Source organism: Terrapene carolina, unplaced genomic scaffold (assembly GCF_002925995.2).
Source record: "Terrapene carolina triunguis isolate 2854851 unplaced genomic scaffold, T_m_triunguis-2.0 Scaffold62, whole genome shotgun sequence".
NCBI lineage: Eukaryota > Metazoa > Chordata > Testudines > Emydidae > Terrapene > Terrapene triunguis.
Genome location: NW_020664413.1, coordinates 8,425,827 through 8,570,005, shown reverse-complemented (window position 1 = coordinate 8,570,005; position 144,179 = coordinate 8,425,827). Strand labels below are relative to the sequence as shown.

General features: G+C 44.8%; 1 protein-coding gene across 2 annotated transcripts; it reads right to left on the bottom strand.

The window, feature by feature from the left end:
- Positions 1 to 60,892: 60,892 nt before the first annotated feature.
- On the bottom strand, positions 60,893 to 125,968 carry SLC15A2 (solute carrier family 15 member 2). 2 transcript variants are annotated; one of them, XM_026647399.1, is made up of 23 exons: positions 125,893 to 125,968; positions 118,315 to 118,361; positions 112,382 to 112,469; positions 110,580 to 110,721; positions 108,211 to 108,303; positions 106,124 to 106,223; positions 100,029 to 100,119; positions 96,962 to 97,039; positions 93,096 to 93,178; positions 90,922 to 91,008; positions 90,215 to 90,304; positions 88,989 to 89,033; positions 87,153 to 87,185; positions 85,565 to 85,653; positions 83,474 to 83,555; positions 81,453 to 81,578; positions 79,276 to 79,440; positions 76,239 to 76,285; positions 73,210 to 73,320; positions 72,663 to 72,756; positions 64,940 to 65,086; positions 63,082 to 63,186; positions 60,893 to 61,869 (listed from the first exon to the last, which is right to left on the bottom strand). In XM_026647399.1, the coding sequence occupies exons 1-23, from the start codon at positions 125,939 to 125,941 to the stop codon at positions 61,693 to 61,695; spliced, it is 2,169 nt and encodes a 722-aa protein (XP_026503184.1). In that variant the 5' UTR covers positions 125,942 to 125,968; the 3' UTR covers positions 60,893 to 61,692. The 2 variants fall into 2 exon arrangements, with proteins under 2 accessions (XP_026503184.1, XP_026503183.1); XM_026647398.1 differs by lacking the exon at positions 125,893 to 125,968 and having other exon boundaries at positions 118,315 to 118,446.
- Between the last annotated feature and the right edge of the window lie 18,211 nt (positions 125,969 to 144,179).

Below are 144,179 nucleotides of genomic sequence, written 5' to 3'. Positions count from 1 at the left end.
TGAGAGGCCAAAGAAGGAGGGAGAAGAGAAAAAGGAGCCCTCTGAAGAACCATGTGATAATTAAAGATGATTGCAACTAATAGCTGTGTTTTAATGTCAGTAACAATTTCTGAGTAAAGAACAATCAGGAGTCACAGAAGGCATGATATATCCCTCAGGTGCTCATATGGATAACAAGATCCATTGCTGATGTCAATCAAAGAGAGAAGAACAGACATGAATCAGAGGAAGTTGCTGTAGCACAGACTGTCATGTCCGGCTATTATTTGGTTATTTTTAAGTATTGACAATATGGCTTAAAATATGGCTCTGTACAGAAACCAAATGAACACAGACCGTGTCCAAAGAGCTTATGAGGTGGAAACACATGGAAACACACACACACAGATCCACTTTTTGTGGACATCATGAATATAAATGTTTAAAATCAAGACTGCATGTTTTTCTAAAAGATCTGTTCTAGTTCAAACAAGAATTATAATCTAGGAACCTATGAGAGAGGGATTCTTTAGGAGGGATTTGAATGTGGGGAAGGTGATACTTTGGCTTAGCAGGAGCTTTAGAGCCTTAACAACTTAAAATAATAACTAATGATAATCTTACATTTATATTGCACCTTCGATCCAGAAGGATCCCAAAGCATTTTACAAATCCCAGCATTTGCAATGGAATCTACTTGTCTCACCGCTGAAATGCAACCACTTGTGGGGTGGAACCTGAAAGCTGTTGAATGGGGCACTGCAACACTACACAGCTGCTCAGGCCTCTTTTCTACTAGACCGAGTGGAAATATATAAATCGAAGTGACCACCGAGGTGGTGAAGGGTCACTAGCCCATGAGCTGGAGCCAAGCAAGGAGGAACAGTTCAACCCAGGGCATGTATCTGAGAACACATGGAGACTCAGAGGCTGTGTGATAAGATGCAGAGAAGTTACCTGTAAAACCAGCATTAGCTATTTGTTCATATGATTCAATGTCCCAGTGCTAAGTATTAGGATATGCAAAAGCATAGGAATTTTAACACCAGATTAGACTCATGGTCTGTCTAATCCAGTATCATGTCTCTGACAGTGGTCAGCACCAAATGCTCTAGAAGAAGGTGCAAGATACTCCTACTGGACAATTGTGAATCAACCTGCTTATAGGGGAGTTTCTTCCTTACCCCTATCAGTTAATGGCTGGCTTATTCCCTGAAGCATGAGGGTTTATACCCCTCTGTGAAGGAGTACACTACCCTGTAAGGGCCAGCCAGGGGCCGCAATCAGAACCAACTGCATGTAATCAAGGAGACTCCCTGCTCCATCCGAGGGCTGCCTTGTTTAAAACAGGAAGAGGAAGCTGAATGCGGGTGGGGAGATGATTAGAAGCTGCACAACTGGAAAGTGATCGCTGGCCAAGTTCTCTGAAGACTGGATCTGGTCAGATCCAGAGAGTTTTTGTTTTGGACTTCTAAGTTTTGGGCTCTGAGGTAAGGGCCTTTACACTGTTCTCCAAAGCTCCTTTCAGGGGACTTCACTAAAGGGAAACTTACTTATGGCTTGGCTTCTCTTTGCGCTGCTGTAAGCAAACACACTTGATAACACCTAGTCAGGGTAAAGCAAGAAATGGGCAATTTCTATGCCACACCTGGCCAGGAGGGGGTGTAGAGGGGTGGCTCATCCCTGTACACTCTCATAAAATGTAACTGTGGCTGCTTTCATTATCCATATAATTGTCTGATCCTTTTATGGACTCCATTGGCTTTTGGCCTCAGTGACATCTTGTGGCAATGAGTTCCACCAGTTAAATATTTCCTTTAGCAATGTTACATTTGCTGCCATTCAGTTTCACTGGCTACTCTCTTGTATGATGGGAAAAGGTAGATCTGAACACCCAACTTACCTTCTCTGTCCCATTCATTATTGCACATACCTCTATGCTGTCCCCTCTTGTTGGCCTCCTCCCTAAACTAAACAGCCTCACTCTTTTCAATCTCTCTTTGCACAGAAATCTCACTAGGCCTCTAGTCACTTTCGGTGCAATCTTGGGATTTGGGAGTTTTGCATTGATTTCAATGGGCCCAGGGTTTCACCCTGTGTGTTTATTTCTTATTAAACATCATGATAAATAAATGCTTCTAGTGTGCATGAGCCACCGATGTCCGGAAACTGCACAAGCCAGACACGTATTCTTATTTCTGAGTTCTTACTGGTACTTGTTTGGCAGTGGATGGATGTAACATGCCTAAATGCTCAGATCATCATAGTTTTGGCAGGGGGCCTGCTCTCTTTTTGGAGATTTTCAATCCTCATATACATAAAGCGAGAAGAGATCTCACTCCAGGCACAGGAACAACACAGCTTGCGGGTAAATTATGCTTCCTGAGAATTGCCAGTTTGCTTTGCCCTGGTGCTGTTCAAATATTGCATGAACCCTGTGGAAACAGGGAGAAGGGTTTTGTTTTTCTAGGCGACACCCTTCACCACCTCGGTGGTAACTTCGATTTTGCATGATTTGATTTTAATATTAAATGTACCACCAAAACATTATCGATAATTCTGAGGGCATTGGTTTTTCAAAGATGGAATTACTTCTGGATCTCCACAGAAGTGTCCCTCTATCCCTCCCTTACTCCCAAGGAGGTCAGAAGCTTATTCAGAATGGCGAACTGTCCACACGACAGTCATACCTCGTTTGCTAGTAGAGATAAGTCATTCAGACAGCTTGGAACTAGGAGCCAGAGCAATGGTTCAGCTAGATCAGACAAGATGAAATTTCATCTCAGCTATCAGCTGACTAGATCAGCTAGAAGCAGCACTCCTGTAACACAGCATACTATGAGTAGGGCCCTACGAAATTCACAGTCCATTTTGGTCAATTTCACAGTCATAGGATTTTAAAAATTGTAAAATTCATGATTTCAGCTATTTAAATCTGAAATTTCACTGTATTGTAATTGTAGGGGTCCTGACCCAAAAAGGAGTTGTGGGGCGGGGGGTCACAAGGTTATTGTAGGGTGGTTGCGGTACTGCTACCCTTTCTTCTGTGCTGCTGCTGGCAGCAGCGCTGCCTTCAGAGCTTGGCAGCTGGAGAGCAGTGACTGCTGGCCGGGAGCCCAGCTCTGAAGGCAGAGCCGCCGCTACCAGCAGCGCAGATGTAAGGATGGCATGGTATTGCCACCCTTACTTCTGAGCTGCTACCTGCAGAGCTGGGCCCTCAGTCAGCAGCCGCCACTTTCCACGCACCCAGCTCTGAAGGCAGCACAGAAGTAAGAGTGGAAAGGTATGGTATTGCCATCCTTACTTCTGCACTGCTGCTGGCAGAGCGCTGCATTCAGAGCTGGGCACCCAGCCAACAGCTGTCGCTCTCTGGCCGCCCAGCTCTGAAGGCAGTGCAAAAGTAAGGGTGGCAATACTGCAACCCCCCAAAATAACCTTGTGACCCCCCCCTACAACTCCCTTTTGGGTCAGGAATCCCGATTTGACAAACACTGGTCCCCCCCCCCCCCCGTGAAATCTGTATAGTATAGGGTAAAAGCACACAAGAGACAAGATTTCACGGGGGGGTGACCAGATTTCATGGTCCGTGATGTGTTTTTCATGGCTGTGAATTTGGTAGGGCCCTAACTATGATCCAAAATCCACTGAGCTCATTAGGAATAGCCCAGAAGCACCACAAAACTCTTCCTCACATGCTGCTAACATTAGAAGGCAAAACATCCTGCTCAGGGGACCACACGTCTCAGGATAAAAGGAGATACATGCACCGGATATATGCACAGTAGAATCTTTCCTGAGAGGCAGGCAAAATTTTTCAACCAAAACTTTTTTTCAGCAAAGATGCAGATTCAGTGGCACCAAAAATATTTAGTGAATTTGTGTCAGTTTTGCCAAATTTTTTCAGTTGAAAAACACCTAAAAAAACAACCCCTCACCACCAAACAAAATATTATTTCGACATTTTTTAAATGAATCATTTTGATTTTTCAACTTGAAACAACTTTTTTGGTTTGAAATTTCTTTTAATTGTATTTTTAAAAAATTTAAAATGTATAAAAATACTCATTCTGCCTGAAATATTTCATTTGGCCCAAAAAACAAAACAAAAATAAAATTCAGATTTTTGACTCAACCCAAAACAAATTAAAAAAAATTTTTTTTGAATTGTCAGTGAACTGAGAAATCCCAGCTTTGTCCTGCTCACTCTTTCACCACTAGGGTGCTGGCTTGAACCAAGACCCAGTCATTAGTGATATCAATTGTTGCCTGCTGATGTCTGCTCAAAGCTGTCATAGAACCACTAAACAGGCATGGAGATTAGCAGACATAAGAGAAGGCACAGTCCCTTCCTTGAGGAGTTTATGACTTTGGTGCTTTATGTGCGCTTTGCTTGGTGGTCTCACAACCCAGTGGCAATGTATCCCCCTATCTTCAAAATTAAGTGTCAAAAAAGGGGGCAATGAAAAAATTAGCACAGATCCTGAACTGACCTCTCCCCCCAAGAGGGAATCCCAGTCGGTGGCTTGAAGTCATGGCCTGTCTTGAAGGAGGGCACAGAGGGGCTATGCTGTAGGAGAAATCCTGTCAGACTCAGAGCGATGCACCCTGGAGGGGCAGCTCCACCACACATTGAACAAATGAAGTGAGTTCTCCCCACAGTGCTAGCAGAGATCTACACCCCATCCCTCCCCCACCTCCTTGGGAGGGGCCTAGCATTCCTATCAGTGCAACCCTGGAACCGTGTCCCCACTCCTCACCCTGACAGTGTAGGAGTTCCAAGAAGCTGGACATCATCTCGTGGCTTCTTCCACTCAGGGCTGGCCACAGTCAGTCCCTCTTTATCCCCTAAAGATAGGAAGGAGACACCAAGCCAGGATCTATATATCTTTGCTGCATTCCTGTTTTCTCTTGCGTATTCCTATCAGACGTTCCACGTAATAGGAACTATATTCTTATTTATTCATAGAAGCTAAAATTTCGCAAGTGTCTTACACCCACTATTTTAGTCAATAATCAGGATTAGGCAAAAAGTATGCAAAGTATTCTTTGTAGAGATCAGAAGTTGGGCAGAAATAGGAAGCTTTTTAGCCATGGAAAAACCTTAGTCAGTCATAAAAGTTCATAAAATAAATTCCCTTTTCAATGGGTCCTCTGGGGCCTAAAAATAAATACCTGAGGAGTCATGTAGTGGTAAAAGTCGATAAAAATCTTTGAAGCAAATGGCCTATTGAGAAATTATGTGTGGAAATAAATGGATGGATTCTTCTACAAATCTCTTTATAGAGGTGCATTGACATAATGAAGACAGAGTACGTGCATTAGGAAGAACCCTCTTTTTAATGACTGCTATACCTTATAGTTTTCTTAAAGCGATGGGTTACCACTTAGCGATTTTTCTAGGAAAGAGCCTGAAACAGCTCCACTGGAATGGGCCAGTGTAAGTTAGGACTCACTCATATAATTGAAAGTAACTTGAGTTAAAGAGACAGGCCACTGAGCCATGTGGAGATTTGGATAAGGGAGAAATCTTGGTCTCTTGTTACATTTCCGTCCTAGTCTGGTGATCACTGAGACCGTTGCCAATGGTGGGTGATATTCGCTCTTCAGAAAATATTCAGTTCAGTAAGGAAGGCTGGTCTTGGGAGATCTGGGTTCTACTCCAAACTCTGCCTTAGATATTGTACGTTACCTTCAGCAAGTTATTCAACTTCTCTGAACCTCAACTCCTGCTCTGTAAAATGGGGGTGATGATACGTCCTTTCTCGCACCCTTTGTTGTGCCTATTCAGTTGGTAGCTATTTGGGGCAGAGGCAGCCCTAGGTGTGTGTATAGTGCCTAGCACAAGGGAGCTCCAATTGTAATACAAATAATCAACAACAACAAGCTCTCTCCACATTGCTGTGTGGCACCCATTCTTCTTAGGGTTTAAAAATTCAGTTCTGTGTTAATTACTAAGCGCTGATCCTGACCCCATAGAATTCAATGGTAAAATCCCCATTTACTAGAATGAGATCAGGACAGATAAACTAGCTTTATGGTCCTGTGTTGCAACAAAGATCTGTGGGAGGGGGTGCTGAGGATCTAGCCCTGAGATCAGCTGGTGGGAGTTCTCAGTGGAGGACTCGCATCTCTGGCAGCTGCTTTCTGCCATTGGTCTGACAGAGCCTAAGTTTGTAAATCTTTAGAGCACAATGTAAAACCCCTCTTTTGCCCTGACACTGGCTGGTGAAGAGGAAGGTTATTTCTTTAAGGACGACTGGTTGTTGGTTAGATGCTACCTCTGAGTTATGTTGTATTTTCACTTTATCATGTACATTTTGAACTTGAGCCTGTTACATAGCATTAGTTCTGGTGGGAAATTTTTTATGGAAAAATATTCCTGTTTTTCTGCCCAGCCCTCCTTATCTGGACCACTCGTCCACCACTATCTAAGGATTCCACAGGGCTTCTATGTTTCATTGGGAATGTTGTACATTTGGGTCATGCTGACTGTTGGCAGCATGACGATAAATACAGGATTCGTTGTGGTGGATGCATTCAGAGGCTCAGGCAATGGGCACATGTATTTATAAGTCTGAATAAGTAACTTTCTCTCCCTTTTGAGCCACATGCAGTAGCTGATCTGCTAAACTTCAGACATTGCATTAGCATTCTCCTGCACCGTCACACAAGGTCACCAGAGATAATCTGCCAGCAATCTGCTTTTTACCAAGACACAGTACAATGGAAATCAATTACTGTATATTGCATAGAATGTCATGCATACAGATTCAACATCCAGGGTTTCTGAATAAACCAATGCCCAAAGTGCTAATTTAGGACCAGCCACCTGGTGTTTAAAGTGAAATAAATTTCAGATCCCCAGACATCACGTTTAATAACTTACCAAAATACTACATCTGAATCTTACCTCTATAAATTGAACTCTTTCAGTGCTCCTAATCTCTTATTTTAACTTGGTATAAAACAAGGAAAGCCAGACAAGCCAGACTAACTGGAGACACACATCAGTTAAGCTTTCCCACTTCACTGTGGTTTCTCTCGAGGTGGGACAACAACGTTGAGATGGGGGAACCTGCCTAGATAAAATATAGACTGACCTCAAAGTTTACCTAAAACTCAGATTATATCTGAACAGAATGTATAGTTAATGTTATGCTGGAAATACTGTGAGAAATTCCATTAAAAAAAAAACCTCCCCTCCCAATGGGTCAAATTCTCTCCTAGTATCCTATACTTTAGGTTGGAGGTTTGTAGAGACAGATCTGTGCTAGCTCTGATCCTGCAAGCTGCTAGCTTCCCAAGCACGTGCCTAACGTCTTGGATGGAATCATACCTGGGGTGGCTATCCTGGTCGCTGCTTGCACTCGTTATGACTACATGCTCTTTTTAGCTTGATCAGAGCTAGTGCAGCTATGTCTCCTTGAGCCGGAATTTATACCTCCAGCTCGAAGTGTGGACGTACCCTCAGTGGGTGCAGCTCCACTTGCTTCAGCTGCATTGTGCCTTCTTACTCCTGTATTTTCCTGTGTCCTATAAACATGAGCTGTTGCAAAGAGACCACTGCAGTTTAACAAGCACCTGGCCAATAATGTTTCTAACTGCAGGCACTGAGTAATCATTTTGTGTATCAGTCAGATAGCAAACCAGTATTTTGTCTGATTATGTATGCTGTGGTGAAGCCCTGCAACTCCACATCATTCAGAACTGGGACCAAGCAACCTCTGAACATTGCTAGAAGGGACGGGTTGGTTCGGTGTCTTCTCTAGGGTTGCACGTCTCCTTTATGGCCTAATCCAAAGCCCATTGACGGTTCCCATTTAATTCAGTGAGTTTTGGATCAGATCCTTTGAGCCCAAACTCTGTCTGACCTTCCTGTGCGCCATATTCTAGCTCTGGGAGAGTAGCTGCAGCCATGAGCTAGGCTGGGAGTCTCTTCTGCTGTGCGTGATTACATCTTGATCCAGCAAAGCACTCGAGTACACTGATTTCAGAGAGGGACACAAGGTACCACCCAATCCCCTCCCCCTGAGCTGCCGTCACTTCCCTCATGCTTAAAGTTAAGTGTGTGCTTAAGTTCTGTGCTGGATTTTGGCCTAAACATGTTCTTGCCATTATTTCTAGGTTTGTTCTGCTCCCTTCTAATACACCGTAAATGTCCTCACAGTTTATAGGACTTGATCCTGGAGTCAGCAGGAGCTCTGCCACTGACTTCAATGGAAATAAGTTTGGGCCCGTGGCAAATGCGTTTTCAATTTCAGTCCGAGCCATTAAACAGTTTGGATTTTTAAAATATATTAAATTCCGAGAGCACTGGCAGAAAGGTATTTTTAAAAGCAGATGCTAAGCCTCTGGGAAGTGGGATTTATAAGTGATGTGCTGCCATGAGAGTAACAAACAGCGCCACCGCAGTGTATATCACACCAGCACAGCATGCCGGCAAACGCTCTAAATCAATAGCTCCGGTTTGCGAACTCGGAGCTGGAATGATGTGATGACCAGACATAAGGGGATACGCTCTACTCAAAGTGTGGGAGATTTACATCAGTAATTCCTGCTAGTGTTTGATACGAGCCAGGAGCTGCCCTGTGTGTCCAGGGAGACAGAGATCCCCAGCTTGATGATTTCCATCTTCTGAGGCTGGAATTTCAGACAGATCCAGTTTTTGTTTTGCTGCTCATTTTGTGGGAGCTGATCTTTGCTTCTGCCTCTGCACTCCGATCAGCAGCTCCCACTCTGAGCTGAGGCTGCATGCTGACAGAGACCATCATCACACCTAGCTAAACTGCACATATGTAGAATCTGGGAGAGAAGAACTCAGGACTCCGACCTCAAGAACCCCTAGCTCTCTACCACAGAAGCTAAAAGAACAACTCCCACAGCTGGTAATGGTGGTAGTAGTAGGGCTTTTACCTTTCCATGGACAGCCATTAGGTGGCTGTGATAACATATTCTATCCCCATGCACTGGAGTCCATAGAAGTTCAATTCGTAGAGTTGGGCACCAAAATGTAACAACTCTGTGGCCAGATGCACAGTTTAGCTGGTGAGACCTCTGTGTATGTGCAGGACCAGAGAGAGAGCCTAGAAGGGCCACCAAACTCTCCCAGAGTGAGGACCACCTTCTCTCCTGATCATGATTACGTGATATCACTATGGTAATGACAGCAATTGCTTACCTGGAAGAGTAACATTAGGGAAGCATTTAGTGTATTTAGTGCTGTCGTTAAAGTGATAGGTGGTTTGAAGAAAAGTCATTACAATGGCTAGTTCTGGGCCATCACACTGAATGGGTTCCTTCAGAAAGAAGGATTTAGTCTGTCTAGTTTTGTTTTTCCTTTCATCTCCCTTCTAGTCTGTTTTTCTCAGGTAGAAATAAGGAGGAAAGCCAGTGCCATGTGCTCAGCTCAATCACCACTGGCTACAATGGGCATGGAAGCTATTTTCTTCCCTTCGGATGCAGTCCCTCCAGAATAAGCCTGAAGCCCATTGGTGGAACAGGGCAGAAGCTCTGTGCTGCTGTCTGTTGATAGGGAGGTCCCAGGCCCAGTCCATCATGTTTCCCCAGCACTGAGGTCACATGAAAAAGAAAAAAGAAAAAACGCTGGAGATGTTTTACAGATCACAATTGCGTTTACAAGCCCTCTCTGGGAGGATCGTGTGTACCCTCAAATGAACACAAGGGAAGTCAGTTTTACATAACAGCCGAGATTTGTTAAAGAAACGAGCCATGTTTCTGTAATTATTATTGATTTTAGTTTTTCCAAGGAAATGCTGGGCTTCTATAAACGCCCACGCTGACTAAGGAGTTCTCACACGGATTTTGGCTGAACAAGCATTTCACACTCAGATCTTTATGCTACAGCTGCATAAGTAGCCAAAACGGAGAGTTCTCTACATGCTTGGGTTCTTTACATGCTTGAATCCTAGCAAGGGATTAAGATTGACACATGGTGCTGAATTCTGATGTATTCATTTGCAGTTTATTGCATATTGTCACTCATGTGTTCATCCTCTTTAATCTCCTTTTAGAGCTGTTTTGCTATAATTATTTATGTAACCAACCCATATGGATAGGAATTAGGTGCTTTGTTACTTTCTGTTTCGTCTATCCAGATGCCAAATGTACATCTGCGTGAATGTGGTGGTTTAAAATGACACAACATAAAAATAGCATGTTGTTAAGACACACTATTGAGGAGACAAGTTGTTCCTTAGTGTATGTTGAAGAATATTTTAACCATCACCATGTGATCCCCTCATAGACTCTTTCTAGCAGCAGTATTAACGAACGAGCGGACAGTCCTTACTCAGGAAAGCACCACTGAACAAAACAGGAGTTTTGCCTGCAAGATCTGACCTTTGCTTCCTAGAGTATTTTCTAAAAATACACATGATTTGCTTTCTTATACTGTGGCGGGAGTCAGGATGGTCCTAATTAGTAGAGGACATTGAAAGATGTAAAATACCTTTGATTTTGGTCCTCATCTACATCCTTTCCCTGTTGATGCAAGCTTTGGGAGGGTTGGAGGGTGGGGGGTGAACTCTCTGCTCATGGATCTGTGCTTTTTTATATGGAGTTGCTTCTTTGGCTATCTGACCTGTTGATTTTTTTAACTGTCTACAGAATCTGTAAGAAGAAGTTCTCAGACTTGCTACATATTCTTTGTCACTACGCTATTACAGATTCGTCTGGCCCACACCTCTCAACTTGCCAAGGCCCATCGGTGGGACTCAATGCATGGGAAAGACTGAAAATGAAGGACAAACAAATTATCTACACAGGAACTTTGAAATGCTGCGTGATCTATTTTTTTTTTTAAGGGTAAATACTCCTGTAGCCTCATTTTCACCATACTATCTTTCTGATGTAAATAATCTTCAACAATAAAAGTGAGAAAACCCAATTTCTGTGGAATACAGTTAACTTTGGGGCTAAATTTAGGGAAATCCGTCAAAATGAGGGACATTAGAGAGATATGATCTGCTGGTACCGGAGATGCATTTTATTATGCTTGCTGGAAATGTAAATACAGCAAGTTCAGCAACATGTATATGCTCCTGGCTTTGGCCAGCTGCCTACAGAAAAATGCTCAACTTATTGAAAAGACAATAAAATGAGAATTCAGCAAATAAATACTTGAGACTGAATAAGATTCCAAATCAATAACAGAATAAAGGTGAATGGGAAAGAGGTTTTTAAATGGTGACTCGCAAATGTATAAAGCCAAAATTCACTCCCTCTCTAACCAAAAGAAACTCTTGGAAGAATCCCAGAGGAAGGAAAGTAGATAGCCATTGTTTAAAATTAAATGCAATAAAGCTGATCATTTTTAAATGCTTGTAACACACGCATGCAAAGTCCTACAAACCAAAACCCACACAGAAGAAAATGGCTCACACAAACCCTTGGGAAGCAAAGCTGGAAGCCCAGTTCTGATTCTGGCCCTGGTTCAGGACAGCATTTATAAACATGAACTTAAGTCAACCCAATCACTAGATTGGATTGCATGTACTATCACCTCCAGAACGAGAAGGGGAAAAGAGAGCACTCACCAGCTGGAAGAGGAGGAAATGCACCAAGCTGCATCCAGCTCCAAAATGGCCCCTTATGGGCTGCAGGGGCCTGGCTCTGTCAATTTTAAAGGGCCAGTCCCCAGAAAGGCATGCTGGGAAGGAGTTCCTATAAGAAGGCAGCACTACAATAAGACACACTAGTAGGTAACAGGAAATCACCAAGGAGTTGAATGGACTGAACTCTGTTTCTGTGACAGTTACATCACCAGAAATATAACAGCACAACAATCAATACTGTTTATTCAGCTCAGAAGTTGCCATCTCCTGGAGGAAGTATCCAGTGTCTCATCTGTACATCTGGTGTTATGTGATCTGAACTAGACAGCAGCAGAGTTCAGGTCTGAACGGATAGATTTTTCCCCAAGTAAACATTTTACCTTTGAGCCACCCTGCTGCCGAGGCCTTGCCAGAGAACAGAGCAGGAGTAACTATTGATTTCCTTAATTAGCTGCCATGTTCAGTACCATACCTAAGACACATTCATTATTGAGGCTGACCTCACTGACCCTAACACTTGTTAGATACATGGGTTGGAAGCAGTGAGTCATCTGGCCCAATGGGAGAGAAACAGGAAACTCTGGGGACCAGTCCTGCCCTCAGTTACACCCACACACCCCATTAGAAATCAGTGGGTGTTTACACTAGTATAACTAAGATCTGCCTGCCCCCTCCCGGAGCGCTGCTGAAATGTGTGGAGTGCTGTACAGATACAGGGGTCGACCCAGGCAGGATCAGGGCCTAATAGCTGAATTCAGCCCTCTTAAAGCCAGACCACACATTACACCTACTTATTTAAACTAGTAAAACACCAGCACAAACTGGTACTAATTAGCCACCTTATTGACAGTGAAGATGCTGAGGGTTATTTTGTAAAGGGACCGCTCTGTACAATAATAATAAGCCTGCTCACAGGACAGCAAGCTGGAAACTTGCTGCTTCATTTAACTTCATCACAACAGAAATGGGGGGGGGGCTCCCCGCAGGGATGCCCACTAATTAAACAAGTAGTAAGGGAGGCTGGGTGCATGGCTCCAACCCATAATACTCCAAGTAAGCCATTTAAGAATCTGTCCTCTTGCTCTCTAGGGCTATTAGGGTCACAGCGCTACCCAGCACTGAACTCCTACCATCAAAACTAAATTCTGTATTAAAAAGAAAAACAATCTAAAACTAGCTACTTGTGAATAATAGTATCCCTTGAGCTGTCCAGATGAGGCCGTCATTTCACTGTGTGGAACTAGGAAAGGGTTGGTGGACTTGATAATGAAGCTAACCCTCGGATGGAATTGTAGTCTTATGTCCAGCTGCAGTTGGGCTGTCTGTACTTCAGTCTCCATGAGACAGATATTACCGATTCAGCTCTGCACTGGAAATTAGACCTAGTTGTACCATAAGTAACATATTAATGGTCAAGAAAAACTGATTAAGTTTAAAAATATTAGTAACATTAAAAAGATGAATCAACAGGCACCAGGTGTGTCACTGGAGCCATCTGTCTGCTGATCTCTCTGCTCCCAAAGTCCATATTTCATGTCCTATCTCTGGCTTGATCATTACTTGGGCAAGTTCCTATATGTTGACAGTTCCTGCTATTTGCTTTAGGGGAGTGAGAGAAAACCACTTTAGGAACTGCCATTTGCTTCAAAAGGAGAATTATATACTGAGGTCCTGTGTGATTTGTTGGACGGGTCCAGCAACCAGCGACTCCGCAGTAATGGATCAACTTGACTTTCATCAGTAGCTAGTGTGGTTGTGGCCTGAGGAAAGACATTGTAGTATAGCCATGAACAAGGAATGAGACCCCAATTGTACTATTACTGCCGTTAGGCATGATGTATATTTAAAATGGAGAATAGACAATCCACGCTGAGGGTCCCTTGGGCAGCAAATGACCTGCATGCTACAGAGAAAAAGAATACAAGTTCTCCATATACCATGAGACAAGATGCTAGAGGTGGATTCTGCTTGCTGGCTTTTATACCTGATGGTGTGGAGTCAGGCTACATGGCAGCCGAGAGATGTGAGTTGTGCTGCTGAAACTCAGAATCCAAAGCCCGATAGGTAGGAAAAACGATTTATTAGAGAGTCAGACTCTGAATTTTGTGGATGACATATGAAGCAGAATAAAATGCTGCTCATTCTTGCATAGTTACATCAACTCTCCAATTCTGACAGTAATGAAAAAGGTAACATGCAAAGGCAAAGAGCAACTTCCAGCTGAGACAGGCTCAGCATGGCTCTGACTGAACAGAGCCACCCGGGGTGTGTTTTAGCTCACCTAGCAGAGCTGCTGTCAATAGACAAAGAGGGACCTGATTCAAATCTTGATAGGAAGACAAGAAGAAGGATGCATACAAGCATCAATTAATTTGTTAGTCTCTAAGGTGCCACAAGTACTCCTGTTATTTTTAAGCATCAATTAAGCCACCACATGTGACTCCACTAAACGACTGATTGTTCACTGTAAAAAACTATTACCGCCCAAGCAAGCCCTGCCATTTTTTTACCGTTGCCCTTCTGACCTTAATTAAATGTATAACTACACTGAAGTATAAAATACTTTCCAAACACTTGATCTAATGCAAACCCAGATTAAATAAGAAAATGTACTTTAAAAAGACAGATGTATAGGTACACACACAACTTACTCACGTGTATAAACAACGAGAAGTCCTTGTGGCACCTTAGAGACTAACAAATTTATTTATTTATTTAGTCTCTAAGGTCACAAGGACTCCTCGTTGTTTTTGCTGATACAGACTAACACGGCTACCCCTCTGAAACCTGTCACGTGTGTAAGTGTCTGACAGATTGTGCTCTTACAGCATGAGTCCAAAGCTCATTGAGTACATCTATTGGCATCAGTGAGCTTTGGATCAGGCTCTAGGCTAGGCTGCTACCTGTGTTGTTTGTGTGGATGTTTCACACATGACAAGATGAGAGGGAAAATATCTGAAGAACATACATATAGGAAAATGTGATTGCAAAACCACAACATTTGGCTGTGGTCTCAGATATGAGTCTTTAAAAGTACTTTAAATTCAATATTTGAAATTGACTGAGGCCCCGAATTGGAGAAACACTCCAGATCGTCAAAGCACGTAGGCCCGGTTTTTAAAAGGTGTGTAGGCCTTGCTATGCTGAGTGTTGCAATGTCTAACTGATTTAGGAGCTTAAATCTCATTTTTCAAAAGTGATTTTAGGCTTTTAGGTGCCAAAATCTTATTGACTGTTAATGGGATTTTGGCTCCTAAGTGCCCCGACTTGATCAGCTGGCAAGAGCAAACGGGACCAATGCTCACTTTTGTCAAAAATGTGGGGTGCCGAGGAACATGCGGGAGTGGGGGGCTGAGCAGGGACACGAGCCCTGTGCGGGGGGAGGGGAAGAGGCAGGGCTCAGGCAAGCAGCAACGCAAGCCCCAGCCTTGCACAGGGGACAGGCAGGCAGTAACCACAGCCCCGCATGGGAGGCAGGCAGGGCTCGGGTGAGCAGTGACCGCAGCCCCACGCGGGGAGTGGGGGCAGGCACAGGCGAGCAGCTGGGGCCAGCCTACATGTGGCGGGGGGCTTGGACGAGCAGCTCGGGTCAGCCCCATGTGGCGGGGAGAGGAGGAGCTTGGGTTACCATGCAGTGTCCCGTTTTTCTTTTGTGAAATATGGTCATCCTATGCCATCTAAATCACTTTTGAAAATGAGATGTAGCTTCTAAATCAGTCAGACCTTTCAAAATCTGGGCGTTAAGCACTTGCTTAACTTCAGGCCCGTACTTAAATCCCTTAGGCGTTGACTAAAATTGATTAAAGTTAAACATGAGCTTCAAGTGCTTTGGTGAACTAGATTTCAAGTTGATTGTGTCCCTTTAAGGCAGTGGTTTATATGGCATAGATTAGTACTAGGCAAACAAGCTTTGTTAGAGCAACATCCTCAAAAAGACAGGAGTGTAAATGTCCAGGTTATACAGATGAGGCTAGAGACAACAGGCCAAATTCTCTTTTCACATTTGTGACAGCCCATTGCTTGTATTGTGGTTGTCATGGGGTAACTGAGATGAGACCTGGACACCCAACGTGTTACACTGTGTTGCTAATTACTTCCAATTACTTCACTATAAAACAGAGTTTGTGCAAACTTATTATGCAACTTAAACAAGAGAGTACAATCAAAATGCATAATTAAAGTTCACACCCTAAATATGGTACAGCCAGATACAGTATCATCTTGAACAGACTAGTAAGTAATGTAAGTAGGTAATTTAAACCTACCAGAATTAAATCTCTGAATCCATTTACATTTGCATATTCTGTAATTAAATAATAAACCAAAATATCACTGTCCCTGATATTAAATAGGAATTAATTCTCTAAAGAGAATGTTTAAAATTACATTACAAAGTCTTATTTATTAGCATGCTGTGTATCCTGCTTGCAAAAAAAATGTACAGAGAGGAACAAATTAATCCTAGAGACCCACAGCTACTGTACATCCTACTATTCTATTCTGTTCTATTCTATTCAGGGTCTTTTGTGGCCTTCATCACTGGAGTATCTGATTCCTGAAGTGCATTAAGCAATATGGCTAGCAGCTTCCCCTTCTATTGTTCCCTGGGAAGTGGAGGGGTACAATAGTGTTGGAAGTACAGTAAAAAAGAAAAAAAATGCCATTTTCCCTGAAGGCTCCAATTAGATCCCAACTCCAATTGCCAAATCATCATTAGGTGTGAGGCCTGTCATGCTATTTAGTAAAGAAAAAAGCTACAAATACAACTAGGCTTCCACACAGCTTGCATTCCAGCTTTGTCTTCTTTGTTTATCAGAGGCTACACTCTGTCTGGAATTCTATTCAGCACCCTGAGACATCTAGTGGCTAAATAATGTGCTGCAAGTGAATAGATCATCACAAGGTTGAGATTATGGACTACAGAGGATGAATAAATGATGCTGAAGCTGCTCCTTGACTTCCCCATCTGTTGCTGGACACTCCCCTTCCCACCTGGTCAATGGGCCATGAGGGGATTTAGTGGAGGGGAAATGGTTGGTTTTGTGAAGGGGAGGGAGAAATGTGTGTTGCCACTTCCCATTTATGGGGGCCTCCCGAGTCCCTCCCCATCAGACACCTATGTCTCATTCCCTCATGACCAAGATGGCCATGCTTCTCTCTTCATTGCACAATGGAGCAGAGAACACAGGGAGTTGAAGGCTTTTAGCACCTTGTGTGATGTGCCCAGCCTCTCACAGAAGAAAGAAAGGAACATGAAGAAAAGCAGCAAATCACAACAGTGGACACTTCAAGCCATCATAGGTAAAAGTTTTAGAGAATCTGGGCCAAATTCTCTCCTAGCATACCTTCAGTGAAGTTTTCATTGGATTCGGAGGAGTTATGCCAGCAGTTTGAACTTCTGCAAAATTAAGGCACAAAGGCCCTCAACCTCAAAGGTATTTAGGCACCTAACACCCATTGATTTCAATGTAAGTTAGGAGCCTATATACCTTTGAGGATATGGGCCGAAAAGCCAGATTGTCAAAGGCAGTGGTTTTCAACCAGGAGTACACATACCACTGGGGGCACACAGAGGTCTTCCAGGGGGTACATCAACTCATCTAGATATTTGCCCAGTTTTATAACAGGCTACATAAAAAGCACTAATGAAGTCAATACAAACTAAAATTTCATACAGACGATGACTTGTTTATACTGCTCAATATTCTATACACTGAAATGTAAGTACAATATTTATATTCCAATTGATTTACTTTATAATTATGTGGTAAAAATGAGAAAGTATGCAATTTTTCAGTAATAGTGTGCTGTGACACTTTTGTATATTTATGTTTGATTTTGTAAGTACCAGTAAGTAGTTTTTAAGTGAGGTGAAATTTGGGAGTACGCAAGACAAAAATCAGACTCCTGACAAGGGGCACAGTATTCTGGAAAGGTTTAGAGCCATTGCCCTATAAAATAAGTACACTATATCTACTGGATCACCCTGGTCCACATGCATGTTCACTCCCTCAAAGAATTCTAATAGCTTGGTGAGGCATGATTTCCCTTTACAAAAAGCCATGTTGACTCTTCCCCAACATATCGTGTTTATGTATGTGTCCAATAATTTTGTTCTTATTTGCCTGGTACTGAAGTTAGGCTTACTGGCCTGTAATTGCCAGGATGGCCTGGAGCCTTTTTTAAAATCAGCACTATGTCAGCTATCCTCCTCCAATCATCTGGTACAGAGGTTGATTTAAGCTGTAGGTTACATGCCAAAGTTAGTAGTTCTGTAATTTTATATTTGAGTTCCTTCAGAACTCTTGAATGAATACCATCTGGTCCTGGTGATATGTTACTGTTTAAGTTATCAATTTGTTCCAAAAACTCTCCTCTATTGAACCTCAGTATGGGATAGTTCCTCAGATTTGTCGCCTAAAAAGGATAGTTTGGGTGTGAAGATCTCCCCCATATTCTCTGCAGTGACCGATGCCAAGAATTTATTTAGCTTCTCTGCAATGACTTTGTCTTCCTTGAGTGTTTCTTTAGCATCTTGATCATCCAATGGCCCCACTCACTGTTTGACAGGCTTCTTGCTTCTGATGTATTTAAAATTTTTTGCTGTTAGTTTTTGTATCTCCTTAGCTAGTTGCTCTTCAAATTCTGGACCTGCGTTATTATACTTTTACAATTGACTTGCCAGCGAGTATGCTCCTTTCTATTTTCCTCACTAGGATTTGACTTCCAATTTTTAAAAGATGCCTTTTTGCCTCTAACCTACTCTTTTACTCTTCTGTTTAGTCAGGGTGGCATTTTTTTGGTCCTCTTAACGTTTTTATTTAATTTTATTTATTTATTTATTTATTGGGGGGTTATACATTTAGTTTGAGCCTCTATTATGAATTTTTTTAATACTCTCCATGCAGTTTGCAGGCATTTCACCTAGTGACTGTTCCTTTTAATTTCCATTTAACTAGCTTCCTCATTTTTTGTAGTTCTCTTTTTGAAGTTAAATGCTACTATGGTGGGCTTACTTGGCATTTTTCCCCTCACAAGGATGGTGTGCTATTACCAAGAGGCTTAGCTATATTCACCTTTTGGTTCAGATCCTGTGCTCCACTTAGGACTACATCAAGAATTGTCTCTCTCCCCTGGTGGGTTCCAGGACAAGCTTCTCCAAGAAGCATAATTTAATGTGCCTAGAAATTTTATCTCTGCATCTCTTCCTGAGGTGATAAGTTCCCAGTCAATACAAGGATAGTTGAAATCTTCCATTATTGTTTTCTGCCTTTGAAGTCTCTCTAATCTCGTCGAGCATTTCACAATCACTGTCACCATCTTGATCAGGTGTGTAGGGTTGCCAAATCTGTATTTCAAAAATAAGGGACTGTTTTCTTAGCACCCCCACCTCAGTGTCCTCACAATACTACTATTACGATCATTATTATTAATAATAATTAATAATCAGTATTCCCGTGTACATTCACCAGGGGTATTTCTTGCTGCTTTTTGATCCTGATCTTGTTGTACAGAGATGAACAAATAAGGGATGTCCCTAGTAATAAGGGATTGTTGGCAACCCTATGCCGTGTAGTATAGTCCTGCTGGTATACGCTCATTCTTCAAGCATGGAATTTCTAGCCATAGAGATTTTATAGTACAATTGATTCATTCCTTGCCCAAAATCTACCCATCAAAGCAAAATGGGAGCTAGATCAAGCTAAACCCGCTCCCCTGTATGTCTGGTTCCTCCAAGAGGCCCTTCTGATGCTGTTGGAGTACAGGGTTTGGACTGGCTAATCCATTCAATCTTGTCTTCATCCACCATCACCAAGTATATTGGGGGGGGGGGGGGGGGTGGACGTAAATGTGCATGTGCTTACAGGGCATTGAAGCCACAGGGACTTACGATCCTCCTGTGAGTGCTACTGACGTGCTTCAAATGCCTTTCAGAATTGGGGCCTTCGGTCGTAATTCTGGGACTTCACCTGTACCAAGCTTCCCAACCTCCATCTGGTTCAGGAACAATTGCTCCAAGGTAGCACCCCAACTCAGGTCTCCTTTGAGGTAGCACATGAAGACTGAGACCTTGCAAAGAGAACTATACGAACCCATGGAGAACCTTAATGACTACAAGGCTCTGCTAGGGCCTAAACAACCAAGCTGAACCAATGAGCCACCCTACATCCCCCTTACTGCTATTCCTTCTGAGCTCTTTACATTTGTCCCTCTGCAAGGTGCTCAGGTATCATGGTGCTCAGCACTGTATCAGCACTCTCAGAGAGATGCTCCCTTTTTGCACAAAGGAAAGGTGGAATTTGTTCTTGCTCATGGACACAGGGCTTGATGGCATGCTGGGGTGTCCAGCTAACTCCTCATGCTATACCTGGCTGCTGGTAGCGAAAGCACTTAGACATTTCAATCTGAAAGGGAGTCAGAAATGCAGGAGGTTTTTTGTTAGTAGCTTTCATCAAACACCTGTGGGTTGTGACTGGACAACAAGATCAGATAATCGACGCAGGGACAGATTCTCTGCTGATGCAAATCAGCATAACTCAGTTTGCTTCCTCTGCTGCAGGCTACTTCTCAGGCAGGTTCTAATTAAAGACCAGGGGCTATTGTCTCTAGGAAAGTTCTGGAGACACATGGAGATCAGGCATTGAAGAACTGCAGCTAATTTGAAGTGTGTTCCCGAGCAGGAGCATAACACCATGCCTTAATTGCAGCAACTGACCAAAAAGAGCTATTTAAGTATTTAGCATTTTCAGAATAATCTGGCTTTCAGGTTATCTTTATTGCATCACCTTGCCTGTCATTACTCTTTCAGATCATTGCTTCCTCTGAGATGCAGGGCTCAGCAAAGAGACAGGCTGATCTATTATTTAAATGTAATGATCATTTACCTTGCAAAAATAATAATTCATTTTCTCAGTATTAAATATGCAAACCATCACTGCAGGCTTAGTGTCCACAGATTCAGGTATTCTTTGAGAAAGCAGGGAAGTTTGCTTACAAATAGCAAGAGGGAATAACCAGTTAATTGCAGATAATTATCCACTGACACAAAGGCCGGTGTAGCACCTGACCAGGACAAGTGAAGATGAATTGGTTGTTCACTGTTGTTGAGAATAGTAAAAATTTCATAACTCATCAGAGCTAGTACTGGTGCATATTACGAGCCCAGTTCTGCTCTCAGTTGTATCAGTATCAATCAAGAGTGACTCCAATGGAGTTACAATAGTGCAAAAGGGAGAAGAGAATCAAGCCTTGCGTCAATGCATGCTACAGGCTACTACAGGCTCTTACACTGGTGTAAGTCAGGAGGCACTTCAGTGGAGTTACACTGAGTCAGAGAGAGGAGAATGAAGCCCTATGCCCAATAAGACAGTTTGTAGAGTTTATCTCTAACTTTAAAAGAGCTATTAATCAGTGTGAACCTCGTGCACTGAGAAGGGGAAGAGACAGGAATTCGCTCCTAAGGACCCATAGCTCCTAGAAGAGCTCTAGGAAATGTGCTCAGACTCCATCCATTCATGAATTAAACAGAAGCTCAAAGAGACGGTGGGAGAAGATTCATCATTCAAGCAGATTTTTTTTTTTCCATGCAGCGAAGTCTCATCTCATCTCTGATCAGACAGTTTCAGGGCAGATTCTTAAAGTGCTGGTGCTGCAGCTGTGAGGTGAGAGAGGAAAACAGTCGGGCTCCAATCAGCACCAAATTCTCCCCTCACTTAGGGCCCGCTCCCAATAAAGCCAATGGCAGCCTCTCCTGCTAACTTCAGTGGGAGAGGGATTAAGGCCCTTGCCACTAGTGCAGCTCTGCTGAGAGCAAGTCCTTTGTTTAGTTTGCAAAAGTCATTCTTCTGTTGCCCGGGAGTCTTTTCTGTTAACTGTGCTGCCATCGGATTGGTGTCTTTTGCATTCATTCACGCAGGGAGGGTGCTACCTGTACAATCCTGGCTACCCTCTCCATGTCCTTGACTGATTTCAATATAAAAATAATTCAGATCTAGACGCCTGAGAACACTCAGCTCCATCAGTCTAGGGAGGGCCAGGGGGTTAATCTACACAGTGCATGTTCCTTTATCCCTCACAGAGATTATGTCAGCCTCAGTAACTGCATTCAGAACATCAGAGATGATATGACGGAACTACAAAAGCAGCCGTGAAGCTAGAGAGAAAAGGATTTAGAAATAAGAGTCAAAGGGTCATTTTTCAAGTGGGGAATATTAAATGAATGGAAGTGACCCAGAAGGCTGGGAAACTGACGTGAAAGCCCCACAGCTGGTCAATAAAACATTCGTTAAATCCTTTATGTTCTCATTTCTGACGATCAAGGAAAATCATCAGGGCTCAATTCGCCATGAAAGACATGGGTCTTTCTGCATTGCACAAGCTTATGAAAGCAAGTGAAGTTCAAGAACGTCCCTTCTGCATACAATGCGAGAAGTCGGCTAACTGAAAGGTGACCCTATCAGACACTTTACTGGTATTGCTATTTGAGTTGTAATAGCACCCAACAGCCCCAATCAGGGATCAGGACCCCGTGGTGCCGGGGCAGTATGCACTTATATTGAAAAGACGTTCCCTACTTCAAAGCACCTACAATCTACACAGAAATTTGTATTTATTTTAAACTGATCAATTTCAAACAATGCAAGTCAATGGTGTCCCTTTAGAGAAACATTTATGGGAATGAAAATACTAGTTGGGCTCTATTAAACCTCATGTGTCAGGGACTAAATTGAGCACACCAGCAGGGGGCAGGAAGGAATCGTCCATCTCAGTACAGTGCCGAGCATGACTTGACATGGGATAGTTGCCCTCAGTTGAGTCGGGGGGGGGGAAGGAAAGAGGCAGAGTTGGGTTTTTGCCAGAGTGTTGGCGTGTCAGCTCAGCTCTTTCTCTATATTTTCCATCTGATCTCAATGTAAGACCCAGAGGTGGCCATGTGAAACACTGTACAGTAGTGCTTAGAAACAGGGGTCATCAGCACCTTAGAAATAACTAAGACAGAGAGGTGACACAGATATATTCTCTCTCATGTGTCAGCAGCATCTCATTCCATTTCCTCAGCGTGTGGCTCCTTGAAGAAAAGCTACATCTCACCCCACTCAGCACTATTTCAAAGCAGAGCATCACGGTCAGTTTGTTGACAGCATGTTTGCTTCTGAGCAGCAGCTCTGGGGATGCAGAAAGGAGCTTGGCAGGCAGGTGTCAGGGCAATGACAGATCCCAGGAGTGGGGCACGTTTCAGGCCGATCCAAGGCACGAGAATGAAGAACCATAGGAAAAGGAACGAGTGACAATGGGTGTTTTGCAAATGGAAATAAGATCTTATCTATTCCTGAAGCAATCTCTACAAGCCAATCAAACAAGAGACACACCCTGAGATGGTCCTTTTGCGCTGCCCCTTCCAGGCAGGAAGGTCCAGCCCTGAAGTGCCACAGCCACCATCTTGGAAGTGGGAAAATGAAAGCATGATATGGTTCAGACCTCATCTGAGGAGCATAACTAGGATGACATTGACTTGATGCTCTTGAACAAGGCTGGGCAGGAAATGGTTTTCCCATCTCACAACAATTTTCCACATTTAAAAAGTAATTTCCCGTCCTGAAACTAGACAAAAAGCTGAAATCTTGAAAAATGTTGTGAACCAAAAGGCCCCCAAAATTATAACTGTGCAATCTCTGGTTGTGATTGTGACCGTTTCCCTGTGTTTTAGTGTAAATTTATCAACATTTCAAAATGAAGTCATTTTGACTCAAAACCCAGAAACGTTCTCGCTCCCCAATATCGAAACGTCCTGTTCGACAAGCTCAAAGCTATTATTTTTAACTAAGAATGTTTCAAGTTGAGTGTTTCATCAACCCTGACACTGTTCCATGAACAGTTTTGGTTATGACGAATTGGCGTTTTTCTGCAAAAAACAATGTATCAAAAAACTCCCGACCAGCTTTACTCCTGTGCACGTCAGTGGCTTGTGCTTTCTATAGAAGCCAGGAGGGCAGTGACTGCGGGCCAGGAAATTGAAGTCATATGGCTGACTCACCTGCCAGTTCCAGCTCCAAACCTGCCAACAACAAGTCACATCCAAACATTTTTTACAAGCACTAACCTTTTCAGAATGTCGCCAAGAGACAATGATGTCACTAATATTGTGAGACAGAACTGAACGAAGGGGAGGAGAGGGGGAACCTCCATCACAAAATACATTTGCAAAATGTAAATGAAGACATTAACTATTTATTAAAAAAGGTAATTAACATCAACTGATGGGAGAGACAGAAACGGAAACTGCTCCCAAAGTTGTTTGCACATCGGCCTACACCCAAAATTCTTGCTAAGCTAATGAGGAGAACCTCTGCAGTGCCAGTGTTTGGGTTGTAAGAGGAAATAAAGTAAACAGTCCATTTAAATTATATATTAAAAAAACCCTCCCCAAATGTAGCTGGGCTGCGTGCAGTCTGTGATTTGTTTTAGCCACCATGGGAAATGTAAAGTACACCAGATGTGCATTACTTACTGCTTTAGTTCCCCCTCCCTTTCGTTCTTTGCCTAGTCTGCAAGTAACAGAACAGACGGGTGTGGTCTGGACTGCGGTTAATGCATTCTAAAGAAGCAGCAGCCTGACTGGATTGAAGTGCCCTCAAAAAATTGGGAGAAGCAGGTCAAACCATACTTCCTCGTGAGGTCTAGTGGATGGGGCATTGGGCTAGGAGTCAGGTGTCTGCCACTGACGTGCTCTGTGATCTCAAGAAAGTCAGTACGTCTCCCTGTGCCTCTGTTTCCCCATTGTCTGTTTTGTCTATTTAGAATGTAAGCTCTTCAGGGTAGGGACTTTTAATATACAGTTGTACACACTGGGGCTCTGATCTCAGTTGGAACCGATGGTGCTACTGTAGTATAAATAAAAATAGGCCCTGATTCTTCTTTCTTTAATACTGGGGTAAAACCCCAGTGTAACTCCATTGACTTTACTGGAGTTACACCTGAATGACACCAGTCTAGGTGAGAACATGACAAGGCCCTTGGAATGTGGCTGGAGCACTCTGGAGATTTGGCTCAGTTCAGTTAAGCCCTCAAAATGTGGATGTTTGTGTAAAACGTTGGCTTGGTGGCGTGATGACTTTCACAACAAACCCCCACTTGGGGTGCATTGCCAAGAAGTGGGGCAGAGCTGAGGTGGCTCCCATGTTTGCTCAGCAGGGGCATCTAGGAAATCTTCTGTCTTTCAACTGTGCCATCAGAAGGCTCATGGGTTTTTGTCTGCTATGTGCTGTGGGCTTTTAAAGAAGTTAGAATAATCGAAGATTAGGGTTGGAAGCGACCTCAGGAGGTCATCTAGTCCAACCCCCTGCTCAAAGCAGGACCGACCCCAACTAAATCAAGTTGCATGATGGCTTTTGTTTAAAAATCTTTTATTGTCGTTACATTTGCAAATAACCGACAAAAGCACCAGACTGCAGAGCCATCTCTTTGCCAGATACTGACATCCATGTGTTAGATAAGACGAAGAAATTGTGTTATCACTTTAAAGAGACCTGGCTGGAGATCGACGGCTCTTGGTGCTCCTATACCTTCACTGGGGCTTGAGAGGCAGAGTTCAATGAGATTACATGAGTGTGACTAGGGGCAGAATTTGGCGCAGTGTCCACTTTGAGCTCTGTTGAAGACCAATGTGCTTAAAGGATTGAGAGCGCAGCACAGGGTTACAAAGGAATGGATCATTCAGCTCCCACAGGGGCAAATTTTCAAAAAGGTGGCTTTGCAAGTGCGACATAGACCCACAACACTTGCAGCCTCCCTGGAGGGCTCAGATCAGACGGAGAGAGGTGCGCACACACAGATTTGCTCTCACAATTAGTTTGCGGGTGTAGGTACAAATTGCACCCACAACAAAGACCCAATCATATCCCCCTTAAAAATATAAGCACATGGAGGCTCATAGACGTTCGAAGCGAGAAAGATCTGCAGTGCAAGGTCACCTAGTTGAGCGGCTTTCAACCTTTCCAGACTTCTGTACCCCTTGCAGGAGTCTGATTTGTCTTGCGTACCCCCAAGTTTCACCTCATTTGAAAACTACTTGCAGACACAAAAATACAAAAGTGTCACAGCACACTATTACTGTAAAATTGCTGACTTTCTCATTTTTACATATAATTATAAAATAAATCAATTGAAATATAAATATTGTACTTACATTTCAGTGTATAGTATATTGAACAGTATAAACAAGTCATCGTCTGTATGAAATTTTAGTTTGTATTGACTTTGCTAGTGCTTTTTATGTAGCCTGTTATAAAACTGGGCAAATATCTAGATGAGTTGATGTACCTTCTAAAAGACCTCTGTGTACCCCCAGGGGTACGTGTACCCCGGTTGAAAACCACTGACTTTGACAATCTGGCTCTTTGGCCCATATCCTTAACATGTACCCTGGTTAAGAACCACTGACCTAGTCCATCTCCAACCTGTACCTTTATTGTACATTGCCTTCTTCATAACAAGCATGCTCCTGCGTGCTTTCTAATTGCCCCGCCCAGGTTAGATTTTAGGCCCCACATGTTTGTCTTTACACACACAAATAGAATAACTGGAGATTTAGTTGTAGCCTACACCTATCATTGTCTCATGTCTAGTTAATAATCACCTCCTAACAACAACACAGGAACGTTCCCTGTCTCGCTAGCTAGGGTACTTAGATAGTCCCTGGGAACTGAGGCACAGAAAGACTAAACTAGCACTTATGTCGACAAAACTTTTGTCACTCAGGGGTGTAAAAAAACACCCCGTGAGCGACATAAGTTTGGTTGGCAAAGTGCTCATGTGCACAGAGCTATGTCGGTGGGAGACGCTCTCCCGCTGATAAAGCTACTGCTGCTCGTTGAGCTGGTTTTTATTATGTCATCGGGAGAGCGTTCTTCCATCAGCATCACCCGCTACAAGAGGGCTCTTACAGCAGCACAGCTGTAAGCATAGACATGGCCTAAGTGGCTGACCCAAGGTCACACCAGAAGTCTGTGCAGGGAATTGAACATGGGTCTCCTAAGTCCCAGGCTAGCTCTCCAAACCATTGGACCCATCTTCTTATCTGTGTTAAAGTGCTGAGTAATGCATCTCAAGCTGCTGACAAATTGCTACAGACTTCTTTTATTTTTCGAAGTCTTCCCTGTCTCCTCTGATGCAGTTAATCACATTATTTCAATTAACGGAGCTGAACTACCAGACCTGGCTAATGTGTTATTAATTGGATCGTGTCGGATCAGGATGATATGGAGTGTCATGTAACTACGAGCTTTCATCTTGTGCTTCATACCCCTTTCATTTATCTAATCTCTACTCAAGAATCACAGGGGTCCTATTTAGTTTTCCCTTTACACCCATCTTTAAAGTAAACCGATAGATTTGCTGCATTGTCTGGTATCAATTACAGGATGAGAAAAGCAATATTTAACTGGTAATACTGTACTTTCTCAAAGAAAAATCAATGATTGTTTACATTACCATTCTACAAAGCCTATTTTAAAGTAATTCATGGCAGGGCTGAAGACATTCATTTTATTAAGCTGTTATTAGGGAGCAGATATTATTCTGCTCCATTGATCCTGAGGTGATGGAAATACGATTTAGGACCATACATTTTCTATTGCAATTTCGTTTGCAATCTAGAGCCACACATTAAAAATGTACAAATTCCAACGCACCAGGCCAGACTCTCTGGGAATGTAAATCGGGGTAGTCCTCAGAACCTCCATGGAGTGATGATGATTTCTACCAGCTGAGAATCTAGCCAAGACTTTTGGCTTAAAATAGTTCCAAAACTGAAATTCTGTCCTTGCTCTAAAGATGAGCTGTTCATGACGACGACGTCTCAGAGAGTTTTCAGCTGGCAAAGATATGCAAATATATCCTCTTCAAGACCCTGTTCACATAAACCTAGTGAGTCTGATCCTGCATTCCCAACCCTGGCCAAACTCCCATGGAAGTGAATGGGAAATTTGCGGCATAGGGACATCAGCTTATTCAAATAGATTTTTCATTCTTCTACACGTACCCTCATTTCGACAAGCTCTAGAACAGTGGTTCTCAAACTTTTGTATTTCACACCGTAAGCCTCTGAGTGCGACCCCCTTTATAAATTAAAAACACATTTTTTATATTTTATGCTATTATAAATGCTGGAGGCAAAGCAGGGTTTGGGGGTGGAGGCGGACAGCTCACGACCACCACGTAATAACCTCATGACCCCTTGAGGGGTCACGACCCCCGGTTTGAGAACCCCTGCTTTAGACTTTGAGCTACGTCGTAGCCTGGCAATCATCCTGGCTAATGAAGTGCTTCCCAATCCATGGAGGTCATCTCATTGTACATCTCTCCCGCTCATAACTGCCCTTCCCGCGTCTTGGCCCTGCCAAGCCCCATGCTTCTAGCATGGAAAGGGATCACCATCAGCACAGAGGAATCACTGCAGACAGTAGCCTGTCCGTCCACAGAGGCCAGGACAGCGTTTGCCCTTAAGTGAAAGAGAGGTGTCTGTGCGCCCTTGTCTGTGAGGTGTTGGGTACCTCGGGGGGGTGGCTGGGTGGGACGCTGGTGGGGAGGACGATTCATTTGTGTTGTGTTTACGTGGTGGCTGGGATATATGAATTGACCTCATCTAAATGACAGGTCAATTTACTAGTGTATTTTAAAAGACTGCCTAGTGAGGGGGAGGAGAACTCAGTAAAAATTAAAATAAATTACTAATTCTGTTAGACAGCAACTACATGATCATATTTCCAGTGATCCAGATCCTCAGCTGGCATAAATCAGCCCAGGTCCATTGATTTCAAGAGCTATGTTGACTTCCACCGGCTGAGGCTCTAGCTCAGAGGGATATGTCCACACGGCAGCAGGGAGCAAGCCTCTAAGCCCGGGTAGCCTCACGCTAGTGGGGCTGGAGCTAACCTGCTAAAAACAGCAATGTGGCCATTGCAGCTTGGGCTGGAGCTGGGGCTCTCTACATGATCAGGTGGGCTGCAAAGCCTGAGCCGCAGCATCCACTAACTTTAGCATGCTAGCTTGAGCTAGCAAGTCTGCCTGCCCCGGCTGGGAGGTTCACTCCCAGCTGCAGTGTAGACTTATCCTGGGTGTCCCAGAAAAACAACAAGAAAAGGACCCATAGTACTGCTTAGATTCCTGCAGACTGGCTAATAGCCTAAAGGGATCGATTGATTTATAAGGCTTATTTCATTCAGCTAAAATGGTTTTCGACATTATAAACTGGCTGCTTCACCTCCCGTGCAAAATAAAGAAATAAATCACCCCCTTTGCTCTAGAATAAAGATGTTTTTCAGTGGTAATGACGCTCCACAGGCTATTGTTACTGCTCTGGAGGCGTGCTCCTGCCAGGTGGTGCAGAGATGCCTGCATTGCATCTGCACACCAGCACATAGGCCATTCAGCATTGAGCTAGGGACTCTGTCCTAACTGCTCCCAACTCGCATTGGGGAAGTCACAGGTTGCTGTGACTCATCGGCTGGAGTCTACAACTGGAAGGGTCACTAAGGTTATGCCTACACTACAATTAGGGCACGTCTACGCCGCAATTAAAAACCCACAGCTGGCCCATGCCAGCTGACTGGGGCTCACACTAAGGGGCTGGAGCCCGGCTCTAGAACCTGGAGAGGTGGGAGGGTCCAGCCCAAACCTGAATGTCCACGTCCACACTGCAGTTAAACAGCCCCGCAGCCCAAGCCTGCGAGCCTGAGTCAGCCGGCCCGGGCCAGCCCCGGGTGTCAGTGTAAACATACCCCCAGAGGCTACTCACTTCTCTGATTAGGTGGGTCAGAGGAAGAAATGATAATATTCAGCTGAGCAATCTTGAATAGCCTAAATCTCTCCTTCCAGAGACAACCAGACAGCATAAAAGGGTGGAACTGGAAAATCCCCAAACAGTCAGGCCAGTCACCAGAGAACATTTCCAAGTCATCTTAGCCTCAGCAAGAAGTGGCTCCTAAAAAGAAGTACGGATAGGGGCTAGCAATCATTTTGGTTAATCAAAGGGGTTTTGTTCAGTGTTTTCTATTGTTTAAGGTGTGTATGGCTCATCGCCTTTTTATCATCTCTTACGTTTCCTGTAAACATTCCCAGAGAATCCCGACATTCAGAACATCCAAATCAGTTTCAGTCTGGGTGCCCCACTATATACTACAGCAATGAGTCAGTTATACAGAGCTCAGATTAGTAGAGATGGTGAGAAATGTCCCGTCCCCCCCTCCTTCCCCTTAAAGGAAATGTCAGCTTTTCACTGAAAACCAAAATGCATTCAGCTGAAAAGTTTCTATCTGGGGAGGTTTTCAGTTTTCCGACAAACCACTAACTATTTTCCAGGAAAGCCGACAATTTGCTCAAAGAAGCAATTTCCCATGGAAATAAGGTTTTGATGGAAAATATTCAACCATCCCAACAGATTAGAGCTTCCAGAGCAGGTGGCAAACGGGACTCGAACATCTCTCTCTCACTGGATTAAATGTGATGCATTGTGTCTGGAACTTATACTCCCCTCCCCCAAGGACTTCACCACCAGAATTTGCTCAGGGTGGACACATTAGAGACATATCTAGCTCTTGGAGAGAAAAATCCCATACACCCTTAACTGGAGGCTTCCAAATGGCTTTCCCGAGTGACCGCTCACAATTTGATCACTGCTTAGAAAGCTAACAACATAATGTCCTCGGATGAGGCTTTGGGGAGGACAGTATTATAAGGTATCTGCCACCCATCTGCCACCCATCTCTGCTAATGCACTACTTTTATCCTCGCCTTAGTAAAGTGGCAGTCAAGGGAGGAGTAAAGGAGAAGAGTAATTACTTTCCACTATTCTTGTAGTCAAACCCCATCATCATCGCTCTATTTGCTCTCTTTTCTGCTTTAATACAACAGGGCAGGTGTGAGCTGATTCTCCGCAGCCTTGCACCGGCTGTGTCCTGTTTGTTGGGCCTGATTCTCACCACAGAAGTTACCTGGAAATTTGCCATTAGCTCCAGTGGGAACTGGGTCAGGACCTTACACCTGGGCAGAGCGAGTGTAAGATATTACCTGATCAGAATGCTGCAGCTCTTACATCAGCTCTTAACGCGCCACTCCCCCATACCCACCAAGGGTATGTCTACACTGCCTTGTAAACCTGGGTTTGTAATTGCTGGGCCCAGAGCTCACAGCCCTGCGAATGCAGCCATACTGCACTACGCAGACCTTCTGACTCAGGTATGCAGCTAGAGCTGCATCCACACTGCAAATGACAGGGCTTGAACCTAAGCCACAGTGGAACTCAGGCTCTACCCACCGCTCTAGAAGGGTCCTAGGACCACAGGTCAGGAGTGCTTGCTGGCCTGAGTCAGACTGAACTGTATGTGGACGGAAGGGGGTTTAGGCTCAAACCTGAATCAGAGCTCGGGCTCCGTGTGCAGTGTTGCCATACCCTTAGGGTGCACCAGGCAGATGGAGTTAGCCCAGTGTAATCCCTGAGTTTAGTTCCTGCATGGGGGGGTAGGGATGGGGGTATAATGCTCTTTGCAGCCCCTGCTTGCAATGTGACTCAGCACCTCTGAGAATCAGGCCAAAATGCAAGGTGATGAGCTTTTCCTGCATAGTGCGGAGTGATGCTAATTCCCATTGGCTCAAGTTCCTGTTATGCCCCCGGCAGCTGCTATGGCACACGCACATGTTTTAATAGACAAGCCAAGGTGAGTCTAACTGTCGTTACTTTCCTCAAAGGAGAAGTATTCAGTTTCTGTCTTAGGCACTTCCACAGTATCTGAGCACGATATGCTTCTTTAACAGATGTATCCCCACAAGATCCTTGTGAGGAAGGGAAGCGCTATTATCCCCATTGTACAGCTGGAGAACTGAGGCAAAGAGGGACTAAGGCCCAGATTATCAGAGATAGTTAGGGGCCTATCTCCCACTGAAATCAACGGGAGTTGGACACCTAAATACTTCTGAGGATTCAGGCCTAAGTGACTTGTCCGAAGTCACACAGGAAATCTTTGGCAGAGCAGGATCTTGAATCTGAGTATCCCATATCCCAAGCTACCCTAACCCCTGGCTCATCCTTCCTCCCAATAATAAACAACACTGTTGATATGCCCCCTCCCATACAGGAAGTTGGACTTCATGCTGTCCCAGGTAGGACACTAGATTTGGCTCTGTTGGACCTCTAGGAGGAGTGAATCCCAGAGCCTCACACTGGGACTGCCCTTTCAGCACGCCTCGCCGGACACTACAATCTAGGAACTATTGGTGAAAGTGCATCAGTTGACCTCAGCTTCTGCTGTGATGCATTATTTTATGAAGCATCACCTTCTATTGCCCTGGTTTGTAATGTGCTGTCTGAATTCTCTTCAAGCATTCCATAAAACCCTTTGACAACAGCAGTGAAAACCCCAGCTGCCTTAATCCTCCCCAGAGGTGGCTGTATTTCAGTGCTGGAAGAAGCATTCTCCCTACAGCTCTATGGCTTGATCTTGCTCCCATTGACATCAGGAAGAGCTTTGCCATTGATTTTAATGGAAGCAGGACTGGGGCCGCAATTTTAAAAACACTCTTGTATCTTTTGGAATCAAAGAGATGGTATAAAAGTGCCAGAAATTCTTATTATTATTATCTTCACAGGCGCTGTATGTTAGGCGGCACTTGGGAAGGCCTCACCTGGTTTGGGTATTGAGTTGTGGATTGCCATCATCGTTTTGACTAGAGTTTGATGGAGAGTCCAGTCAGGGCCATTTTAGAATCTAATACATTTGCGAAAGGTCTTGCAGTTTAATTAAACAGCAGCAACCAAGGCCACTTTCTTTTACTGGGAGGCGTTTTGGCAAACAACAGAGATTCTATGGAGGCATCCCTCAAAATAACTTGGCACTGCTCTAACTCATATAGCACACACTGTAACAAATACGCCGCCTGATAAATTTGATGCATTTCACAACTGAAATTGATGCATCATCTTTGGAATCAAATTTATCACCTCCTCAGTCACACTTCATCTACTGAATCAGAGTCACCACCTACTGAATTAAAAACTCCCCATGAAGTTCCCATCACACCATAAATCAGGCCAAACCAGAATTAAATGCACTGTATGCTAAGAACCCCTTCATCAGCCCATAAATTAAATGTGAAACAAGCTAGGCCTCTTATAACTAGCTGTGCCAAAATATAGTCTATAGTATCTATGGGTGAAATCCTGGGTGAGAGCTTGGCCATTCACTTCAATGGGGCCAGGATTTCACTTACATCTCTGCATAGGTAGCTCCTCAGGGATTTAGGATGCCAGTGATTCTCCATGTTAAAACATACATCCTCTTCCTCTCACTGGTGAGAGGTTTAAGTCAGGTGGCGTCCAGCTTTTTCATACCATTCCCCCACATTTGCAATGGCCAGCAGGGACCATTATGATCATCTAGTCTGACCTCCTGCAGAACACAGGCCTTTGCTTCAGTTCCCACAATGCTTGTAAATCCCATGATGCTTTGCTGGAAATCAGATGCAGTAGAAGTGGAATTGGTGGAATGAGGATAAGCAATGGGACACAGTAATACAAGGTTACAAAATATATCGGAAGGCCAGAACAGGTAGTGCTGGTGGGGGAGTGGTACTATATATGAAAGAAAGCGTAGAATCAAATGAAGTAAAAATCTGAAATGAACCAAACTGTACCACAGAATCTCTATGGATAGCAATTCCGTGCTCTAATAATAAGAACATAGCAGTAGGGATATATTACTGACCACCTGACCAGGATGGTGATAGTGACTGAAATGCTCAGGAAGATTAGAGAGGCTATTAAAATAAAAAACTCAATAATAATGGGGGATTCCAACTATCCCCATATTGACGGGGTACATGTCACCTCAGGACGGGATGCAGAGATAAAGTTTCTTGACACCTTAAATGACTGCTTCTTGGAGTAGCTGGTCCTGGAACCCACAAGAGGAGAGGCAATTCTTAATTTAGTCCTAAGTGGAGCACAGGATCTGGTCCAAGAGGTGAATATAGCTGGACCCCTTGGTAATAGTGACCATAATATAATTAAATTTAACATCCCTGTGCAGGGCCGGCTCTAGGTTTTTGCTGCCCCAAGCAAAAAAATTTTGGCTGCCCCCACCCCCTCAACTGCACCCTCCTGCCGCCCCAGCCGTGGGGCACTGGTAACTCGCTCCCAGGGCGGGTCATTCAGCAGGAATTTTGGATGTGCACAGAACACAGACAGGATTGGTTCCCATATGGTTACAGAACTGCAGTACAGTGGAACAATTTTCAGCTTGTGTGATTGGAGGATATCTGGATGCATATTATAAGACTGTCCTACATAAATGAGGAAAAGTTGAGGTGCCTTTATTATTCTTTTGTTCCATTCTTTGTTTCTATGGGGAATTTGCCAATGCAATATCACTGTCTTCCGTTTAAACAAATAAAACTAAAACTTAAAAATAATAATAATAATAATAAAAAAAAGCAATGGCTGTTGAAAATAGCAATTCCAGTCCTAATAACCACTGGGAAGCATTTCTTGCTCAATTTATTCTACTTTTTCTACAGCAAGTTACAGTGGATCAGTATATTTGATTTGGGAGAAATGAAGTAACAGCTGCCCAAATTGAGCTTGAGCACTCCTGAATTTTGAGAGTGTTCAAATCTGGAAGGCAGGTGCTAGATTCCCTTTCTGAATATTAGCTAAATCTGGAAAAGAAAAGTCAATTTCTGCTTCCATGGCTCAGAAGTGTAAATCCTCCTATGTGCCTGGTACTGTATCTAAAGCTGCCCAGTCTAGTAGAGCCTCCCCTCCCTTACTTTTCATTTTAAATTCTAGTAGGAGCCACGTACCTCCCTTGCTAGGTTTCAGATAGAGAGGTGCACTGTCCATTTAGTCCACCCAATTCTTTCTTTGGGGGAGAGCCCAGGGCTGGGGTGGGGGGCAGCAAAAAACCTAGAGCTGGCTCTGTCCCTACCATTCACAGCAAGCTGCAGCATGAGGTTTCAGTTCCACACTCCTTCCCCCCCCCTTTCCTGTTAATTGAGGCCAAGGGAATGCTGGGAAATGTAGTTCTTTCCCTGCTCCAGGGCTGGCTCTATAGGCAAGGAGCTAACCAAGGAACTACAGCTCCCAGGGCCCCCTGTTGGTTCTCAGCTCCCATGCTGGATTCTTGCGCCCCTGCAAATTTGCCGCCCCAAGCAACTGCTTGCTTTGCTGGTGCCTAGAGCCGGCCTTGGCCCTGTGGCGGGGAAAACACCACAGCGGCCCAACACTGTAGCACAGGGGTAGGCAACCTATGGCACATGTGCCGAAGGTGGCACGCAAGCTGATTTTCAGTGGCACTCACACTGCCCGGGTCCTGGCCACCGGTCCGAGGAGCTCTGCATTTTAATTTAATTTTAAATAAAGCTTCTTAAACATTTTAAAAACCTTTTTGCTTTACATACAACAATAGTTTAGTTATATATTACAGACTTATAGAAAGAGACCTTCTAAAAACGTTAAAATGTATTACTGGCACACGAAACCTTAAATTAGAGTGAATAAATGAAGACTCGGCACACCACTTCTGAAAGGTTGCCGACCCCTGCTGTAGCATTTAATTTCAGAAAGGGGAACTACACAAAAATGAGGAGGTTAGTAAAACAAAAATTAAAAGGTACAGCGCCAAAAGTGAAATCTCTGCAAGCTGCATGGAAACTTTTTAGACACCATAATAGAGGCTCAACTTAAATGTATAACCCTAATTAAAAAACATAGTAAGAGAACCAAAAAAGTGCCACCGTAGCTAAACAACAAAGTAAAAGAAGCAATGAGAGGCAAAAAGGCATCCTTTAAAAAGTTAAATCCTAGTGAGGAAAATAGAAAGGAGCATAAACTCTGGCAAATGAAGTGTAAAAATATAATTAGGAAGGCCAAAAAAGAATTTGAAGAGCAGCTAGCCAAAGACTCAAAAAGTAACAGCAAAAATTTTTTAAGTACATCAGAAGCAGGAAGCCTGCTAAACAACCAGAGGGGCCACTGGACGATCAAGATGCTAAAGGAACACTCAAGGACGATAAGGCCATTGCGGAGAAACTAAATTAATTCTTTGCATCAGTTTTCACAGCTGAGGATGTGAGGGAGATTCCCAAACCTGAGCCATTCTTTTTAGGTAACAAATCTGAGGAACTGTCCCAGATTGAGGTGTCATTAGAGGAGGTTTTGGAACAAATTGATAAACTAAACAGTAATAAGTCACCAAGACCAGATGGTATTCACCCAAGAGTTCTGAATAGGGTTACCATATTTCCACAATCAAAAAAGAGGACACTGGGGGGGGGAGGAGCCCCGCCCTAGCCCCGCCCCTGCCCCCATCCACTTCCTCCCACTTCCCACCCCCTGACTGCCCCCCTCAAAATCCCCAACTCCCCGCTTCTTGTCCCCTGACTGTCCCCTGCTGAGAACCCCCCACCCTAACTGCCCCCCTAGGAACTTACCTGTCCCCTGACTGCCCCGACGCTTATCCACTCGCATAGGTGGCAGGGTTGTAGAAATTTTGGTGGTGCCCAGAACCCGCCCCCCCCACCTGCCTAAGGCTCTGGGAGGGGGATTGGGTGGGGGGAGGAAGTCTGGGGTGCAGGTCCTGGGTGGGGGGAGGAAGTCTAGGGTGCAGGAGGGGTGCAGGGTGCAGGCTCTGGGATAGAGTTTGGGTGCTGGGTGCAGGCTCTGGGCTGGGGCAGGGGGTGGGTGTGCAGGAGGGGTGAGGAGTGCAGACTCTGGGATGGAGTTTGGGGGTGGGAGGTGGTGCAAAGGGAGGGGTGCAGGCTTTGGGAGGGAGTTTGAGGGCAGGAGGGGGTGTGTGGGAAGGGGGAGGGGGTTTGGGAGTTTGGGGATAGGAGGGGTGCAAGGGTGAGGGCTGTGGGGCTGAGGATGAGGGGTTCATGATGCAGGAGGGGGCTCAGGGCTGGGGCAGAGGAATAGGGTTCAGGGGGATGAGGGTTGGGGCTGAGGATGAGGGGTTCATGATGCAGGAGGGGGCTCAGGGCTGGGGCAGAGGATTAGGGTGCGGGAGGATGAGGGTTGGGGCTGAGGGGTTCATGATACAGGAGGGGGCTCATGGATGGAGCAGAGGATTAGGGTGCGGGGGGATGAGGGTTGGGGCTGGGGCTGAGGGGTTTGGGGCGTTGGAGAGGCTCAGGGCTAGGGTGGAAGGGCAGGGTAAGGGAGTCTGTCTTGCCATTTGTGGATGGGGGGCACTAGGACCCAGGGGCAGCAGACAGCAGTTGCTGCCGGCTCTGGCAGTACAAGCAGGCATGGGAGAGGCGGGGGGGGACGACTCACGGGGGGGGGGAATGCGTGTAGGGGGGGTGGCAGGTGGAGGGGCCGGGGACCCATCCAACACTCCCCCGCTCCCTGACTGCCCCCTGGGACTCCCCTTACCATGCTCATGTCCACGTGTAGGCAAAACACGCTGCAGGCAGCAGGGGGGGAGCAGGGGCGGGTTCTGGCTGCTGGAGGCCAATGGGAGTGGGTCAGTCGGCCCAGCCGCCCAATCAGCAGCCGCACTCTGCATGGAAGGGAGGGAGGGAGGGGAGGGGAAAAATCCCGGACCTTTTAACCTTGTTACCAATTCCTCCCGGACGGCTATTTAGAGACGCAAAAGCCGGACATGTCCGGGGAAATACGGACGGATGGTAACCCTAGTTCTGAAGGAACTCAAATGTGAAATTGCAGAACTACTAACTGTAGTCTGTAACCTATCATTTAAATCAGTTGCTGTACCAAATGACTGGAAGATAGCTAATATGACGCCAATTTTTAAAAAGGGCTCCAGAGGCAATTACAGGCCGGTAAGCCTGACTTCAGTACTGGGCAAACTGGTTGAAACTATAGTCAAGAACAAAATTGTCAGACACATAGATGAACATAATTTGTTGGGGAAGAATCAACATGGCCTCACCAATCTGCTAGAATTCTTTGAGGGGGCCAACAAGCATGTGGACAAGGGGGATCCAGTGGATATAGTGTACTTGGATCTTCAGCAAGCCTTTGACAAGGTCCCTCACCAAAGGCTCTTAAGCAAAGTAAGCAGTCATGGGATAAGAGGGAAGGTCCTCTCATTGATTGGTAACTGGTTAACAGATAGGAAACAAAGGAAAGGAATAAATGGTCAGTTTTCAGAATGGAGAGAAGTAAATAGTGGTGACCCCAGGGGTCTGTACTGGGACCGGTCCTATTCAACATATTCATAAATGATCTTGAAAAAGGGGTAAACAGTGAGGTGGCAAAATTTGCAGATGATACAAAACTACTCAAGATAGTTAAGTCTCAGGCAGACTGCAAAGAGCTACAAAAGGATCTCTCAAAACTAGGTGACTGGGTAATAAAATGGCAGATGAAATTCAATGTTGATAAATGCAAAGTAATGCACATTGGAAAACATAATCCCAACTATATATGTAAAATGATGGGGTCTAAATTAGCTGTTATCACTCAAGAAAGAGATCTTGGAGTCATTGTGGATAGTTCTCTGAAAACATCCACTCAATGTGCAGCGGCAGTCAAAAAAGCAAATAGAATGTTGGGAATCATTAAGAAAGGGATCGATAATAAGACAGAAAATATCATATTGCCTCTATATAAATCCATGGTATGCCCACATCTTGAATACTGCATGCAGATGTGGTTGTCCCATCTCAAAAAAGATATACTGGAATTGGAAAAGGTTCAGAAAAGGGCAACAAAAATTATTAGGGGTATGGAACGGCTTCCATATGAGGAGAGATTAATAAAACTGGGATGTTTCAGCTTGGAAAAAAGACGACTAAGGGGTGTGTTACAGTCCCAGACCAGTGGGGTACAGGAGTCTGGTAGAGGGCAAATATACTGGTCACTGGATGAGTAGTTTTCTGTTCCCTGAGTGACCAGAGCAGGGGCTGCACTAGAGTAATCAGGAACCTGCTAGAACCAATTAAGTCAGGCTAATCAGAGCACCTGGGTTTTAAAAGGAGCTCACTTCAGTTTGTGGTGCGAGTGTGAGGAGCTGGGAGCAAGAGGTGCAAGGAGCTGAGAGTGAGAGGGTGTGCTGCTGGAGGACTGAGGAGCACAAGTGTTATCAGATACCAGGAGGAAGGTATTGTGGTGAGAATAAGGAAGGTGTTTGGAGGAGGCCATGGGGAAGTAGCCCAGGGAGTTGTAGCTCTCATGCAGCTGTTACAGGAGGCACTATAGACAGCTGCAGTCCACAGGGCCCTGGGCTGGAACCCGGAGCAGAGAGTGGGCCCAGGTTCCCCCCAAACCTCCCAATTGACCTGGACTGTGGGTTCTTCCAGAGGGGAAGGTCTCTGGATTGTTCCCCAACCCACATGGTGAATCTCTGAGGCAAGAAAATCCGCCAATAAGTGCAGGACCCACCAAGATAGAGGAGGAACTTTGTCACAGGGGATATGATAGAGGTCTATAAAATCATGACTGGGGTGGAGAAAGTAAATAAGGAAGTGTTATTTACTCCTTCTCATAATACAAGAACTAGGGGTCACCAAATGAAATTAATAGGCAGCAGGATTAAAAAAACAAAAGGAAGTATTTTTCACACAATGCAGTCAACCTGTGGAACTCTTTGCCAGGGGATATTGTGAAGTCCAAGACTATAACAGGGTTCAAAAAAACTAGATAAATTCATGGAGGATAGGTCCATCAATGGCTATTAGCCAGGATGGGCAGGGATAGTGTCCCTAGCCTCTGTTTGCCAGAAGCTGGGAATGAGCAACAGGGAATGGATCACTTGATGATTACCTGTTCATTCCCGCTGGGGCACTTGGCATTGGCAACAGTCAGAAGACAGAATACTGGGCTAGATGGACCTTTGGTCTGACCCAGTATGGTCATTCTTATAAGTGCCTGGTGCACCATGGGAACCAGGGCAATAGTTTATGGGCTGCTCCTGGCACATCCCTCAACATGTTCACATCAGCAGAAGACCAGAGACCAGGAACAGGAGCAGTTTTGTGGCTCTCCATCCTTTGCCAATGGCTGGTAACAACTCTATGAGAGGAAAACCCACCCTCTGCCCCTGCCCTCTGGTGGGGAGCCACTTATTTAAAGCCCTTAGTGGACATTTGAGCCAAAAGCCCAGATTCTCACACTGTTCTGCAGGGTCACTAGGTTCCCGGATTTGATGAACTTCCCTTTTCTACCTACCACACGCACCTTCACAAGGGATCCAAGAGTTGCAGCTCTGTTTAAACTAGGATTTATAATTGCTTATGGGAAGTTATGGGGCTTGCAATAGCAAGAGAGTTGTCTGCAAGGCTTGCTAGCAGCTAAGACATAATACGCGGTTGCCTAGGGCTTTTCATCTTCAAAGTGCTTTGCAAACATGAAGGGCTGGATTGTGTCTGCACAGCTCCCGCCCTGCCCCAATGGGAGCTCCTTGAAGAACACTGCCTCCAAGAGCACAGAGAAAGCACAGCTGTTGTGATACACTTGTACAGAGTGCAGCATTCACTGTCCCACATCCTGGCTGGTGGATCATGGCCCCACACCACTCACTTAATATGCACTAGGCAGATGCTGCTAGACTCATGGAGCCTGATTCCTAGATGGGCTAAGCACCCTCAACTCCAATTCTAGTCAATGAGAGCACAGTCCAGCCTATGTACTTCTTTTACTCATTCCCTGCACAAGTGGAAGATGAAGGCTCCTTGTTCCTTCTCCCCTCATTTTTGTGCCAGGTACAATCTACTCCTCTCTAATCAACCCCCACAACACCCCATGACGTAGCTCATTATTATTATCCCCTTTTACATGTGGGGAAACTGAGGCACAGAGTGACTATTAGTGACTTGCCCCAGGCCAGGGTGGGAGTCAGAGTCAGAGTGAGGATTTGAACTTGAGAATTCCTGGCCTAAGCTAAGATTGTATATCACTCCACCTCTTATAAACAGCTATTATTCCCATCCTAGCAGGATCTCCTTGTGTGAATCTCGCAGTGCTGTTAGGCAGACTACATGAGGCATAGAAACTCTCCTTCTCTGTCCCTGTTCCCCAGAGAAAAGTATTACAAACCTATGTGTAGTTGGAAGGGTGATTTAGCAAGATCTGTTCCTGGAGCAAATCCAGGCTGTTTTCCCTTTATTTGCCTATTAATCTGACCCCTTTAAAAATCAGCTCGAAAGCAATTAGATCTCGTCAGCTATGAGTTGACACAGCTTTTATTTAATTAGCACTCTGTCCAATAAGGAGCCTCTTCATCAATATTTCACTTACGCACGCACAGCTTCATTTGTTATGCCATTTCTCTCTGGAGCCACATGGCTGCATTGGCTGCACAACATTCATCAGAGAGCCAGCAGCATGCACGCATCTGGGAAAGCTTGGCCAACCTCCTGCCTGAACCCAGGTAAAGGTTGGGGCCATAAATGTTTCAAATTAAGAAGAAAAGAAAAGCGAAGTTAATTTAATGCTGCTGATGGTGGTTGGAGTGACTAAATCTGGAAAGCGGATTCGGTGGTATAGCAAAGAAGGGGGTAGTGCAAGATTTCCCACAATGCCCCACTAGCATGCCTAAGATAAAAGAGGAGCCAGTTTTCCAGGCGTTGGCCAGTATGGGGGTTAACAGCAGTGATAATAGCAGTTTTGTACGGTTTTTCCTTATTCTGACTCCCTTTTTTCTGTCCTTCCGGGCAATGAATCTGGCACTGAAATCACAAACCCATGTTGACAAAGCAAATGTTCTGTATATTAATGCAGTATTACCATTGCCAAGTGTAGCAACCAGCAGGGAACCTGTGGGGAGAAGCACAGGCTGCATGAGGGAAGATTTGGAGGAGGGGCCAGGAAGTCAGCCTCTCTGCACATTACTTGAATGCTAGCTGAAGTTGCAACATTTCTGCAAATAATTGCTTTAATAAAGAGCCTGTTTAGTTTAAAAAACGTGAAGTTCGAATGTTATTACCCAGCATGTGGTACAGGAAACACAAAACATTCAAAAATAATGAAATAAGCTTAAAATTCATGACATATTTGGGGTCTTTTTATTTTCCTTCTGGGTTTCAAACCACTAGGCTTCAAATTTTCAACCACAAGGGTTAGATTTCTTTTTTTAATGAAAGCTGAGATTCTCCCATAATCACATGACTCCAGTAGCTGGGGCTTCAGGAAAAATACCAAATAACAAGACTTGCAATAAAATCATGAGAGTTGGCAGCACAGGACAAGTGAAGAATGTAGACATCATAGGACCTATTTGTCCCCACGGGATATGAGTCACTCGCATTGAAGATACTGGGACTGATTCACCCTGCAATGGACGAATAGGGCCCCACGTTTGTAGGCCAAAAGGGTCTCTTCCAGCCAGACACCTAAAGAAGTGGTCTTTTTAGCCTGTGAGAGAAAGAGTCGCCTAGTGGTTAGGGCACTGGTCTAGGACTTGAGAAACCCAGCTTCACATCCCTTCTCCACCACATGCTCCATGTAACCTTAAACAAGTATCTTAGCCTGAGAGCCTCAAAAGTATTTCAGTGCCTAACTCCTCTTGATTTATATGGGGATGTAGGCCGTCGCTTCTTGGTGTCTCAGTTCCCCATCCGTAAAATGGGGATAATAGCATTGCCCTACCTCACAGGATAAACACATTAAAGATTGTGTGGCTTTCAGATACAATGGCAATGCGGGGGATGTAGGGTGGCTCATTGGTTCGGCTTGGTTGTTTAGGCCCTAGCAGAGCCTTGTAGTCATTAAGGTTCTCCATGGGTTCGTATAGTTCTCTTTGCAAGGTCTCAGTCTTCATGAGTTATGCTGATTTGCATCAGCAGAGAATCTGTCCCCAGTGGGACTTGAGGGTTGTTCAGCATCGATAGAAGGCACTCAAGACTGGGTCCTTTTGGCCTGAAGGCTTGTGCAGTAGGAGTGGCTAGGATACTCCATCCCATCCTGGCATGTGAAAGCCTGCCCTCAGATATTTCTGCCTTTGTCACCTTTAGACTGGCCTACACTAGGCGGGGGAATCAATCTAAGATATGCAACTTCAGCTACGAGAATAGCGTAGCTGAAGTCGCCGTATCTTAGATCGACTTAGAATCACTTATTTTGCGTCCTCGCGGCGCGGGATCGACGGCCGCCACTTCCCCGTCGACTCCGCTTCCACCTCTCGCCGAGCTGGAGTTCCGGAGTCGACGGCAGAGCGATCGGGGATTGATTTATTGCGTCTACACTAGACACGTTAAATCGATCCCTGATAGATCCATCACTACCCGCCAATCTGGCGGGTAGTGTAGACGTACCCTTAGACTGGCCTACAGCATTGTGATATATCTGGGCGTGAAACCTTCAACTCTTAGGAAACTCCAACCAGTACAAAATGCAGTAATGCATCTCCTTAGCAACACAGACTACCCGTGAGTGCATCACACCTGTCCTCTGTTCTCTACACTGGCTCCCCAGGGAATTTCAAATCAAGTTCAAGGTCTCACTCTTTATTTTCAAAGCACTCCATGGCCTGGGCCCAGGAAAGATCATCTAAAGCTCTGGGACAAAGACTGGTCAACAACTCCCCTCCTCTGGCACAGTGGAACTGTCTACAATAAGGGTAAAGTGCGTCTGTGCAGGATACAGAACCTTCGGGGGGCGATGTCTGAGACTGTGAAATGACCTTCCCCCCTCCAAACTAAGGACCACCACAAACCTCATCACCTCCCGCTAGGGTGACCAGACAGCAAATGTGAAAAATCGGGACAAGGGGTGGGGGGTAATAGGAGCCTATATAAGAAAAAGATCCAAAAATCGGGACATCTGGTCACCCTACCTCCCACTCCAAGTGCAAGGTGCATTTCTTTGACCTGCCTTCTCTAATATAAGCACAGAACAGGAATATTTATTTATTGTAAAAAAATCCAACCTTACCAAAACAAGATTTTCATCCTGCACAACTCTTCTCCTCCTGAGGTGAGGATGAGAGAACAAACAATGTGTGACAGATGTGCAGTCAAGTTGCTTCATGCACTAGTGGAAGGTGCACAGATACTATGGTGATGAGCTTGCTATTAGAACCTATATAGAACCTATTTAGATAATGGCATACAGAGTACACTTATATAGTTTGCAGACCATACCAAGCTGGGAGGGGTTGCAAGTGCTTTGGAGGATCAGATTAAAATTCAAAATGATCTGGACAAACTGGAGAAATGGTCTGAAGTAAATAGGATGAAATTCAATAAAGACAAATGCAAAGTACTCCATTTAGGAAGGAACAATCAGTTGCACACATAGAAAATGGGAAATGACTGCCTAGGAAGGAGTACTGCGGAAAGGGATCTGGGGATCACAAGCTAAATATGAGTCAACAGTGTAACACTGCTGTAAAAAAAGCGAACATCATTCTCGGATGTATTAGCCGGAGTGTTGTAAGCAAGACACGAGAAGTAATTCTTCCGCTCTACTCTGCACTGATTAGGCATCAGCTGGAGTATTTTGTCCAGTTCTGGGTGCCATATTTCAGGAAAGATGTGGACAAATTGGAGAAAGTCCATAGAAGAGCAAAAAAAATTATTAAAGGTCCAGAAAACATGACTTATGAGGGAAGATAGAAAAAATTGGGTTTGTTTAGTCTGGATAGGAGAAGACTGAGAGGGGACATGATAACAGTTTTCAAGTACATAAAAGGTTATTGCAAGGAGGAGAGAGAAAAATTGTTCTCCTGAACCTCTGAGGATAGGACAAAAAGCAATGGGCTTAAATTGTAGCAAGGGAGGTTTAGGTTCGACATTAGGAAAAACTTCCTAACTTTCAGGGTGGGTGAACACTGGAATAAATTGCCTAGGGAGGTTATGGAACTAAATCATCATTAGAAAGTCTTAAAAGCAGGTTAGACAAAGGGATGGTCTAATACTTAGTCCTTCCATGAGTGCAGGGGAGTGGACTAGATGACCTCTCGAGGTCCCTTCCAGTCCTACGCTTCCATAAGAATAGAACAGACCATGTGAATTAATTCTCAGTGCACTGCAAAGTGCCACTCAATTTACCTTCTACACTTTTTCCTCCTCAGAGACCAATCTAGATACTAATGGTTGTGGTATAATAATTTGGTTTTAATTTAGCTGGATGATCCAGTAGTTAAAATATCTACAAGCTTTAAACACAATTTTTTACACGTGGATGGGCCCATGTGGAACTCCTGTCATGGAAATCAATGGGAGGTTTGCCCAAGCCAGACCTGCAGGATCAGGTTCTGCATGAATTATTTGCACAGCATTATTTGTGGCTTTGCCATGAAAATTAATTGAACTTTAAAAAAAATCAATTACGACACGACAGTTCATAGATTGCAAATGTGAATGATGGTATCTTCACAATTAATGATTACGAGAGAGCAGCTGAACAGTTTGGTTCATTATTGCTGGTTTAATTCCCAGGCTATGTGTAAGCACAGCAGGTAACTGGGACTGTCTTATCCTTAGTGTGACAAGGTGGGTGAAGCTGGGTATTAGAAAGACAAGGTGGGGGAGGTAATATCTTTTATTGGACCAACTTCTGTTGGTGAGAGAGACAAGTTTTTGAGTTTACTGAGAGCTCTTCTTCGGGTCTGGGAAAGGTACTCCCAGCAAAACACAAGGTGGAACCGAATCTTTAGCATAAGTAGTTTGCATATACTGTAAGGGATCATTCAAGGTGGAGTGTTCTGTTCTGCAGTCATAGGACAAAAAAGAGGGGGGTTAGTGAAATACATATTGTTTTAATAAGCCATAAATCCAGTTTCTTTCTCAGACCTGAAGAAGAGCTCTGTGTGGCTCAAAATCTCCCTCACCAACAGAAGTTGGTCCAATAAAAGATATTACCTCACCCACCTTGTCTCTCTAACACCCTGGGACCAACATAGCTACAACTACATGGCATACATTATCCTTAGCATGTCTATCTAGTGATTGCACTTTGAAAACTCTGACTAATGCCTTTTACTTTGTAAAATCCTGCTCCCCAGAGGGGGTTGCAGATCTCAGAGCAGCGATATTCATGTGACAAAGCAGGTCATGTGACAAGGGGGGACCTAGAAGAAGGATGGCTCCTCTTTGCTAACCAGCACATACACGATCAGCAAACTTCTCCAAGGAGAAAATGGCTGCAGTTTAGTGTCATATAAATTGTGACTTTAGTGTATGTGAAGGATGTTGGATTGAGACTTGGAGACCACGGGACTGCAGTCTCCACTGCCTTGAAGCCTAGGTTGCACCTATACCTGTGCAAATCAGAATGATAGCATTTTACCCTTTGCCCACTATCGGTGGCTACACAAGATACAAGGCAGTGAAGAATCAGGCCCTGGAAGCCTTTATTTGTATATAGAGCAAGCACAAAACAGACATATGGTGCAAGCTTCCCTAGCACTTCCCTGACAATAAACCCTGGCCCTGCTCCAGGAGGGCTTCACCTCTTGAAGACATGTCAGTCTTAGTGATCCCTTTGATCTAATCTATATCAAAGTGCCTCTTGCATTAGTAATTGCACAACACATCCTATATCTCTGCTACCAAGGGCATTAGTTAGCGCTCACAGTGGTGGATTTGTAGTGTGAACAATTGCCTGCTACGAGTTGAACGGAGTACAGTGCCTAGCACAATGGGGCCCTGATCCCTGTCTGGGGCTCCTAGATGCTACCACAAAACACATGATAACTCATTTCACCTAGGGCAGGGGTGGCCAAACTTACTGGCCCTCTGAGCCGCATACAACAATCTTCGGTTCGAGAGCAGGGGAGCAACTGCTGGGGCCTGGGGTTTGCCAGGGTTTGCTGGCCCTGCTTGGTGACATGGTGCTGCTAGGCCCGGCAAGCTGGGAGCTGCGGGCAGTGGGGAGAGGCAGCGGCAAACAACTGGGAGCTGCAAGAAGAGCTGCTGCCTCTTCCCGTGGAGCTAAAGCAGCGGCCGTTTGCTGCTGTATCTCCATGCAGCGCTAACACCTGGGAGCTGCAAGCCCCCCTCAGGGTAAGAGCGGGGGCGTGACTCACGCTGTTGGGGGGGGCTAAACCTTTAAATTGTGTCCCCCCCCCACTCAGCAGGTGCCAGCTGTCTCTGGCAGAAGCCCTTAGCCCCACCATCCCACCGCAAGGCAGAATCCCCAAGCTCCCCCCCCACATCTGAAAGGCAGAGAATGGGGTGGTGGTGGGAGCTCCGCGAGCCGCACTTTAACTGTAAAAGAGCCGCATGAGGCTCACAAGCTGCAGTTTGGCCACCCCTGACCTAGGGCAACAAGCTGCCATCAGCTGGTAGCAGCTTCCCTTAAGTGCCAACCTAAGCCAGATACGAACAAATTACTTAGACGTGAAAGGCTCCGTCTCCCTTCAGCAAAGCCCTGAGTCATCCTATTCCTCAGTAATAGTTCACGTGAGCTCCTAGATATGATGTGGCCGGTGCATGGTAATCATATGGAAAAGTTTTAAACAAGTGCTAATAAGCATCAAGGTTAAGATTTAACTACAAATCCAAGATGTCTAAGATACAGTTTATCCCAAGATTGAAACCATACGTGCAGCTAAAATGAAATATACCGCAGTGCCCTTTTCCTCTTACATGTGTGCTGTAGACTGACAGGTATTATTTCCTAATGAGGTTTCCTGATCAGTGTTTAAGATCTTGCTGCATTAGGATCTTGTATTGGAAATTAACAGAAGGTGCATATGAACCAGACTGTGAGTGCTGTATCATTTTACTGGTCACCGAATACAACAAAAAATGAAGACTTAAGAATTAGAAACCTTACGTCTTTGTTATATAGAGAGTTATCTCAGGCCAAGCTGTGGAACTTGCCTGCTTTTGTGTCCTTATATTTATTCTTATCTTGCTTCATTTTTATTATAAAAAAATCTTGTAACTATATTACAGAACTACACATGCAAACTCTACCAGTGTTGCCAACTTTTGCCATTTTTGGTGTTGCAATGATCTGGTGTTTTTCCTCAAAGCCCCAGCTCCTGGAGTCATGTTATTTCATCAGCTCTCATTAAATAAAAAACCAATTTCTAGCCCTCATTGTTGTGAAGAAAAGTTGAAAACATGACTTACCCACCCTCCACAGCCTTAAAAACCAGAAGGCAAATAAAGAGAATCCCAAATGTGTTATAATTTTTAAAAGTCTTATGATTTTAAAGGAACCTCATGATGTTTGGGGGCTGGCTCAAGATTTGTAATTATTTGAGGTTAGCAATACTTTGTTTCAGAATATTGCAAACAAATTCAATTTTATGTCAGAAATATAGTCCAAACACTGGTGAAATAAGTGTATGCCCTATGGCTAGAAACTCCAAAGGGAAAGAGCTCTTCACTCCCTTCATTGGTAAAAAGGGGAAAGAGCTGCCATAGAGAGCTTCATTTGCATAGGCTATCTACCCACAATTCCTCTAGTGACACTTGGGGAATCACCATAACTAGACATGAACTTGGAATTGGGGGTAATAGGCTCCCAGCGAGGCTAGAGCTCATTTCTAAGCAGTCAGAACATTGCTCAAGCTCTTAAGTACTTCTGGCTCCTCTCCTGTGGGGACTTCACCGTAACAGATGATGCAGAAGACAGCAGCAGAACCAAGTAGACTTCAGTGAGACCGTGTCTATCTAGCACCTTGATAAAGCTGAATTGCTAAGCTGAGTCAAGTGGTAGAGCGTCCAGGAGGAATGAGACAAGCAGCTCCTCTGGGATGGGAGACAGGCCTGCAGAGAGACACTAGGATGATTGGTACTTGCTGATCCTAGCTGTAAGAGGGGTCTGGTGGATGAGTGAGGTGATGCGGCCAAGGGACTGTTACCTGTAGGATGTTCAGATTAGAGGGTGGAAAGGGAGTTGGATGGACTGCTGCCAAAGTCACAGGAAAGGGGGACAAGGGGTATTTGATTCTTTATATGCATATCTGTTCAGTTGCTGGGTTTTCCCCCGTTCATAACTGTGTCCCCTTTGTCATCATGCAGATTGACTTGTTTGTACGCAATCCTGGGGTGCTCGTGAGTGGGGAAGTTCTCTCTCTTAAGGGTACTCAGGAAGGTGAGGTTAGTTTTCCCACGTTCCTGGGTGGGGGCTTGAGCTGGTTTAATGATGTGTCAAGAGGGTCTGGGACCCTAAATAGATTGAACCTGGCCCTAGTGGCCCCAGCTGAGATCAGAGCCACAGCGTGGTAGGGGCTGTCGGCAGTGCTTACCCGTTGCCATGTTCGGTGTAGCCGCTCTGCTTGCCGCGCTGTCTTTGTCCCGCCCTGAAGCCACTTCACAGTTTGCCCATTCTGAGGCCAGGAGCGTGTACTTCTGACACCATAGGTCCAAGAGACGTAGCACAGCTCTCAGTCACCAGGCAACGGGGCAGGGACCATGGTGACTTCAAGCCACCTTTCCGCCCTCCCAATACTGGGCAGCCACAGGGGGTCGCAACAGCACCCAGCATAACAAAGGCAGCCCTGAGGGCCTGTCTCAGTTTCAGAAGCCTGGAGTCTCAGCCCTGCTTCAAGCTGAGGCCCACCCCAGCCGGCCCCTCCCAGCCCCGCTCCTGGCACGCTTCCTATGCCCCCAGCTTGTGAGGGGGCCTTCAGAAGGGAGCCTTACAGCTGTTTTTGATGGTGCCTGAATCAGGAGGAATCCTCCCCCAGCTGGACATATTGCTCTTAAGGCCTCTTTATAGCTCTGTAGCCCTTTCCTGAGTGTACAGAGGTGAGGCTCTTACCATGTTAAGAGCACCATGTACAGAGAAACCCATTTCCAGTGCACCACAATAAGAAGCTTTAGGGCCCCACAAATTCCAGAGAGATGACACCATTTATTGGCACCTTATCTATTAACTGACTAATATTTACAGACATCTCCTTTATGCAGTAGTCCTGTTACAGGTGCTGTACATATACACAGTATCAGACAATCCCTATATGAAGACTTTACGATCTCCAAAAACAAGACAAACACAGGGTGAGAAGGAAAAAATGGATCTGTTGGAAGAGCTTAATGTTAACGTTGTCATATAAAGAAAAGGAATAAAGAAAGAGACTAAACACTTTAACAAGCAAATAAGAATTTTAATTGGAAGATTCAAGGGGACTATACGGGTGAAAAAGTTGCTCCCAGGATGGGATTTAATTTAAGTTTCCAATGGTCTTTATTCACATTGTTTCTGTAAGCATAGAGGACAAAATTACCTGCAACAAAATTATGTTTTAAACAAAATAATTACTAATCCCAGCCAGCTCTGGCTGTCAAAAAGATTGAGATTTCAAACCAAAACGCCAAGGGGAGGGGGGAAAACAAGCCTGTTAATTTGTTTGTTAAATATTTGCAAACTGTCACATCAATAATGCATAATAAGAAAATCCTGGTGTTCCAGAACCAATGCACACTACAAAGCCGCACTATATTACACCTAAGCCATTATCAGCAGCACATTTATTATTATAATAGATGAAAAACAAGCTTCCTGGCTGAAAAACAAGATCAATTGCAGCTCAAGCTATTTCCTTATAGTCTAAGAGCTGTAATTAAAATGCAGAATATATGCTCCTCAAAGAAATTATGAAAATAACCTGCCTTATTGCAATCAGCATACACCTTCCAGCTCAGAGCCTGCAGCCATAGAGGAGGTAATGTGCCCACTGGTATTCAGTTTTCTCTGCATCAGGGGGCCAGATTCAGAGCCCATTGAAGTTAATGGAAATCAGGCCATGGGACCGCAGGATGAGAAGCCTCAAATATTTGTAGCTTGCACTGAGCTGGCCGGTTTAGATTATGAATTGGTTAGAGTTTAGCAAAGATGCAAATTGGCCTTAAATCACAATGTTCCCTCCTGGACTTAAAAGCTATGACTCTATGGATATGAAAGTGGGTTCAAAAGACTCAGTTCAATTTAAAGTCTATTACAATAACTGAATATCAATAGATCAGGACACCTGACTTGCACTTTTACACAGTACAATGATCATTTCCAAAACACAGCCCAATATTGCAAGTTAACATTGACTTCTCCCAGGAGTTTTATCTGAACAGGGCCTGCTGGACTGGCTCTATATATTATAATCAAGCTCTGAAACCATCCTGCAAGTGCTGAGTGCCCACTTGTTATGCTTTTCCATATGCCATGGGCAAGCAGAGACTTTCAGTTTAACTGACCTTTACTGTATATTAGAACAACAAAAGAGGAAAAAGGAAAGTCTGCATGAGAGAGAACACGGTGTGTTTGTCTCTCCTGTAACTGGCTGCATCTGAACCTAAAATGGCAGCTGCATCTGTAGCAGGATCGTTACTCAGTTTAAAGGTACATTGCACACAAATCAAACTGCAAGAGGTCCAGTTTACAAATGCCACCCTAGACGTCTCTGTGAGTTGTAGGCACTTAGTAATTTGCAGAAAGTTGCTCAGCACCTTACAGGCTTGGGGTTTTATTTTGTTCAGACAAATACGTGACTACTGAGTTCTAGAAATCTCTTGCTAGCTCTCTAAACAAACTACAACACATTGTCTTTTGATGTTTAATCCCACTCCCCATGAGATCTATAATACCACATACACAGTACAAACTGGCTCATCAGATCAGTTTCTCAAAGGAACCTTGCTGAATCTCACTCTTGGATGAAGACAGTGCCTTTGAAGACTATCCTGGCTCTAATGATTTGCTTAGTTTACCCTGTTTAAGGTTCTGTGGCATGAGTGTGCTTAGATTGAGACCGAGGGAGCACAAGGAGTACTAATGGGAATCCATGACTAAGAAGATTGAAGTGTCAATAGTTTGACAGCGTGAACCAGGGGGAACCAGATGAGAAGCCCAGAACAATAGAGGAGATTGAAGAGATGAAATAAACATGGGGATGGATGTCACTATTCATAAAAATCAGGAGAGCAGTCAAACCAATGAAGAATAAGGCTCCCAAGGCGTGAACAATCAACTCCTAAGAGAGATCTACAACACATAGAGGGGGAGGAAATGGCTCCGGAGAATCAGAACCCAGGCACAGTGCTAGAAAGCTAGAGAAAAGTTATCATCCAGTGCAAAAAAGGAAGGAGGGGCAAATACAACAGTGTTAGAGCACCCAGGATATAGTCTGCTCTGAGTGATGCAACCCCGGTGAGACCAGCGCACGCTGGTATAACAGAGAGCAGAATTTAACCGGTTTAATCATTGGGTGTGAATGGGTAATTTCATGCGGAAGAACACCAGGCTCTAAAGGTCTGATGGGGAAAAGGGAGCATCATGTGTATTAGGAATTCTTATTTCTGAGGGGGTTTGTTTTAGTCATTTCTTTTTAAAACTCTGGGCCAAATTCTCCTTTCAGTTACACCAGTGTACTCAGCAGGAATTTAGGACATCTTGTTTTGAGTGGACTATATCCTTCATTTCAGTCTGATAACCTTTTGCATACTAAGGCTATGAAGTAAAGCTGATAGTCCTAGACTGGTTAGCAACCAAAAGAGTGTCTCTTTAAGAATGCCCTCAAAAGGCATAGCGTTGGTTCATTTCCATGTTGATCAGCTGAGCAAGGCGTGTAATGCTCCCGGCAGGCTGGGAATGAGCAATTTCTTCTTAGCACGGTGATTGTTTTATTTCCTGTAAGTTCTGTAATACATTGTGAGCCCTTGTCAAGGCAAAGCATGAGACAGGATTCCGCATTATTCATTTGGGAAGCACTTGCAAGAGAGATGAATTTAGGTGCCCGCATTAGGAAATGGCTTGTTTGCTTCAATAATCAAGTGATGTTACCATTATTATTAATCTAGTTTAGTTACGAGTATCTTATTTTTTAGAAGAATCTTTTTTTAATGAATGCCTATGGTAATTCAAGAGGGCTCACAACATTTGCAACTCTGGAGATGCATGCGGGAAAGCAAATCTCTGGCAGTTCAAAGTGGCAGAACAGTCAATGGTCTTTAATCAACAGGGATCTTTGATATGATGAAAACCTTCCCTAAGACTCAGACATTCTCAGAGAAATAGCCCACTCCTTCCCCAGAAGTTAATGCAGGCCAGCGCCTCAAAAGTGTGCCTCATCCAGTAGTTTGCACACAGGGCATCTCAGTGTTACTACTATGAACATTTGAAAATCTGGTGATCAACATAGAAAGTTCTGGCCAAACTATTCCACATCAGGGACCAAAAAAGCTCACAGGGTATGTCTTCATAGCTGCCCCAACTGCCGAAGCGAAAAAAAAAAAAAAAAGGCGTCCGGACTGTGCCGCCCTGAAAATGGACGGAATGCCGCCCCTTAGCATGTGCCGCCCCAGGCACGTGCTTCCTCCGCTGGTGCCTGGAGCTGGCCCTGTGGATAGCTCAAGTTATACCTCTAATTCTACCTCTGATGTAACTCCCATCCACACACAAAAATCTCTAGCTCACGTTAAGTGGTACTTTATACTTGAGCTAGCTGTCCCATTGTGGGTGGTGGTGGGGCTTGGGTTGAAGCTTGACTAGTAATGCAGTGGAAATGCATTACTCAAGATGCAGCTCAAGTTACAACTCCTCAGTATGTAATCCAATGACTCTGTGGTGCTAATCCAATGACTCTGTGTAACTCCAATGTTGTTTTGAAGTGTGGTCACTCTGGTTCGCGCTAGGCTAGCCAGTACAGTAGCTTGAGCACACTAAATCGAGCTACCTGTGGCCATGAAGACAAGCCCATAGCGCTGCTATTGAAATCATTTAAAAACAGTGACTGTTGTGCTCATGAAATGCAAGGCATGTGTATTCCACAATTAGCAGCCATGGCCATTGAACTGTGATGCCTGATTTAAGCTTTCGTTTAAAAAAAGTTTCTCGTGATTGTGAAGATAAACTTGCGAATGTGAAGAGGCAGAAAATACCCTCAAATCTCAATTGGATGTTAACCCTGAAACCTAAAGATGGCCATTCAATATCAACCCCCATCAGCTTTCTGACAGCTGATCATTTTAGCAGAAACATCCAGCAAATGAGCTTCTCTCGCAATACCATTCTGTCTCCCAGGCCTAGCCCGGAGGAGACATTTAGTATCCAGCTAACACAGGAGCTGCTGTACTGAGTGTATCATTCATTTTCACATTTGATGCATTAAAGTTGTTGCATTTTAACTTAAATGAGTCTGAATTTCTGGCTCACTGCATCAGTGCTGCAGAACCATTTCCTCAGGAACCTTTCTGCAGAATTCAACTCCAGCTTGCTGCAGAGTCATGGTGCAAAATGGTGAAAGATACTGGATTAGTAGCCCTGCAGCCCTCTATAGCCACAGAGCAGGTGCACCTTGGGCAGTAACAGTGAAAGATTCCCCTAGGCTGCCCCACTCAGTAACACTTTGAGGCTGCTGGTTTTGCCTTGGGAAAGTTAAGAGAGGCCCCTAGTTGGCACCTCTAGGTCAGTCTTGGTGTCATGAATTCTTTAGTGTAATTTGTAAGCTATTACTTTCCACGCTTTGGGAATTTCTCTTTAAAACAGTTCACAATCCCTGTAGCAGTGCCCTTTAATGTTTTTTCTGAAATGTCTGGAGTCCTCCACTGTTTAATCAGATGACCTTTCCAGGTCTACAATCTCATTTTCTCTTGGGTTAATGTGCCACAATGACTTCAAGCTACTTAAGAGTTGGGAAGATCTTGGTTGCAGGGACCTTTCTCCCCACCCCTACTTGTGCATACCACACACGCCTCTCCTTGCTAGGAAGTCCTCTACCTTCTTACACAGCATCTGAGGTCAAATCACACCCAGTGAAAAATGCTATTGGCTCCTCTTTCCTTGTCACAATTTAATTAGTTCCTAATGTATTGCCCAGGAACTAGATGGCTTGGTAAACAGGCCCAGCAGAAAAGCCAATCAAGCTTCCCCAGCTCCTGTGACTCAACCTCATTCCGGTGGGATCATCTCTAGGGTTGAGAGACAGCTTAGCCCGCCCCATGCCCATTCACTCTCTAGGCTTACAGCCAAAAAGCTGCCATTTAGTTGGGTTAGGTGATGGACCCCTGTCTGCTGGAATGAGACCCAACAAGACAGTGCCTTTCCCAGTGGGCCGTACACAGCTGTATTATCATGCACTATATATGCAGCATCATAGATGGGAAGGGCACTTCACAGACAGCTAAGAGACAGGGGTCTGACTTCCAGCTGCTGTAAATTGACATCATGCCATTGACATCAATGAAGCTACGCCAAGTTACACCAAGTGAGGCTCTAGGGTCTGATTTTAAAGGGATTTAAAAGCAGATAGGTCCCTAATGGGACTTTCAAAAGTGCCTAGGCACTAACAGCCAGTGAAATCAACGGGCGTTAGGCATGTCGGCGCTTTTGATAGTCCCGCCAGCACCTAAATACCTTTTAAAAATCTGGCCCTTGACCTGTGCTACAGTCCACATTAGAGAAGGCACGCCGTGACACAGGGAGAGATTACATTCGACAAGGTGGGATGGGAATGGGAGGGAGGTTTGCTCACTAGAAGAGCCCAATGTTACTTGTTTTCATATTAGAGAAATCGTGTTTTATTGAGCTGGCAGGGGAATGTGACACAGGACTGGAAAGAGAGTTGAAAGAAGCAGGGTTCTGCATAGGCAGTGGATTCTGTATAATGAATGAGCAGCCTTGTCTTGGTCTGGTTCTGTGTTGCCGAGTCGTGTGATTTTTTCCCAAAGCCCCTATTGGTGGAATCAAGGGACTGCATGCAAATCTCAGCCATCCTTTTAAAAAAACGAAATAAGTTTCTAGCCCTCCTGGCTGTACAAAGAAGCTTGACCTAAGTGCATTCTAAAAACTTGAAAACCAGAACACCAATCCAAAGAACCCCACATTTATTATTTCAACAACAAAAAACTCATGATTTTTAAGCCATCTCATGAATCTTTTGGGTCTAACTTATGATTTTTTAATTCTTTGGGTTGGCCATACTGCTGGTTGTGCCTATGATTTCCTAAGCAAATCTGTCGAACAGCAGTTAGTGCAAGTGAAGAGAAGTTTCTGCATGGAAATCTTCATCAGGATACAACCCTATAAAATCTACTACAGAATTCTACCATAATGGTCCAAACCACTGCAGTTTATATTAACACCATTCTGACAGTAACTTGGCCCATTGCTCTGGGAGCCAGCGGTGTTTTTTCCATGAGGATACACCCAACCAGAACAGGGAAGAAGGGAAGCATGTATCTGCAGTAAAGAAATTAGAGCCTCAATTTGCTCACACTAGAAGGATCAAGTGATGAATGTTGTTATTCTTTCATAAAAGTAATGGTAATGGGTCAGATCCTGACATGTTTATTCAAGAAAGCTTCTGTTGACCAAAATGAGAGTTTCTCTGCGTAATGGCTGAGTGAAAAACTGAGTAAGGACGTCACCATTTGTTTACATCTCATAGCCTTTATCTCCGAAGGAATCCTGGGTTGGAAACTAATCCAGATCAACTCTAGCTCCTGAGCACTGGAAATGGACCGGGTTTGTTTTCCACATGTGACCAGCAAGCTCTGCTCCCTCAACTCTCACTGAAATCAAAATACAATTCAACTTGATTTCTGGGAATGGGAAGGTGCTAAACACTGCAGAATTGGGCCTTAAATCTTTGACCCTTAATGCATTTTAAGGAGACCGAGGGCCTTACTGGGGTTATACTGATGTAAAACTGGAGCCATGCAGTGTTGACTGCTGGATGCTGCACACCTTTTCCCCTCCTGGATTGTTCCAATTTATACAAATAATCCCCTGCTGGATCTGCAGGATCAGGCCCGGGTTTGTACAAGTGGTTTATTATATCATTTCATGAGTCTACAGTAATTTTAATGGCGCACACAAAAACAATGAACAACTCTGATTATTTTGCCCTCATTTTATCATGGTGGCTTGGTACATAGAGAAGTTTGGAATGGTGCAATTTGGAATCTGAAATTTACAGATTCATATCACATGTTAAATGGATCTTTTATGAGTTTGGAATGATGCCTGTAATTTGAACTCAGAGTGTGCGACATCCTCTGCTCATGCTGCCAACGACCTAAAAAACATTTGAAAAAGGAGCTTTTGGAGGAGATGTGGCTTTTAAGAAAGCCTCATTTGGCCACTAGACTCTTCCTCTTGCAAATCCGTTGTCAGTACGCAGCCTGCTGATCGCTTCCCTTGGAAAGTGCTCCAATAATTTTCAATTGCTTTTTACTCTGCACAAGCCCTGAAACCCCAAACTGCTTCCAAATTCAAAGCTTATAAAAATTTAAATGCTCCAATAATTGCAACTTGAGTCTGCTCAGTGTTGCTGGAGCTTGTCCTCCATTCCACCACTTTTCGGGGGGGGGGGGGGGGGGGGGGGGGGGAGAGGAGGAGGAAGAAGGTCCATTTATGGGTGCTTCATTTTGGAAGTGAGTCAAACAGCATCATAGCAGAGCACTTCAGCAGTCGCTGAGCTGATTCGCAATGTATCATAAAAAAGGATTAGGAAAGCAAGAAGATTGCCTTGAGGGGAAAGAACCAACAGAGTCATGGCAAGAGGAGAATAATATGAAAAGACGCAAAGGGCATAATCCTGAACTGGGCTCTGAAGAGTGGGCTGGGTGACCTAATAGATGGTTTTGTATATCCTTTACTCACCAGTGAGACATAGCTTCTTCTGGGGTGGAACCCAGCAGCTGTTCAACAGCACACAGAACATTAGCCAAAACATATACAGAACCATTGCAACTATGCAATGGTTTAGGACAGGAACTGAAGGCAAACATCATACCCAATTGAAATTGCAGAAGAAATGTAGGGAAGCAGAATGCCATTATCTGAAAACTAAGTAATTTGGCCATCTCTCATGAAAAGTGCCATGGGATTGGCAGGCCTTGATTCTGGACGGCATCCCTATTTAACACAGCTCTTAAGCACATCAAGTTAAACATGTGCCTAAGGGCTGTCCAGAATAGGACTGGAATTAAGCACGTGTGTCAGTGCTTTCCTGAATTAGGGCCACAATGATCAAGGCCTGACTTCTGCATCATTTGAAAGATGACAGTCTCTTTAAAAGTCTATTCACTATAAATCTGCCTCATCTGCAATTATTCTAAGACAATGTGCTGAGAGCACTGTTGCAGCTAAAAAGCTGTGATACGCCCTTGCCAAATGAGACAGCACACAGAGAGAGTCTGGGTGAAGGGGGGGCACAGTTGAGGGAGGGCACCTCCCTGGCAGTTTTGCTAGACCAATAATTATGAGCTTATTTCTGGACAGAGAAAGAAATCTCATCCTCAGACAAGCTAGAAAAATTGGATAATTATATCACAGTTCTGCTAAAATAGCTATTGCCAGAATCTGGTACTGAGGAACAAAAGAAAAGACACACCTTTGATGAAGTTAAAAACAGAGCTAAGTGAGCAAAATAAATCACTGGTGCAGTGTTCTGCCTTGCTAGGCTGAAAACTGAATAGGATAATAAAGCGCATCCTTGTTTAACCCTCTGCAGGATACCTGGAATTTTACAGAAATTGCGGCAACATTTCTCCCAGTGGGGAACAACTGAAGCATAGGATGAGATGCTTCAAAACAGCTATATCCTAACCTGAAGTGGCAAGGGTATAATGTAATATACCAAATGCTCAGTAAAGTTTTACTACTTAGCAAGGAGTCTGGGTCTATGGGATTAAACCTAACCAGTTCTTTAATTGTAGCTTATTGAAATAGTTCATGAGTCTGCAAAGCCCACTAAAAACTCCATACATGAGACAGATTGGACCAGTGGTTCTCAACTTTTTTTAGATCACGACTCATTTGTAAACATTGATGGCCAGTCCCAACGCAGTAAATAGCTTAAGTAGAAAATACACAAGTATTTTGGCCCCAAAATATTTATTACTCTCTACACAGCACCATAAATCCCACCTGCCTGCACGCAGCCTTAGCCCTGTCACGGACCCTGCAATGGCTGTAGCCTCCCCCTTTATTCCTCACCCATTGTTTGGTGCTCTGTGCAGCCTCTTCAGGAGCATGGTAGCTCCCTGCAGTGGAGCCCAGTCCTGGAGCCTCTACCTCTGCCCCCTGTCGCCCCCAGCACTCTGCAGGGCGCTGTGCTCAGCTGCCCCCAAGCTGCCCAACTGTGCCAACTTCTCAGGAAAGGCCGAATGCAGCATGCTTTGCCCCGGGCTCCCACGCGAGCTCTGCAGCACTACCAGCAGGGCCAAAATGTGCATGGCCAGCCCCAGCCTCACTGCAAGTGCCCAGTGCACTGGGCAAGTTTGCATGGGCACACAGAGGGCACCGCGGGGCCCAGACACTTGCAGAACGCCAGATGCACTGGCTGCAAGAGCGCCTAGTGGGGACTCTCACCTTCCCCCAGCTCCCCTTGGACTCCAGCCCCACAGGATTCCGGTATCTGCCACTGCATTGTGAGGCAAGAATAATCCCCCCTTCTCTCCCCCGGTGCTTACCAGCTGCCCCACGTCAGGAAGGGGCTGCTCAGGAGCATTCTCCCTCTCGGAGCTGCTGCAGCCCAGGGCCGGGTGATGAAGGTGGGGTGCTGAAAGTTACTGGGGCTGGATGGGAGCCCCATGAAGCGCCCTCCTGCCAGACTGCGCTTGCTTTCCTTGCCTGCAGATCTCCATCGCCTGCGCTCACACCTGTCTCCCCTCACCGGAGCTGCCACATGTCCTTCGGGTTGCCAACTTTCTAATTGCTGAAAACCAAAGACCCTTGCCATGCCCCCTGCCCCGCCTCTTCCCCCGAGGCCCCACCCCTGCCCCACCCCTTCCCCTGAGGTCCTGCCCTCCCCACTCACTCCTCTCTCTCCATCGCTCCCTATCCAACCCCCTGCCCACTCACTCCCCTCTCTCCCGGGACTCACCTGCTGCCTGCAGAGCCAGACTGGGAGGAGCTGACACAGAGCCTGCCCACCTGCCCAATTGGGGCACAGCGGGGTGGGAGGGGTTGGTCCTCAGAGCAAGGGGACAGGGTGGAGAGGGGTCGGTCCCCGTAGCGAGGGGCCAGGGCCAGAGCAATCAGGGCACAGCAGGGGGGCAGATAGGATGCCCCCCAGGCGGCGGCACTTACCTCTCAGAGCCCGGTCCAGAAGCCAGCCACTGCTCTCTGTCAGGCGTCCGCAGCTGAGCAGAGAGCAGCGCCTCCATATGGCTCCAGGCACAGCTGTTGCTCTTCCCGCCCCCCAGTGGCGGAGGCCGGTTACTGTGGCCAACTGGACTTTTAGTGTCCAGTCAGCTGTGCTGACCGGACACTGCCAGATTCCCTTTTCGACCGGACACCCGGCAACCCTACATGTCCTCCGAGTAGCAGGCCGCTTGCGAGGCAGCTGGGCACCAGCAGAGGCCACCATGTGTTGGGATGGTGCCAAATTGGTGGGGCCATACTGAATGAAAGGTGTGAGAACATGACTTGACATGACTGACCTGCGAAAGAGGATTCTGGGAATAGAATCCTTCTCTTAGCATCAGGCAGAGGTGAAACTGACTGGCTCCATGCTGCGTGTATGATCAACACTGATCTTTTGAGTCAGCAAATATGTCCACTTGAAAGCAAACAACACGTGTAGAACATCCTGAGTGGAGCATGGGCTGACCAGGGCATCTCGACCCTGTTGAAGGACATCACGCAGGGGGCTGAAGTGAATGACTGATAAGGGAGTGAATGTGGGGTAATATTCAGTTGGCACCACTCTGAACTCTCCTCCTAAAAATACTAATTAGGTAAAAATTAGTAACCACACCCCCACTGGGCATGCTTTTAAGACATGTGACTCCTTTGAGGAAAAAATATAAAAATCAAGCAAATTAAATTACTGTTGGGATTCCTTAATTAATGCTTAAAGAAGCAACACTGCTAGACAGAGTAGCCAAAACTCTGCTCCGTGGGCTCGAGTAGGATTGTGACCAGAGGGGTCTCAAGGCAGCCGAGGCCTTGCCTCGAGGGAATCTGAGACAGACCAGAGGGCTGAGGAGAACAGACCTGGAAGGAAGAAGCCATCTATAAAACTGGTAACCACCTTCTCTGTTTGCCAAGCAGGAACTGCATGAGGCTAGTGCAGGGCCCGTTTGTGTATGTTTGTGAAAGAGACTCATTAAGGGGAATGTATAGCTCTTAATGTCTAACATAGGAGTTATGTGCTTGATCTAACCCTTTACCGGTTGTGTAATCCCTTCTCAATAAACTGCTGTGCATTGAAAATAATTACTGTGGACCTTTTTCACTGGTATGACAGTAATCTGCTCCACCGGGGTAAGGCTCCATTTCAGGGGTAGTAGCGCCCCCTATTTTCAACACCATGCACATGGCAGAAATAGGCGGCTGGGCCAATAGTGCCTACCGCGTCCCTTCCTGAGGCAGTCAGCTGTGGGGGCTGAGATGGAAGAACGCCCCTCTCCAGTGCAGTCTTTTCCATAACTCTTTGCACGTTGCATTTGATTGGCTAATGGGTGGCACCCGCATATTCAAATAACTTTATTGGTATGCACAGCGTTAACATACGGCGAAGCACAAGAGGCATCTATTTTAAAAAATTGTATGCAAAATATGATCTATTTTTAAAGTTCGTGACCCCTTCATACATTCTGGGTTGTGACCCATGGGTTGAGAAACGCTGGATTAGACAGACAGATGGCAGTGTGCACATCTTGTAGGGTAGTTTCTGGGGGATATTTTGTCCTGCAACATTTCATTGCCCATTATTACATGTGGATCTGCAGGTAGAAACCATAAATCAAAACCCCTTGTAATATGTAACAATGGGAGCAAAATGCCCAGAAAAAAAGTCACATGATGAAATCTTCCATGATTATACGTAACTCTTCCCGACCTTACTGATGACACAGAAACCTCCTACCAATCATTCCACCAAATTGCTCTTCAGTAAATTCCATCCCGTTCTTCCAAATGCCTACATAAATCAGCGGTGTTGTCTCAGAGTCCAGTGTACATGCTTCCCCCTGCTGCTACATATAGATTTAAAGCCAAGTCACAGAAAATAATTTCCTGGCTATAAAGGGCGGGCAGATTTAAAATTATATTGTATTTATTTGTAATAGTGCCTTTAATACTAGGGGAGCTTTCCCGGGCAGTTTTATACAAATTTTCAGACCCCTTGTTTGGGGAAAAGGGGGATATTTTTTCAATTTAGCAGAAAGATACATTTCGAGTGAGAGGCCAGAATGCAAAAAACCCCGTCCCCGCCCCTGAACCTCCTTCCTCTTAATGTGCTCTGTTTAAAAAAAGCAACCAGCCCAACCTACAGTCATGTTATAGCTTTGTTTTCTGGGGAACGAGGCTAATCACGTTTCCATTACTGGGCATCTCTTTCTCCTCTTCTTTTTCTGTCAGGTCTTCGGGATCCACGCTAATGTAGAAATATCCCATGACGGAGAAAATGATGCACACAGCAAAGAGCAGGCAAGCGAACAAGACAAACTCAGCCCACTGAAGAAGAAAAAGAACAACTCTGAGGACTCTGTGCCTAACACGAAGGGCATCACACTTCATTTTAAAGTGGCTCCTTAAAAGCAGTACCTTGACTTCCAGGCGTGCTCATGATGGAAGTGGTGAGTGACTTTTCTTGTAAGCCACTTACAAGCCTGCCTTACATATACCATGCTAATTATAAACAGATGGATTATAGATCAAACTAATTGGACCGATCAAATTAGTTTAATTAGGGCTTCTCCTCAGAATCCACTCTGAGTGTGCCCTATCTGCTTCCACCCTTTTCAATGAATGGGAATACACTCTAACAGCTTATGGGCTAGGCAAAAATCTATTCTGTTCCCCGTGTATTTGAATTTAGTGTTAAATTTTAACTAGAAATCAACCCCAACCCAGGGCTGCCAAGAATTTTTTCAGGCCCCCCAGCAAGGGCGGACTGGCTAAACAGGGCCGACGGGGGGGGGGGGGGAGGGTAGCCGGGCCCCGGACCCCCTTCCGGACCGCTGGGCCCCGGTAATTTATACTGGCTTCCCCCGCCTCTCGTCGGCCCTGCACCAGAACCTTTTCTGCAAGCCCCTGAGGATACGGACAGTCTGCAGAAAACCATATCCAAATCCAACCCTGACTGATCCAGACCAACAGGGACAGCTACCCCTTGGGGACTAATGGGGCTCAGCCTGACCAGTAATGACACAGCTGTGTCGTGTGACGGGTGTACTGAAGGTTGCAGTACCCTTTGCTGCCACTAGAGATCTCCTGGTGGGGCTAGAGATAGCTGCACAGCCCCGAGAGGCTGCAGTATGCCTGGCTGCCACCAGTGGAGTGCAGGCAGCCGAGGCAAAAGACAGGGATAACAGACTTCTGGGAGGCTACTGCAGCTCAGGCCCACCGAGGCAGGGTATATACAACATTCTGCACATGCTCCCTGCTGCCTCTGCTCCAGCGACACCGCTTGATCTGAGCACCAGCCGCTACGGAACAATTAAATTACAGTGCAGCCTCAGCCCGTCTCTGATTTGAACCACCTGATTTGCGGGGGTGCAGAGAACCCCTTGCTCCCGCTGCGGCCAATGAGGCTGCTGAGTGCTTGGAAAGAAAATAACCGGGCCCTAAATCTACCAAATGCTTTGCTAGCAGAGAGCCGGTCTTGGGATTCTGCCAATGTCCTGACCCCGGTTCGAACGTGGTCAGTAATATTCAAAGCCATACCTGCTCCAGCGGCGCTGCTTGGGCAACGATGAGCACAATGACATTTCCAAAGGCCACGGTGAGCAGCCAGCCTGCCTGGAGCACTGATTTCATGCTGACAGGAGCCTGAAAATAACAACGCAGAGGCCTGATAAGTGGGTTTTCCTTGGTTTTCGTGTTCAGTTGCTTTCTTTCCCTGTTATTTCCTGGGTTACAGGTGTGTGGAGGGGTGGGTGCTCTACAGAGAGAAACAGGACTGAGGTGGGAGGAATCTTCTTCTCTACCATGGCCACTTTCTGCCAGGTCCATGGGTGCAAAGTGGTTACCAAGGGGCTGCACACTTAATTGTCCCCCATTCCTCCAAGCAGAGCACACCTCTGGTCTAACGCAGCGCCTGGGTCATGAGCACAGGGGCTTTCCAGGATGTGTGTCGAGTTGGTCCAGGATGGGGTGTGTCGGGATAAAGGAGACATGTCTGGGACGGACCTGTGCCCCCGCTAGCCCCACTGCTGCAAGTCCCAAAGATTCAGACATTTTAAGGCCAGAAATGATCATCTAGTCTGACCTCCTGCATAGCACAGGCCGGCCATAGAATTCAACCCAATCAATTCAACCGCTCTAACCCAATACCCTGTGGTTGAATCAGAGCCGAAAGAGACCCAGTCATGACTGAAAGTCTCCCAACTGGTGGAGAATTTACCACATCCCTTCGTAAACTGTCCCAATGGTTAATGATCTTCACGGTTAAAAATGTGTACCATATTCCCAGTATAACTTTATCTAACTTCAACATCCAGATGAATGGATCTTGCTATGCCTTTGTCTGCTAGATTAGCCCTCTTGTAGCAGATACCGTCTCTCCATATAAGCACCTATTGACCATGTTCAAGTTGCCTCTTGCCTTCTCTTCACTAAGCTTCTCTGAGCTCCTTTAGTCTCTCATTGCAAGGCAAGTTTTCTTGTAGCTCTTTCTTGAACCCTCTTAAAATTTACAACATCCTTTTTAATGTGGGGACACTAAACCTGGACTCCAATGCTGTACACAGAGGCTACGTAAGTATATCTTCTTATTCCTCCTCAGTATTTCACTATTTCTACATCCAAGGACCACCCCCATTTCTCTAGTGAGAATCCAACTGAAAAGACAGGAAAGAGTTAAATAATAAGCTTTTAGAGCCCAAATTTCCCTTCCATTACACCTGTGTAACCCCAATAACGGCAGGGGGCGTGCACAGCTGTAAATGCAATGGGCTTACATACGAGTAGCAGCAAAGGCTCATTTGACCTCTAGATAACAGGTCAAATTATCTGCTGGTGTCCATTGGAGTCAGTAGAGCTGCACCAACTTGCACCAGCAGTGAACAGAGTCATTCATGTTACATTTTGGCTGCTGTCTCTATAAAATGAGAAGAAGAAAATCATCTTGGGGGAAACTGATGCTATGGCATTTGGGTCCTTCCCCTTAAAAAGCGACTGACCCAAATTCTGCTTGTTGTTTCAGTCCTGACTTGAAGGGAGGTTGCCTGAGTATAGTTTAGAGCAGAATTTGGACCATCTACGTTAACCATTTCCCCAAGTCTGCCTCACAATCCCAATTTCTTATAACTGCAACCCAGTAATATTTTGCCCTCCTAAAGCATCCTTCTTCCAAGGGTCTCAAGGCACTTTCAATGCTTGACTGAATTTAGCTTCACACCCCTTCTGAGAGATAGACACATCGCTATCCCCATTTTAAATTGAAGCACAGAGATGTTACCATTAAGTGTCATGCCCAAGGCCCTGTTACAAGTCAGTGGCAGAGGCAGGAATAGAAGAAGAAGGAAAAAGAGTCAAGACTAATGGATTCTAAACTACAAGCCATCAATTCCAAGTACAATACCTGAGAATAAGAGAATGCTAGTCCCGTAATGGAGAACATCACTTCCCCGGCTGATATTAACAGGTACTGTGGCAATTGCCAAGCAATATGGACATTGTTGGCCATGATATCTTCTGTCTTCCATGCTCCAATAGTGTTTGCAGAAGTCTAAGTGGGAAAATAAAAAGTCACGCTGATTAGCTGTTGAAGTGTGAGATCTATATTACATTGACTTCCATGCAGAATTTACCAAAAACGGGTTTTCCTTTAAAGATTGAAGCAAAATCCTGCCCTTGAATTCACTAGGTGGATCTGAACTGTGCTCTTCCTCTCTACTAGCAAAATTCTGGGCAAGTCAGGAGTGCAAGATACTGGAATCACGATCCGCTGCACAGATCCAAGAGAGGATTATTGTTCTAAACCTCTGCCAGACGGACCCATATGGTTTATTGGAGGGCTTTAAACTAGGTTCGACGGGGACAGGTGAGCAAAGCCCGCAGGTAAGTGGGGAACATGGAGACCTGGGAGATGGGTCGGAGACGAGAGGGAGTGTGGGCTATATTGGCAGAGAGAAAGGAGGGTCAGGACAAAACCGGGAGGAAAGATCAAACCAGTATCTTAGATGCCTATATACAAATGCGAGAAGTATGGGTAATAAGCAGGAAGAACTGGAAGTGCTAATAAATAAATACAACTATGACATTGTTGGCATCACTGAAACTTGGTGGGATAATACACATGATTGGAACGTTGGTGTGGATGGATACAGCTTGCTCAGGAAGGATAGACAGGGGAAAAGGGGAGGAGGTGTTGCCTTATATATTAAAAATGTACACACTTGGACTGAGGTAGAGATGGACATAGGAGACGGAAGTGTTGAGAGTCTCTGGGTTAGGCTAAAAGGGGTAAAAAACAAGGGTGATGTCATGCTAGGAGTCTACTACAGGCCACCTAACCAGGTGGAAGAGGTGGATGAGGCTTTTTTTAAACAACTAACAAAATCATCCAAAGCCCAAGATTTGGTGGTGATGGGGGACTTCAACTATCCGGATATATGTTGGGAAAATAACACAGCGGGGCACAGACTATCCAACAAATTCTTGGACTGCATTGCAGACAACTTTTTATTTCAGAAGGTTGAAAAAGCTACTAGGGGTGAAGCTGTTCTAGACTTGATTTTAACAAATAGGGAGGAACTCGTTGAGAATTTGAAAGTAGAAGGCAGCTTGGGTGAAAGTGATCATGAAATCATAGAGTTTGCAATTCTAAGGAAGGGTAGAAGGGAGAACAGCAAAATAGAGACAATGGATTTCAGGAAGGCGGATTTTGGTAAGCTCAGAGAGCTGATAGGTAAGGTCCCATGGGAATCAAGACTGAGGGGAAAAACAACTGAGGAGAGTTGGCAGTTTTTCAAGGGGACACTATTAAGGGCCCAAAAGCAAGCTATTCCGTTGGTTAGGAAAGATAGAAAATGTGGCAAAAGACCACCTTGGCCTAACCACGAGATCTTGCATGATCTAAAAAATAAAAAGGAGTCATATAAAAAATGGAAACTAGGACAGATTACAAAGGATGAATATAAGCAAACAACACAGGAATGCAGGGGCAAGATTAGAAAGGCAAAGGCACAAAATGAGCTCAAACTAGCTAAGGGAATAAAGGGGAACAAGAAGACTTTTTATCAATACATTAGAAGCAAGAGGAAGACCAAAGACAGGGTAGGCCCACTGCTTAGTGAAGAGGGAGAAACAGTAACAGGAAACTTGGAAATGGCAGAGATGCTTAATGACTTCTTTGTTTCGGTCTTCACCGAGAAGTCTGAAGGAATGCCTAACCTAGTGAATGCTAATGGGAAGGGGGTAGGTTTAGCAGATAAAATAAAAAAAGAACAAGTTAAAAATCACTTAGAAAAGTTAGATGCCTGCAAGTCACCAGGGCCTGATGAAATGCATCCTAGAATACTCAAGGAGCTAATAGAGGAGGTATCTGAGCCTCTAGCTATTATCTTTGGAAAATCATGGGAGACGGGAGAGATTCCAGAAGACTGGAAAAGGGCAAATATAGTGCCCATCTATAAAAAGGGAAATAAAAACAACCCAGGAAACTACAGACCAGTTAGTTTAACTTCTGTGCCAGGGAAGATAATGGAGCAAGTAATTAAGGAAATCATCTGCAAACACTTGGAAGGTGGTAAGGTGATAGGGAACAGCCAGCATGGATTTGTAAAGAACAAATCATGTCAAACCAATCTGATAGCTTTCTTCGATAGGATAACGAGTCTTGTGGATAAGGGAGAAGCTGTGGATGTGGTATACCTAGACTTTAGTAAGGCATTTGATACGGTCTCGCATGATATTCTTATCGACAAACTAGGCAAATACAATTTAGATGGGGCTACTATAAGGTGGGTGCATAACTGGCTGGATAACCGTACTCAGAGAGTTGTTATTAATGGTTCCCAATCCTGCTGGAAAGGCATAACGAGTGGGGTTCCGCAGGGGTCTGTTTTGGGACCGGCTCTGTTCAATATCTTCATTAACGACTTAGATATTGGTATAGAAAGTACGATTATTAAGTTTGCGGATGATACCAAACTGGGAGGGATTGCAACTGCTTTGGAGGACAGGGTCATAATTCAAAATGATCTGGACAAATTGGAGAAATGGTCTGAGTTAAACAGGATGAAGTTTAACAAAGACAAATGCAAAGTGCTCCACTTAGGAAGAAAAAATCAGTTTCACACATACAGAATGGGAAGAGACTGTCTAGGAAGGAGTACGGCAGAAAGGGATCTAGGGGTTATAGTGGACCACAAGCTAAATATGAGTCAACAGTGTGATGCTGTTGCAAAAAAAGCAAACGTGATTCTGGGATGTATTAACAGGTGTGTTGTGAGCAAGACACGAGAAGTCATTCTTCCGCTCTACTCTGCTCTGGTTAGGCCTCAGCTGGAGTATTGTGTCCAGTTCTGGGCACCGCATTTCAAGAAAGATGTGGAGAAATTGGAAAGGGTCCAGAGAAGAGCAACAAGAATGATTAAAGGTCTTGAGAACATGACCTATGAAGGAAGGCTGAAAGAATTGGGTTTGTTTAGTTTGGAAAAGAGAAGACTGAGAGGGGACATGATAGCAGTTTTCAGGTATCTAAAAGGGTGTCATAAGAAGGAGGGAGAAAACTTGTTCACCTTAGCCTCTGAGGATAGAACAAGAAGCAATGGGCTTAAACTGCAGCAAGGGAGGTCTAGGTTGGACATTAGGAAAAAGTTCCTAACTGTCAGGGTGGTTAAACACTGGAATAAATTGCCTAGGGAGGTTGTGGAATCTCCATCTCTGGAGATATTTAAGAGTAGGTTAGATAAATGTCTATCAGGGATGGTCTAGACAGTATTTGGTCCTGCCATGCGGGCAGGGGACTGGACTCGATGACCTCTCGAGGTCCCTTCCAGTCCTAGAATCTATGAATCTATGAATCTATGAATCTATTGTAAATTCATTTACAATGTTTTTATTTTATTTTCCTAGATTGCAGTAAAATCTGCTCCGATTCAGAGAGAGAAAGATTTGAGTGGTAGCCAAGAAAACACTGGGCTACACTGACTTAAAGTCAACAGCAAACTCTGCTTTCAGGAAGCATATTATGTAGAAGAGAAGATGCACTTAATCACCCTAAAGGGAGGCAAATCGAGAGAGTGTATTTTAGAAGGCTAAAAGTGGGGAGAAGAATTTCTGTGCTCACTAGTCCCCAAAGAAATGTCACTAACCCCTTAAAATAACTGGAGATTGATGAAAGCCAGATGGAGACAGCGTCCCTAGCGATTTACATCTTACCGTTTAACCGCGCTAACATGCCATACATGGCGTGTAGTTCATTTATTTATATAGCACCCATCACAGGGGATCTGGGTGCTGTACAATTCATAGTAATAATTAGAACTGAGCTGGGTCTGGAGAGAAATGGCCACTCAGGCTATAGGAAAAAAAACAAATTTGCCCAGAGGGGAAGCGATGGTAAAATGGAGAGGTCAGGAAGGTCAAAGATGATCTCAGCCAGATGGGAAGGCCTTGCACAGAGCCTTAAGAGACAGCCACAGCAGGACTGTGGTCAGGGACAGAGTTCGATAGATAGAGCCCCTGAACTGAGCATGCCCTGCCCCATTCCTGTCCGCTTGGGGATAGAGCAATAGAGATGAACGTGGACAGCCCAGAAAGGACAGCGTATGAGTGATGATCATTCAAGTACCTTGGACAACAATTCTTGAGGGCCTCGTATACCATGAGCACAACCATGAGCTGAATCCATTGTCCAACCTGGTACTGCTGCAAGGTGTTACTCGTTCCCTCACTCTGATAGGAAGGAGCAAACAATGGGGCCAGATTCCAAAGCCTCCACTTGGTCATTACTCAAGCTAAACTCCCTTTTGAAGAAACTGAGTGAGAATGCCAGGCTTTGTCCCAATTGCTCAGGGCCGCCCAGAGGGGGGGGGGCAAGTGGGGCAATTTGCCCCAGGCCCCAGGCCACACAGGGCCCCCCACGAGAATATAGTATTCTATAGTATTGCAACTTTTTTTATGGAAAGGGCCCCAAAAATTGCTTTGCCCCAGGCCCCCTGAATCCTCTGGGCGGCCCTGCAATTGGTTAGGTCATGACTGGCCATCTCTCCAGCCGCCTGTGGCTTCCCTCAATACCCATCTACTTGAAGAGCTGCTGAAACTCTTGGGGCTAGTTTGTTATTTTTATGCATTGGTACAATATTGGCCAATCACTGTGGGGATAAACAAAAGTGAAATGAACATCCTTGATTTTCAGTGTCCAAGCTGAAAGAAATGCTGCAAAAAAAAAAAAAAAAAAAAAAAAAAAGAAGGAAAGAGAAAAAAAAAGCAAAGGGTTTGGGAAACTCTTGCATTTTTAGTCTTTTAAGGGGTGGTCTTAATAACGTAGGTCAAGAAATGTCTTTGTTTATAGCGCATGGGTTTTGTGTTAGTGGCCCCTTACTGATGGAGGGCAAAAATAGGAAGTAAACAAAAAATAGCCACGTTGATTTCTGTTCTTCTGTGCTATAGATTTGTGGGAATACATGGAAACAATTGGTCTTTGTGTGCAAAGGGGTGCAATCTCTTTTGCCAAATAAGAAAGCCCCCAAATGCACATTTTAAAAATAAAAGTAAGTGTGTGTGTGTGGGGGGGGGGGGGTTAAGGGCTCCCCTGAGTCCCCACCAACCCCCACTTCAAGTTGTTTATGTCCCCTCTACCTCCATTCATAGAATACAAGGGGTTCTCTAAGCAAAACAAACAAACGAACAACAACAACAACAAGGACCTTTTCTCAGGCGAAGGATCACTTGAGGATTACCTGTTCTGTTCATTCCCTCTGGGGCACCTGGCACTGGCCACTGTCAGAGGACAGGATACTGGGCTATACAGACCTTTGGTCTGACCCGGTATGGCCATTCTTATGTTCTCTTTTCCTTATGAGATGAGAATCCAGATGAAAAGAAAGGAAGGCACAGGTGGCAGTCTTTCACAAGTCAGCCCTTTGGGCTTGGGCTTTCAGCAGGTCTATTGCCTTTAATTAAAAATCTACCTCCAGCCCCTCCTCTTGGGGCATTCTGCTCTACAGCTGGTCCATGCAGTTCCAGGGATGGTGAGACCAGCACCTGTGTTCCTCTTGGCTGATCTCTCTCCGTGGTCAGTAGTCTCTGACTGTTCAGCACCCCCTTCCTGTGGCAGGTTTTCCCTTTTTAAACTCCCCACTCCCCTCCCCCACAGGCAGAGCTAGCTTTACAGGTGTGCCTCATTAGTGCTGAACAAGCCCAGAAGAGCTCATGAGTCTCCTCTCCACCAGAGTGGGGGGGGTGCCCCTGCACAGCACGGCTAATTTAAGTTCAGTATCCTCAGTCTAGGAAGAGCAACATCTACCCTAAAAATAATGGGCTGGGCCTGAGCTAGTGCTAACCAATGTCGCTCCATTCAAGTCAATGCAGCTGCACCAGTTTACACAGCTGATGATCTGGCCCAATATATCATGATGAATCTGTGTCCACTTAGGACTACACAGATGTTACTCTTCTGCATAGCACTGACAATAGGGATAGAATCCAAATTCTCGTGCCTCCAAAGCACAGACCTCTACCATTTAAAATGAACGAGAAACACCATTAGCTGTCAGGGCCTATGATACATAGCTGAAGCTGAGCAGTCCTGATTCCATCCAGTAGAGGGCAGCATTATGCATATATCTGAGTCAGCTCATTCCAACGTGATTATTTACACTATAAAATGACTTTTACTTAATCACACTACTGATAACATGAGTTGCAGAGATAAGAAAAACATCCCTTCGCAGAGGATAAACAAATAGGCTAAGATCCATTTGCTGATTTGTAGAACCGGAGTGAGGTTGTTAAGGTAACCAAAATTGTAAAAGTTATCTGAGCAAAAAGATGCTGTTATTTATTGTGGCAAATGCAGATAGGAGGCCCTTGGCATATCAAAGATTAATGCATAACGTTTGGAATGCTTGGAGTTCAGAGACAGACTTAAGAGTATATTCTCAAGGACTGGGTGAGTGTGACTCCTGATAGCATTTATGGGTTAGCTACATAAATCCCTGTTCATAAAGATGACAGCGTATGTCTATTCCCCCTAGGATTCTATGCCCCATTCTAGCAGCGGCTAGTTATTTTGTGGTTGCAGTTTTTTCTTTAGATCATTGGGCTTTCCAGACATGGACAGAGCCTATTAATTACTCAATAGGGAGATTTTATTACCAGGGAGTAGCTAACGGCACTTTGCTATCCGAATCACAAGGTTGTGGTCAGAGACAGAGAGGACAGCTAAGCAGTGTGTCCTGTCAGACCTGGTTTAGCTGTATGGCTGTGCACTGGAAAGGCTTAAATAGTAACTGATCTGATCACATTTATATACTTAGCCTTTGCCAACCAGAACAGAACAGAAGATCTGAGCAGGGGCAATCAGTCAAAAGGATCTGCATGGCTCAGAAGGTGCTCAAACCCCAGCAAGGGGTGTTTTATTCATGAAACCCTTCCTTTCCATTACTCTAAACCAGCTAAGAATAAAGGCTTTCCTTGGTTACAGCCCAAATTTACTACACAGACCCCAGCTGAGGACTGGAAGGACAGAGAAAGGTCTTTCCAACCTTACTCACCGTTTTGCACCCGTCCCTGACCCCATTTAAAATCCACAAGACATGTTGTATTGGCCTAAAAATTGGTAGGTTAGGTCTGGGGACATGGTAGAATGATTCTGTAAAGTGATGCGGGCAAGGGGTTTCCATTAGGACAGTATTTCAGTGACCACATGTAGACAAGACCAGAATGCCTCATCCAAAAGATGGTGTTTCCAGCAGCACAGCGCCCCCTAGTACAGTATTAACTCAGTGCAAACAATGTTGCTTAGTGGAATTGCCAAGAGCAATTCATGGATCACATGGTTTTCCTGGGAGGGTTCCCATCCAATGTACTGGCCAGGCCTTACCCCTTATCTGACAGAATGACAGCTTGTGGTGGGATGGCTGCAGGCTGCATTAATTCACATGGGTGGGTATCAAAAATCTTCCTTAAACTCCCATTGACCCACATGTAATTCATGCCTTTAAATGGCTACTCCCCCATTCCTACCAGGGCAAAGGAATAGTTAACAGTTGCCAGTGGAAGAGCAAGAGCAGTGACAGATACGGGCTGAATGCAGCATGGAAACAACATGTTAAAATAAAAGAGTAACTTACGTTATTTATAACAATGGTGTACGATGCTCCGAAGTCAAGCAGGCCTAGGTCCAGGGTGACTTCCTTAGCTTCAGTTTTGCATTGTACATTGTATCTTGATACAAGGACAAAGTACAGTATTTCCTGGTTAGTTTCATAGACAAAGAGCACAGAACACAGCCATTAAAAATACTCCTGAAGTGGACTAGGGGGATTGAATAGCCTACAGTATCCTAATCATCTATCCCAAGCAGTAACAGCCTTGGAGAAAGAGCTAGTCTTGGCATTGACCAGATGCTGAATTAATCTGACTACAGATCATACAAAAGGACCTTGATCTGCTGGACACGGCATGGAGTAACAACACTGCTTCCCTCCAAGTCTATCCGAATGGGACAAGACTCTTGTTCTGCTCTCCACTTGGCCGACGTGTCTGCTTTTACAAACGTAGTGAGCAAACTGGGAGATGGTGCTAAAGGACCTTCGTATCAGCCCGAGAGAAGCCCCACCTAGCCAGAGGGGGGAATGAACTTCAGATGTAGGCTTTAGCCGAGTTAAGGAATCTTACTTTCCCCTCTCTAACGTTGTGTAATCTGAAACACTGTAGTTCTTATTAACACTGATGATCTGCTCTCTGCCAATGGTGACGTTGACATCTTGGTCCAAAGCATTAATGAACCTGCAAGGAAGCCATATTTTATTATGGTGTCATATCAGTCCAGAGAAATACAGCACCAGATATTTTACATGAGCCACTCAATCTCGCCTAATGCACTTTTTACCTTTTAATTGTTATGGCCTGCCAGATACCAACATTTAAGCCTGGGCTGTTGCCCACCTATTCATTCTATGATTACTGGTTCCCACCCTCATATAATTTAACCCCTTATTTCCCCCAGAGTTGACTGCCACTGCACCCCCTTTCTCCCCTATGAACTGGCTGTTAGAACTTGCAGGCAATCTCTGCTGAGACACTTTCATGGACTGACCGGCAGGGCCGCTCCAAGAGGAGATTTGACCTCTTCCAAGGAAACTAGGCCTTACCTGCACTAGAAAGGGTTTACCAGTGTAGCTGTACTGGCAAGTCGACATGCAGTTCATACTGGCAGTGCATTTGCTGGGATAGCTTATACCAGTTCCGCGTGAAATAAGTTATACCAGCAAAAGGACCTTTTTGCCAGTATGACTGTGTTTACACTAGTGTGTTTCCTTGCATTTTGATGTTGGTCAGGGGTGTGATTTTTTTTCACGCTCCTAACAGACATGGCTATTTCAGCAAAACATTTAAGTGCAGATCAGGCCTAAGTATTGGAGCTGGTTATAATTTTTTTAAAACAAAAAATGGCTTTTTCATCTACATGGAAGTGTCTATAGAAATGTCTTTTTCGACACAATATTTTGGATTGTTCATTGAAAAACCGATGTTGTTTCAGTTGCCAAAAACTGAAAAAATTTAGGTGGTCAGGAGAAAAGTCTCAGTAAAAGCAAAAATGTTTGCTCAAACAGTTGAAATTTTTCAGTTGCCAAAAACTGGAAAAAAAAATTTAAACTGTCTTATTTGCCAAAAAAACAACCAAACCAAATGTTTTCAAAAATTTTAAAGAAAAAAACTCAATGAAAACTGAAAACCTTTTTCACTTTGTCAGAATTTTCCCCAGGAAAATAAAAAACTTCCTGATCAGCTCTACTAAGCATATCTCCCTGTGATGTTCAATCACTACTGACAGTGATTATGAAAGTGCTACTAGATTCAGCTAACCCACAAGGCAATGAATGATACACTCTACTGGGGCTGTGCACGAAGCTATCTGGCCATGAGTAACGTATGCCTTCAGCAGAGAGGTTCTTCTTCATACCTTCCTTCCAATAGGGACTTGCACTGCGGAGTTTGAAATCAGTACCCTCTTTTACAGTACTTGGTGCTGCTTCTGTAGCAGCCTGGGCACGAGGGGCAGGCCAGGGCAGGCCTGGGGCTGGGCGTTCTGGAGATGGGAGGAAGGAAGCGGGAGGAAAGGGGGTGCAGCCGGGGCAGATCAGCATGTGACAGATTGTCAGTATCCTGTAATGTACTGAACAAATCTTATGGATTTAAGTTAAACCTTATTGAATTAGGGTTAACACCTTTGGGGTACGCAGTATTAAAAATGCCATTGTGTATGTGTTGTTGTGACATTGTATGTACCTGCTATAGTAGGGAGAGGGGAGGCTAATGAACTTTCTCCGTTATCAACTCTTTGATGTCACCCCCCTGGGGACAAATGCACATACTCGTTCAAACTGGATTCTCCAGAGACCAACCAGGGTTTAGATAGACTGAGCCTTCTTCCTGATCCAGCACATGACCAGGACCCCTGGTCCTTGGTGGGCCCCAGTCCTTAAGAGAGGATTGGGAGGACTTGACCTACTAGGGCCTCATAAGATCGTGTGCTTGTTCTGATCTGAAGCTCTGATGAACTTGTAACCACAAGGATGCCCCTCGGGCGAGGTATGAAAAGACTGCACTTGCCAGAACCCACATGAGAGTTGGGATGAACTCTGGGAAGCTTATTAACCTGCGTGGAGGTTCTTTCACGGGTTTTAATATGTTTCCTCTGTACTGCTTTCACCTTAGGAACAAAGGCTGGCTTAGAAAGAGCTGTGTGGTGACATATCGGTAGCAATTATGCTGCTATCCATCTCTGAAGAGAAAACAAGCAGGTATCCTAGGGCAACTGTCTGGCCTGGGCATACGCCGGTCAGAAGGGAGAGAGGCGTGTCTCCACCCAAGAGAGGCAACAGCTGGGGATCTGGAAGCCGAGTGTGGGTGCCCTAGTTGTACCACTGAGAAGAAATACCCTGAACTGGGACACAGCACTTTTGTACAACTCCACCAAGGGTGCAAGTTAGGTCAACCATGTGCCGGGGGCAAAACTGAGTAGGGGAAGTGCAGACGGCCTCCCATTCACCTCAGTGCCATCCCAGCAGTGGTGCTGGCACTGAATCCATCCCTGGGGGGCCTGATTCTCTGCTGCCTGACACCTTGTATAATCCTTTACACCAGAGCAACATGGAGGTCAAACCCTGCCATCGCTTGGAAAGGAGAATTCTGGTTTGGTAGCTGTGGACAGAGGCCCGCAAGGGTCAACGACTGCACAAGGTGAAGGAGAGGGGAGAATCAGGCCTGAGGTGGGTTGGGATGAATGATCATCGTGGGTTGGGCAATTTCCAGAGCAGCACTGACAGGCCCAGTTCGCTGGTGCAGTTTTCCAGCCTGCTTGCTCCTGGTGCTGTCAGGTCAGGTGCAATAGAGGGCTATCGTGTCCTCCTCTTCAAAGTGACAAGAAAGCCGTTGTTTTCTTGTTTTGTTTTTGTTTTTTTGCCATCTCAATTCTGAACTTCTTAGGAGGTGACTGCTAGTAATACCTGATTCTGCCTGGCAAGTGTGATGGGAATTTTACAGCTCACCAGGGACTGAGCCAAAGTGGCTGACACCTGAAGCCTCCTTTCACTCAGGAATATTGATTGGATTCAAACTCTGGCTGAGAAGGGCATCCAAGTTCCATTATCTCCAAACCCCATTAGACAGCACCATACAATCAACCCCAAAGCAATTCCCACCTGACAGCCATCAGCCCCTTGGCTGGTTTTGTTTCCATGTCTGCAATCTAGAAATAAATCAAATAAACAATTACTATGGTTGCCTTTCAAACGAGGTGCAGGGGAAAATGTAGAAATCAGGGGAATTAGGAACCTGATGGAAAGCCCACTGAAGTCAATGGGAATCTGCAATAGGCTTTGATTCAGGCCCTAGGGATGAAATCCTGACCCCACTGAAGTCAATGGCCAAATTCCCATTGACTCCAATGGGGGCAGGGTTCATAGATTTTAAGGCTAGAGGGGACCATTAGATCCGCTAGTCTGACCTGCTGAGTAATGCAGGCCATAGAATTTCACTCGATTACCCCTGTATTGAGTCCAATAACTTATGTTTGACACAAGCATATCTCCCAGAAAGGCATCCGGTCTTGGTCTGAAGATATCAAGAGATGGAGAACCCACCACTTCCTTTGGTAGTTTCTTCCCACTGTTAAAAGTCTGTGCCTTATTTCTAATTCAGATTTGTTCAGCTTTAACTTCTTGCCATTGGTTCTTGTTATGCCTTTCTTCACTAGATGAAAGAGCCCATTCGTATCCAGTGTTTTCTCCCTGTGAAAGTGCTTATACACTGTAATCCAGCCCCTCTTCATCTTCATTTGGATACGCTGAACAGGTTGAGCTTGTTAAGTCTCTCACTATAAGGCATTTTCTCCAGCCCTTGAATCATTGTTGTGACTCTTCATTTAATTATCATTTTATGATCACTCTATGCAGCTCCCTGTTAGGACCCCCAAAGGGGACACATGGAGGGTACGCAAATACACCCTGGAGATGAGAAGCGTAGCAGCAATTCTAAGATTAATTATATTCTCTCTTTTTATTTGAGGAAGGCCAACTGTGTTCAGGGCTGGGAAAGACAGAGGAAAACACGGTCCCTACCCAAAGGGGTAATAAAATCGTAGGGACAGATCCTCAGCCAGCGTAGGTCCATTGATGTTCTGTGGCCATTGAAGTCAATGGAGCTATGCCAATTTACACCAGCCAAGGATGTGGCCCATACCATGCACAAGGTGATCAGAATATGGGTTTATCTCAACGTAGTGCAAACGTTTTGCATCCCCCACCACCACACACACTTCTTTCTCTAGATTAGACTGAGTTTCTCAGGGCAAGGACTTTGTCTTCTGACATGCCTATAAAATGCCTATCGTGTTTTTGGTGCTGTCTGCTGCTCTATACATAATAAACAGTCATAATGGATAGTAAACACATGTATAATAAATAACAACGGCATTTATTTAAATGGTGGATACATGGGAAATAACATTGCCTTTTAGTGGGGCAGGCCAGTTAAATTATTATTGGCTGTAATCAATGCACCCTAGAGCAGTTACTTTCTTTATCTACAGTTCAGGGGCTCCAAAGATGGGAGAACATCACAGAAAGCGTCTCCAGGCTGTCTCGCCCGAGGAAAGCCCCACAGACCCATGTCAGCAATGGGCAAACCCAGCAGTCCCTCACGACGATGAGATATGTCCTGCTCTCAGTGCCAGCAGTACAGTTCCACTGACAGCATACAATGTAGCCAGGGAGAAAGCTGGCCCATTGCCTGCAGTGTAAACAAGAGTATCACTTGGACCCCAGGCTTTAGAAAAATAAGGGTCAGATACAGCTCTGAAGCGTGACTCTCTCTGAGTGCAAACCCTGCCCCCCGGGTCCTGCCACTGGGGTCTGGGACAGGTATAAATTCCAACTGAGGCTGCATAGCAGCCCTGTCAGCTGATGCTGCCTAGGTGATGAGCTCAATCTCACAGTCAGCCTTGCCTTGTTCCTCCCATGTTTCTCTTGAATTTGTGGCTGTCCCGGATAACTCCAGGCCCCCAGGCACAGTGTAGGGCTTGCAGCAAAGGTGCCAAGCTGGCCCTAAAATTTACAAGCGATGCTGAGGAGCACTGAATCCTGGCATGTTCAGAGCTGCTCTCGAAGCTCTTCCGAGCACATGCCCGCAAGCCAACATAGTACTACTTTATTCTTTTAAGGGAGAAGATTACAAGAGTTTCGTGCTGCCAACTCTCGTGATTTTATCATGAGCCTTGGGTATCTGATGTTTTTTCTTAAAGCCCCAGCTTCTGGAATCAAGAGATCTCATGAGAGTTGCAGGTTTTGGGGGGTTTTTTAAAGCGAGTTTCTAGTGCTCACGATTGTGGAGAAAAGCTTGAGAACGGGACCCGAATGCAGCCCAAAGGCTCCAAAACCCAGAAAGACCAAGAAAATGAACTTCAGATGCAAATTGATTGTTTTTTATAATCTCCTGATTTTTCAGCCAATCTTGTGATTCTGAGCATTCGAATGCATGGGGCTGGCAACACAGAGTGACAAGGCTGAGGAATCCCAGGAGGAAGCGTGTTTCAACACGAGGTCAGATTCTGATCACATTTACCCCTTGGTCAAATCTGGAGTACCTCCATTCACTTCAATGGAGTTTCTTTGGCTTCATGTAGGTGATCAGAATCTGGCCCATAGTGTCCAATATACATCTCCAAGGCCATTGCAGCAATTCCCGAAACTGCACACCAAGCTGGCTCTGCTGCCGGCGCAGAGAGAAGCTAGCGTAATCATTTGTTCTGTTCAGTAAAGCAAATGGGCCTTCTGTGTGTTTTTAGTAGACTTGTAATAACTAAACCTACAAACATTCCACTGATGTTTTCATTCTATGCCTGGCCCCAGAGTCTCTTTTTAACGTCATTGCTGTATAGAAGCTCAGACGCTATCTTCTGCGGCCCTGCTGCCTGGCAGGCACTATTCTGCTCTCTTGCTGCAGCATTCACCAGTTTAAACAGGGCCCAGCAACACTGATGCCATAAAATCTGCTAGTTCGTTAATCACCCTCAGAACTGAGCACAGATTCAATGCTGCTAACTGTAAAGTCAAGTTTACAGCATCTGAGCGCAATCAGACAGACTCTGCAACTGAGCGAATGAAGTAATGAACCCATTACCCCACTGTATCATCTCAGCCATTGAATTAATACTGTATTTACACTTCAGTCTTCACTTACTAAGTGGCTTGATAGGTTTCCCTCTGACTTGTAGACAATTAAGCTGTATACTGACTTTTCCTGCACGGTGTGGTAAAATGTGGACACTGATCCTTGGGACTGCAGCTCAAAGCCAAGGTTTTGTTGTGCTCCATTCAGCATTAATTTTGAATACTCAGCTGGGTCCTGCAAAAAGAAAACAGGCTGTTACATATTTTCTTCATAAGAGAAAAGATCAAGTTCTTCCTGGGGAACTGCAATCTCATTCTGACTTCCAGGAAAGTTGTAGAGACAGATTAATTGGGAGTGGGGGATTAAGGTTAGCTGAAAGCATCCCAGCCTTCTTGGTAAATGGCCTATGTTGACCTATGTGCTTGATGCTAGTCTACCCAGAGCTCAGAGCGACTCCTCCAGGTTTAATACTACCCACTGCTCAGGGCATTCTCTCTGTGCTTGCTGCTACTGCAGGACAGATCTTCCCCTGGGCTTGTTGTGCCACTCAACAAACTCTATAGCAGGAGTAGGCAACGTATGGCACGTGTGCCGAAGGCGGCACGCAAGCTGATTTTCAGTGGCACTCACACTGCCTGGTTCCTGGCTACCAAACCGGGGGCTCTGCATTTTAATTTAATTTTAAATAAAGCTTCTTAAACATTTTAAAAACCTTATTTACTTTACATACAACAATAGTTTAGTTATATATTATAGACTTATAGAAAGAGACCTTCTAAAAACGTTAAAATGTATGACTGGCACACAAATCCTTAAATTAGAGTGAATAAATGAAGACTTGGCACACCACTTCTGAAAGGTTGCTCTATAGCTACAAAAGAAGATTATGGACAGTTGGTGGCCGATGCGTTACCATGCTGAACACCTAACGAGGCTGCACCCAATGTACTTGGGATCCTGAAAGGAGAGAGAACTAAGCTGCCAGGTTCAAGTTTAAGTAAACCCCCGCCCCTACTTTTCTTTTATTCTTTGCAGGTAAATACATTTAAAATCTAAAATCCAAATCCCAGCAGTGACATTTGATTTACGTCTAAGCAATGAGAGATGCAGACTGAATGTGGGTTTTTTTTTCCCCCCTCCTGCACATGTTCATCCTGGGACAATTATCCTTTATTCCTAGTTATAGGTGAATGCAATTAGCCATCTGTTCATCTTCTGCTTAAATGCAACTCAAAAAGCTCTGTTTAAATTTTGCCACCGAAGACACAGTGCTCTGTCTCTAGAAGGCGGCTCCGTGCCCTCCTCCCAGGCAGGGCTGGCTCAGGGAGTGCAAGGTAACAGCTTTCTGAGTCTCTAAACATATGGGAGTGTGAATGCTTCCTCTTTCAAATGGGAGCCTGCTGAGATGACACCTGAGCTTTCTGTGAATTAGGAAGTCTATGTGGGATGTATTCAATTCAGGAGAATATAAATTTGGGCTAATATTTGCTGCATACATTATTTGAGGTGCCATTACACTCCTACTGCCACTGTCTAAGGGCTTCATCTAAGCCCATGGACGACCCTGGAAAGAATCTCTTTGGTTTCAACAGGGCCGGCTCCAGGCACCAGCCGAGCAAGCTCGTGCTTGGGGCGGCAGATTCTACGGGGTGGCATTCCACCCAATCCTAGGGTGGCACGGCCGCTTTTTTTGTTTGTTTGTTTTTGTTTTTTTTTATTTTGTTCGCCGATCTGGCCGCCCTGCAGGGGGCGGCGGCACGGAGGAGGGGAGCGCCCTGCTGGGAGCGGGCTGTGTGCTCCGTCTGCCCCAGCTGTGCCAGGTCTGTAGCAAGCCTGGCAGGGCAGCCCGCGTCCTTCCCTCCCCGCTGACCGGAGTGGCGCAGAGCCCTCCCGGCAGGCGGCGCGGTGGTCGGGGCCGCGTGACGAGCACCCCGCTGAAGCCCTGGCCACCCCTCTTCTCTCTCTCCCTCCGCTCCCTCCCGCTCCCCCCCCCGCTAACCGGGGCATGTCTGCAGTGCAGGGAGTCCCCCTGCACCCTGGCTCCGGCCGCGGTTCAGGTTTTTTTTTTTCCCTGCTTTGCCACTCCGGCCGCACCACAGGTTTTTGGTTTTTTTTGCTTTCCCGTTCTGGCCCCCCCGTTTTTTTTTTTTGTTTTTTTTTTTGCTTGGGGTGGCAAAAAAGCCAGAGCCAGCCCTGGGTTTCAATGGACTCTGCATCAGGCCCTTAATCCCAAAATATATTCTTACCTGAAAAGCCCCAATGGGTTGGTGAAATAAGTCTTGGCCTTGGATTTTCACATGAATACTGTCATTTGCCAAATTCAGAACCTGAATGAAACTTTCTTTTGGAACAGGCGAGGGCATAGTGGTTTCCTGATCAAAACAAAATGTGCTAGTTTTACCCTTTATTATAGCTGCTTAATACCACTCAGCTCAGAGCTGTAATAGTCTGCCTCTCTGCAGCGAGGGTGCTGTCGAGTGCTGCACTGTGAGACAGCTGATCGTAACTCTGATTTAGGAAGACCTTACTTGGTAGGAACCTCACTGCCTAATCTACCATTCTTTGGAAAGGTGGTCGTCACACCCACCCCCATCAAATACACGAGAGATGATGTGTAGCTGGGATACTTTTCCTGGATAGTTGGAGCCAACCTGATTTTCACATTGTACATTTCCCAAGTGCAGAGGTTTAATTGGATAGTGTATTATCATGTTAGATAACGATAGAATTATAGTGATGTCCATAGGTAGGGTTTCTGAATGCACCCAGCAACAATCTAACTCTGTTCCCATTGACGTCAACAAGTATAACTCCCATTGACTTCAAATGGGAGCAGACTCAGGCATGCTGAGCACTGTGTCTCTATGAGATATTTCTAGATTACATATATAATACCACAATATCAAAGAGCTATTTATATATGTCTTTCTCTATTGACACAGAGAGAGAAACAAACAAACATACATGTACTTAGATTAGGGTGACCAGACAGCAAGTGTGAAAAATCGGGACCGGGGTGGGGGGTAATAGGAGCCTATATAAGAAAAAGACCCAAAAATCGGGACTGTCCCTATAAAATCGGGACATCTGGTCACCCTAACTTAGATCCTTATTGGAAATAATTTGCTAGAAAGAGCTTTTCAGAAGCATCTTGCATTATTTGCACACCTAACGCAAATCAGAACAGTCTGTTTTTAACCAGCCCACCCTACTTTTAGTGACTGCAAAGGCTGCCGTAATGCCTGGTTGGTTCTGATTTTTTTGTCTGATGTTATAAATCAGGTATCTTTGATAGCGATTTTAATGGCAAAAGCTCTTATGGGGTCTGTTTTCTACACAAGGGTGCAATGCCTCATTGGGAAATAACCACACCCTGGGACCAATGCTCAGACAGAACTCTCATTGATTTCAGTGACAGAGTTTTGTCTGGCAAAGAAGTACAGAATGGGGAGGAGAAATGAACCCACAAAATCTGATTTCAGTGAGTGGTTTGCTAATGACTTCATGAGAGCAGCAGTAAATAAAAGCCCAACTCTATGGGCCATAGCAAGTTAGGGATTACTCTGTGTCAAATATAGCTTGATGGATTGGGTCTTTTATCAGTCTCAGTGGAAGTTTTAAAAATTAATTCCTTATTAATTTTTTTAAAAGGAAAAGATCAACCTACGTCTGCAAAATACCTGCCATGCTCAGCCTAGAAACAACAAATAGTAGTAACACGTATAACAGACATACAGAAATTGCAAGCGATTAGAAAACACCCAGAAAATAGGACAACCTTGTCAATTACAAATGACTGTAACTAAATAAGTCTGAGTACACTCAAGCCCATTGTTATTGAAAGCATTATCCATGCAAACAAATCTAATCCTAATGTAATCACATGGAAAGGAACAAAACCATCCCTACTTAAACACAGGCAGGATAAAACATTAGACAGAAGATAGGATACACTACCTATTTGGAATTAGCCACTAGTGTTAATTAGATGTTTGTAAAGCACACTGACAATATACTATAAACGGATACAGATGATTGGCACATCAGAACGGCAAAGATTAGGAGGTGAGAGAAGCAGACAAGGGGATAAGTATTATTACAAATAACAGTGTGTTGAATTGTAAAGCACATGTTAATGAAGGAGATCAAGCCGTGCAATAGTTACAAGGCGTATTATCCAATAGACGTTAATAAAACAGCCCAATGGAAGCTAGGTATCGATGTGGATTTCTGTGCATCGCCACATGTGCAGCTGCTCTGTACTTACATTTATTTTGATGTCTACAATGGCTGCAGCTGCAAACGCCAGACCTGCCAGGATCATACCTGTTGCCATTTTTCTAATCGGCCTGCAGAGTGAATGGGAGAGATTTCCTGAATAACAGTGGAATGTAAAATGTGTAATACCGTCCCTCAGAGTCAAAGATATTCCAAAGGCATGTATTAAACTGTCCAAACAGGTGGCATCGTGGATGATGTGCTGTTGAAATTGACAATCGTTTAACTTCAAACTATTCTATTATACAGTACAAGACCAGCACTGAGGCCAATTAAAATTGATATGCCATGAAAAAAGCTCTTTGCTTGCAAGTTTCATATTATCCTGTTCCGAGCTCTTCTAGTGGGAATAGAGTCTGGCATTATGTTAACTTATAATGTTGGAAGAAGCACCACAAATGATCTATCTTCAAGTCCTTTTGGGGAAAGACAAAAAAAGGAAGCAGGCTATTTAGCTGCAGACTTCAAGAACAAAAATATAGTTCACATCATCAAAACTTCCAACCAGCTGCATCATCTGTGCTGTTATTTCTCATGCAAATACATTTAGAGTCAAATTCAGACCAGGCTTACTGTACTTGGTGTAAACCAAGAGTAACTCCCCTGGAGTCACAGGAGTGATACTGACGTGGAACCCGTTAAAGTGAGATCTGAAGTCAGGTCCAGGCTGAATATTTAAATTAGTGCTAGACCCAAACCAAAACAACTCTGGATGCTTAGGCTGTTCAAAATCCAAATGTGGATCCATATCCAAATAATGCAAATGGCCCCAGATCCAAATTTTCTGAATGTTGGGCTGTTGGAACTCCAGCTATGAAGCCAAATTTTCAAGTTTGAGCCCGTCTCTCAGTTAAGTGTAACAAAAAACACTTGTTGGCTCTTTATGCTGTTGTAATAAATGACCCCATTTTGGCCCTGATCCTGCATTAGGATCTAGCAATCCAGACCCCTGCAGCCTTGTGGAGTCCTTTGGGGACCCTGCGTAGCGCTCGCAGATGTAAGTGTAAGACAGGGCATTGGTTTGTCAGCACCCGTGTCTTGGGGAGGGAAAGAGACTGAGTTTAATTCAGAATTATTTTTAGAGGATTCTTTTTAGATACAGTATAATACTAAGACGGAGCAGGGTCTGGAGCATGGAGCTTTCTCTGGTCCCTGCTGTGTGGCAGAGCTTTTAATCTGCATGTGAATTTAGGGCTCATGAGTGGAATGGACGAAGAACTGGTTATCATGTGGCTAGATGTTCAGTCAGCTCTGCCAGCATAAGGCCCTTTGAGGCGGGGTGGAGAAGCGCTGCTCCAGTGTGCGCTCCACAGGACACCATGTCTCAGGAGAGTAAAATGCTTCCTTCTCTGAGGCGCGCATGGGGGAGTGTGGCCATGACACCACTCTGGAAGAGGGCACAGCTTCTTGTTCTCACTGCACCTTACCAGCTCTGCTCACACAAGCAACTTGCTCTCTGAGGGCCTGATCCAAGGGCCACCGAAGTCAATGGAAGACTCCTGAGAACAAGGACTGCTAATGAGTTTAGCTCCCTTCCTCCCCGGAGGGGCCAAAGTGGGGAAAGCCTCAATCAGGCCCTAAAACAGGAGGTCAATTATTTAGAGTAGTGCAAGAGGGTGCAATGAGGAGCTGTGGGATGAAATTAAGAAAGGGAGTGATGAGACTGACTGCTGGGGAAAATTCACTGTCAATGAGATCTGCTAGTGCCTGGGACACTCCTCCAAGGCTCGGGGAATCCCTGTTACACGAGACAGTTACATTGGACTAGACAAAGCCTGACTGAACGCTCAGTTGGGAACAATCCTGCACCCTCAGTAGGAAACAACCCCCGGTGCGGAACTGGAAGAGCTGCCCTAATTGCTCTTTTCCCTCTGTAACGTCCATGGACTATGTGTTAGCTTGGTGATGTTGCCAAATGCAGGCCAGAAGGCTAAGTTAGAAGCAAGAATAGGTTGCGGAATGAATGGAAGCTCAGGTGTCTTGTCCACCCAATCTCATATAAACTTTTTTTTAGGGGGGGGGAAGAGGGAAGCTGCAAAGGAATAAAAATTTGGCAGTATGCACTGCCCCAAATACTTACGTGAAATTAAATCTGCACATGTTGATCAGGGGGTAGACGCCAAGGTCAAAAATTGGGATGAAGATCAGAATCAGGAGTGGGTTCAAGAACTGCAGCACCAATGGATGGGAGAGATTAGTCAATACAAAGCGATTTACAGTAATTAAACCCATAAAGCAGAAATAATTCCATTATAGAAATGACGCAAATAAACACTCAAAAATATAATCATACTGTGCACTTCAATAGCTTCCTCCATTTAAGGTTCACAGACAGGAATATATTCATCCTTACAACACCACTAGGAGGTGAATAAGTGTTCTGAGCCCAGTATTACCAATGGGGAAACTGAGGCACTACATTTTTAAAGTGCACAAAGAAATGCATTAGTAACAGAGATGGGAGAATTTCCAAAGGCTCAGAGCTCTGATTAGGGAATCAACCCCATAACTCAGATGTTTAATCAACAATGATGCTCAAATCTTGGGTCTTCATTATAGGGTTAAAAATCTCATGAGAACAGACTCTTTTTGTGAGATTTCCAACACAGGCTGTTTCCAGTCTGCTCAGAAGTCTCATGGGAGCAGCTTTTCTCCTGGGACATCTGTGTGCGTGCTGCCAAATAGCAGTGGAAATACAGGGAAATGAATAATGGCTGTGGGGAACAAACATCAAGGAACGTTCAGCTTGAGTTTTGAGTGAAGATTTGCAGGGAAGAGGTGACTTTGAATTTCTCTGAAGCAGTTCAGCCACCCCTAGAGAGCACACAAGTGCTGTAATCAACTGTGATTACACTGCACAGTCCTGGAGCCTTAAAATTCCACCTTCCCTGCAGGAAAGGACAGAATTTCTCTTTCCGGCGATGCTGAGCACAGCCCAGGGACCAGAAGAAAGGAGAGGTGGTTTGTGCCTCTTCTATGCAGGGGCTGCTGCGGGCTGGTTCCACCATCAGTGCATGTTGGAGCAGCTTAGAGGCCCACCCTAATTGGTACCCTGGCTGCAAAGACCCTAAGGAACCATTATGACGACAGAGAACAGTCAGGGAAGAGAAAAGCCGTGGCTGCACTCCTCCAAACCCCAATCCTAGCCCACACTGACATGCCCTTGACACATTTCCTGCACTGGAAATTCCTGGGCCAGGGGGTGGGATTAAGCTGGCTGTGCCACTCTGCACCGGTTAGCAAAACTCTCTGTGCTCACCCGTATTATGCCAGCATAATATGGCCGCAGCACAATCACTTGGTCTTGCCTCAGAGCAGGACGCTGGACTAGATGACCTCTTGAGGTCCCTTCCAGCCCTATGTTCCTATGATTCTAGGAATTCCCTCTGAAGTCCCTTGTTTTACAGGAACTCACTGCTAGTCAACAGAATTCACCTGCAGAGTAGGAAATCCCCTGCAGCACTAGGCGGAGTTTTAAGGCCAGAGGACTACGTTTCACCAAATACATAGCAAAATTAAGGAGTTGATCCTGCACCATTAAAGTCAGTAGGAATTTTGCCATTGTCTTTAATAAGAGCAGGACTGGGCTGTGAGTGTAGAGTGAAATATGAATAAGAAAGACAACACATTTACAAGGACCGTGCAATTTGCCCTATGGGTTCTTTTACCTGCATTTGGTCTGGCTGAAAGACTATTCCTCCCTGAAATAAACAGACATTCAAACTGATTAGTCAACACAACATAATACCATGTCTATTGCTCTCAGCTAAGCAAACCGCCCACAATATAGACCTCAGTAGCTGAACTGTCTTCTCGGGTGCTTTACCTTTGGGGAGGTGGGCTGTACAACCTAGTACTCCAAAAATTACTCTTTGGAAATATTTTTAGGAGTGAGGGATATGAATAAGTGCCTGAAAGGGACAGCTTGGCAGTCTCCAGAGAGGAGGAAGTATGCATTTCACCAGCGGCAGGTGTTTCTCTGAGCACAAAAAGCAAACATATTTTCAGTCAGAATGACTTTCCTTTTAGATTAAGTGACGAAACTCCCCCCCCCAAGAAAGAACAAAAGTAAAATCTCCATGAAAGAACACTGCACACTTTTGTCTCCTCTCTGAGAGTCTGCACTGAGCCGAGTGCAAAATGGCTGCCTGTCTCTGCAGACAGCAGAATCTGGGAGAGTTACAACTGCAGTGCACAACAGTTACAAAGCTAAATACGCCGTGGCAGGGAAATACCCGCTCCTCCCATCAGTTTGTATACAGTGTGCTAATTTGGCATTAGTAAATAAGAGTGTACATATTTCAGCTCACACAGGAACAGATCTGACTTTCCTTTCTCCTGTTAATGCTCACTCCTTACTGAAGGAGAACGCTTGACTGAGAAAGCAAGGGGGATTTTACAAAGAGAAATGCCAGGAGGCCTTAAAGAGACAGTTTGCCCTTGATGTGCACAGAGGAAGTGGGATAGGTTGATACATGAGCCAAAAATCCATAGGAACTCTTGGGACAAAATGCTAAGAACAGTTTTGTTTTCAGCCAGAGAGTGTTTAGTAAAGGAGTTCTGTGGATTCTTAGATGTTTCGTTAATGTATCACTAAACACAGAGACTACAATGTTTCTAGTTACCAGTCACAAGGGCTGTGTGAACTTTCATTGACTTTCCTTTCACAGTATAAAATACAGAGTTGCAATCTTTTCATGCCTCGCTTGGATTAATTACCCTAACAAGTGACAAATGCCATGGGCCCAATCTTCAAATGTGAGTGATATAACAGGACTCACACTTTGGAGATTAAATCCTAATTTACACAAAGAAAATGGCCATTTACATGCCTAAGTACTGATCTGAGTGTCCACATGTAAGATCTGGATGGCCTATTAAGACACACATGCAGTGCTTAATTTGTGCCAGGACTTGCTCGGGCTGAGTCCCGGCACCTCTTGGTTTAGCAGTTCATAGCCCTGGCCCCTCTGGGCTTTCTGTATCAGGTGTGAAAGTAAAAAAACTATTTGAGCTCTGGCACCTAATTGCTTGATCCCCGGCACCTCTTTCATTACAAATTAAACACTGCATACACTTCTGTAAATGGGGCCCTGTATGAAAAAATCCTTACCCAGCCGGTTTACACACATTTATACTTGACTGCATGCTGTTCCATTGGCAATTTACATCTATTACATTTATTAACTAATAGATCCTCACAACATCCCCACATTTTACACCTGAGGGAGAGAAGTTAAGTGACTTGCTCAAGGTCACAGAAGTAGAACTCAAGTAGTCCTAGCTCGCAGGGCTGGGGTTAGTTTACTAGGCCTCACTTCTTTCCATAATGTTTCATGATCATTATGAATTCTGGTCCGTACATCTACAACATTTTTTCTAATCCATAAAAGTGCAACTCTTACGAGGTTGTAAAGCAGCAGGTTTAACTATTGTGAACAATTAATTTCAAAAAGCCAGGGTTACTACTAGTTTTATAATCCCTAGTAATCTTAAGTACTTACAAAGTCTGCATTCATTTTAGTAGCTTGCAGAGTCCATCTAGATCCCTAAGGACAAAACAGACCATTGTAAGAACCCTGGTGTGCTCTGAGGGATGGGAGAATAAGGGAAAAGAGGAGAAGTGAGTGCTGGAAGGGCCTGACTTCTCTTCCTCTTCCTTCAGTCATTCTCCCAGTATCTCTTCTGCTTGTTTCTCCCACCTCTGCTTCCCTTCTCTCTCAGCCCTCATTTTCTTCTGTTTATAGGCATGGCACCTTCTTTCCAACCACCTCTGGCACCTGTTGAGATGAGTTCCTGTCTGCATCCTGTAAAACTTGCCCATACCGGTATTGCCCTGGCCTCTTCTTTTGTCATTCAGTGTTGCACGCATTCTAAAACAATATGCATTTCCTCACCTTTTGGGGGCGAAGCCAGACTTTGAGGCACCTGCTCCCCTACTTGGTGTAAACTTTGCTTGTGCCAATCAGAAATGAACACAAACAGGTTTTGGGCCCCGTCCCCTATGACACTTCTATGATGTCATAGTTGGTACTTTATGGGCCTGCCTGCCATGTGCAGGCAGGGAGAGGAGAAAGAAAAACGAAACCTGTGTATCCTGTGTACACCCGTAACCGAGCCTGATCACCTCGAAGCCTCTTTCTCAGCTCACGTGTTTCAAACAGAGTTTCTACGTTTGCCGGTCGTTATGCGTTGGTTTGTATTTGTAAGTATCAGTTATTACTAATTGCTGCATCTTTGTTTATAAATATTGTTAGTAGATATTTTAGTCATTGTGTGTTTTAAGTTTCATTAACTCTATTAGCTAATCAAACGCTGCTCCCTTACCCCTTGTAATTATCCCCAATAAAACTTTAAATTGATTAATTTTAGTTGTGTGTGTGTCTGCAGTTTGCATCGTGACCCATACTCTCCTTGCATCCCTTACCAATATAGTCTATTGCCACGTGCAGCCTGGTAAATAACAGGCCTGCATTTTCTTTCGCCCCTGCGTGCCCATGGCAATCCACAGCACCCACCCCATCCTAGAAACCAAGCAGGAGATTGAAGGCCAGATGACCATGAATGGCTGGTGCTGCCTCATCAAGGCAAGTGGATATCTAGTGGGAAGATGAGACCTCTGATGCCCTCAGTGCACTGTGATTTCCATGGAGTTACCCCAGATTTACATTGGCATGACCAAGATCAGAATCTGGCACAATAACCATGTCTGTGATTTGTTATACTTTACCTGTTGATCAAAGAGAGCCCAGAACATTGGCAGTGGGATAAACAGGAAGAGAACTCGTGTCACCATTTTAATCTCATTGATCAGTTGCTTCTATTAAGAGAAAAAAGCAGAAAGATAAAATGGGGGTGGAACAGCTAACAACAATTTCCGTCCCCAGGCGTGAAGGTCCCTAATTAACTCCAAGGATTGGTGTGTCAAATATTTATCATACTTATAACATGCTACTTTCGCTATTTGCATTACAGAGAGCCTAGACTCTCCAGTCCCATTGTACATACACAGAGGTAGACATGGTCCAGGTCCTAAGGAATTTACAATTTAGGAAGGCAAGTAATAAAGAGAGGCTGGGGGGAGAGACAACCAAATATATACAGTATTTATATACATAGGCCCTATGAGATACTCATGTACTGGAGATGCTGTGTAGTGCTCAGTGCAGCTTGGCTTTTTTAGTGCTGCATTTGTTTGACATCTTGAAGTTCACTAATGTTAATTAATTTCAGTGTAAGGGGAAACTTCAGTGTTAATTTCCGTGTACGGGAAAATTCATCTGTACTGGCGATTGCTCAAAGGCTCAGACACACAGCTTGACTCAAGGTGTCCCTTTAAGGCTACCTTATTACAGCCCAAGAACCCAAGACACCACCCAGCCCATGCCAGATCAAAGAACCAGACACTCAGTCACTTACATGGAAGTCATCACTTACTGAGTATTTTTCTGATGCCCAATCTAGCCAGTGCTCCCTCTTTGGAATCTGTTTGGAGTGATTTTTCAGCCGGTTTGTAATAGCAAACTAGAGGGAAGAACAAATGAATAACAGGGGTAACTTATGTGTATGTCAACCAGTTAGACCATCTCCCTTATCCCATCTTTCATCCCCCCTGTCCATGTAGAATTTCCAGATCAAAACGCCCCCCATCATTCTCAAACCTCCAAGGTATGGTCTATGCAGCCACAGAAACTATGCAATCTTGTTTTCTCTGGTCTGTGCCTCTATGTTCCTAGGAGTCTGCTGCCTTTTTGCCAGGCAAAGTCGATGCTTCATGTTACACAGGAGACACACACAGTGTGCTCTCTCTCTCCCCGCATGGAGATTTTTCTAGCTTTGCAGTTTTTCTAAATCAAACTGATATGGTTGTCCTTTGCATGTGGAAACATAACACATGAAGTCACTCAATATTTTTCTGACCTCAAAATATCTACTGCATCTTCCTATACCCCCTCCCCTCAAATGCTCACTCCAGCCCCAGATCTGCCCTTCTCCTCCATATTACACATTTGGGTATTATCCCTCTTCATGTCCTGCTCCCATCCATTGGCTCTCCCACTAAACAACCCTCTGAATCCCTTCCTCTTTTTAACTATCACTGTATTTCCCCCCCGCCCCGACCTCTTTACTTTGGGACCGGTCCTGGGAGTCTCTGGCATCTCCTGAGGGATGCTCACAACTGAAGTCAGCGGGAATTGAGGGGTTGCAGGATAGGCTCTTTGTGAGTGATTCTCTCAGGGACTCCCCTTTTGATGCTGGTCTGATTAAGAGGATCAGCTACATCCTATTCTTATCTCTCAAAGGCAAAGGTGACACCAGCCACCAAGATCATTTCCTACTTGTTTTAAAACCAGTCACAGGAAAAATCTTCTTATTTGAAATTCATTAACATCACTTCATTTATTTTTCTTTTCTAAAAAGCACAGTTTAAATTGACCACTGGCAGGAAGGAATAAATGCCTCGTTATTTACAACAACTTCACAGCCAGAGGCTATGTCTACACTATAGACCTTACAGTGGCACCGCTGTAGTGCTGCAGCGGTGCCACTGTAAGGTCCCCTGCGTAGCCGCTCTATGTCGATGGGAGAGAGCTCTCCGGTCCGAAAAATTAAACCACCCCCCAATGAGCGGCGCAAGAGTGTCTCCTGCTGACATAGCGCGGTCCACACCAGTGCTTCTGTCGGTGTAACTTATGTCGGGCGGGGGTGTGGTTTTTTTCACACCCCTGACCAACAAAAGTGCTAGTGAAGACATAGCCAGAATTTTCATTCCTCTGTTTTCCTGCAGGCCAGTTTGTAGATTAATACTGTTGTCCCTTTCTCTGATTTCAGGGCCTTGCAGCTTGGTTTCCCATCGGAGGACAAGTGCGTATTTTCTACGTGTGATTTGTTTATTTACACTGTCTACACCAGTCCTTGAGAAACCAATGGCCTGTTCCTAGGAATCAACTCTGGCTCAAGGATTGACTCCAGTTAGAGAGATTAAGGCAGACGGAAAATGCTTGCTGTTTGTAACAACTCCCCCAGATAGAAACTATATGGCAAAACTAACAACAATCCAGTATTTCTTCAAAGACTGTACACAGCTTGCATGCCAGGAAAAAGGACTAGTGAACCTATGCGTTACAGTGCACTGGTGACGCCCACCATAACAATACCAAGCTGAGCTTGGTCAGTGGGCACGTGTACTACTGCTCTCTGCTGAACTCATCAACTTTGGAAAAGTTACAGGACAGCAAAAAAGAAAAATGAACCTGTGATTCGGCCACTCTGTGACTTTTCAGAGTTTCCTCTCAGAGAGCGTAAGGGTCAGAGTCTACCATCTTCACTCTGCAAGTCACCCCGCTGACCTCAGGAGAACGCCTTGTGGAGTAAGGCACCATTCAGCATGAGGAAGGGTGTCAAGATCTGTCCCCAAATGAGTTTCCCTTCCTCACATCTCATCAGTGGCACCACCAAGAGCAGAACCCAGGTGTTCCTGGCTCCCCGATATCTCCAGATTACATTATTATATAAAAAAAGATACAAAACTTACCCCAATGAACATGTGCTTTTACAATGCTACAACCTGTGAACTGTGCATGAAAATGATGGGACAGAAACAAGCTCACCGCAATGCACTGGCAAACTTCGAGTAAGATGTTCCCTCGCGGCGGAGTTTTTTTGTACATTCCACTTCCAGCAATAAACACAACTGTAAAACATTAGAATCCAAATCTGGAATTCTTCCCGGTGCCATATGGCTGTGGGCCTCCTCCTGAGCAGAGAACTCCCAGTGACTTCAACAGGAGTTGCACTTGCAGCAGGATTGGGCCCAGGGTGTATGTAGCATAAAACAAACATATAAGCATCCATGCACCATCCACCCCATCCCCCCCCCCCCCCCCCGACTCTGAGTATAATGTGTCATTTACATGTATTCAGTGGCACACACTGTATATAGGGAGATTTTCAAGGGCTCACAGGGCAGTTTGGCACCTAATCCCCCTTGGAGATCAATGGGGCACCTAACTCCTATGCGAGCCTTTGAAAAGAAACCCCACTTTCCATGGTCTGAGGCAAAATTATAAACAGCCATGAACTAGGCAGGCCATTCATTCAGTTTTAAACCGGACAGTCCTCTCTATGGTTGGTTTGTTGCCCGTCCAGTACTGAGATAAAACTGGACGTAGTTTTGTCCAGTATCAAATGGGGGACACCATTTTGAAAAGCACGTTGCTCCGCCGCCACCAGCATCTGTGTGAGAGGTGACCCTGGCAGGGGTGGAGCAGCCTGCTCTTCAAAATGGCATCCACATGGTGCCTACACAGCCCATGCCACTCCTGGAAGTACCGGAATGTCCGGTATTCTGAGAATGCAAGAGTGGTCACTCTACCCTAAACCGGGGGTTGCAATCTGAAACTCGATCCCGATCTAAATGTTGCATTTGGCCCTTATCTGCAAAACAGGCTGGGCCAAAAAAACCTACCATTTATGAACACCTAGAACTTTGGCGAGTGGAATCCAGATGCAAGACTGCATCCAAATTTTGCATCTCAAGTCCATTTCTAGCATTATCAGTCAATCCAAGTTGTTTTTTCATAGATTCCAAGGCTGGAAGAGAACATTGTGATCATCTAGTCTGACCTCCTATATAACACAGGCCATTGAATGTCCCCAATATAATTCCTAGAGCAGATCTTTTAAAAAAAAACATCCAATCTGGATTTAAAACATCCAATCTGGATTTAAAAATCGTCAGTGATGCAGAATCCACCACGACCCCTGGTAAAATTGTTCCATGGTTGCTCACTGGAGTTCACAGAGATCAGCTCTGAGTATGATGGGATGGACAATTTGAAAGATCTTTCCCTGCCAAATCATTCTCCCCAAGCACAAGATATATGCACAGCAGATCAGGCTTCCTAAAGTGTTTGCCTGAGATGGGGATATTCAGGATGAAGTATCTCAAATACCAGGGTTACCTTAATTACCTACATTGGCAAAATGCTGACAGTTTTAATGGTGAGATGTTCTCCCTTTTACAGATGTGTAAAATGAAGCACAGAAATGGCTAAAACCCTAAAAGACTTGCCCAGAGTCACAGATTGTGAAACCGAACCCAGGGAGTCTTCATTTCTAATCCCCTGCTCTAGCCACTAGACACATGTAGTGCAGTGTGGCAGGGGGTTAAAGTAGATGACCGTTGTGGTCCCTTCTTACCCTATGGTTCTATGATTTCCAGCTTTCCATTGTAATGAGTTTATATTCAGTGTCCTAACATGTTACATCTGGACCCCATTTATTTTGACATTCATTCAGCATGCTATGAATGCTGTAGGAGAACCACAGCAGAAAATAGATTTATAGTCAATTTGTGCAATGAAATTGTGCAATATTTGCAAGTCAGTTTTCCCCAGCTATCGATACCCTGCTAGAAATACTTGTCATATACTTGTGTAGGAAAAATCCGGTAGTCTCTTAAACTGATAGGAACAAACCCTGTGGGAAAATGGGACGCTTCTCAGAGCCAGTGACCATGCACTTTTTGAACTCAATTGCTGTAACATTAATCGTTGGCTCATTATCTTTTTCTAGTGCCCTATTCTGTCCTCTTTGCTGGAGGCTCTCCAGAAAGATGCCATGTTCATTATCTCTGGAAGAGTGAATTTCCAGGTCACTGATGTTACAGCTAAGCCAATATTTTTTGAAAACTGCATGATCTCTTGGACTGTTAATTAAACTAACAATCTGAAAGAGAACTCACACAATACCGTGACAAAAACTCTTGAGTGCGGCATAATAAGGGGAATGAATGGGACTTGTTCTCAACAGTAGTTAACAATTTTAATAGAGAAACAAACAAGTCGGTGTTTCTATTGGTCACTGAGGAATGGAAACAGAAACGCAGCCAGCATTTGCTATTTTATAAGGCCTGTAAGAGGACTATGTTGGCAATAGGATGATGGGGCTAAAGTGTTAGATTTGGGAAGCTGTGTAATTACAGATAGTGCCTGAGACTGAGGAATAGGAATGTACACTATTATTACTGTAACATAATAGGCTATAACAGTAATTGCGCGGGCAAGTACAGCCAACCAAAGCAAGGCAGTTGCTCTAGTCTCAGTTAATCCCCCGTGGGAATCTCTGGATAGTGAGTAGGTCATGAAGCAAACATTGGATACAAAGTTGAGATGGCCCTGAGCTGCAAACTGTGAGTGTGAGGTAGAAGCACTATGATAAGCTTCCATCCCACACATTGGGGAGCCTATTGTGACAGATATGGTAATTTCCTGAAATATGTTTGGACTATCTTACTGTACTATGTGTATGTATCGTTGTGGGCCAGAGATTGTATGTAGTTCCCTGTGGGAGGGTGACCACAGCCCCTCCAGGAACTAAGAACGGTGTGTGTGGTGGGGGGTTGGCACATCCCCAAAGACGTCCCACCACCTGGAGAGGCTCGCATATACTGGTTCAGATTGGATTCTCCAACAGACAAAGAAAGCACCTTTAGATAAACAGTCTGAGTTTAAACTAACTCAGAGCTTTCTTTTGGATCCAGCAGACAGACAAGACCTTCTGTCCAAGGAGGGCCCCAATCCTTCTTGGGAAGGGTTGGAAGAACTTTGGCCTACAGAGACCCCATAAGACTGATGGGTGACCTCTGGTAAGCTTTTAGCATGCATCTAGAAACTCTTTTTTTATCTATGTTTTCGCTGAAATGCTTTCACCTCAAGAATAAATGTGCTTGCTTAGAAAGAGCTAAGTGCTAACTTATAACAGCTGGCAATTCCACTGTTCATAGATTTCAGAAAGAAAGAAAAGTATAGACACCAGCCTGTTTAGGCAGTCTGGCTTGCTGGAGATATCTCAGTGTAGGCAGGGAACTGTGCAACCTGGAAAAACCCCAGCCAGGAGGGAGAGACTGGTGACAGCTGAGGAGTCAGCAGCCTAGAGTGAGCACCCTTGGTGGGCCATGAGGGGGAAATCCAGGTGCAATTGCCCTGAACTGAGAGACCTAGGACTGCAAATTGTGGAGGCCCCAGAGGCCAAACTTGCTCAAGGACAAAGTTGCAAACCACCGCACTGGGACATTTGCTTTGCAGCCTCTCGAAGCAGAATCGTGTGAGGCCATCATATTGTGAGACACACCTCACAGCATCAGCAGATAAGTGTCACAACATGGCACATGCTGCAGAAAGGCCATGATGTGACAGCCGCTAACCTGAACTGCCATCTTATAGGACATAGCCAGGCCCATCCTGTGAAAGTGACAACAGGTGGCAAGGCAACCCCTTGCATAGGGGGATCAGAGGAACAGAAGGAGATGTGGATTGTCCTGCCAGTGAGGTTCGGGGGGGAGGGAGGGGGTTCGACACTTCATTTCTTCTCTGTGCAGTGGGGGAGGAGAGGTGTACTGGGCGGTGAGAGTGGACAGCAACACTCAAAGCCTCCTGACTGGAACATTCTAAACATGGTGATTGTTTCCACTTACCCAGGGCTATAACCATGAGTGCTGCTGGGACACCGAAAGCCAAGGCATAGCAATCTCCTCCGAAGCATTTCACATCCCCTAAAAGATAACATCATAAATGCCTCTCATTTCACCACGTTTAAATTCAACCCCTGCTCCCCACCCTGACGCCTCCACGGCGACCTCTGCCGAAGCAGTCGCCTCTCTCAGCTCTCCGCTTGTGCAGCGGGTTTTGACATTGTGCACCCAACCCACATAAAGCAAGCGCCCTGGGGCTCCACTGATGGTGGCAGTTTGGAAGCAGGGCTGGCACAGCAGCCTCTTCCAACTACAGCAACGGTGAAAGGGGCCAGTCCTAACCACGGTACTGTGATGAGCAGTAACAGATGCTGCCTGGGGCAGAGGGTGCTACCACTTAAAGCAGTGAGTAGCAACAGGGTACGTGGAAGCAGGGGAGGGCCCCCTGAGTGGGTAAGAAAAGCCCTACATAAAATAAACTGATCATTTTAAATTTATTTTAATAGGCCTGGGTAATCAGTACAGTGGTTCTCCACCATTTGGGGGCATCTTATCTCACTTCTATCACTGTAATCAGGAGTAGCAAGGGTAGAGCCATTGGTACACCAGGGTAAGTGAGATCACAGAATCAGACCCTAAGATTTCAGCGGTATGAACCAACTCCCTCTGTATCCTATTGACTTGTGTCCCCCCTGGCCCCAAGGGAAATAGCCTGCTCCAAACCCCAGTCCTGTGATAACTCATAATGAAAGTAGCATTGTGAGAATGGGGATTGGAGCAGTTCAAGCTACAGTAGAGTGTGGGAACATAGCACAGGGCTGTACCATGACCCAGCACAGCTCCATTCCTGTGGGTGCCTGCAGAGCCAGTCCCAAACGAGATCCAGTAGTATGGTCTGCACACCAGTGGTTAGAAATTACTGCTATTCATACACTCGATAGTAGTAAATAAATGTGGTTTAAAAACCCACATAGCTAAAGCAAAACAGGAAACCATCCAGCAAAACAGGAAACCATCCAGCAAAACCTCCGGTCATTACTGTGTATTATTCATATATTATTTCAGTTTCAGAGTCGTGTGTGTCTATCATTTATCTGGCCACTTTCCAAAGAATTAGCTGAAATCCAATAAACCAAACAGTGACACTCTAACATGTACATTTAACTTGTGACATACAGCATGGGCAGAAACGGTTGGATTTTGCCATCTAAATCCACATGCGCCACATGAAGCTGCCAAGTTTCAAAGGAATTGCTTCTCTCTCCTCTCCAGGAATCGCAGAAAATAATTTAAAAGCCTACACCTCCCTTTCCACTCTCACCCTCCAGTTTGGTTTGATGTTCCACTGCACTGACATAGAGTAAAAGTTTTAAGAGAACTGGATTTTCATCCACCCACAGAACAAATTTAGCAACAGCCTCTTAGCACCGAATTGTTGACATGGGTGAGAGAGAGAGAGGTGTAGTTTGTCTTTTGCTGTGTGCTTTGGCACAAATATAGTGGACACACACACCTCTAGCTCCAGGAAACAGGCAGGATATTAAAATAATCACTCAGAAGAAAACCTTCTGGAAGATGTCAGAAAAAAATGCTATTGAATGTGCCAGGTACCTCAGTTTATGGGACACTGCCCTCTTCTCTGTATGTTTGGATATTTATAGATACGGCCCTACCAAATTCACGGTCCCATTTTGGTCAATTTCACGGTCATAGGATTTTAAAAATAGTAAATTTCATGATTTCAGCTATTTAAAATCTGAAATTTCATGGTGTAATTGTAGGAGTCCTGACCCAAAAGGCATTGTGTGTGTGTGTGTGGGGGGGGTGTCGCAGGATTGTTGTAGTGGGAGTTGCGGTACTGCTACCCTTACTTCTGCACTGCTGCTGGCGGCAGCGCTGCCTTCAGAGCTGCTGGCCGGGAGCTCAGCTCTGAAGGCAGAACCACTGCCAGCAGCAGCGGAGAAGTAAGGATGGCAGGGTATGGTATTGCCCCCCTTACTTCTGTGCTGCTGCCTGCAGTGCTGGGCCCTCAGTCAGCAGCTGCCACGCTCCAGCTGCCCAGCTCTGAAGGCAGCACTGCAGAAGTAAAGGGTGGCATGGTATGGTATTGCCACCCTTATTTCTGCACGTGCTGCCTTCAGAGCTGGGCACCCGGCCAACAGCCACCTCTGTCTAGCTGCCCAGCTCTGAAGGCAGTGCAGAAGTAAGGGTGGCAATACCGTAAATACCCCTGTAAAATAACCTCGTGACTCCCGCTTTTAGGTCAGGACCCCCCCATTTGAGAAACGCTGGTCTCCCCGGTGAAATGTGTACAGTATAGGGTAGAAGCACACAAAAGACCAGATTTCACGGTCCGTGACGTGTTTTTCATGGCTGTGAATTTGGTAGGGCCCTATTTATAGAGTGCCAATCACTGAGGTGTTCGGGCCCTGAAATACAATGAAGTAAGTGCTGCAAGACTCAGAACAAAAATGGGTTCTGCACAATGGGTGGAATGCAAAAATAGGCCTTAAGTGGGGTATAGGCCATGTGCGGGTCCTCAAAACAAGCCACTCTAGGCCATGATCTGCAACCTGATCCATGCAGGTTGAGCCTTATGCCTGTCTGGAGTCCGACTGAAGCGAGTGGGGCTCTGTATGAGAGCAGGGGTCAGTTTGCAGAATTGGAGCCCTAGGCAGCACTGCTAAAGTAACCCAGAATTAAAGGCTGGGAGTAGGGTCAGATCAATCATTATCAATATGTTACCTATAGGCTGCAGAATATGCCAATCCCACATTAGCAGGGAGATGGCCTGATGGGTCTTCTCCATCTCTAAATTTTTGATTCTATGACTCAGGCTGGCTTTAAAGAAAATAAACACAGCCTGTAGCATGGTATGTCTGACTCTTCTGCTAGTTTCCATAAATCAGTTATGCAGCTTCAGCAGGATTAACAAGGCATAAATACAACACACTGGTCATTCAGAAGATAATGTAATCTCTGACATTCAATCATTATAAGAACCTAACCATCCATAGCAGAACAGTCACAGTGCAGCTAATTTAGTGGTTCATTCTCAATCAACACTGACCTCTCAATACAGGAGTAACAAATGTAGAGATCAAACTTCCCGCATTAATAGCTAGATAGAAGACTGAAAAGAATTTGCTCCTTTCTTGGGCCTAAAACGAGACAAGGCAACATCAATATCATGGACAAAGCACAGCATTGGATTTGCAAACGGAACACTATCAGTGCTCTTGTTAGGAGGGCTGGGTTAATATTGACCCATGGTGCATAAAATGCAAGCTAAAGGAAGGCAAACCAGCTTGCTTTTAGGTGATGGCATAGGCTCACACAAATCAGTTCAAGTTACTGAAAAGCACTTCGGGTCTCTTGGCATTTTGGAGGAAAAGCTGCTGCTCTGTAGCTGTCAGGAAGTTGGAGGGGGAAAGTGTTTACTTATTCGGAACAAGTAGCTTGATTCAGATTCGCTGTCACCTAATTCAATCCAATTTGGCAGCGCTTGACAGCTTGTCATTTGTTCCCACGTCCTGGCTTTTCTTTTTCCTAAATAGAAACAGAAACCTATGCATTTTGAGGAGCTTGTAATGACAGCACAAATGAGAGTGTGTGAGAGAGACTGATCTGCTGGAGAGTCTGGGAGGAGAAGCTAAGAATTACAAAACTGAGTGTTGTGATGATTTAACCAGCCCCAAACAAATAGGATCCATTAAATCTGGTGGGACAATTATGCAGGCCCAGTGAAACTGCTGTGAGGAAGAAAGGGCCTGAGGATAGGTCCCCTGGTGAGAGTCAACACTGCAATATTTGGTTATTAATAAACACAGTAAAAAGAATTCTATCAAATCATTCTTCTTTCCAGTCACTTAGGACAACACACCCTCTGTGTGATTCATGCTTTAGCAATGGTAAGGATCAAGTATTTTCATGTTAATTTTGATCCGCTTAGTAGGAGGAACCTGCTGCCAAGAGTGGTCCCTCCTCACACTTGCTGGCCATGCTAGCTTTTGCCATATGTTCAAAGGGATGCACAGGGGGTATAGTGGTGGGGTCAGCCAACAGAAGTCACATTTGCCCTGTGTGCGTGTGTGTAACCCCTCTCCCCGTCCCACACCAGACACACGGGAGACAAATAGGATTTCCTCTATCTCTCATTCCCCTCCCCAGGCAGAGCCATACACACACTTAAAAGGTATGTATTTCTGCCTCTATAAAAGTCAAACCATGAATCACATGTTGGGCCCAATTAAGATGCTGAGTGCCTTCTTCTGAGATGATGAACACCTCACCTCAGAGGGTCAGATCCCTCCATACATCAGGGTTCTGTAGATGCTTCGGGTTGACTCAGAGCATGGATCAAAAGCTCATCTAGATGCTAATCAAAAAGTGGTACTGGAACCCTCTGGATTGTTCACCGTGTAACTGGAAAGATCTCTGGGCACTGGAGCTGGTGGAATTATGCTGGGAAAGTTGACAGTTTTCTCCAAGGTCTTCACAAATGAAGTTGTTCAGTGTGTGTGCGACCAGCTCTCTTCAATACAAAACAGAGGGCGAAGATGTGCACAGAGGGGGAAATTTTCCCAAGTGTCTATGTCATTTGGCTCTTAATGGCCGGGTCTACGTCACTTAGACACTTTGGAAAAGTCAGTTAAGGGCCAGGACATCCAGAAAGGCACAATTTGAACTAACTGGTCAATGCAAGGCACTAACATTTTCCTTTATGAGAAATGCTCCTAAACTGTAGTGTTTAGGAGGCTTTCCCCCCTCACCCCCCCCCCCAGACACAGCAATGTGATCTACAAAGCACAGCAAAGAATGTACATAGGGAGCTAGGTTATACTAGTGAAAGGGTGGATGGCCTTCTGATTCAGCACTGGCAGATCTAGCTGGCTCAAGAAGGGACTATCTGTGTGGCCTGGTGCAAGTCACTCAGGGCTTGATCCTCCACTATGTACTGAGGCCAAAATCCTCAAAAGTATTTAGGCACTTAACTGCCATGGGAGTTAGACAGCTAAATATAGTGAAAGATATGGGCCTGAGTTCCCAACAGACAGATGGCTGCAGCCCCTTGATTCTCAACTATCTGGCCTCAATGTAACAAAGTTAAAGGGGGGCAGCTTTAATTCAAGCCCTTGGGAGAAGGTCCCTCAGGGATCTCTGCCAATGGAGAAAGAGCTGTAGTGCAGCCTTGCTTTGCCTCACCCCTTCTCCATCTCAAACATCCCACCCCTGTCCTTGGTCCCCAGCTGCAGCAGAAAACTGCTGTGGTTCTGCTGTAGGAGGTGGGGGTGGGACAGGACTGGGGGAGCTCACACAGGGAGTTCCTTACACATTCATGCAAAGTGGGTGCTTGGGGGGACACAGGAAATAGTCAGGGTGGTACCAGGGGATCTGCTGCTATGTGGCTTCACCAACCACTTCTACCCTCATAGGAGTCATGGAGGCTACTGCAGTCTGTGCAGGGAAGGTGCTTTGGTCTCTGGTCTCTGCAGTGAAGTGAAGAAAGTGAAGAGCCCAACTGCTTGGACTGTTCACTGATCTCCTGGATTTGGCCCCTACAGAAGGTTTAGGCCTTGTCAGTGCCAGCCAATCTAGCCTGCATATTGTTAGTGAATAGTTTATCTAGGATTAAGGACCAATGAACCTTTATTCAGATAATAACTGTCCTCGTAGTTCACTTCTTTGGTTAATGGTAAACAGTGCCGGGTCTAGTAAGTCCATATCTCTATTTTTATCTCTAGCTATCTATTTCAGTTAGCTAATAATCTTCAGTGCTAGTCTATATAGTTAAAATATTACACTTTTCTAGTCACCCTACCCCTGTGAGGTATTACTTATAGTTACAAGGGGCTGAGGGACCTAGCACTGATCCACCCCAATAGCAGGCAACACTTTTACAACCGGATAAAGATGGGGTGGAAGATTACTTCTCTGCTCACTTCGGTTCTAAGTTCTCAGACCACACCTCTAACCCTTGGTATTTGAATGCCACTGCATTTTTCATTTGCTTAGCAGGATTCAAATCCATGACCTTTGACATCATAAAACTGCTGAGCCATAGAGCCCTCTGGATGAGAAAGTTTTAGTCTGGTCTCCTCTTTCACTTCCCAGTACGCAAAGGGTAGCTTGAAAGGAACAGCCAAAGAAAGCTCACTCGGGCTCCGCTGGTTTTGAACACAAAATATTGCATTGAATAAACTGGTGCCACGGGGAAATTAAGAGCATTGGTGGCAATGACCGTTTAGGCTTTGAAAGAGGAGCGAAGAGCAATTTTAACAAATACAAATAACACTCACCTTATTGTGGGCTTTCTGAGAGAGAACCTCTGTGAAATTAGTAAGGCACTTTGAGATCCTTGGATGTTAATGAAAGGGGGTGGAATTGTGTCTTTAGATATAATAGGGTGAAATCAAATAGACTGAATAGCAGGGGGGAAAATATCTTAATGATGAGATATCTTTGATCATGCAAGAGTCACCCAAAAGAAGTGTGAAAGACCATTCGCTTGGGGCATTTAAAATGAGACTGAACAAAGCTCTAGGAAATATGTAGGCTATATAACCCTGCACAGGCAAGTGGATAAACAAAATGACCTTATGGTCTTTCCATGTGTAAATTTAACTATATATAATGTCTACTAGATTAGCAAAAAAGATTAACTAATACTTTTAATTTATATAGCACCGAAGTAGAAGTGCCTTACAACTACCCGCAACTTAAACCCTCACAAAACCCTTGAAAACACTTAACAGATAGGTAAACTGAGGCACAGAGTGGTTCAGTATCTTGCCCAAAGACACATTTGTATCTGAAACAGGAGTAGAACGCAGGAGTCCTGGCCCCCACTTCCTTGCTCTAACCACCAGATAGGAATTGTGCTTCTTGCACATGATATTGCAAACAGATTGGTTTTTTGTAATAACATGATTATTTTACCAGCACGTTGCTATTTTTTAAAGAGAATGGTGATTTGTAAAGAATTTTGATCACCTCATTTCACACATATACAGATTTCAACGACTTCAAAAAATGATCTGAATGCCAGAAGTGTGAACATAAAAAATGACCTAGCAATTTTTTTATTACACTCATTAGAAAAATATATCCCTCCTTGCTTTCTTAATCTTTGCAGCAGACCTACGTTCATATCATGATTTGGATTAGCTAATTCTGAAAAGGCAGCATTCGTGATAATCCTGATCTCCCTAGCAACAGGAAAATAAAGAAACAAAGAAATGGTTTTCAGTATTATACGAAGCATAACACATTGTTTGAAAGCAGCTTTGGCCCTTAATTAATATGCACAGAAGCTTTTGCATTTACACAAAATCTTGGCAATATGATTTTGTTCAGCCATATTTAGCCTGGAGCTCTGAGCCAGTGGCCCCTATCATTGTTCATGGAAGCACTGCCCAAAACATGGCAGGTCCAAGGACAATTATATATATAAAGTTCTTTGAAGAAAACAAGTGTTCAGTATTAGGGATTAAATTCAGGCTTGGTGTAAGCAGCTGACACTCTACTGACATCAGTGCAGTTGTGCCCACAGATACCGCAGAATTGAATTTGTCTCTAGATAAGAAACTTTTCAGTGTCCCCATGAGGTAATTAAAGGAAGGTTACTTATCAGAGTTGCAGGAGCACTCTGGTTATATGGTCTCTGCAGGTCCTCACCTGGATAAATAGGGATCTGCAGAGGCAGTTTTATATATGTAGAAATATTACTATCTCCACCATTTTACGTATAGAGAAACTAAATCAGTGATCTTAAGTACTTGCTGAAGGTCACAGGAGTCAGTACAGCTGGGTCGGAACCAGATTTTTTATTTTGCAGGGAATTTCATGAGTTTAAAATGTCTCCTGTTCCAAAATGGGGGTGGGGGATCTAAATTGCTCACAAAATGGAATTCAGGGGGAGGGGAACAAAACATTTCATTCCAACAAAATCGAAAGTTTTGTTCCTATTTTGACTTTTTAAATTTTATATTCTATGATATAATAGAAAACTTTTTAAAAATGAAACACAAAGTAGTTTCAAATCAGAAAGTCAAAATGGAATTTGAAAATGTCAATTCTGTAAAATTGCCACAAAAAGCATTTAATTTCAAGTCAATTTGACATTAATCTGAGTCTGCCCGAACTGCTTTGATGCCTCATGGGAGTTGTAGTTTGGATGCATCACGCCCCTGTTTTCTTCTACAGGCTGGGCTCCCTGGCTGGACTACATATCCAATGACGCACTGGTCTCCCCTCCGGCTGAGCCATGTTGGTGCATCATGGGAGTTCCCTGACTGTGATGCATTATGGGAGGTGCAGTCTAGCTAGAGATCCCAGCCCACAGGGGAGAATGGGGGCATGAAGCACCTGGACTACAGTGCTCATGAGGCACTACAATAGCTAAGTTAAAATGAAACATTGTACTATTTCCAAATTGAAATTTTTCAGAACTTTCTGTTCTGTGAAAAATTTAGATATTTTGACTTTTTACCCTGATTTGGTTCCAAAACAAATGTGACATATTGGAATTACCCACAGGATAGAAATTCTCATTTCCAATCAGCTCTAATAAACAAGGAAGCAACTGGTTGGATGGAAGACTTCAGTGAAGACCTAGGATCTTCAGTCAGCAGTGCTGATGATGTGGTAGGTAGCACTCTCCTGTCTGGCTCTGTACTGAACCAGTGTTGCTAAGGATCACAAAGCCAATGAAAAAAGCTGAGGTGCTCATCCCTTGTGGTCATTAAAGAGGCAATTTCACACATATAAAGGTGACAATTTTGATGTCTTTCAACTCAGGAAATAATCTGTCTACCTAATTCTCCCCTGTGCCTCAGTTTTAATCAAATATAATATTTTTCTTTACTTACTGCCTCCAAATTATTATTTTGTGCTGCTACATGTTAGTGACAGAGTTACTGAGTTGGCTCAGAGGCAGCTGCAGTTCAGTGGTGACTGAAGCTTTACCTCTCTCAAGGCTGTTGTGAGGGCCCATTAATTAATGTTTGTGAAGTGCTTTGAGATTCAAGACGGAACGGTGAAGTACTATCATCTCTCTTTCCCAAGGCAGAGTATGCTTTCATTTGACTGTAGTTTGATCACGTCATATACCTCTCCATACATTAATACACCAGATACTGTATAGTTTAGAAAATAAAATCTTACATGTTCTTCTTCAAACTGGTCCCCACCAAAGGCAGCCACACAGGGTTTGATACCTCCCGTTCCAAGGGCAATCAAAGCCAGGCCAAGCATGGACAGAATCCTTCAAACAAGGATGAAAAACTTCAGCACCATAGAACCCCTTTAGGATAAAGCAGAGCACTCTAGCTACATCTTAAACCAGATGTGTCATTTATTAATCTGCACATAGGCTGTGAGTGAAGAGCAAGCTGAGATGGGCTAGTCATAGGAACAAAAGAATTATCCCCAGCCCCATCCCAAACCATCAAAACATAAACCGAACCATTGCTTTTGGAGTGTTGGATAAATTCAATTAATTTTGTTGTTTTCTTGCATTTCTGAGTATCAACCAGGTATGAAAGTGGAAGTGCAGAGATGCATGAGAAAGTCGGTTTCTGGCCCAGCTGGAAGCAGGAAGTACCAGAGATCAAGAGAGAGGGTGTCAAGGCTGCTTCCCCACTTTGAACTTTAGGGTACAAATGTGGGGGCCTGCATGAAGACTTCTAAGCTTAACTACCAGCTTAGATCTGGTCCGCTGCCACCATTCCCAAAGCTAATCCCTTCCCTGGGAAGCCTTGAGAAACCTTTCACCAATTCCCTGGTGAATACAGATCCAAACCCCTTGGATCTTAAGACAAGGAGAAATTAACCATCCCCCTCCTTTCTCCCACCAACTCCTGGTGAATACAGATCCAAACCCCTTGGATCTTAAAACAAAGAGAAATTAACCATCCCCCCTCCTTCCTTCCACCAACTCCTGGTGAATACAGATCCAACCCCCTTGGATCTAAAAACAAGTAAAAATCAATCAGGTTCTTAAAAAGAAAGCTTTTAATTAAAGAAAAAGGTAAAAATCATCTCTGTAGAATCAGTATGGAAAATAACTTTACAGGGTAATCAAACTTATAGAGCTTAGAGGACTCCCCTCTAGCCTCAGGTTCAAAATACAGCAAACAGAGATAAACACTCTAGTAAAAGGTACATTTACAAGTTGAGAAAACAAAGTAAAACTAACACGCCTTGCCTGGCTATTTACTTACAAGTTTGAAATAGGAGAGACTTGTTTAGAAAGATGTGGAGAACCTGGATTGATGTCTGGTCCCTCTCAGTCCCAAGAGCGAACAACAACCAAAACAAAGAGCACAAACAAAAGCCTTCCCCCCCCCCCCAAGATTTGAAAGTATCTTGTCCCCTTATTGGTCCTTTGGGTCAGGTGTCAGCCAGGTTACCCGAGCTTCTTAAACCTTTACCGGTAAAAGGATTTTGGAGTCTCTGGCCAGGAGGGATTTTATAGTACTGTACACAGGACAGCTGTTACCCTTCCCTTTATAGTTATGACAGAGGGTGAACCTTTTCTTGTAAGATTTCCAGGCCAGATTTGCCAGTTTGGATCAGCATCACTTTTGGGTACTTTCTGCACCCAAACTCCTAACCTAGTGAGATCCATCCATTGCTAACTACAATCACACAGTGGCCTCCCAAAATGCTTCCCAACTAGCATGAAAATGCACGTGGTTGGACGGGCCCAGGGAACTTAGAAAGGTATCTAGTAAATCTGACGTTGTTTTGCCTGGTTGTGAACATTTTCTGAGCTGTGCCCAGCTAGCAGTTTATCAGACATGCTAAGAAGTGAGTTGGGGAACTGTCCTGGGGAGAAGACTGATTGAAGCTCTGGAGGGAGAGAAGAGAGATGCACTGAAGAACAGATAGGTTCCTTGTGGTCCTGCCAATCTGTTCTGGAAATGTGCTCGAACTGATGATTTCATGCTCCACTGACAGACATACACAAAGTTGTTTGCACTTTCCCTAAACTTCACCCACATTATTCTGCCTGAATTTTTCTTAGCAGGTCTCAAGACTGGCCATTATCTCTAATACAAGTTATCTGCTTGGTTACGATTATGAAGCTGCATAAACTGCAGGACGTATATGAATAAAAGCATCTTGTGCAAATCCCAAAGGCTGATGGCCTGACAAAGGGAAGACACTATTAAAGATGCCTATTTGGGCACTGTATAAATGAACAACCATAGTAATGTATCAAAACACCAGTTCCAAGATTTACTTACACATGAACAACCTGGTTTCCCACAGTTGGTATCGCACCAACAGACTTTATCACGTGGCCAATCACATAAACAATGGAGAGGTAGATAATCGTCCTGAGAAGAAAGGAAACAGTAGCAGCTGAATACTTGTCGGGTAACTTATGACCTGCAAACAGAATGCATGTCTGCATTTCCTGATACAGTGGGATTGCTTGGCATTCACACTGGTAACTGGCCAGTCCATACCACTGGCAGCTCCCAGGCCCGTATCTCCTGTGTCAGCATTGAAAGTGTCATAGGAAAGAGATAGGCAAATAAATGGGTTCAGATGGTGGGCTTAAAAATTAACAGAGAGGGACAGACATTGCTTTGTGCACACACAGATCTCCAGGTGGAATTAACTAACCATGTTCCAGTTCAAAATGTTGTTTTAGGTGGTTATCCAGATCATATTTAGTTGATTAACACACACAGGCATTTGCCAGCCCACCTGCCAAATGAATGCGTACTTTGGAGGGTGCATATGTAGATTGTATGCCCATACACTCCAAAGAGTTACAATGTATCTGTGTTTCAGGCAGATGTTTTTAAGGGCAGCATTGACAGATGCAGTGGTTAGGATAACACAGTGTGATGAAAGCATTCTGATGATCCCATTCTAACAGCAGCTGAGGCTCCAGAAGCAGGACCGGCTCCAGGGTTTTTGCGTCCCAAGCGGCGGGAAAATAAAAAAAAAGCCGCGATCGCGATCGGTGGCAATTTGGCGGCAGGTCCTTCCCTCCGAGAGGGACCCAGGGACCCGCCGCCGAATTGCCGCCGAAGAGCGTGACGTGCCGCCCCTTCCCCTTGGCCACCCCAAGCACCTGGTTGCTGAGCTGGTGCCTGGAGACGGCCCTGTCCAGAAGACAACTTGTGATCCAATGATCACAGCAAAAGTTGGGAATCAGAGCAGCCCTGAATGAGTTCAAATCTCAACTGACTCAGCTGATTCGTAGGAATGTAAGAATTGCCAGATGGGATCAGACCCCATCTAGTCCAGCAGCCAGTCTTCATCAGTGGCCAGTATCAGCTGCTTAGGCAATAACCCTGCAATAGGCAGCTGGGGCATAACCGCCCCAGGGAAAGTTTCCTCTGAACTCCTAGTACTTAAGAGCTCCACTTGAGGGTTTATATCCTTCAGGTCACCGACACCCTTGTATATCAGTGAACTCAGCTGTTAAACTTGAGTAACCAAACTGCAAAATAAAACCTCCCGTGTTACTTTATTTGTTTGAATGGACAAGGGAGTTTTGGAAGCTGGATTTAAGCATAAGGGAAGAGGATGTTGGCGGCCTATTGGGAACATGCTAGCAGGAAGGGGGATCCAAACTGGTTTTCTCTTGTTCAGACCCTTGTTTCTAGGACAGCATGAAGCGGGAAGTCCATGCTCAGTTCTGGAAAGAAGGGAGATCTTCATGTTGTTTTTGAGACGACAATATAATCTAGACATCAGAACACAAGACTGGGAAGCAGGACTCCTGGATCCTTATCTCCACCTCTGCCACTGACCTTGGGCAAGTCACATGTTAATCTCTAGGAGTCTTGTGGCACCTTAAAGACTAACAAATTTATTAGAACATAAGCTTTTGTGTGCTATGACCCACTTCTTCAGATGTATGGAGTGAAAATTACAGTAGGCAGGCATAAATATACAGCACAAGAAAAGATGGGTGTTACCTTACCAAGCGGGGGATGGGGGAGGAAGTCAATGATTCAGTCAGGGTGGATGTGTCCCATTCCCAACAGTTGACAAGAAGGTGTGAATGTCAACAGAGTAAAAATTACTTTTTGTAGTGCTAACGATGCCAATTCCATCAGGGTGGATGGCCCATACTCAACAGTTGATGGGAGATTACGTCTTGTAGTGACCCAGCCATTCCCAGACTTTATTCAGGCCTAATTTGATGGTGTTAAGTTTGCAAATGTACCTCAGATTCCTCATCTGTAAATTAGCGAAATAATGGTTGCCTACCTCAGAGGGGACTTATGGGGTTTAATTTGTTAATCATTGTAAATCATTTATTGAGCCTCAGGTGGAAGAGAAATACAGAGCATTATTAAAAGTAGTGCTCCAGCATCTTCTCTCTCTTGGTTTTTATACCATGCCTACCATCGTGCTCTACAGGTACCTTGAGCCTCACGGGGTATCTTGGAATCCTGTGCCCCATCACCACAATATTGTGCCACCACAATACACACATCATGATTCCCCACGTGCGAGTGATGAAGCACTTCTTTTATGGCAGCCCTGAAAATGATAGGCTTCAGCAAGCATATCAGCTGTTCACTCATTATTGGAGGGGAAAAGCTGGCGGTTAGTATATTTGAACTAAAGAGGTTTCCTTCCTTACTTGAATTTTCCCAGCCATGTGTCAGCGATGAGAGCTCCAATGACAGGTGTGAAATAACACAGGCCTGAAAAGGCATGGTATATGGTGGTGGATAAGTTCTCATCCCAGTGGAGGAAATTGAGAAAATACAAAGTCAGCACGGCTTGAAAAAAAGGAAACAAACAAAACAGGTCAGATGATCCATACACACAACCAGGCAGGTGAACAAGGTGGGTTAAATCACTGGGACTAAGATCAACTGAATTGTTTGTATAAGACTATGATGCACACAATGGCATGGAAAGAATTAAAAGTCTTGGACTCGCCTTTGTGACTTTTCTTTCCCCGCCTGTCTTGCGGTCAGGTATCATTACACTTCTCATTAGATCCTTTTCATACTATAGTAGTAGGGCCCCTAGCTAGGATCAAATCCAGGACCTCCATATTTAATATCATGAGCCCCTCCTACCTGAGCTAAAGGAACAAGTCATCATCTTGGACACAGAAGCAGACTTATAAACTCCTTAACATAGTCCAGCTTTTAGAGGGGGACAAAGACCCACATTCTGCCAGTATGCAGTACACTCCCCCTCTGCCTGAGGACACGTGCCCTGAGCATCAGTGGTCCACAGCAGTTCAGTAGTTACATGTGGACAGTGAGGTGACATGTAATGGGCCTGTTTTCTTTTATGAGGCTGATCCTGAGTTCAGCTAGGGCTTTGTCTTATACAAGGACAGGATCTGGATGTCTGTCACCTGAACGAATTCAGTAAGGGTGATATTCACTTCTTTTGGGTAAGGCTGGCATAAGGACAGCCAGGAGGTTTAAAACCACAGGGAGAGGGTAGCATGGTGGGCAGTTAGGGTGGAATAGCCAGGTGGTAGAGCTCCACATTATTCTGTGCAGCAACCAGTCTGCAAGGTCAGTTTCAAGGGAGACCAGGGCAGAGCTACAGGATTTGCGTTTATACCGATCCAGCTGCTTAGAAACCTACAGAGGCATGTGGAACAGAAGCAGCTGCTTCACCAGCCTATGGGCTGGAACAGAGGCTGCCAAAGATTGTGCTGCACCCTGTAAGCAAAGGTGACACGAGGAGGCAGTGTTGGGATCAGGTTAAGACTAGGGCATATTTTGCTACCGTATCAAGGATTAAGATTTGGATTAGAATTCATTATTGTCCACAAATCTGCAAATGGTTGATCCCATATGGCAAAGCTGTCCTGAAATCAGCTGATATTGAATGGTGGAAATCTAGCAAGACCAAGTGAATCTCTGAGACTGCAACCTCACGGGGAGATTCCAGCTATGTCAGATAGAAGCCCCCTTCCCAGTTTGGCATCTGATCTGAAACCAAACCTGTAGGTGCAAATGTGGATCCATGGTTTCAAATCTGACTCTCCCACCCACTGAAATTGGAAGGGGTTCTGACGGGCTAGTCTGGTTTCAGGCCCCCTCTATTTGTAAGTGTATCGATGTCCAGAGTGCATAAAGGGACATATTTTTCCGCCAGCCCGATCCTAGCCTCTGATTTTACACAAGCAAGTTTTGGGTGAGCATGCCCTTGCCCACAGAGTTTCCCACATTGCTCGTGTAAATGCAATAAGTGCACACACAAACCAGAGTCTGCGGACAAAATTAGAAGCCACGGGAAAACCTGACCCAGAATGCACATCAGGTTTAAATTAGCTAAACTGATACTTTGAAGAACTCTCTCTGAGTCAATGTGCAATATAGCAATGGGCGTATATTTGAAGACAACAGACCAGGGTGAGGGGGGCCCTGCCAAGCAAAGCAAAGCAGGGTTACTAGATACACCACGTACCTTTCATGCCATAGTAGGAGAAGCGCTCGCAGAACTCGTTCACCACGATGAAGGCAATGCTGAGCGGGTAGTTGGTGCCACATACTTTCTATGGGAAACAAATAGGAACACGCTGGCTTTGTGATAAGCATTGGTCCCAGTAATGTCTTCCCATAGGCTATGTGCAGTTGATGTCAGAGATGGGTCCAATCCAAAACCTCACAGCCAAACATCCCAAATTCCAAGGAGATCAACATCCACATCCCAGCCTTGTAGTTCTGGCACACTGGTGAAAATCAGGCACCGAGGATGGGCTGCTCCCTGCCAGCCATGGTTACTGCTGCAGTCAAGGTTCTCCTAGGTGGGTCGCCTAGGGTTGCCAACTTTCTACTCGCACAAAACTGAACACCCTTGCCCTGCCCCCTACCCCACCCCTTCTCTGAGGCCCCACCCCCTGCTCCCTCCATCCCCCTTCCCTCTGTCACTCATTCTCCCCACCCTCACTCACTTGCTCATTTTCACTGGGTTGGCTCAAGGGGTTGGGGTGCGTGAGGGGGTGAGGGCTCTGACTAGGGGTTCAGGCTCCGGGGTGGGGTCAGGGATGAGGGGTTTGGGGTGCAGGAGGGGGCTCCAGGCTGGGGGATGGAGCCGAGGGGTTCGGAGTATGGGAGGGGGCTCCGGGCTGAGTCAGGGGGTTGGGGCGGGGGAGTGGAGTGCGGGCGGGAGAAGGCTTCCGCTGGGGGTGCAGACTCCGGGGTGGGGCTGGGGATGTGGGGTTTCGGAGGGTAGGATGGGGATCAGGGCTGGGGCAGGGGCGCAGGAGGGGGTCAGGGTTGCAGGCTCCGGGCAGCGCTTACCTCAAGCAGCTCCCGGACGCAGCGGCATGTCCCCCCTCTGGCTCCTATGCGGAGGCGTGGCCAGGCGGCTATGTGTGCTACCCCATCCACAGACACTGCCCCTGCAGCTCCCATTGCTCGCGGTTCCTGGCCAGTGGGAGCTGCGGAGCTGGCGCTTGGGGTGGTGGGCAGCGTGCGGAGCCCCCTGGCTGTCCCTATAATTAGGAGACGGACGGGGGACATGCCGCTGCTTCCGGGAGCCGCACGGGGCCACAGCAGGCAAGGAGCCTGCCTTAGCCCTGGTGCGCCGCTGACCGGACTTTTAACAGCCTGGTCAGCAGTGCTGACCGGAACCTTCAGGGTCCCTTTTCGACTGGGTGTTCCAGTCGAAAACCAGACACTCGGTCACCTGCCCCTCCCCCAGGCATGTTCCACCCGCTGAGGTCTGAACTTCCTTCAGCTTTTCTTTTGCTCCCTCACTCCCACGGCTACTCCTCCATCAATGAGCAGGAGTCACGGTTCATCTGCTACTCCTGCTGCGGCTGGGATTCCCTCCAGTGAGTCCCCTCCTCTCCCCACAGGTTACGGCTCCTTCTGCTGAGGCCTTCTGAGCAGGACACCCACTGTCCCTCCCCACCCGGTGCTGCTTTTTCCACTGAGGATTCGTCTTAGCAGTTCCATCACTCTCTGTTGCCGTGGCTGCCCCCGGGGCTCTCACAGCAGCGCTCCGCCATCTCCCACCAGGCTCTCTTGCCCCAGGCACATGGAACTGTCCCACCAGCTTTACAATGAGGGAGAAGACCAGCTCCTTCCAATTTTGCCAATCTGTATCCCCCGGCCCAATTCAGCTATTCGGCACTCCCTTCCCCGGTCAATTCAGTTCTGCCCACTCACCCGTTCTGCACCCCTCTTCCCCCAGATTCTGTCTCTAGTTTACTCCGACTGTGGCTGGAGTCAGTACTTAACCTGCCTTTATCACAGAGTAACTGCCCCTCTCTCTTATTCCAAGAACAGAGCAATGTTGTGGTATCAGTAGATTTTTTTTTTTTTTAAATACAATGACTGGTGTATAATTCCTCTGAGCTTGGCTGCTATTTCACTGAATCTCACCTAACCGAGGCTAGCTTTACCCTCGCAGAGTAAAAACTCAAGGGATTTCATTTAAACACAAATGAGTCTTGACAGGACCACAGAGTGTGACTCAGTCATTCCTTCTATACGCCCTTTGTCCATGCATCGCCTGCTTAGCCTCGCTTCCTCACAACAGGGGATGTGCCTCTTCAGAACACGGCCTATCCCATACCAATTAGGGACAGCCCCAGATAGTAAGAGAGAGGGACCCATTACACCCGGAGGCTGGGTCTACACTGCAAAGTTAGGTGGACATAAGTCACCTTGCATCGACCTCGTTGTGCACGTGTCTACACTTTAATTTTAATCCCACCAATGTGAGCACCCCATTATGGCCACGCACTAACACCAACTCCCCAAATGGCCTTGAGGATCTGGTGCTTGCAAAACTTGTGACAATAGTGCAGAGCTTTGCAGGTTCCAGACTACTGTCAGAGATGGCAGACAGCAAGGAGGGCTGTGTGAGCTCGTGGGATTTTTTAAAAAGGCGTGAAAATGATGGGATATGGATGACATAATGGGATGGAGAAAATTGCATGCTGAGAACTTGCTCCCTTGCTCTCAGTTATCTCTGCATGATTCGTTTCTGCACTACCATGCATTGCCAAAACTTCCCCAAAGACAGTGCAGTGGCAAACTGCACACTGGGATACCTACCCATGGTGCACCGCACTATGCAGAGACACAAGTACTCCTGGTGAGTACCTGTAGAAGCCAAGTAGTCATGCACGAGTGACATATTAACTGCAGTGACATTATGCCAACATAACTTGTATCAGCCAAAGTTTGTAGTGCAGACATGGCCTGACTCGTGGCTAGGGCTCAGTGTCTGTCACTGAGGTTGTGGAAATCATGGATTCCGTGACTTTCCTCGACTTCCGTGATTTCTGCAGTGGCCAGTGTGGCTGACCCCAGGGCCGCCCAAGCAGCTGGCTCCAGGGCCAGATGCTCAGGTGGCCCCGGGGACAGCCACACCAGCCACTGCTCGGGTGGCCCCTGGCAGCAGTCCCAGGGTGGCCGGAGCAGCCGTGGTCTGCTGGCCCCAGCAGTGGTCCCCGGGCGGCCGGCTGGAGCAGCTGCAGTCTGCTGGCCCCGGCAGCTAGTGCCGATGGCCCCAGGCATCCCCCCAAGATTTAGTCACAGGTATTTTTAGTAAAAATCATGGACAGGTCACGGGCTGTGAATTTTTGTTTATTGCCCGTGACCTGTCCATGACTTTTACTAAAAATAGCCCTGACTAAATCATAGCCTACTCATGGGTGGTGGCTGTGTTTTTAATTTCTTAAAGAGCCATATTATGGGGCCAAAATGACATGAGATCTGGTCTTCCCAGTAGATTTTAGCTCCTGAAAGATGGAAATACTGATCTCCTCTTTTTTCAGCCTCAAAAATGGTTCACAAAACACAAATACAGATGCCAAAATAGATATGTTTATTTAAGCATGCCCAAATATTGAGGCATTTGGGTTTATTTTAATTCCTGGAGTGACAGAATATTTTCACCTCAAATACCAGCTTAACAATACTTTTTTTTGCCAGGAATGTACAAGAGCAATGAAAGACAGTATGAGTAAACTAAAAAAGAATAAAAAATTAAACCATCAAGAATTTAACCCCATTTGTCTAAACACAAATATTTTGGTGCATCATTTCAAACACATTTTTCATCTCTTATCTATGGGATAAAGACTTCAGCCATCATACCTGTTTCTTCAGAAACCTTCTGACCATGTGCCCAGGTTGAGCAATTGTTATTAATGTTATTTATTATTTACTCTGTAGCTATAAAGTCTGGAATACAGTTTGTAAGCGAAATCCTACACAAGGTGGCTTAATTCCTCAGATTTCTGCACTAGCACCCCTTGTTAATTAACCCCCAAATCATAAAAACTTGTAAATATTGCAAGTGTGGATGCATGCCCAGGCACACACACTTTCACACCCCAGAGTGTAATGTCTGCCTTTCTCCAACAAGTGGTTTGTTATCAAGAAAAAGCAGAGAAAGGGAAGTATGCAATTCTGTCTTTTTTTGCAAACAGAAATAAAAGTAGACTACATGAACATTTCAGCCCATCCAAAAATTTGCAAGAGATTCCTGATTTTCACAGTCCTGTGCGGCTGGCGTGCAGAAAATTAAAAAAGTTACAAATTTAGGGCCCAATTCTGCAGACGCTTATTGCCACATGTAGTGATTACTACCCACTGGAAGTCAAAGTGCACTTCTCACATCAGTGATCACTAACAGAGCTGTGACTTTTTGGTTCTCTGGTCATTTGGAAAAAATTGGGGTGAAGGGTGAAATTGCGTTAGGTCAACCAGAAATAACGTTTTTGGCAAATCAAAAAATCATTTTGGGGCATGCAGTGTTTTGTTTGACTTGAAGCAAAACATTTCCTTTCGTTTTGGAGGATTTTTTCATTTTCTAATTTTTTAAAATAAAATTGAAGTAAATTTCAATGTGAAAAGTCATTGTGCATCGAAGAAATCAAAATGTTTTGTTTCAAACAAAACAAACATTTCAAATGAAACAAAACATTTTGATTTTTTAGGGGGGGAAAAAATCATCTTTTCTTCCAACCAAAACAATGGCAAATTCGACACGGATTTGTAAAATGTTTTGGTCACCCTGACTGCATTTTTCAGTGAAAAAAAGTTTCATCTGAAAAACTTCGCCCAGCTGTAACTACAACGCTGCGTGTAGCAATTGTCTGCAGTATCGGGTCCTTAGTTTTGGCTTCAGCATCATGATGTGGCAATGTTGTGTAGCGAGGAACCAATGAGGTGGTATCTTCCCAAGCTGATGTTGCATCAGCGTGTGGGGCGTTATCTAGGAAGCAGGAGGAGGCGGCATAAAAACAAACACAGGCTTGACAGTTAAGAAATCCTGAGTCGTCCCAGCTCTATCACTGACTTGCTCTGTGGCCTTGGGGCAAAACTTTCAAACTTGGGTATCTAAAATTAGACTGAATCCATACTTAGGACCAGCTTCTGCAACACTTACTGACACTGAGTAGTAAGTAGCACTTGCCTCTGCAACTAGTCCCATTGAAATCAGTGCGGCTGCTCTTGGAGTAATGAGCTCCTCAAAGTATACAGAGGTGGAAGAATCTGTTACCTAGATAAGGGCATGATTTGCAGAAGTGTTGAGCACTCACAGATCCCAAGGAAGTTGACTCTCGTCACCTTTGAAAATCAGGCCCCATATGAAGGTGTCTGTATATTGATTTAGGGCCCAGATCCTCAAAAGTATGTTTTAGGTGCCTAACTCCCATTGGCTCTAGAATTCAAAGCAAATATTCCCATTTACAAGCACAAAATAGCAGCCGTTTTTATGGGCCCCAGAAGTCAGGTCCAGGAAAAGCAAACTTTGGGCTCAGTGGAAGCATGACACAATGCGTAGGTCTCAATCGCTCGATGAGAACTAGCCTGAGAGGCAGCACACATGTCAAAGCTGCATGGCGAGAAAATGATTTGCTAGATCTGCCTTTAAATCTCAGCTGAAGATTTAAACCAGAGCCTCTCACTCTGGAGAGGGAGCACTGGAATGTGCGGCAATGGCCAGTGCTCGCATCGCATCTGTTTCACTGCTCAGCAGCATCTGGAAACTGCCTCTTTAGTGGCTTTACAACAAACTGTGCAAATAAATAGGCCCACTCCGGAGCCCCTACACTCCTCCCTGCCTTCCAAACCTTCACTTCAAAGGAACCATCCTGCAAGAGAAGGAGCCTCCAGGAAAAAGGCAGGAATCAAAGCTGCATTTCCCAAAGAATCTGACAGCTCATTTTCCCCCATAAACTGCCCTTTCTTAATTTAATCCGGTTAGCAGAGGGGATTTTGTTTTGAGTTTTTCATGCTCATTCCAATCCGAGGCAAGAAGGAGTGTCTGTCTGCAGGCACAGCACAACAGGGGAAGGAACAGAGCGGTCCTGCGAGGTTTGGAGTGAACAAAACAGAAAGCAAAAAAAGGAAGCCCGATGTAATACTCACCGGGGATTTTTTCTGAGAAGAGAAACCTCCTTTGGGGGGATCATCTCCTGCAGGAATAAAAGTGAACAGAGTTTCCTTGGATTTGTTTTTCTGAAAAGCATTCATCTCCCTCCTCGCCTCGTCTCACACCATGCTATGTGGCTGTTGTGAGTTGACTGGAAGACTTCCAACCGCAGGGCTTGGAGTTTGATTCAGTTAAGTTAACCCTAATCAAGCCCATTTCTGCACTGGCGGGGATGATACTAGGAATGACAACAACAGAGCTGTTGTAGTAGCTCATCCTAAATCACTAACGGATTTGGGTTCTCAGCACTTTGCATTGTTTGTTTGGCACTCCTCCGGCTATCGGGCATGAACTAGCCCGACAAAGAACCGTGTGCCACAAAGATATGATCCCAAGAACAAATGCCAGATCCAAACACCCCTGGAGTCTGTGGAAGCTCAGCTTTAGGAGCAAAGTTTGCATCTCAGGCCAGTCTCAGTAATAACAGATTTATTCAATTCTTTCCAGAGCTAAACGGTGGGCTGGAGAAAAGTACCCCATGGATAGCACAGTGACAACATAAAAGATATTACCTCATCCACCTTGTCTCTCTAACAAGCTACCTGTGGGTTATACTTGCTGCACCAACTTCTGCTGCACCTTTCCCTTTCAGACTGCAGACCTGATGGGTTCCTGTACCCCATTAAATAAGTCCCTCTCAGCATATAGATACACTTGATATTTCCCCTGCATTCAGCTCCCCACAGCAATCCTGCATTCCCCTGTAGAACCATTTAATTTGCTCCCTCCGTACACAGCCCTCCCCCATGCTCCACCAGGACAGCCCCAAGTGGACCCCCCAATTCACTGCCCCATTTCCCCCTGAGAGAAGGCCTAAATCCCTCCCCCCGTAGAAACCCTTCATTCTGGAGGCCTCCTGATGTGCTCCCCATGGTGCTGAATGACTCCTGCACGGTGCAGTGATCCCTTGATTCCCACTGAAGACGATGGGAGTTAAGGGTGCTCAGCTCCTTGCAGGATTGGACCAATAGACACCCAATGCCCTTCGCCTTTATATGCCCCTCCCCTTAAATCTTCTGCAAAGGACTCTGTGGAGCTCTGTTCCACAAAAAATATCCCTGCTGCATTGCCCACACTCACAACACTGCCTGCCATAAAGCCCCGTATGCATTCCCTCCTGGAATTTCCCATCTTGCATTTCCACACCCACCAAAACTCCCTGAAGCGCTCCTGTCCCCCCGTCCCCAAGATCCATGACTTTGCCCTGTCTAGAGACACCTGGGTCTGACCATTACCATCTTGTATATGGACAACCAGACACTTGTCCAACATGAGCACAGGAAAACTGCCTTTTGATCATAAAGGGAAGCCCCACCAATTTATTCCTGGCTTTACCCCCTGCACCTTAATCATCAGTAAGAACACATCTTCTCCTGTGCAGCAGACCAGCATAGGTTGACTTCAATGCACCAGCTGAGAAGGTGGCCCGGTCAGAATCTGGCAGCCACTGTGCAAGATACACTGCATTGGTGGGGATGTAGCACCCCTAGCTGCTGGCACAGCTGTGAGGAAAGGTCTCCTGTCCCCACTTTTGGATGCTTATGCTGACTCCATAATACTGCAGGTCCGTCTCCTGATCTTTAATCATCACAATACCTTACATGCCTGCACAGTAGAGCCTTTCATTTGAGGGTCGCAGAGCATATACAGCGGATCCTTAATTTAGTCTCCCTTGAGACCAAATGTTCTGCATAGCTCAGTGGTTTGAGCATTGGCCTGTTAAACCCAGGGTTGTGAGTTCAATCCTTGAGAGGGTCATTTAGGGAACTAGGGTAAAAATCTGTCTGGAGATTGGTCCTGCTTTGAGCAGGGGGTTGGACTAGATGACCTCCTGAGGTCCCTTCCAACCCTGATAGTCTATGAGCATTTCTATGAGTGAGGTGGGTAATATTAGCCCCATTTCACAGATGAGGAGACTGAAGCACAGAGAGAGAGTTGACTTACCCACAGTCACCCAGTGAGTCAGTCACTAGACCTAAATGTCCATTTGAAATATTTCTCTTGATTATTATGAGTCGGATCCAGTGCTCACTGAAGTCAATGGAAAGACTCCCACTGACTTCAGTGAGCATTGCATCAGGCCCTAGCTGCTTTTCTGGTGTATCACCAGGCATCCCTCCAACAGAAGGCTATGGTCTTCCCCAATGCACAGGTCTGCAGTGGGAACTCCAGCAGCCAACGAGCTAGACCAGTAATAAAAACAGGATGGAAAATGTGGGACTGGACTCCCGTGCTGCTAGTACAATGAGATGCTTTGATTTTCCCACAGTCCTGCACCTACTTATCCTGAGCATGTGAACAACCCCATGCTTTACATAAGCTAAGTGATTTACTTAGAACCAGTAAGAAAACTTGTATCAGGCAATGGGCTTAGCACACAACTTACCAAAACCATTGCAAAGATATTTACATCATTAATGACCAACAGAAATTAGCAGACAGAAATGGGGAAAAATTCATATCACCGGCAATCAATGTTATTTTGTTTTACGGGACGCTGAAAATGAGGCTTGGTCTACACCTAAACCTTTTACCGGTAGAGTGAAAAAAAACCACACACACCCTAGCAACAGAGCTATGTTGACAATGTCCTCCATGTAGATGCAGCTATGCTGACAGAAGAGTGCTTCTGTTGGCATTGCTAATGTCATTCAAGGAGATGATGTTCCTATACCAGCAGAAAAACTCCTCCTTCTATTGTCTTACACTGCATCTACACACAGTGCTAAGCCAACCTGCTTGTGCTGAAATAGGGTCTGTAGTGTAGATGAGCCCTGATTCTGCAGAATTAAGAGAATAAACCTGAAAATAGCTAAAATAAGGGGAGATGCAAATGAATACAAAATAAGACTTGATCATCTACGGTTGTTGCAAATGCCTTAAATTCTGTTAAGCTGATTCTCGTGTTAGTTACAACAGTGTCAGTAAAGAGGAATTCAAGAGAAGTCAATGGAGTGACACTGGTCTTAAACCAGTGCAAGTAAAATTATAATCAGATTCAAGACTTTGTACATTTTAAGATGGTTCAATGAGCCAGTATTTGGATCTGGACCCAGATTAATTTAATGTTAGGCTAGGGGGTTGGTTTGGTTTCACTGATGTCAAAAATCTCATGAGCTGTTCCTACAGATCTCAGCTCCAAATGGCTGTCTCATAAGCCTTCTGCACAAGATCAGCTGTTTTGTTGGTCTTCTCTGAATTCCTTCCAATTGCCAAAAAAGGGCTGAGAACTGAATTCAGCATTCCAGGCTCAGTCTTACCATCAGGGCTGTCCTTACGCATGTGCTAGGGCACCTGAAAATTTGGGGCACCCCTGGGTCTTAGTGTCCACTCTCCTGGATTTCCTATCCCTGTTCTGACTCTTCCTGCAGGCTCCCACAGCTGGCTGCTGCAGTCTGGTGACTCTTACTCCGGAGGGGATCTAGTAACTTAAAAGTGAAAAAGCCTTCCAGCCTGCCAGACCTATTAGCACAACATTGAAACGGTTAAAGAGCCATTCAAGTGGTAATGAAGCCATTTAACAGGCATTTGCCAACCCCCAGGTATATACTGTCAGTTTCTGAATTTACTGACAAAAACAGTTGTGTATTACTGTAATATTTACTCAGAACATGTTAGTCTACAGGACCTTAGTTTAAAATTTGCTTTAAAAATATTTCCTTAGTGAGTTGGTGAAGATTATAAAATCACATCTCTAAAAAATCCTTGCATAGATTTTTAGATGCACAATCATCTTTAGCCTTAAATGCTTGGATCTTCAGACATATAGTTTTTTAAATAAATTCTTCAAAAGACCACCCTTATCTAAAATACACATTTTAATTTTTAATTACTATAGTAAAAAAAGACTTGCTTCCAAAGTCTTCCTGTCCTATCTGTCCATCCCTTTCTCCCTTCGAACACCCCCTCTCCCCCGTTGAAGAGAGCCCTTAAAGGGGCAACACCCCTTTCCTGCCAGACAGTTGGACAAACAGGTTTCCCTTTCTTACTTCTGACTATCTGATTAACTAGTTTTAAGAGAACCCTCCAGCAAAATCAGTACCTTAGTAAGATATAAAATCCTTTGCTATGCCTAAAATCTTTGGAAACATTTTTTTTTAAAGTTGGTGAAACTTCATAAACATAATTAGTGTTCCCTTTTTCTAAAAGCAATGAACATTGTTATGAACACACTAAACCTCTGTGACTGATTAATTTAAAATAATGTCTTTGTTTCAGTGAGTTAAATATGTAGTAATCTGGAATGATTACTTTATGAAGGCTTAAGAGTACATTTAAACTATAAAATCAGCTTAGAAATACTGATTAAGAAAATGTTAAACAGAGAAGAGCTGCATCATGTGTTCCATCGTATTTAACGTTGTATTCAGCAGGACAGCTGACTCGCCCTTACTACAAAGTTTTTGCAAATAAATCTCTGACAAACTTCAGGGTATATCAAAAAACCCGTGACTGACATTTTTTATTCCCAAATTTAGTGCTTTTAATTAGGTACCCTCTACATGGCCATTCTGCGTGAGGGAGAGGCTATGGGGGTCTCTGCGGGGAACTGTGATTCTCTGCCACCGTGAGGCAGGCCAGGCATCTCGCTAGCCTTTGCTGCCTCGTCCCGCCCCCCAGGGCTGCCGTCGGGCATAGGGGCACCAGTTTAATAATACTGCGTAGGGCCCCATAAATCCTAAGGACGGCCTTGCTTACCATGTAACCACTTCTCTGTTTTGTGATATGCCTCTGCATGTCCCTACTGAGTTGGAGGGTTTCTGTTGCTATATTGCATCATGAGGAAATATCTAATTAACAATTCACGGTCACACATACAGATATTGTGTGTGTGGCAGTGGGGGAGGAGTGCAATTCTTCCTCCCCCAGAATACCTCTATTTTCCACCTGATACATTAATTTGCATTTCTCCTGCCTGTGTTAATTTATGCCCATACTCCAACAAGCTTTCTTAGTTCCCCCAAATTTGCTTTTTCAAAATTCTTCAAGTCCTTTTGTCATTTTGCAGTACATAGTGCTCATCCCCAAGCCACTTCAATGAATACTTCACACACTACCCAGGCCCGAGGCCTGTCCCAATTACCACTGAAGTCAATGGAGGGTTCCCATTGACTTTAATAGGAGCTGGATCAAGCCCCAAGCTTCTCAGCTCCCAAGATATACTTCCTTGAAATTGAAACGGAATTACCTGTGGTCTATTACACCATTCCTTGACATGTTACACTGAAGTAGCTCATGGTCAATAATAGCAGATAAATGTCCTATTAATATCGTATGTCCAATCAATCCTAATCGGTAAGTGCTAGATTCAGAATCACATCTTTTCAGGGTAGATTTCCTACTTTCTGGATAACAGAGTTGTTCTTTATGATGTAACTGGGGAAACTGTTTAATGAACCTCAGAGTTACAAGCACCTCAGGAACAGAGGTTGTTCGTAACTCTGAAATGTTCGTAACGCTGAACAAAACGTTATAGTGGTTCTTTCCAAAGTTTACAACTGAACATTGACTTAATACAGCTTTGAAATTTTACTGGGCAGAAGAAAAATGCTGCTTTTAACCATCTTAACTTAAATGAAACAAGCACAGAAACAGTTTCCTTACCTTGTCAAATCTTTTTTTTTTAAACTTTCCCTTTATATTTTTACTAGTTTAAGTTTAACACAACACTGTACTCTATTTGCTTTGTGTGTGTGCGTCTCTCTCTGCTGCTGCCTGATTGCCTACTTCCAGTTCCAAATGAGGTGTGTGGTTGATCGGTCAGTTTGTAACTCTGGTGTTCGTAACTTTGAGGTTCTACTGTAGCTGTAATTTCCACCCCACCAATGTCTGCATAGGGGACTCTAACAGCATCCTATGGTTTTGAGTTCATAGATACCAAAGCCAAAAGGGACCACTGTGATCATCTAGTCTGACCTCCTGTGTAACACAGAGGCCATAGCACTCTCCCAAGAGCAAATCTTTTAGAAAAACATCCAATCTTGATTTTTAAAAATTGCCAGTGATGGAGACTCCACCATGACCCTTGGTAAGTTGTTTCAAATTCATTCAAGTGAATGAATGATTAGGGCATTTTCCACTATTGTTCTTCTCCAGTCCTGCAGATCTGATACCCACTGCAGTTTCTCGTTTGCTTTTGATTCATTGGATCCCCGTCTGAGGCATGACAAATTGGGAAATCCTGGTATTTTTGTTATGGCTCTGGGGCAGGCTGCTGTGTGTTTGGTTGTTGTGATGTGTGACTTGCAGTGGAGTTGGATCGCAAGGGGGCTGTTATAGGTAAAGCCCTGTGCGGATACACACTTATATCCGCAGATGTGGATATCTGCGGATATAAATCGGCATCTGCGGCGCTGCAGGGCTCTCCCAGGAACCACAGTGGGGAAAGGAGCAGCACGTCGGGTCCCAGGATATTAATTTGTATCTGCGCAGAGCTCTAGTTATAGGAACTGCGCCAGAAAGGTAAATAACTGACACCGATAAAAGTCCAGGAGGAAACAAATAGAAATGCTATTTATTCGGGAATACCCCCAGTCTGGCTCGATCCAGGAATACACTAAAGCCTGGGATCAGAGGAATTCTCAAAGAGCTTAGAAAAGACAAGGTGATTGGGCGAATTAGGAGGGGCTACCCAGGGTATGTCAGTGAAAAGCTGACAGGAGAGTAAACACACAGAGAGACAAAGGGGGCAGGCTGCAATTGAGACAGGCTGGTTCTCCCGACTCTAATGTCTAATCTCCCTTAGTCAGCATCACTTCCTTGGGTATCTTGCTTACTTTCCCCCTGGCCAATGCATTTGTGTACACTTATTTCCACTCTGCGCTTAGAGAAGATTTGCTACTAGTGATATCATTCATTGCAATATTTTCATTGTTTTGCTGATCTTCTTTTTGACTTGATTCAGAGATTCCAAGGCCAGAAGGGACCATTGTGATCATCTAGTCTGACCTCCTGTATAACACAGGCCAGAGAACTTTGCCAAAATAATTCCCAGAGGGATCTTTTAGAAACACATCCAATCTTGATTTAAAAATTGCCACTGATGCAGACTCCACCACAACCCTTGGGAAATGGTTCCAATGGTTAATTACTCTTAAGTACTAATTTGTCTCCTCCTAAGGCAATAATAATATAGCGCCCTATGGAACCTTGAATCCAAATATTTTTAGAAGAGTAAATTTCCAGATGAACTGAGATACAGAGGGCCAGATTCTTAGATGATGTGAAATATCATAACTGCATTGACTGAAACAGAGCTACACTGATTTACACTATCTGAAGATCTGGTTCAATGAAATTAAGTGATTTGCCAAAGGCTAAGCAGCGTATCAATGGCATAGTCAGGAATAGAACCCAGGAATCTTGAGCCTCAGACCCACATTCTAACCACTAAACCCCATAGCCAACAAAGATGAAAGAAACCCTATCCTGCTAGACTCATCAGCATTTTCTTTGCATTCTCTCTCTCAGTCTTTTTTTTAATTAGCAAGAAAAACAAATATAAAATCTCTCACCAGTTTGGTTTTTCTTTGCTGTTTCCTTTGTACCTTTCTCCCTTGCCATGTTTGCAATTTCCTGTGCTCTGTGTGATCCCAGCCCTGCGTTGCTGAAAATTAATCTTGCTGAGCGATCCTGTGTATCTATTTAACTTTTGTTAATGTTTCACTTTACTGTAGTGACAAGTTAGTCACCAATAAAATGCCATTGGACAGTCTTTGATTTTTCACTTTCAAGAGGAGCTGAAGTTATTTATTCTCAACTTCTGTAGACAGAAAATCAAGCATGGACAGGCCACACATGTAGACTATTGGTAAATTATAGTCATAATGTTCCCTATGTTTTTCACAGTAGATATTCTTGAGAAATCATATTTAGTTTCAGCTGTGGCGGGAGGCGGGGGTGTTAAATAGGATTATTATGCTGTTGAGGGAACAGGCTTTTGACCCAAGACTACTTAGGGCCAGATCTACAGCTGGCATAAACCAGCATAGCCCTATTGACTTGGAAGGAGCTACTGCAGTACACAGCAGCTGCAGATCTGGCCTTACCTGAGTGCATGCAACAGTAGTTAACTCTGTTCCGAGAGGGGCTTCATCAACTCTTAACAGGCCAACTTTAATTCTAAGCTCTTCTTGCATTCGGTGTACTAGCCTTTATTAAATTGATGCCCCATTCATCATGCACAGAGCCCTTTCTTCACCTCCCGTACCTTAATGTAACAAGGAGCCCTGTAAACAAATCATTTCCTTTGCACAATTTTTTTACTTGCCTTTCATGTTTCCCCTGAACTAACCTCTAAAGGGAAGCCACAATATCTCCCTACAGAGAAATGAGTGCCTGTCTTTCCCTCCTCCCCCCCCATGAGCTGCTACCATCCTCCAGTGATGACCCAAACATCTCGGTATACTTAAAACAATGCGAGTTTGCTAATCTACGGTTGTCCAGTGTACACTGGACAATAGGAACTTTAATAAACAGAATCTAATTTTATTGGGTTTATTTATAATTATTTATTTTTCAAAAACCCTATAATAGAAAGGTTATCACTTTCTAGTCTAGTCTATAGGGCTTTTCAATAGGGGAAGGCCCCTTCTCCAGACACATTTTTGAACAATCAAATGAAGGGGGAATGGCTTGCGGCAAAGCTCAGTTGGCTGAGCAGTGATGTGAAACACAGGTCTCTAATCTTTGTTGCCACATCTCAGGGCCTCTAATCCATCCTCATCCTCTTTGAGCTCTTCTCTGCTTTGACACTGCTGACCACACCCTCCTCACCTGCCCTGAGTTTCCATGATCCTGTCCTCTCTTCCTCCTCCCCCAAGCCCATCTCATCAGCAACATCTCCCAGCTTGATTTTCACAACCTTCTCTTTTCCGGCCTCCCAAGCCTGACTCCAATCCTTCAATCCATTCAAAATACGGCTGCTAGGATTTTCCCTCCATCACTCTAATCTCATTACCCCAATTCCCCTTCTTTGCTGATTTACCCTTTTCCCACCATATTATATTCAAACTTCTTGCCCTCTTCTTACAGACTTTTCACAGCTCCGCCCAGCCCTACTTTTCTGCTCTTGTCTATGATTGCATCCTTCGTGTCCACTCCAGTCTCCCAACAGGCCCAGCCTCCACCATCTTTTTGTCCATTGGTCCTACAAATATCTGTGCCCTTTCTTCCATTCTGTATGGAACGCTTTTCCCTGAACTGATCCATCAACTCACCCCTCTCTCCTCTTTCAAATCCCTCTTCAAGGCTCACTGCTACCAGCCAAGCCTATAAGAGATCTGCTAACAAACAATGTCTAGGCTTAGGGGAGGGAATAATCATTTCAATATGATTATGTGAACATAATATTTATGTACAATTGTTGTCTGTATGATATAGCTTTCCCTCTTTTTCCTCTGTCATGTGGCAATTGCCTTCTTAGTTCCTGATCCCACAGATACCTAAGCATGTACATAGGTTTATATAATTCCATTGACCTCCATCTGTCAGGATGGATAGAAGGGAAAAAAAATGACAGTCAGAGGGAAATAAAAGGAAAGGGTGAAAGGTAAAAGTTGTAGTGGTGAAAGGAGAAGAAATCCAACGGGGCTGCTCACAGAGATAAAGTTACTCATGTGCTTCAGTGTTTGTAATATCAAGGCCTTTGATGGTAAGCTCTTCAAGGCAGGGACGTTATCTCCCCAGTATAAGCACACGGGCTCCTGATTGGGGCCTATGGTGATAAATAGTGCTAATGACATGTGAGAGACAGGGGAAAGCGGCTGGGGTTGAGTTTCTTCTCTTTAAATTTCTTCTTCATTCACCAGTACAAATGTTCCCTTTCAACCTTTCCTCTGTTTGCCTGCTATTGCAATTCTTTCCCTTCAGAGATTTGCTCAGAGGTGCCTCCAATTTTAAACTTACTGTAGAATGGGTTTTCTGCAGAGCTTTCAGCTTCCTTCCTTCTTTGCTCTCTTACTTTTCTCCCAACTCTTTGCAGCAGGGACGGTCTGTTATGTGTTGAGTACGGTGCATAGCACAGTAGACCTGATCCTGACGGGTGCCTCTAGGCTTTACATCAATACAAATAAAGACACTTTTGTACTCCCCTGACCCTGGGGTCTAATTCAGCCCTTGGTGTAAGTTAGCGCAGACTCAGCTGTAAAGTCATGTGCTCTCAGAGCATGATTTAAGTGGCAAAGCCAATCAGAAAATGTATGACTAAATGGTTTTCCATCTAAAAATGCCAATGTGGGAAAGGGTCCGTTTGGACGAACTTCCTGCTTCAAACAAAAATTTTGAAAAAAGTTTTGAAATTGTCTAAACCGCCTGTTTTGACATCATCTAAACAAAAAGTTCCGATTTTTGGTTCAAAGTGACTTTTTGTTTTGAAATTTAAGTTAATTTGTAGAAAGAATCATCTTTTAAAAAAATTTCAAATAAAAATGAAATGTTTCAAAATTATCAAAATAAAATGTTTGGCTTGACTAGAACCAAAACATTTGTTCAAATCATTGGGTCATAAAAATTTTCAAGCTTTTGACTACCTCCCCCCGCCTTCAATTCAGAATGGGAAAATTTATTTGAAATCACCAAAATTTTCCCAGGATGGGAAAACTGTTCCCCACCCAGATCTAACGAGTAGGACTCAGTTAGTGCTTAGATCTAGTGCAGGTCCTCAGCACAGGAGTGAATTTCACCTGATTTTCCGTTTCTCCCTCGAGCAGCACTTCATTCGTCTAGGACGTATCAAATATGAAGTCAAGCCTTGCGCTGTGGGATGATCTATACTGGTTTGATCCAAAGCCTGCTGAAGTCTGTGAAAAGACTCTCACAATTAGTTATTCTATTCCAAGGTTCCATTGAGGGTCATTTAAATCAGTGAATGTTCAGGCCCTTGATCTTCAGTTTGGATTGCCTGAACCTGCCCTGTCCCTTGAATGTGTACATTTCAGAACATGTGTTCCGTTGTCCTGATTTGCCTTCCTTTCCTCTACATCCCCTTTGGTAATGCAGGGCACATTGTAAGAGTGTCTGGGATGCAGCACACCTTTCCAATATAATCACATCTTGGCTAGATCAATAAACATTTATGAGGTGAAAAGTAAAAGTAAGGTCAGCGGCAAACTGATGGTTTTCAGCAAGAAAAGGAGAGATGAGATAAGGAAAACAGAAAGTGAGCTAGACAATCTATTAGAAAATAAGCCTAAAGTTTGACTTATAAGGATATAAATAACACATTCTGAACATTTTTTTCTAGGCTCCTAACAGATTAGGGGCATTAAACTTTCGTCAGTGCACATACACAACAGCCTGTATTTCTTTCTGTCTTGAGATCAGCGTGGCTTGGATTATACAGCAACTAGAAACAAGCTGTAAACCAGGGGTTCTCAAACTGGGGGTCAGGACCCTTCAGGGGGTCACGAGGTTATTATGGGGGGGGGGTCGCGAGCTGTCAGCCTCCACCACAAACCCCGCTTTGCCTCCAGCATTTATAATGGTGTTAAATATATAAAAAAGTGTTTTTAATTTATAAGGGGGAGGGGGGTTCGCACTCAGAGGCTTGCTATGTGAAAGGGGTCACCAGTACAAAAGTTTGAGAACACTGCTGTAAACTGTCCTGTTCGTACCTAAAGTTGGAATGAGGGAATCAGGCCATGTCTACAGGACAGGTGCTACAGCTATGGTGCTGTAACTATGCTACTGTAGCACAGATGCATCCCACGGCGCCAGGAAAGGTTTTTCCATTGCTGTAGGTAATGCACCTTCCCAAGCAGCTGGAGCTAGGTCACTGGGAGCATTCTCAGTGCTCAGACACATCTACACCAGGGGTTAGTTCAGTAGAGCTACAGTGCTCGGGGGGGGGGGGTGTGTGAAAAATTCACACCCTTGAATGCCGTACCTATATCAACCTAACTTTCCCGGGTAGACCAGGCCTCAGACCAATCAAAAATGGGAAACACCTATTAGAGGTCCAATCCAGTCCACCTGCCTGGGGCTGCTGCAAGACTGTTCCCTTCACAAAGTTTTCTAATAACTGGCCAAATCCATTTGTCAATGTCACTGGCGATGGGGCCTCCCCTCCCATTTGCCATCAGGCCAATCCCACTTCCCCACCCACTCATGATCAAATAATACAATAATAATTATTTGTATTCCCATAGCTCCTAGGAGCCCTAGTCCTGGACCAGGCCCCTGTTGCGCTAGGCGCTGTACAAACACAAAATAAAAAGACAATCCCTGCCTCAAAGAGCTGACAATTTAAGTATTAAAACCAGGGACAATAGATGGATGCAGAGAGACAGACAGAGGGTGACGTACAAGGAAACAGTATTGGGCAGCCTGAGAGGCACTGGTCTCAGCACACCAGCAGCCGAACCATTGTCCATTTTTTTGTAGGCATCACGGCATAGGAGAGTTTGAAGGAGGGATTTGAAGGAGGCCAATGCGGTAGCTTTGAGGATGTTCATGGGGAGCACCTCCCAAGCATGAGGGACAGCATGGGACCAAGCACGGAGGTTCTTGTTTGAAAATGTAACAAGTGGGCGATGATGGAGGCTGATGCCATGGGCCAATCAGGAGTCGACATTTCAATAGCGAACGAGAGATGCTAGGTAGGGTGGGGATAGGTCATGAAGGGCCTTGGATGTGAAGCCACGCGGTTTGTGTGTGATGCAATAGAGAAAGGGGAGCCAGTGGAGGGAGGCAAAGCGAGGGGTCAAAGCAATGGGCTAGGAGAATCATCTTTGGAGCAGCATTCTGAGATGAGCGGGACAAGACTGCATTTCTCAAGGCCAGAGAAAGGAATGTTGCAGAAACCAAGATGTGATATGATGAGAGTTTGAGCTGCGTGGCTGGCTAGGAAAGGCCTTATGTCAGAGATGCTATGCAGAAAGAATCGGCAAGTTTACACACAGCCTGGATGCAAGGACCTAACTTCCCTGTGACAACCACAACAATTGCTTACGTGGTGGAGTAGCACTGCGAGAGCAGTGATGTGTTCATGCTGCCTCTGCAATGATAAAAGGCCAAGCAATTTGTCTACTTTTGCGCTTGAATTTGTCTCATCTGCCTTCTTACCCCTCTCCCCTCATCCCGCTTCTGGGTCTCTTCCCCCCTGAACATGCTGTCCAGGATGCTTTTCTCCCCCATGCACCTGCAGCTGACTGCCTGATTCCCTTCTCTCACTGGTGTCCTCAGTCCCCAACATAGATTCTGTTTCCCCTCCTCCTCATTTTACAGGCTCTTCTTCAGTGAGGTGAAGCTGGAAACAAGGAGAGTTGGCATCACGTGACGAGCCAGCTCTCCCTCCGCCACCGGAAACCCAGGGTGTAGTAGATTCTATCATGCAGTGGGGGAGGATTTGTTTCCTACTTAGAAGACTTGGAGTCAGGACTCCTGGGTTCTATTCTGTCTATGCCACTGACTTTGCTGCACATCCTTGAGCAAGTCCTTCAACTCTCTGTGCCTCGGTTTCTCCATCCATAAAACTGGGGGAAACAACATTTATTTACCTTCCGGCAGGGCTCAAAGGTTTGATTCGTTAATGTCTATAAAGTATCCGGGAGATCCTCAGATAAAAGATGCTGTGTAATTACGAAGTTTGCATGCAACCTTTATAGGATCACTAATCGTTTTATTTCTAAAGAGCGCCACATGCCAGGATACTTGATGTACGCCACAAAGAATTTCAGAATCTTTGCTGTGCCAGAGCGGGTGTTATCTCTGTATTTCAGCACATAGTTTGTTGTTTTAATCTTAGTTGTTATTGTACAATCGGTGTTTTATTAGGGCAATCTGCAAGAGTCACACAACATGGATGATCCCAAAAATGTTTCTGAGATAAGGAAATGGTTGAGCTGAGTCACAGCTTTATCATTTGTTTGTCAGTCAGCTGTGCCTGGGACACATTGCTCCGACGTATTTTCACGGACCGTGACCTTCGGCAGGACACCAAGATCCAGGTCTATAAGACAATTGTTGTTCCTACACTCCTTTACAGATGCGAAACCTGGGTGGCCTATCGACAGCACCTCAAGAGTCTGGAGAGGTACCACCAACAATGCCTCTGGGAGATCCTTTGCATCAATTGGGAAGATCACTGCACTAATGCCAGCATCCTCACTGAGGCCAACGTCACCAGCTTTCAAGCAATGAACCTCGTGCACCAACCCCTCTGGGCTGGACATTGTGTGTTGATGCCAGACTCTCGTCTCCCAGAACAAACCCTCTACTCTCAGCTCATACAAGGTCAGAGACCCTGTGGTGATCAGAGGAAACGCTACAAAGACACAGTGAAAGCGGATCTCAAGAAAACGAATGTGAACATCACAAGTTGGGAGAAGCAAGCCACCAACTGACCCCAATGGCACCACTTTCTCCACCAGTCAGTGGCCCACTTCAAGGAGCAGCGCCTTGCCCTCAAAGCTGAAAAGAGAGAGAGAGATGGAAGGAAAAAGAAAGAACTTTCTCCCAGCTGGCAACTGACCCGCCAGGAAATGTCTGTACCTACTGCATCCGAAGAAGTGAGGTTTTTACTCATGAAAGCTTATGCCCAAATAAATCTGTTAGTCTTTAAGGTGCCACCAGACTCCTTGTTGTTTTTGTACCTACTGCGGGCAGCTCTGCAGTTCCAGGATCGGATTCTTGAGTCATCTCAGGCCCCATTTGTAAATCCGTGGTAGAGATCATCCTCGAATCGAGGGATCACCAATGATGCCTAATCGCTCCTCTCTATATCCTGGGGACTGCCATTCCTGCAGAGTATTGAATTCACCACCCCTCCCACTATGACCTGCTACCCTCCCACACCATCCCCTGTCTGCATTGCCATCCAGAGAGCCAGGCAGCACACGATTTCATCCAGTGGAATTCATAACATCTTCCTCCCCCTGTAATTTGGGGGTAACTCCATTTTTCAGCTTCCCAGTTTTAGCTCTCTGACGGCCTGAGCTCCCGCAGCTCCCACGGACGCCAGCTAGAACTGGAGGTGCTCAGCCCCTCTGCAAATCAGGCCCTCGGGGCTCAAAGTTGGAGGCACCCCAAAATGGAAGCACCAAAAATTAGAGGCCCCTTTTAAAAATACTGGTCTAAGTAAATAGCCACGGAGCTCAAGCCACCCAGTTCATGTGTACACAGCATACGGCAGCGTTATGGTTACACCTGGGCTGGAAACCTCTCCACACTGAAGTCAATGAGAGACAGGACAAAATATATCCGTCCTTTCCTGTTGCTTTCTCACTGCCATGGACCTAATCCTGCAAGGGGCCGAGCGCCCTCAAGTCCCGCTGATGCCAATGGGAGTTAAAGGTGCGCAACCTTTCCCATGTGTTCACGTTGCCTCTTTCTGTTCTATAGGCTCTCGCAAATTGGCTTTGGGTTGATTCGATTTGCCCTTCTCCCAGAAATAACCATCCCGCCGTTACAGCAGCTTCAGCCAAGGGTCATCCACGTCCCTGCACTATAAGATTACATCAGGGACTTGGCAAACTTAAGGCCCCCAGATTTGCATGTGGGGCTTGAAGGGAGCTCCCTGTGTGCTCGCCCCAGGACAGAATTCAGCTGCATTATTTCAACGTTGCTCCATCACAAAATGGGCCAAGCCCAGTGCTAACTTGGGCGTCTGCAAACACTTATGCATGCATTTAGCTTTATTGCACATACAGCCCCTTTGAGCAAAACAGGATTACTCCTCTGCACAAACTAAGCACCTGCATTCGTGTTTGCAGGATCAGGCCTCTAGCGCAAGCAGTTCCATAGACCTGACGGGTTAGAGATCAGTGCAGAATCCAGTTATTTTAAAGAGACAATCCACAAAGCATCTCCAGTTAAAATACAATGAGCGACTGATCAGTCACTAGATCTGTTACTTATCTTATGCCTATAATTGCAGGCCTCCATCCTGCTCCATTGAAATGATGGTGTGTTACCATTGCCTGAAATGGGAGCAGGCTCCCTATGATCAAAGTGCTTAAACAATCCTTTCTCTGTCTTTTAATTGCCAAAGCACTCTCAGACCATCAGCACTGGTAGGGTGGCAGAAGGTTAAAGCAGGGCATCAGAAGCCAAATTCACTCCATTGACCGTGGCTCCTTAGGATTTTCTAAATCATCTTTAAGCAGGTCCTCAGTTTACTATGAAGGGTAACAATCCTCCACAGATTGTCAGGATAATCCTGCAGACAGCGATTAACCACTGATCTGATCATTCCTTCCCTCGATTGCCCATCACCTGCCAATCCCGGCAACTGCAAAAACCATTGTCTGAGCAGAGTGGGATACCATGATATGCAACACATGCAGATTGTGGCAGTTCCAGTGGGGCGCTTGCAATCAGGGCCGGCTCCAGGCACCAGCTTACCAAGCAGGTGCTTGGGGCGGCCACTTTGGAGAGGGGCGGCACATCCAGCTGTTCGGCGGCAATTCGGCAGATGGTCCCTCACTCCTGCTCGGAGCGAAGGACCTCCCGCCGAATTGCCGCCGCAGATCGCGATCGCGATCACGGCTTTTTTGTTTGTTTGTCTGCTTGGGGCGGCCAAAACCCTGGAGCCGGCCCTGCTTGCAATCTTTTGAAACTGGTGCCTTTGGAGGAAACCATTGCTAGGCAGTCGGGTAAGTGGAGCTCAGCTGCATTTGCAAAAAGGGATGGATGTACCAACTATGAGCTAGCGTAGGGAGAGGCGAGTTGCAGCACCGGCTGCTGTGCTGCAGGTGGAGACTTCCGTCATTCAGGGAGGGCAGCTGATGGTTCACCACACACTGAGCCTGGGTGTTCTGGCAAGGAAAGGCAGCATTCATTTTCACCAGGGACTCCTTAAGAGCATACAGGGATGATGCCCCTTCCATGACCAGCGCTGTCCAATTCTGGGAATGTGTTGGCACAATCTCCCCCAGGTCCTTCTGTCACTTGTGCCCTGTAATAATGTTTACTTGAAGTATATTATTCACCCACTAGATGTCTCTCTGTGCTGCAAAGAGTTCCTGGCAGGATGTGGTCCTTGGGTAAACACAGGAGACAAAACTGGAATTCATGCTGTGTAGAAACCTGTTTGTTGGTGGCTGTAGCTATTATCTTTAAAAGCTCTTCCTCTTTAAGCACATCTGTGGTTTTCTACATGCCCTTCACCTGGGTCTGGACTAATGGAAGGCAGCACAAGCCATGAGTCAATCTGGTCTTGCCAAATTTGGGCCCAATACTTTCAGGTGTAGGTGGTCTCCTGAGATGTATAAATCCAATTGATCTAAATAAGGTTTTGTGTGCTTAGCAACTTGCAGGACTGGACCTTATGTTTAGAGAAAATAATCCTTATTAGAAGTAAAATGCACAGAGCACATTTTCTCCATCTCTCCTTCAGTTTTATCTCTAACTATAAGTCAGCGGATAATTTCATCATGGAATGTCTTAGTATCATATTCAGCCATGAATATGTTTTGGCTGATACACAGCTGTACAGAGTAAGCGATTAAAATTCATTCTCTCTAAGATAAAAACATCTAGAAATAATTCAAGGTAATGAAACCAGTTTTCCACATTCCTGACATTTCCCATTGTTAACAAAGAGAAGATCTAAGAATAGTAAAGTCAGAAGGATAATTTCTCTCTTATATTAGGTCTGATTGATTGAACTTATGACAGAGACTTTATTACTTTTTGTCCTTACCCCACATTTTCAAGGAGGTCTTATCTAATATGGCCCGGGCTGTGTTTTGAGTCCTAAACTCTCAGATACGCAGTTTCTTCAAGTTCATATATTTGATTCAGAAAGGCAATTTTCCTTAAAGTTATTCTAATCAAGTAGTCAGGGCCCAAATCATAGAGGTTGATTGACTGCCGGCAACACTTAGATCTTTCTAAAAGAGACTAGTTTTAGATTAAAAGAGGAAAACAATTGTTATTTTTACAGAACCAATTTCTTTTGTATTAAATGTGTCGTAATGTCTTCAAATATTTGCATTTACTGCAGAGTTGCAGAATTATCTAGAGAGAGAAAAAGAAGGCTAATATATCCATCTCTAGCTTTGTTTAATAACAGGATGGATGGATAGATAGCTCAAGACGAGTAGTGTGTAAGAGTAATGCTCTTATCTGTGTTTATTAAGGACTAGCCCTATATACTATGGAATGTACAGCACTCTTATAAATTACATTAATGGGATGACACATGGACGCCTACAGGAGACTATAATCCTATGTGTATTTCTGTTAAATTTCAGGAAAAGGGCATATTCTTCTCTTCACCCATCTCCAGTTTGATATTTCAGTGCTCAATAGTAGATTATATAGGTGCAAAATTAGCAAAGCAGGACAACAGAGGTTTATATTAAAAAATGCAAACCCTGTTGTGCACCTACATGCATATGCATTATTGTTGTTATTCATATTACAGTTGTACCTATACATTCCAACTAAGACTGTGCTAAACACTATAAAAAAATCACATAGTAAGAGACAGTCCTGTCCTGAAAAACTTGCAATTGAAATAGACAAGAGAGGCAAAGGTGGGAGAATGGAAATATTGTTATCCCTATTCTACAGGTGGGAAACCAAAGCAGAGTGATTAAAGCCCAGATCTTCCAATGTATTTGGGTACAGAACTCCCCTTGAAATCAATGGTCCCTTTGCACCTAGTGGATTTATACCCCCATAGAAAATTGACTCCTAATATCATGGGTAAGAAATGCTAAATATTCAGAGTTTACAAAACAAGAGAAGTCTGATAAAAGAAACTTTGCCTTAGTAGCTGAGTTGTCCTGACAGCTTCGTTGAAGTCAATGATGAAATGAATATTCTTAGTGATTTTTATCTACCAGACTTTTAGGTTTAATCAGGGAGAGCATTATGCTGTAATTTCAGGGCAGGCATCTTTCCAGCGATGATTATCCTGAGGAGTCTATAAAACCCCCAAGGAAGACATTAATTCCTTCATTCCTAGGCAGAGTTGCAAGCCTGGGAGAGGTAGCAGCTCCTGATACAAGGGGGAGCATGCTTCCTCTGCATGTAGCAGTACAGGGGTTGCTGTACCCCGCATGCTCCCTCTTGCTGCCTTTGGCCTTTGCATAGGGACAAAAAGCTGCCCTAACAGGCCAGCGAGAGGTTCTCCTTGTATAGGGAAATCCTTGGCCATCACAGAGCAGGCAAAGCTGGCTGTGTATCACCCATACCCAATCTACCCCACAGTGTACGGTATGTGTCAGGGGCAGCAGAGGATGCAGGTGGAGCTTTGGTGACCCTGGATCAGCGGACTGGGGAGCTGCTTTAACTTATGCCGGTGGCTGAATCAGCCACCAGGAGCAGGGGAGAACAAAGGTGCAATGGACCATACTCATAAGTAACAGTCCCAAAGCGCTTACAATCTAAACGTCTGATGAGACACGATGGATACAACAAGCAGATATGGTAACAATGAATTTATGACAGGGTAATAAGACAACTTTAAGGCAGCCTTTGTCCTCCCTTCCCAGGGTCTTTTGTCAAGCACAAGAATCTGTTCCATTAAATAATGGCTTATTTTGGGGCATATACACTGAGTAAACCCTAGACCTGAACCCTTCTAACCCGAAACTCCACTTCCGCTGAAACTTGGTTGTGTCCTGAAGTGTGGATCATTTACCCATTAGTTCCCCAGTTATTCAGTCTACTGTTGGTCAAATGTTTTGGTTTCCTTATAGATTCAAAGCCCAGAAGGGACCACTCTGCTCATCTAGACCTTCCCCAAAATAATTCCTACGGCAGATCTTTTAAAAAATATATCCACTTGATTTAAAAATTGTCAGTGATAGAGAATCCACAATGACCTTCAGTTAATTATCTTCAGCTGTTAAAATTTTACACCCTATTTCCAATCTGAATTTGTCTAGCTTCAGCTTCCAACAGTTGGATTGTCTTATACCTTTCTCTGCTAGACTGAAGAGCCGGTTATCAAATATTTGTTCCCCATGTAGGTGCTTATAGACTGTCAAGCCTTAACTTTCTCTTTGTTAAACTAAATAGATCAATCTCCTTGAGCCGATCACTCTAAAGCATGTTTTCTAATCCTGTAAACATTCTCATGGCTCTTCTCTGAACCCTCTCCAATTTAGCAACATCCTTCTTGAACTGTGGACTCCAGAACTGGACATGGTATTCCAGCAACATTTATACCATTACCAAATACAAAGGTTATATAAACTCTCTATTCCTACTCTAGATTCCCCTGTTTATGCATCCAAGGATTGCATGAGCCCGTTTGGCCACAGCATTGCATTGGGAGATCATGTTCAACAGATTATTCACTGTGATCCCCCAATTTTTTTTCAGAGTCACTACTTACTTGGATAGAGTCCCTCTTCCTGTAAGTATCAGAGGGGTAGCCGTGTTAGTCTGGATCCGTAAAAAGCAACAAAGAGTCCTGTGGCACCTTATAGACTAACAGATGTATTGGAGCATAAGCTTTCGTGGGTGAATACCCACTTTGTCAGACGCATGTAATGGAAATTTCCAGAGGCAGGTATAAATATGCAGGCAGGAATCAGTCTAGAGATAACGAGGTTAGTTCAATCAGGGAGGGTGAGGCCCTCTTCTAGCAGTTGAGGTGTGAACACCAAGGGAGGAGAAACTGCTCTTGTAGTTGGCTAGCCATTCACAGTCCTTGTTTAATCCTGAGTTGATGGTGTCAAATTTGCAAATGAACTGAAGCTCAGCAGTTTCTCTTTGAAGTCTGGTTCTGAAGTTTTTTTGCTGTAGGATGGCTACCTTTAAATCTGCTATTGTGCGGCCAAGGAAGTTGAAGTGTTCTCCTACAGGTTTTTGTATATTGCCATTCCTAATATCTGACTTGTGTCCATTTATCCTTTTACGTTATCCTTCCTGTAAGTATGGCCTTCATTCTTTATTCCTAGATGCATACATTTACATATTGTTTGCTCGCACCCAGCTTACCACGTGATCCAGACTGCTTTGTATCAGTGACTTGACATCTTCATTATTCACCATTCCCCCCAATTTTTTGTCATTTGCAAACTTTGTTTTCTTCCAGATCACTGATAAAGATGTTAAATAGCATATGGCGAAGAACTGATCCCGGTAGGATTACAATAGAAACACACCCAGTTGATGATGATTCTCAATTTACTGTCACATTTTGAGACCTATCAGTTAGCCAGTGTTTAATCCATTTACTGTGGGCCATTTTAATTTTGTAACTTGTTTTTTAACCAAATTGACTTGCAGTAACACATCAAATGCCTGACAGAAATCAAAGTATATTACATCAACACTCTTACCTTTATCAATCAAACTTGTCATCTCATAATATATATATATATATAGGGATAGTTTGACAGAACTATTTTCGATAAACCCACGTTGACTGGAATGAATTATATTATATTACTTTCCATTAATTCTGTATCAATCACGTTCCGTATCAGCCACTCCATGCCTGGAATTGATGTGAGACTGAAGGACCTATAATTAGAGGGGTTGTCCCGTTCACCTTTTTCAAATATAGACACAACATTAGATTTCTTCCAGTCTTCTGGAACTTCCCCAGTGTTCCAAGAGTTATTGAAAGTCAATATTAATGGTCCAGAGAGCTTCTGAGCCAGCTCTTTTAGGTTGCAATAAAACACTGCTTTATTTCTTCGAATATACAACAATTACACATAAGGACAGAGAGAGAAACAGGTGGGATACATACAGTTGTACATGTCAAGAAAGTGGCATTCGAGTCAGACTTTCAGCCTGGCTTAGATTTTAGCTGGAATTTACAGTTTGGGTTCAAGGCCAGGGCTCAGGTTCACATTTGAGGGCACGCAGACCTTGTGAGCTTTTCTTGTGAAATTTCAGCCCAAAATAGTGGAGTTTCCTGCCATCCTTCCAAAATCAGCCATTCTCAGAGTTTCTCCTGATTTTGGGACAAAAACTCCCAACACAAATTGTTTTTGTGGGGCTTCAAGCTACATATGAACAGGAACATGGGCCACTTCTAGCTTTGGACCCAAACAGAAATTAAAATTGAAGGGGTACACTTGGGTCTGAGGATTCACATCCCAGTTTAAGTCCCCAAATACACTGGGGCACTCAGATTCAAGAATTCAAGGTTCTGATCCATCTCTAATATATCTGATCTGCCCAGGGAGCTCTAAAAGAGCTTGTTAAATTTGAAATACCAAGCATGCTGCTGAAGAGGCACTCTTTTAAAAATAAGTCTTCCCGTGAATGACACTATCAGCTTGGTTACAGACATGCCATGGCCAGGAGCAGCTACTTCTTGGAATTATTCAGACAAGAGATCAATAAGGGGACATAACTTAAAAAGCATGTCACATTTGGGACGGTCCCCAGGGAGAGCCCTGGAATTGTCAGTGCAGTTAAACAATCACTAGAGAAGTAGGTATCTGTCCTTGTTAATTACTGAGGGAAACAATGCATGAGCCAACAGAACAATAAGGAAGAAAGGCCAGGCTTTTCAGCACCAGACCTCAGCACTTTCCAAGCTAATTGATGTATGTGGGGAATGACCCGAAGACCATTGAAAGAATTGCCATATTGGATCAGAACCACGATCCATCTAATCCAGTATCCTGTCTTTGACAGTGACCAGTATCAGAGAAAGGTGCAAGAAATCCTGCAGTAATAGAGTAACCTGTCCCCAGAAACAGGGGCGGCTCAAGGCACCAGCGCAGCAAGCGCATGCCTGGGGTGGCAAGCCGCGGGGGGCGGCCTGCCGGTCTCTGTGAGGGTGGCAGGCAGGTGGCTTTCGGTGGCATGCCTGCGGGAGGTCCGCTGGTCCCGCGGCTTCGGCGGCGGGTACGGCGAAGGCGTGGGACCGGGAGATCACTCGCAGAAATGCCGCCGAATCCGCATGACCAGTGGATCGCCTGCAGGCACGCCGCCGAAGGCTGCCTGGCTGCCGTGCTTGTGGTGGCAAAAAACATAGAGCCGCCCCTGCCCAGAAAGACTCCTATTGACTTTATAAAGTGTTAGTCCCCATGCATACAAGCATCAATGAACTTAAGAGCTCATCTACGCAGCCCCACACTGCGGATTATGGGGGTGTGAGTTGCAGTGCACACTAAAGTGTTGCATTGTAACTGCCCCATGTGGACCCTGCTAGTGTTGCGCTGTAACGGCCCCATGTGGACCCTGAATTTAAAGGTACCTAGTTCATGTTAATGTGTACACAAACCCTAAGATTCACTAGTGCGGCCAAAATGCTTCTTTACAGTTAAATCAAACCTATTTCATAAAACTGGCTAGAAATCTGGTCAGAACAGGCATTGCAGAGAGATTTGGGGCACTTTTGCTTCCAATGCTGGCTGCAAATAGAACAAAAACAGCTTCCTTTGTGTTATTTTGTCAGTTCTGGAGCTGGGCAAAGAATTTGCAAAAAATCACATATTTGACTCATTTCCTATCTTTTCCATTGCTAACTATCTGGGAAAAAATCCCAATTTTCTTGAATTTGTTATTCAAAATTATTCACCAAATAATATCTAGAAATAATTGCAGCTCAGTCACAAACAGTTCCTTCAGAATATTAAGGATTGAAATTAAGCTGTTTTGATGGGACATATAGGTCACATGGTCTCTATCTGTTCTCTGATTGGATAAGCATAACTTGCAGATTTAGAATCAGGTCCCTGATGTGAGCACTCAGGATTATGAATTTGAAATTAATTTCATGCGAATTATCTGAAATTCTTGCTGAAAATTCTCTTTTCCTGAAAATTTTCCTCCCAGCAAACCTACCTGTTAGAATATTCACAGAAAGTGAATGCAAAAGAAACTCAAGCATAATCAAAGCAGATCTTCTAAAATACATTGGAAAGAAGATTCACGGGAATTCAAGAACATTCACACAGATCCAGGCATTTCCATTTTTGCTCCCATATGGGAGCAAGAAAGTGCCGCTTCCTGAAGATGAAAAGTGGTGGTGGAAAAAACGACATGAACTTTTAAAACCTCAAGAAATGTCTGATTTGAATTTATGGGAAGGATTTAGGTTGGTTTTTATTTTATCTGCACTAATTGGTATTTGAGTATCTAGGTGGGCCAATCTGATGAGTGAGGTATAGGTTACAAGACAGGTGACTAGCGCCTTAGAATTCATGCTTTGTTTTCTATCACAGATGTGCTTAATTTGCACTTGGTTAATCTTTGGCATCTTTATTTGTGGTTTTGACATGGTCAGATATGCTTGCAATGCATCTCCCTATTCTGATTTCTCTATCTAGACCCATTTGCTTCCTGAGAATCAGCTAAATTAATTTTAAAAATTCATTGTGTCCTTAATTTACCTTAATTTCTTCAGGCTGTTAATTAATATATTCTCTGCCACTCATTTCCTTGATACATATGTAGGAGAGTCCTCCTGCAATGCATACACTCCAGAGCACAAGTTCCCACAGGAAACAGTCTATTCTTTTGATTATTAAAACACGACTACAGCGAATTTCCTTTAAAATATTAGAGCAAATCCTTCAGCTCTTCCTCAGGCTTCCTTCAAAGGTTTGACCAATTTTAGTACGCCAGTATTCGGCCCATATTTAGCCACTGTCCCAAAGAAGTGCTGGTGTGTCTTCAGAGGGAGAAGGGAGAGATTTAAGAGTCAAACATTGGGTCTTTCATGCCCAGTATCCCCCCGCCAAATTTGAAAGCACTTTACCAGCTGTAGGACAAATTCCGCTATCCCTGCTGGCCAATGGGAACTTTGTTTGAAGAAGGACCGCAGGGTTTGGCCCCATTGGACCAGATTTTCCAAAGAGCTCAGCAATCGTACATAGGGACGCATGCGTTCGAGGGACTTCAGCCACCATCTAGGCATCAAAATAAGTGGCCAAATTTCCAAAAGACCTTTATCGTGTTGGATGCTGAGCTTTATTGAAAAAAAACGGCCCCAACTGTGGGTGCTGACCCTTTGACAATCTGGCCAACCATCTTCACATCCAAGAATCACCTTGCTTGTCACTGAAATGCAGCTCTCTCTGCATGTGTGTGTGTGTGTGTGACAGGCAGGCAGAAGTGTGGAGCAGGGGGAGGGTGGGGAGACTTTGACCAAGGACATAGGAAAAACACCATGGGTTCTTTAATTCCCAAAGAGAGCAGAGAGAATTTCATTTTTAAAGTCTCACCCACAAGACTTACAGTAAAATTCAATCTAAAACTTCCCTAGGGAAAAGATAATGGGCCTGAGCTGACTGCCTGGCTGTCTATCCAGGTGCTTCTAGGCCTCCAACGCGGTAGTATCCAAGCGCATCAAAGACATTAGTGATTCTGCCAGGATTCAGACGTAAGGTTCCAGTGAATCCAATTATTTCAGCCCTGATGCTTCAGCCGCTAAGCCACCCATGGCATGTTAGTCATTTAATAAGGCCAATCGATGAGTGATGTATTCATCATTTTAGAGGAGATAAACAAGCCATTAAAGCTGTTTGCGAATGGCTGGAGAATAAATTAGAGAACATTATTAGACACCATCGTGTCCCTGGAGACTGGAATTAATACACTAAGAGCCAGATTCTTCTCTTACTTATGCTGATGTAAATCAGGATGGACTCGGCTGAAGTCAATGGATTTATATGTGTATAATACAAAAGGGTAGACTCAGGCCTTTTGAATGCATCCCCCATCTGGACTGTACCCTTGTTCACTGTGCATTGGGTCCTACATAAAACCTGTGGTGGGGAACAAGAGGCTCTTTCCAGGACATTAAAGATGCATTCATTCATTGCAAGGGATCATTGGGTGTCCTTTCCTTCTTTGATTCTGGTTCTTTCAAGTGAAGTGTCAGGGAAGTTCTGGAAAGCAGTCAAACACTGGCATCAGTGGACCAACTTCT

Excerpts from the sequence above, each read along its gene's own strand:
- SLC15A2 (XM_026647398.1), bottom strand. The coding sequence starts at position 118,419 with ATGAATGCTTTTCAGAAAAACAAATCCAAGGAAACTCTGTTCACTTTT. Across the intron at positions 106,224-108,210 it reads GGAAACCAGGTTGTTCATGT|GATTCTGTCCATGCTTGGCC; the intron begins GTAAGTAAATCT and ends CCTTGTTTGAAG. Across the intron at positions 91,009-93,095 it reads AAGTTTGCCAGTGCATTGCG|TTTGCTATTACAAACCGGCT; the intron begins GTGAGCTTGTTT and ends TCTTCCCTCTAG.